At 36.2% G+C, this 144,179-nt stretch overlaps 1 protein-coding gene across 2 annotated transcripts; it reads left to right on the forward strand.

The window, feature by feature from the left end:
- The first annotated feature begins 41,164 nt into the window (after positions 1–41,164).
- Positions 41,165–96,664, forward strand: creb3l1 (cAMP responsive element binding protein 3-like 1). 2 transcript variants are annotated; one of them, XM_056461867.1, is made up of 12 exons: positions 41,165–41,550; positions 65,994–66,198; positions 71,356–71,531; positions 76,811–76,895; positions 79,339–79,538; positions 79,659–79,808; positions 82,145–82,203; positions 82,740–82,808; positions 88,008–88,107; positions 90,453–90,603; positions 94,171–94,417; positions 96,413–96,664. In XM_056461867.1, exons 1-12 carry the CDS (start codon positions 41,449–41,451, stop codon positions 96,447–96,449), a joined length of 1,581 nt encoding a protein of 526 aa, XP_056317842.1. In that variant the 5' UTR covers positions 41,165–41,448; the 3' UTR covers positions 96,450–96,664. The 2 variants fall into 2 exon arrangements, with proteins under 2 accessions (XP_056317842.1, XP_056317843.1); XM_056461868.1 differs by lacking the exon at positions 96,413–96,664 and having other exon boundaries at positions 94,171–94,421.
- Positions 96,665–144,179: the final 47,515 nt, after the last annotated feature.

Consider the following 144,179-nt stretch of genomic DNA (forward strand, 5'->3'; position numbering starts at 1 on the left):
GAAACCGAAAGAGCATTTTTAATGCTCTACCGACAACACCTTACTTCCACCTTACTCCTTACTTACTTCCACCTTATCACTCCATATTTTCCATTTCTGTGTGTTTAGTTCATGCATTTCTTAATATTGTTTTTATTAGTGCTTGTTTGTGCATTACTAATTGTTGGTGCATGTTTGCTTACTACAGCAATTCAGGCACTAGACTAAAATCTCTAAAACCTTATACTTTTTTGCATGTATTCCTCATTAAAGGGTAAATCTACTCATTTCTTGGCTGTATTTCTTCCACTCAAACAAATTGAATCTTTCCAGTCCCTTTGATTTCTGAATAAAATTACCATAATAAGAGCAGCAAGACTTTCCTGATGACTTGGACAGCGCTTTAGGCATCCCTCAGGAAAATGCAGTGAGACTTCTTCGGCAAGGCCAGGGATTTCTCTTTGGGACTCATTTCTGACTCATTTTTACAGGGGCGACACACTGAATCATGTCAGCGTGTGGTGCTAACATGCATCAGGGATTACGTCATAGATAATGTGCAAAGTTGTATTTGCATGTGTGTTATTGTATTGGGTTTAACAGACACATATTGTGACTGATGTTTAACCGGCTATCCTGGGAGTAATCATAAACACCCCCACACACATGACACTGTTGCATGTAGCCCTGAAAAAATGAGGGAAAGTCTGAATCATGATATTGCATATAGTCAGGTACATCTGAGTTTGTGTGTGTGTAGGAGAGCCGATAGCTTTATTACTAGTCATCTCTCCATCTGTTCCTGAATGTTGCCCAGACTCGTGCTGAGTTCATCTACATTTGTTTGCGGCACATTGATGGAGAAACCAGATCAGACAAGACCAGACTTCAAATAAAACTCTCCAGACCCCACATACCATAGGAGTTTATTCGTCATAATAGATTCAAGTTCGAGTATTTCCTGACAGCACTTATGCAGTATTACAGATGTTATCAAACACGAAATGGGAGGCTAATTAGCATCGTTAACTGTGGTCCGATTGGTGTGCAAGCAAAAAAGGAATAAAAGCTGAATGAATTGGAAAACAGCTTTGATTAAAAGTCAAAACGCTTTCAAGGTTGAGAGTAGTGTCTCTTGTATACTTCATGTATTTGAATGAAAAGTTGTGTAATGGTATGTTGGCTCTAAATCAATGGCAACAAATTGATTTATCTCGAGGAACTCTTTCAAAACACTTGTAATTATTATAATCATATCAATTATAATCAGTGTGTTTCAGTTAATGATGTATGTGTGTTTACAAAGGCCATATATCTGCTTTTTCATGCAAATGATTGGTGATTTGTTATTATGAAAACTTGTTTCCGCCTGCGAAAATATACTGTAGTCTTTTTTTCTGGCAACTAATTTACACCTCACACTTTCAACTTTTCTTTGTGTTTATATCTTGCAATGGAAAGTTTTTTTCCAAACAATTTGGAATTAGGGGCAACGCAGTGGCACAGTGCTGTCACCTTACAGCAAGAAGGTCGCTGGTTCAAGGCTCGGCTGGGTCGGTTGGTGTTTCTGTGTGGAGTTTGCATGTTCTCCCTGCATTCGCGTGGGTTTCCTCCGGGTGCTCAGGTTTCCCCCACGGTCCAAAGACATGTGGTACAGGTGAATTGGGTAGGCTAAATTGTCTGTAGTTTATGACTGTGAGTGAGTGTGTATGGTTGTTTCCCAGAGATGGGTTGCAGCGGGAAGGGCATCCGCTTCGTAAAACATGTGCTGATAAGTTGGTGGTTCATTCCGCTGTGGCGACCCCGGATTAATAAAGGGACTAAGCCGAAAAGAAAATAAATGAATGAATGAATTTAGAATTATTGTAATTATAACAGTATTTAATTACACTTTAAAAAGTAATAAAATAAATTCATTGCCTTTAAAGCGATTAGTTCACTTAATTTAAAAAAAGTGAGGAAATACATTGCTTTTAAAGTGATTAGTTGATTTTACTTAAAGGTGCTGAACGTAAGTCTTTGACTCTCATTCATTCATTCATTTTCTTTTCGGCTTAGCCCCTTTATTAATCTGGGGTTGCCACAGCAGAATGAACCGCCAACTCATCCAGCATTTGTTTTATGCAGCAGATGCCCTTCCAGCTGCAACCCATCACTGGGAAACACATACACACTTATTCACACAAACACATACACTACGGACAATTTAGCCGACCCAATTCACCTGTAGCACATGTCTTTGGACTGTGGGGGAAACCGGAGCACCCGGAGGAAACCCACGCAAACGCAGGGAGAACATGCAAACTCCACACAGAAACGCCAACTGACCCAGCTGAGGCTCGAACCAGCGACCTTCTTGCTCTGAGGCGACAGCACTACCTACTGCACCACTGCGTTGCACCTTTTTGACTCTCCTAAAGCATAAAAATACCAATATGTGTTTGCAGATATTTAAGAAACATACTAAATGTACTGTACGAGTCTACGCTGAGGCCAGCTTCCAGCCTCCTCCACTGAGACTGCAGCTCTGCACAAGACGTTTGGCCAGCGGAGAAATTAAAATGGTCGTGCCCAACTGAGCCTGGTTTCTCTCAAGGTTTTTTTTCTTCACTTCCGCCTTTAGTGAAGTTTTTTTTTCCCTCTCCGCTGTCGCCACTGGCTTGCATGGTTCAGGATCTGTAGAGCTGCGCATCGTTGGATTTGCTCTTCAGTATTTGGACTCTCAGTAGTGATTATTAAACCACACTGAACTGAGCTAAACTGAACTGAACTTAAACACTACAAACTGAACTACACTGTTCCTATTTACTGTGACCTTTTATGTAAAGCTGCTTTGACACAATCTACATTTTATAAGCGCTATACAAATAAAGCTGAATTGAATTGAATTGAATTAAATGGACATTCTTGTTTATCTGAAAAACAATGCTGTCAGATATTCTGCTTTGAAAATGTGCATTATGTGCTGGAACCTCTGTCTTTGTTTTGGTTTTTTTAACCCACCCAATGCCACTTTAGCCAATTGCATTTCAGCATACTGGGTTGCCTTGTTGTAAAACAGAGTATTTGATTCATTCAGTCATGAAGGCTCTCATATGTGTCCGCGACCAAAAATGTGATCTCCGGTGGAGAGTAACAGACTCCAAAATGGGGGATTAAGAGTTCCACATGAGGTTATTAATTAGCAAATAATCTAAATATTACGAACGTTACATTGAGCAGGTTATTGTAACCCCATGTCCTAATAACAAGTTACGTGTCAAAATTTGCAGTGATTTGGCTTCTTGCACCAGACGAAACACAACAGAAATGTAAATATAGCCATTCAGAAGCACAGAATAACTTTACTGCACTGTGCTCCAGCAAAATTGTAAGGATTACAATCTAATTAATACATATTATACCTTATTAACATTATTAGATGTACATGCTGATCTGATATTTGTTGAGTCACAGTTCTGCTGCTGCTTTCAGTAGTATGGCAATAAATGTCATGTAAAATGGCATTAAAACTCACATTGTTAGCATTTAACACTGATTGCGCACATGAGGTGTATCTGAGGTGATCATTGTCAGTTTTCTGTTGTTCAGCTGCATAAAATAGAAGCAGTTTCTAAAATATAAATTCCACATGTTGGTTAGGACAAAAACTCCTTTTAATATGGAAAATATTTCTTCTATTGTGTGCCGTTGCTTTCAGTCAGAAAACAGTTTAAATCAGCCTTTAGGCTCGATAGTCAGGCATGCTCCTGTTGGTGTCAAACTTACGTACTGCACCTTTAAAAAATAAAGTAAACCCATTGCATTTAATGCGATTAGTTAACTTTACTTCAAAAAGTAGGTAAATTCATCACTTTTAAAGTGATTAGTTGACTTTACCTAAGAAAGTGAGTAAACCACTTGCCTTAAATTATTAAGTAGATGAACAATGTTCAGAAATATTACATTTAAGTTAAATCAACTTAACAGTTGCAAGTTACAATTGGTGTATTCACTTTTTAAGTAAAGTAACGAAGTATCGCTTTTTACAGTAGCATGTTTCAGGTCATCTGTGAGTGTGCAAGTTTTCAAAGACCCTGTATCTATTTTTTTATATATATTAACCATTACTTATTATGGCAGGCCCGTAGCGGGGATTCGGGTGGTTCGAAAGACCCACCCCTCACTTACACAGGTCCAGAGTCTGTTATCCCATCATAACTTGTGAAAATAACTCATCGAAGGAAGCTTTAGGACAAAGAAGAATCTGACGTTAGTGAAGTCATCTTTCACTACTGACCTACTGTACTGTTTTAAGTGAGAAAACATTCAGTAACTTTTATTCTAAATCCTCGACTTCATTCTTGCAAGAATAAATGACCAATAAAAAGGCAGAAGCACCAAAAGTAAATTTTGAAATAGATAAAAATAAATTTTTATACTAAATATTGCTGTTATCCATGCATTTTCAAATGTACTTTTTTTTTTTTTTTTTTTTTTTTTTTTTGATTGTATATTTTTTATTTGTTTTTCAAAAGTTAACAATACAGAACATCAAAACTAAACAACAAACAAACTACAGTAAAACACACATAGTGTATAAAATAAATAGATAAGTAAATAAAAAAAATATAATAAAATAATAATAATAATAAATAAATAAAAAAAAAAATTATAAAAAAATAAAATAAAAAGGGAGGAGATACAGTATAAACCAGTGGAAAAAACTATTTTGTCAAATCAAATCATGTGGTACTGTTTTAATATAATTCAAAAATGGACTCCAAATCTTTTTAAATAATTCACCCTTTCCTCTCAAAGAGTATGTGATCTTCTCTAATGGTATACAGTTGCAGACTTCTGAGATCCACAGTCCAATCGGTACATCACTGTCTGTTTTCCATTTCAAAGCAATGCATTTTTTAGCTATTGTCAGCAACATTTCAGTAAGTTTAATAGCATAATTATGCTGGAGATTAGAATTTGTATAATTGCCCAATAAACATATCTCTGGATCCATTGGAAAATCAATTCCATGAATCTGTGATATGATATTGCACACTTGTACCCACAACACTTTCACTTTAGGGCACAGCCATGTAGAATGCAAAAATGTACCTTCTTCTATACCACATCTGAAGCAGAGGGGAGAAATACTGTTTTTAAATTTGTGTAATCTGGATGGAGTATAATAAAGCTGGTGTAAGAAATTAAACTGGATTAGTCTAAATCTGGAGTTCAAAGTTGAGGTAGCCCCATCTCTACATAGCTGACTCCACAGGTCATTTTCTAGTGTTATTCCCAAATCCTGTTCCCATCTAGTTTTGGACTTATCAGAGTCAGTCAAAGAATGTCTTAGGATCAAAGCATCATATGTTCTTGAAATTGTTTTATGTAACGGTTTATCAGAGAAAACAAGTTCCTCCATAGTAGTTAAATTGGGTATCTTTGGATAATTTTTTAATTTGACCCTTAAACAATCCCTCAGTTGCAAATAACTAAAAAATTCTTTATTGCTCATGTTATATTTATTTTTTAATTGTTCAAATGACATTAAAACACCATCATCAAAACAATGCTCTAAATGAGTAATTCCCTTATCTGCCCAAATTTTAAAATTTTTGTTTTTATAGCACATTGAAAGCAACCTGTTCCCCCATAAAGGTGTTTTGGGAGAGAGAGACGTGTCTTGTCCCAACATCAACTGAAGTTTGTACCAGGTCTGAACTGAATGGATAATCATAGGATTATTGGTTCTAGTTTTTATCAATTTTTCATCCCATGTATATAGTATATTAGTGGGACAGTCCTCTTTCATCTCAAATGTCTCCATAATAAGCCATGCCGGGTAAGGGGTTTCTGCGAACATCTGTGCCAGAAACCTGGATTGGGCTGCCCAATAATACATCTTAAAATTGGGGAGTCTCAGTCCCCCTTTGCTGTAGTCTAAAGCCAGTTTGTCAAGGCCAACCCTTGGGGTTTTTCGATGCCAAATAAATGATCTTATTAATGCGTTAAGAGAAGTGAAGAAGGACTTAGGTATTGATATTGGAAGAGAATGAAATACATATAAGAATTTGGGCAAAACATTCATTTTAACTGCATTAATTCTACCAAATAATGTGAGTGGTAAATCCATCCAATTTGTTAAGTCTCTGCCAGTTTTTTCTAAAAGAGTAGCCAAATTAAATTTGTAGAGATTTTTTAGGTTGCCATCTACATGTATACCTAAGTATTTAATGCCAGCAGGTGAACATTTAAAAGAAAATGTATTTAGTGAAGTATAATCAAAACCTGATAATGGCAAAATTTCACTTTTATCGATGTTAACTTTATATCCAGAAAAAGTACTATATGACTGTAACAGATTCTGTAAATTAGATAGAGAGTCTACAGGGTCAGTAAGAAACAAAAGAATGTCATCGGCAAACAGAGATATTTTTTGTATTTCAGGGCCAGTTTTAAAGCCTTTTATGTTAGGATTACATCTAATAGCCTCAGCTAGAGGTTCGATCGCGAGGGCAAAGAGAGCTGGGCTGATGGGGCAACCTTGTCTACATCCTCTATATAAAGGTATCGAAGAAGAAATAATTCCATTTGTAATAATTTTAGCTTTAGGGGATTTATAAAGTGATTGAATTAGCTCTATGTATACAGTTCCAAATCCAAATTTTTTTAGTACTTCAAATAAGTATGACCACTCAACTCGGTCGAAAGCCTTTTCAGCATCGAGAGAAACGGCTATCCCTGGTATATGTTTTTCTTTAGCAGTGTGAATAATGTTAAAAAATCTCCTCAGATTATTTGCACCTAATCTCCCAATTACAAAGCCGGTTTGATCTGGATTAATCAATTGAGGAAGTCGAGTTTCTAATCTTTTAGCAACCATTTTAGTGACTAATTTATAATCTACATTGAGGAGTGAAATTGGCCTGTAGGAGGCACAGTTCTTTGGATCCTTACCTTTTTTGAGTATTACTGAAATTGTAGCATTTGAAAAAGAATCTGGGAAACTTTTTTCCATCCTAGCCTGATCAAGAACATCCATTAAATATGGCACAAGCAAATCTTGAAACTCTTTATAGAATTCTGATGGAAAACCATCTTCACCTGGTGATTTATTATTAGACAACAGATTAATAGCTTCAATCAGTTCAGAAGTAGAAAAAGGTTGATCCAGACTAGATCTGTCTTCCTCTGAGAGATATGGTAGATGGACTGAGGAGAGGAAAGCTTCCATTTCTGACTGATCTATACATGATTGAGAGGTATATAATTCTGTGTAATATTGCTTAAATACATCATTAATTTCTACCGGGTTGTATGTTTCCTTGTTACCAGTACTAATAACATTTATTGTTCGTTTCTGTTCCTCTCGTTTTAATTGCCAGGCCAAGACTTTCTGAGCTTTCTCACCGAGTTCGTAATAACGTTGATTAGAGTAAATAATAGCTTTCTCTGCTTGGTAGGTGTTCAATTTATTGTATTCAATCTTTTTGTTTAGTAATTCTTTATAAATATCCTTTGTTTGCGATTTGTGGTACAATTTTTCAAGTGCTAGGATTTCAACTTCTAAAGTACTTAATTTAGAATTTTTTCTTTTTAACAGCCCCTTAGTATAGGAAATTATTTGACCTCTAAGATAAGCTTTTAGAGTGTCCCATAATATAAAACTATTGGAACATGAGGGTTTATTTGTTGAAGTAAAAATATCAATTTGTTCCCTTATAAATTTATGAAATTCAGGTTGTTTAAGAAGAGTAGGGTTTAGTCTCCACCTGTAATTTCCTTTTATTTTCTCTGGAATGGAAAGTGACATTACAAGGGGAGAATGATCACTCAGTAATCGAGGTAGATATTCAACATCTAGCACCCTGTATAGAAGTTGAGAGGGCAACAAGAGATAATCTATACGAGTGTGTGTATTATGGGGATGCGAATAAAAAGAATAATCTCTTTCTTGTGGGTGTTCTTTCCTCCATACATCCACTAAATTCAAATCTTTCATAAATGTATTAGTAGATTTAGCTGCTTTAGAGAGGGGCACTGGTTTAGTTGAGGATCTATCTAGTATATTGTCTAGAACAAAGTTAAAATCTCCACCTACCAGAAGTGTGCCTGATGATTGAGCAATTTGGAGAAAAATATTTTGCATAAACAAGTGGTCATCAATATTTGGAGCATAAATATTCAACATCGTCCACTGTTCAGAATACATATGTCCCTGTATCATTACATATCTTCCTGAGGGGTCAAGGATTGACTTTGTAACCGTAAATGGTATATTCTTATTTATTAATATAGCAGTCCCTCTTGATTTAGAATTAAATGATGATGCAAATACCTGGCCTACCCATTCCCTTTTTAATTTCTTATGCTCAGTCTCTGTCAAATGCGTTTCCTGCAAAAAAACTATCTCTGCCCCCAACTTCTTAAGATATGTATAAACTCTTTTCCTTTTAACTGGACTATGTAGACCCTTCACATTAAATGTAATTAATTTCAATGGTTTTAACATCTGTATTCAATAAAAAAACATTTTAAAACCATATTGAACTCCATCCAAATTGAGCCAGACTCTCCACAGATTTGAAATGTTGAAGTACCTCCAAAAGAAAAGTGAGAAAAAAATAAAGAGAAAAAAAAAAAAGGAAAAAGAAAAAAAATGCAAGTATAAAACCTTAACATAGCTACTGAACCAAAACTTTACAGCAGCCAAGAGAAAAAACTGTTGAGAAACGATTAGCACGTACTTCACTGTACTTTCCTAAACCAAAATTAAATCCCAACCACGAGCTCACCTTGAACATAAAAAAGCACTGATATGAGCAAAAGTCACTGGTAAAGAATAGTGTCCAAAAGTATTGTCCCGAACATTTTGTGTTGTTGGTCAATGAGAGGGTCAATGCCACTTTTAGTCTATTGTCATGTAAAATCCTGGTACCCTCAAAAAAAAAAAAAAAAAAACACAATAAGTCCGTCAGAGCCATTGCAACATCGCATTCGTCCGCCGGAGGATAACAAATACACTGCGAACGTTACTCACTTAAGTTCCGACAAGTACTTTGATGCTTCGTCCGGTGTATTACAGAACCATGTCCCGCCATCATCCGTTTGAATCCGTATACGAGCAGGGTACACAAGGTGACATTTAACATTCTTCCCCTTTAATGCCTTGAGGCCTGGAATCATTTCTCTTCTACGGCTCATCACCTCTGAGGAAAAGTCCGGATAGAATCCGATTCTCTTTCCTTCGATTAGAATTGGAGCTTTGTCCCTGGCAGTGCGTAGGATGCTTTCACGGTCCTGAAATCTCAAAAATCGAATGAGGAATGGTCGTGGGGGTTTTCCCGGAATTCTTGCCGCCGGGACTCTGTGAGCGCGCTCAATGACAAGCGAAGTGCCTACATTTTCAAGTCCCAAAACATTCGGGAGCCAAGTGTTAAAGAATTCAATCGTGTCCCGTCCTTCTGCTTCCTCCCTCAGTCCCACCAAGCGGATATTATTACGTCTGTTGTAGTTTTCCATATATTCTAACTTATTTTTCAAAGCCTCGTTGTCTTTTCTGAGAAGACTGAGGGATCGCTCATTTCCCGCGACTGTGTCTTCCACATCGCTAATTCTTTGCTCAGCTGCAGAGACCCGGCCCTGCATAGAAGACACTGACGCCGTAATGGCATCGAGTGAGCCCTGGATGGAGTTTCTAAGCTCTGACATTTGAGATATCAGCTCCTGCTTAACAGTTCCGATGATTTCACGAAACTCCTTTACTGCAGCGGCGAGTACAACCGCTGAACTTTCCACCTCAGGGACGTTAGCTTCGGCCCCGTGTGGGGACTTTCTCTCAGTAGTTTCGGCAGTCCCGCGCTCATCTTTCTTAGGCTTTAGTCGACGCTCCATCCTTCCACGTTGTTAATCAATGTCAGGTAACAACTTTCCAGTATTTGGACAGAGTTTCAGTGCTTATTTAAAGTAATATTAAACGATTTCTCGGGAGCTCGTTTGGTTATATCCGCTTACCTCAGACGCATCACGTGACTCCCTCAAATGTACTTTTTTAGAAGAGAGGCTAGAAAAATCAGGAAGCCTTACATTATTATTATTATCATGTATAATTTTTTTATTATTCAAGTGGCCAAATTCTGACTGAGGAAAGTTGAATGTGCTGGCCAGTTTGTTATTTGCTTTATAAATGACAATAGACTACTAACCTTAATTGGCAGTTTTTAATTAAAAGCTTTTACAGATTCAGAAATAAATAGTGCTTAAAGTGTCACTGAAACGCAGAAGCTATCTAAACTATAAATACTTAACTTTGTAGTTAAAAAGAAAATGAGGCAAATAACTGTAAAAATGTCCACTTTTTGAGAAAAAGAACTGCCCCTTTCATCAGACTGCCTAAGGGCCTGTATGGGAGATGTTTTTTGCTGTAGGATTAAAAAAATAATAATAATAACCTAAATTTATCTCACTATTCTGACAATTTTTTTTTTCAATTGCAAGTTACTATCGTGCAAATCTGAGAAACATGTCAGGAAAATTAATAAAAACTAGAAGCTCACAAGGCTTGATTCAATGTGACTTTACAAGAATTCAAGTTTCAACTTTAATACAAGCTCACGATTGCAAGACAAAACTTTTTTTTTCTTACAATTCCGAATTCACATCTCTCAGTTTTCAGTGAGAAGCCATTATTGTGAGATAAAAAGTCACAGTTACCTTTTTCATTTTCTTATCCTTTTGGCAGAATCATGCATACTCTTTGTTATTCTGAATTACTGAGGGATTTTGCCCTGACGTTTTTAGAAGAAATGAAATTAAGTTCAATTTGGTCCTATTGCACTGTACTGTAGCTACCAGTAACACTAGACAGAAATTTAATTTAAGTTACCAGAATCCAGACACCACTCTCCTCACGCTGAGAAATGAAGGGAAAAAACCTATCACGGAACTAAAAGAGGACTGGAACACAATGCCTTGATTAAAAAGGGTGCCTTGCTTTATTATTTCAAGGATTATTCTCATGCTTTGGTGGACAGTGTGGTTCGTGAATCACTTAGGAAAATGACAGAGTTGAGAGTGAAGTGGACTGTTTATGGGTCAGTGTGAAGTGCAGCTTCAGTGGGGGTTTCAGTCTCTTCATGGCATCTTCCTGCATGCAAACCAGCCCCCAGTTTCTGCTATTATCCCCCTTCTCTCTCTCTCTCACTCACACACATACCACCACATCAGAAGCGTGTGGCTGTATGCATCGTTCTCCACCCTCAGAGGAGTGTATGGACTGTGGGAGCAGAGAGTAGACACACCCTTCTCTCTTTCTTGCAGACAGGCAGACACACTGACCCCATGGATTGATATAAATATCCCTCTTATTGCTGCCTGCTTCTGGGGTTGCTGCCTAAAGCGTCCCATTTTGGCTTCTGACCGAAATAACCAGTAAACCTCAGAGAATAAAAGACACAGAGAGGGAGCGAGACAAGCAGAGGGTTTGTAAGGTGTACTTCTGACACAATGAAGCATTTGGACAGGAGAGGGAATTCACTTCAGCTAAGAGCGTGCACACACGCACACGCACGCACACACACACACAAGACTAAAGTGAAGACACTTTTTTTTCTCAGTTTTGACTCAGTTTTCCTTGTGTTAGTCTTCACAGGGTCACCACATGTAGAGCATACTATTTTTTGAGTATATCAATGTCAGGTATTTTTAATGTATCTTTAATGTCAGGGCCATACCCACAATTGAAAGCAATTAGAAAGGGTCAGATATTCCTCCTGCACTGTAAAAATATATCTGTAAACTAACAGTTTTCTGTATTTTGGGATTTTTGTTTAAAAAATTTCCCCATTTATTTATGATGCAATATTTTAAAAATAATTTTAAATTGCATTATGCGACCTTGATGTTTCTTCTAACAACTTTTAACCTTGAAAAGTTAAAAAAGTGTTTTTTTATTAACATATTTAATAGTTTAAAGTGATATATTGTCTGAGTTGGTGTTGTATATTACAGTACAAAACCTTGAATTAAACTGTCAGCAGATTTTCTGTTATTTTTCAGACTTTTTCTCTCTATGTTATTATTTTTACATAATATTATTCTAAACTACAGAAATGTCAAAAAAAGTATACATATTATTCATTTGTATTTACAATTTTTAAAAATTTATATAAATATTTAAAGGAGACCTATTATGCCATTTTTTACAAGATGTAAAAAAAGTCTGTGATGTCCCTACAGTTTGTATGTGAAGTTTCAGCTCAAAATATCCTATAATGTTTTATAACTCTTTGAAACTGCCCCTTTTAGGCTTTGATACTTGTGGCATTTTGGTGACTGTCACTTTAAATTTAAATGAGATTGTTCTCCCAGCCCTCTTTTCAACAGAGGGAGGAGCTACAAATACCCATGTGTCAGCATAGTGGCAGGTTTAAAAATAAGACTAACGTCCTATACTAATGAGGGTGTGATCCTCAGTAATGGGTGGGGTTTCCCCCTCTGATGACACCTACAAAGTGTGATTATAAAAAAATCTGATTATTTATTATGCCTTTTTAAATCTGGGAAATTTGAGCTGTTATGACATTGTAGCTGTTTTTGGTGCCTGTGCCTTTAATGCAAATGAGCTGGTTCTCCCCGCCCACTGTTCCCACGTGCGTATCAGAGCCACAGTTATCTCTCAGTATTTCTCTGATGCATGTTGCCTTCTTGTAGATAAACAGCACAGTGACAGACAAGAATGAATCAGATCTCCCTTACTACAGTAAAAAAAAAATTCCTAACTATCATTTGATATGTTTGTTGTGGAGTTAATTAAAGCCTTTCTGCAACGATGAGTTTCACACAATGTCATTAGCTTTAGTCACATTCAGCTTTTTCATTGTTTTTGCACAGCAAATGTGACAGGATACACGTTAATATAAACTGCTGTATGGACATCCATTATGTTAATGTACAAAATAAACCTGATTTAAGTCCACCAATCGAAAATGAAGCATCTTCTTATATAATTGTTCTGACACTATGCGTCTGTGGTGATGAATTATGTAGCGATTTTACTGACTTTTAAAATATTTTTTTACTCATTCTTGGGGTGCAGATAAACAGAGAGCTGAACAAATCTTTTAATCCCAGTTGCTTTACGCACGTCCTGTCTTGTTGTTATGTTGACATGTTAATACGCGTCTGTCAATCCATTCGGTGGGCCTCAAAATGGGAGGGATTTGGATCCTTTTTTAACATCAGGAAATGTAAAAAAAGATGTATTGTCTTTATAACCTTTATTGTCTTTATATCACTCCATATGAGTGTGGACACACTATACCTACACACAGTTCTGTCCAAACAGTTTCATCATAGGTGACCTTAAAGTTTAAATATAAAAAAACTGTTATATTGAAGTCATTTAATATATTTTGCCATAGTTGTTGCCTGAAAATCTTTTACCATATAAATAAGGGCAAATGGAACATACCTGGAGTGTTTTTAACGTATTATATTTCAGTCCCCGCGGTCTGTAAAATGAGTCACCCCTGTCTCTTTGGTTCAGGTTGATGAAGTCCCACTCCATTGACAAAGTCAGATTAGAATATTCCGTGTTGTTTATGTGAGAATCATTCAGATCTCAGCTACTGTGTGTGTGTTTATCAAACTGCACAGGCGTCATAGGAAAATGTCAGGATCACACACATCCACACACTCATGAAAAGGTCACTCCCTCACAGCGCATTCGGTGACCTCTGAGTCTGATCTGCCTCTGTCCTGCTGATGATTACATTTACATCATCAAACCAACACACTCGCACAACCAAGGCAACTAAACACAGAACACTGTAATTAAACTCAGCAGACAAACATTGTGCAGTGATATATGTACCAAACACACAAAACCATACCGTTAACCATAAATCAACATCTACTGCACTTGTAAAAATATATGTGGTGATAGTTCAGCAAACATGCATAACCTCATGAAATCAAAACTTTGGATTTCATGTTAAAGGATTAGTTCAACCAAAACCCCTGAGACCTTCGTTCATCTTCTGAACACCTCTGAAATTAAGTTATTTTAATCTGAGAGCTCTGTCTTCTTCAAATCACAGCGACCGTCATAAGAAGTTCCAGAAAAGGAATCAAAAACATTGTCGAATCATTCAGTGACTTCAGTAGTTCAACATATGATTCTCCAAGAGCACTTTTGTGTAGCAAAAAAAGTCAGGCCAGGGTGCGCATTTACTATGAACAATAGACTGATTTCACGCAGCTGCCATTTTAAAAGCAAAATTGAGGCTGCGGTGAGAAGAAACCCAGAAGTATCACCTAGAGTCACACAGGAAACCTGTGTACCTGACTCTATATCTTATCAGTGAGGAGAAAGTGACATAAATTTATCATTTTCCCACCTTCCGAGTGACTCGAAAGTCCGTTCTGTATGGATAGTGAAAATGAAAAGGGATATCAGACCTCATTTTCAGCTAAGTTAAGGGAAATGGCACTAGTTAGCGAACATTTTCTTTCCCAAACACACGTTTTAGATGGCATTTATCAAACTCAAGTTAATGAACTGATTCTTTCACTACTGTATATTAGAGTTGACTCTTATTACTCTTAAAGAGATTGTGATTTGGTTTGATGCCTAATATGCTTTTAGTTGTTTAAATTATCCTGCTGATCCTATACTTCCAGGTTTCTTCCCACCCCAGCCTTTCGTTTTTTTAAAATGGCAGCCGAGTGAAATAAGCATATACAAAGTCATGACATACAAAGTCAATGCAAACATGTTTAATATATGGCAAATTTCCACTGTATGGATTTGCTTAAGGTGAAAAACATCCCTCAAGTAAACTAGAATGAGCTACGACGTGTTCCACGTTTGGTGTGAATGTGAACCCATAGAGTCAGCAGCATGTACCCAGTAAACACACACCCTACCCTGATTTGGAATACAAAGTAATTTTTCAAGTTTTTTGGCAAACAAAAGCTTCATATGATCAGTGTTGTCAATTTTGAATGTAATTGTGCGGGTAAAAAATGGCATTGGCAGGTTGACAAAATTTAGGCGGTTTTGAATCGTAAATTTTCTAAGCAACTTATTTAACAAAACATAACCGTGTGCTCCTTCTCCATTCAGTTAGTAGTGACCAGTGCATAGCACAAACCGCATGGGCCCACCTGCTAGAGGGGGTGAAAGAAGGATGTATCAAAATCTGACTCCCCGGACAAATCTGACTCTCCTTAGCGTGCACGCACATCTCACAGTGGCTGCAGTTAAACTGACAGGGGTTAATCATGACACTTTTACCGATAATTTTTTCCGCAATCGACAGCAAGAACAAACACAGAAGCATTGTCTGATAGACAAGCAGCACCCAGTCATGTTCAAAAGATTTTAAAACACCAAATGGGATAAATTTATACCCCATTTCGAAAGTAAAACATTAAATACAGTGTTTCTCAACCACGTTCCTGAAGGACCACCAGCTATACACATTTTCTATGTCTCCTTAACCAAACACACCGGATTCAGATCATCAGCTCATTAGCACAGACTAAAAAACCTGGAATGGGTGTGTCAGACAAAGGAGACATCCAAAACACGCAGGTGGTCCAGCAGGAATGTGGTTGAGAAACACTGCTCTAATAGGTAGTCTACACAACAAGTGTAGTGTGTGGGTGAGAGGAGGGCAGTGTTTCGATGTGATCCGGTTATGTTGCGGTTCTGTGACTGCTGGTGTTGGTTTCTGGATGGTTAAAAATTATGACAGTTAAAGTAACTAGGTTAATTTCGATTTAAATAAATTTAAATAAAATAAAATATGAATCTAATATCTCGGGCGTTTATTTGTGCGTTTGGGCGTGTTTTGGACAGCTTTTTGGGCTAAAAAAAGTTGGCTATATCTGGCAACACTATATATGATTACAGTTGAACCACTGAAGTCACGTGGAATGTTTTGACATTATTATTATTATTTTTTTTCTGAAGATTTAAACATCTCTGAAACATTGCTGTATATGGAGGATCAGAGAGCTCCTGGATTTCATCTAAAATATCTTCATTTGTGTTCAGAAGATAAACAAAGTTCTCTGGGGATCAGAACGACACGAGGGTGAGTAGTTAATAACATTTGATTTTAGGGTGAATTAAATCCATAAGGAATTTTACCTTACCTCTCCATACACAAACACATATGCACATAAAATTGTAGGCATTGTTCAGTGCATGTGATGTTTCTTCACTTGTCTGTGACTTCTGTTGCTCTTCCTCTGGCTGTCTCACTGCAGCTGTGGGTGAATCAGAGTCGATAAGTGTTCCCACACACAACCACAGTAGGCGGTAAACAGCTCAGTGTTACTCTAATACACACTAAATATGGCTACACTAATTCTACTGCCCTTAATTTAGTACTTACATTTACCTCAATACACAATTAACACAGTAATGCAACCCATATGCAATAGGAATTAATTAAATATGGTAATATGTTTAATGGTAATATCTGTAATCACATACAAAATCAGTATCATGTCTTAGATTTGATCTGTGTCTTATAACTGCTGGAGTGGGAACACAAAGTAATACAAAGGAGATACAGCCATATTAAACTAAGATGATAACTGATAATCTCAAAGTGCAAGCTAAGGGCTAAATATACAAAGGAACTAAACAAGAAACAGGTGATAATTATAAGTAGCCATGGAAACAATCAAGGACAGAACAAATAGTTCACTTGAAGGAGCGCTGGAAGCGATGCCATGTTGTTTGTTCTTTGTTTGTTGATAAAAAAAAATAAATAAATAGAAATGCTGACCGCATGGTTTTGATTGCTTTGTGTCATTCACATTTTTTACCTGCACAAGTATTTCTCACCAGATTTTCCCTCAGAATACAAGAGTTGCTGCTACATTAAAGGGCACCAATTTTACCTCTTTTACAAGATGTAAGATAAGCCTTTGCTCAAAATACCCATCAGATTATTTATTATGGCCTCCAGAATCTGCCCATTTTGGTGTTGCAATACATTGTAGCTGTTTTTGTAGCCTGTGGCTTCAAATGCTAATGAGCTGCTTCTTCCACCTGCCAGTCCCCTGTGCATGTCTGCTTCTCATCATTCGTTATGTCAGATAAACAGCAGTCAGTGATTGAAATAAAACTCATTAGTCAAAAATACCAAATAAGTTTATTTTATGTATTTGTGGTGGAGTTTCTTCAAGCCTTTCTACAACAATGAGTCTCACGCAAATGCTTTTTGCAGTACACAGACACACACACATATTAGCGTTTATTGACACCATGTGGCTGTGGTGATTATATGAATATAAGAATTAGATAGCAATTTTACTGTTTTTAATACAAACATTCTGTTTTAAAAATGTTTTAAAACATATAAAATCACAGAGAATTGTAACAGATATTTTCATCCCAGTTTATTTCCAAAAAAATGTTTTGGGACATGTGTATACATGTTATTATAGAAGCATGGCACCTGTCAATCAATCAGTGGGCGGGGAAACTGCACTCTTACATCACGTTGTGGTGGGCCTCAAAACCCAGGAAATTTAAAAAAGAGACTTGTTGGGTTTCTATCACTCCCATATGACAGTGGACACACTATACCGACACACAGTTCTGTCCAAACGGCTTACAAAAGTTGATTTTCATCATAGGTGCCCTTTAAGGTTTTTGAAAATATTTTTCTTCAATTTATACACTCAGAGAAAGAAGAAATGAAGCGTTTAGACAAGTACTGAGACAAGTAATGTCTATTAGTAACAAAACTTTTTTTGATTCCTGTCACATATATAAACCTTAAATTCACAATTAAACAATTTATTATCTATAGGATTCTGCTGTGGATGCAATCTTATGGTCAGGCGCAGGATTTTCAACGTTGAAGCCTGTTTGCAGTTTTGGGCCTCCCGAACCACAATTGTAATGTAAATTAACAACCAAATGCATTGGAAGCTTTTCATTTCTTGCTGAAAACATTGCTGTGTAAAAGTCCTCTAACTACAATTGAACAGAATGTCAAAATAAGAGCAGAGGACATACAGTTAAAGTCTGAATTATTAGCCCCCCCTGTATATCCCCCCCCCCCCCCAACTTCTGTTTAAAGGAGAGAGGATTTTTTCAACACATTTCTAAACATAATAGTTTTAATAACTCATTTCTAATAACGGATTTATTTTATCTTTGCCATGATGACAGTAAAAATTATTTGACTAATTATTTTCAAGATAGTATTCAGCTTTAAGTGCCATTTAAAGACTTAAGCTAATTAGGTGACCTGGACAAGTTAGGGTAATAAGGCAAATCATTGTATAACGATTATTTGTTCTGTAGATTATCAAAAAACTATTGCTTAAGTAATATAATATATAATAATATAAATTAATTAAAAAAAAGAAAAAAAGAAATTACTGTTTTTATTTCATCTGAAACAAACCAAATAGTCTTTCTACAGAAGAACAAAATATTATTGGAAATACTGTGAAGGATTCCTTGCTCTGTAAACATCATTTGGGAAATATTTGAAAAAAGGAAAAATAAATTCACAGAAGGGCTAATCATTTTGACTTCAATTGTAACTGTAATAAGACTGCAAAACAAACCTTTCAAACCCAGATAGCTCTTTGCTAGGCGAAGAGGACACAGCAAATGTTTACTGTCAAGATATTTTATGCATAAAGGTTTCGATTTATAAAGTTGCACTGTGAAAAAGAGAGATGTCAGCAGGATATTACTGAATCGGGAGGCAAACAGAAGAGAGAGAAGTAAATGATGTTAGCAGATTTCCATGGCATCTCTGTATGACTGTGATTATGTGCAAATATCTCCAGGCTCCTGACAGAAATCGCAGGTCACTGTGCATTACCCAGTGGGAATACATGTTTAAATGCGCTGAAATTAAACCGAGTCTAGGTCGTGGCTTAATGTTGTTTAAACGCTGCAATATTCTGAGTATCTGGCTTAGGGCATGTACAAAGCTGTCATTTCCATTACTCTTTTTCTCTCTCTGTATTTTTCTTTACAACCTCATTTTCTCACTCATCTTGTCAGAACACCCCTGCGTGTATACAAATACACAAATGTCCATCCCTTTATGAAACTACATTTGTTGCTATTTCATATTGTTCTTTGTTATAATCTTATTCATCTTGTCTGAAACAAGAACCTTCCAGTACAATGTTTTTTACCCCCAAAAAATCCTCCCTGGTGATGACTAACACACTGACTCACTGTTGTGCACACATTGCAAGCCGACTAAAAGATGCATAAATCAGAGGCAGCAGAACATACGAGCATGTTCTTTCCCTTCACAGATTGACAGTCTATTTTTAAACCAGTGATGGCCATGTTTAGCTTTGCCTTTTGAAGATAACAGTATATAGTTGATAACAATAATTTGTTGTGGTCAAATGATCTAGTACAGTGCAAAAATGTTTATCAGTCAGAAAAAACATCCTTTAAACCAAATACTGAAATGCATTAAAAGGAATGTGGGTGAAAGCACAAGCCTGTTCAATATATTTTACACAAATAAACTATAAAGCATTCACAGATAATTTATTAGGATTTTTAAGTAATTTTAGCTCATTTTATTAAACTATTTCTCTTAAGTGTAGGGCACCTGCTTATTCTCACTACTATAATACAGTCATTTTACATGTATATACAGCACCGTTCGTACCACTGGGGTTTATTTGATTATTATTATTATTTTTTGCATTTTACAGTAATTGAAAGATACAAAGACATTACATTGTAAAATGCTAAATGTCATTTATTATATCATATCAGCTGCTATCAACCCAGGCTCATTCTGAGTATGTACCCCTATACATTTCTAGAGAGAGCAAAATACGTCCCAGGAGCTACGTTTTTTTTTTTGCAGTTTTTGTTTTCATGAATCCACCAGAGGCCCCTGTGTATGCTTTTTCAGACCTCCAATTTCTTTCTTAAGTGCCATTCGCACCTGCTGTTCTCACCTAAACCCACCAGAGGCCGCTGTTGACTGACTGATTTACTGACTGATCAACCGACCAATTCCCCCACCCTCCTCCGTCCCTAAACTAATAGTGTTTTAAAAGGCACTAATTGACCTGCCCACCCCATTCCTTAAACCTTGAACCCGGTCATCACGGTTAACTCTGCTCTACCGGACAAACCGGTAACAGCAGGAAAGCCGTCCATATGGAGGTAAGCGGTCAGCTGGTAAGCAAGAAAAGGAACGGCATCATACCACCCTGTATCGTTCGTTTTAAAGATGAAATGCAGCCACACTGAGCTCTGGCTACATAATTCGTGATCCTCAAAAATGTATATAGGGCTACATTTTCACAATGAGCCTATGTATTGGCTGCTATTTTACCATTCACATGGCTTTTTAGAAGTCAATGCAGATTTTGTGTTCAAAAAACAACAGGGGCGGTCCTAATGTTTTTGTTGAAATCACATTAACAAAATTTAATAGATCATAATTTATTTCAAATTTTTGTATGTATGTATGTATGTTGTTTATAAATATAACACAATTTAACACTTACTCAAAACACATGCCTATATTAATTGCAAATCCAAGGAGTTGTTATTAATAAAGGAAGAGCATGTTCAGGTCATCCAATCAGCTCAAGAAGACAGTTCTCAGCATCCTCCTCCACCCCATTGCCTCATTATTTTGGCTAATGCATATCCAAGTGCAAGGGGGAATGCTCTGGATTCAGTCCAAATTCCAAGCTCAGAGCTCTTCTTTTGCAGCACTCCAAATACACATATATCCCCATCCAAACTGAATATATTTAAGTACAAACTCAATGAATGTTTACATGAATTATTTTTCTGTGTGGTATGAGAAGGAGAATGGAATGTTCTAAAATAAAATCACTGTGAATCATTGCTTTTAATGGGATGTTGTAGGACCTATAGACATGTGCATCCTTTTTTTAATTCATGTGCCTATATTTACAGTTGAAGTCAGAATTATTAGCCCCCTATTGATTTTTTTCTTCTTTTTTGTTAAAATATTTCCCAAATGATGTTTAACAGAGCAAGGAAATTTTCACAGTATGTCTGATAATATGTTTTCTTCTGGAGAAAGTCTTATTTGTGTTATTTAGGCTAGAATAAAAGCAGTTTTTAATTTTGTAAAACCCATTTTAAGATCAAAATTAGCCCCTTTAAGCTATTTTTTTTCGATAGTCTACAGAATAAACCATCGTTACACAATAACTTGCCTAATTACCCTAACCTGCCTAGTTAACCTTATTAACCTAGTTCAGCCTTTAAATGTCGCTTTAAGCTGTATAGAAGTGTCCTGAAAAATATCTAGTCAAATATTATTTACTGTCATCATGGCAAAGATGAAATAAATCAGGTATTAGAAATGAGTTATTAAAACTATTATGTTTAGAAGTGTGTTAAAAATCCTCTCTCCGTTAAATAGAAATAAGGCGAAAAATTAACAGGGGGGCTAATAATTCAGTAACATATTAGTAGTTTGAAAGAATATTTTGTAGAAGAAATTATATATATATATATATATATATATATATATATATATATATATATATATATATATATATATATATATATATATATATATATATATATATATATATATATGTGTATATATATATATATATATCATAAACTATATTAATTAAAATAACATAAAATAACATAAACAGTGATACAAATTCACGGCCATTTTATACTATTAAGACCAACCCAGACAATATATTGCATCAAATAAAACATTTCTAAAAAAATTTATTTGTTTTAATTTTCAAATGTTTTCGAAGCACAGATCAAGGTCTCATAATGCTATTCAAAATGATAAATGAACAGGAAACTCCCGTTAATCACAATTTTCTGGCAACCCTTAAAAGCATACTATTGATTATCAGAGTCATTAAATGAATGTTATACAGTGTTATAATAACATGAAGGTAAGGCAGCTATGATTACTCTTTACACAGTTTATTTACTTTTCTACTGAGCATTTGTAGATCTTTTGTGAGTCTAGATACTCTCATTCAAACCTTTAACACATTATTTTTCTTGTTCCCTGTCCTGCTCTCTCCCATTTTTCTTCTCATTTCATGCTTGAATGTTCATTCATCAGCCCTGCTCCAGCTGTTGTCATAGTACCGCTGGCTCTTCTTACCGTGGACCGCTTTGTAAACTACGCAAGTACGCTAGCGACTTGCAGCTACGGTCACGACATCGTGAGTCAGGTACGGTCAGTGTGTCACCTGCCTCCAGACGTCATGGAAACACTGATGATGATCGCTGCTGTGTGCGTGAAGCTCATGTTTGACATGAACAAAATATTTTCTTCTCCCTCCTGATGTCTTTGTGAGTGTTTGCTCCTGTTGGCTGCACTGCCGTTTCTCTGACCGTTTCTCAGTACTGAACAGATCCCGAGTTCTTCAATGCGAGTGTGGTTGTCATGGATACAGTATCTAGACAGACTGTCATGGATTTTAAACAGTGCTCAGGATCACAGAGCAGCACCTCAGAGGAAGATCGGACCAGCGCAGCTATTAACAGCACACCTGTTAGGTCTCATTAACTTTCACTGAGCCCTGTGTAATGCAATGCTGCTTTTGCCGAAATCCTAGCCTCCACTCAAAGATTTCCACTTAATCAAAGACAGAAAATGTACAACAGAACATTATGTTCACTCTAAAAACTGCTGGATTAAAAACAAATCAGTTGGCAATTAGCATAGCTGGGTAGATTTTAGACAGAATATGCAGCAATCAAGCTGAAATCCACACATATTTTGAGTCAGACACAGCTGATTGAATTAAATATTTGACCCAATGCACTGCATTGCTTTATTTACTAGAGCTATAATTTAATGATGACCATAAACAGAACTCTAGGAGCACCTTCTTGCACTTTGGATGTCTCAATGGTGTACACCATGCACTGTACAGTCAGGTCTGGCTCAATAAAACTCTTCAATTACACCTCGATCTAGGATGTACAATGATGCTACCCAAAATCTATACTTTGGTTCAAGGCCCTCCCAGTCCACCAGGTACTGGACCTCTGCATCTCATGTCCAGAAACATAATTTGTCATGAGACTGCGAGCAGGCCCCGGGAAAAACTGATGACAATGAATGAAGGAATGATTCGATTTGATGGTGTTTATTGTGGTGGAGCATTAGGACCAGCATCCAGGAGAAAATGCTGGATAAATATAGACAAATCCAGAAGTTGGTTTCGTTTTTAAAATGAAATTTAGTAACACTCTAGTTTAAGTACCAATTCTATTAAGTACCAATTCTGTACCACACTGTTAACTACTGATTTAGTTCCTGCTTATTTTTAAGATGTTGGGTGTTTTATAGTATTTGTAAAGTATGATCATATTCTACACCCATAATCCTACCCAATACCTAAACTTTTGTTGCTTGTTCAAAGAACTTATTTAAAATGACTTGAAATAACACAATGTTTTGGGGGGACAACTTAATTGTTTTAAATTCAATACCAACTTGTAAAAAATTGTTACGTTTTCTTAATGTATTTGTGTTAGGACAACATTAAGGTATTCTGTGGAACCTTAATAATCATAAATAAAAAGCAAATTAGTACTTTATTGAGCTACAAGTCTTAGCTAATGGTTGGTTCATAGTAATAGTAATAATATTGTAAAAACCCAACTGTTGGATTTGTCCATATTTTTCCCAACTTTGGGTTAAAACGAACCAGCATTGTGAGTGTTTTTCAGAGTGTATGAAAATAAACCAAAAGTAGGAATGTAAAAAATATACACAGAATTTTTTGAGGCAACAGTACTTTAAAGATATATAGTTCATTTAAAATCTTACTTAAAAGTTAAATAAGTCTGGCTGTGTCACCTGGAGTTTCACTTGTAGCCAAAAGATGCCATGGTTGATGCCATAACCTGTATGTAAATAAAAATCTATAAAAGGTAAATAGTAAAAAAAAAAGAAAAATGTGTAAGAACTCAACTAAAATGTTAGCATTCAGAGGTCAAAATCAACATCCACACTCAAAATAGCTTTTGTTTTGCTGCTTGTTCTTTGACTTATTTAAAATTAGTTTAACACTTCTTCAGGGTTTTTTGGGACTTAATTGTTTTAACTCATTTATATAGGTAGCTTGAAGAAGCAGCAAAAAAAAAATTATATATAATTTGAGTGTGGATCTTGAGCACTAAATGCTGACATTTTAGCTGTCGAGTTCATACACATTTCTCTTTTTTTTTAGGGGTTTTTACCTTTAATGGATTGGACAGTAGAGTATTTACAGGAAAGCGTGGGGAGCAGAGAGAGGTAGGATCGGCATAGAACCTCGAGGCGGGACTTGAACTCGGGTCGCCGTGAGCACCGAAGTGCATGTGTCAACACACTACCACAGCGCCATTGACACCGACTCATTTTTTTATTTAATTTAATTACCTCAACTTATTAGTTTTTACAAATTTAAGTGAATTGACAATCAAACTATTAGGTTGTCCAAACAAATCTCGAGAACTATCTTGTTTCAGCTCATTTTAAATAAGTGGTTAAATCTAATAACAAAAGTCATATTTTGAGTGTACAGCAGTGTCTTGAGAACATATTTTTACGTAAAAGCTTTATTAAATTTAAATTAATAACAATAATTAATAACATCTTTTTAAAACTCTAGATAAAAGGTGTTCCCATAATGTACGAGATTACATGCTCCCTATGTGTAACCCACAGCTGGGTTGTTCTGTTGAGGAATAACGCAACAAAGCAACAAAACAAACTCAACATAGCATTATTTCAGTGAGATACAAGAACATCAGCGCACAAAACGATGTTGTGGTTTCCTAAATAGAAATTTTGATTAAATGCACTTTTACCCTCATTGGATTTCATCTGAAAGCTTGTGAAATATTTGCAGATTGTTTTGATGGAAGCCACACCTGCCCTGTCTGTGTTGTAGGACATTTCTCTTTTTCTCTCTTGATGACCCGCTCACACCCGGCTCACTGAAATATTGAACTACATCGATGGCAATCGGCCCTGCTTGTTTCAGCAAGAAAGGCTGGGTTTCACTGCCCTGCTTTGTCAAAGGGCCCAGAGCTGTGATAGGCAGTACAGAAGGATTGTTCTCGGAGGCTGCTCGCTGATTGTGTGTCCTGACCTTCCTGTCTTCAGTATCCAGGCTCTGTTATCTGGTTTCAGTGGGTATACGGAAACTCCTTCACCTGTGGCTATGATGTTACCTCACATACAGTACAGAATAGAGAGACTGAAAGAAGATTTTACTCAGTGTTTATCTGAACATGTGACACTGGGCCATTCAGATTGCATAAGTGTTTTTTTTTGAATGTGCAAAAGATTTGCGCTTCTGTTTCTCAAGGAGCGGACTTGAAAGTTACTGTAAAATTGTAATGATGGCAAGATGGAAGCTGGGTTTAAAGTAATGTGCACTAGTTTATTAAAAACCTTGTGGCAGGTCTTACTATAGGAGAGATGTTGGAGGAGCAGCAATCAGGCAGCAGTTGCAGATGAACCTTCTAGAAGTTAGCAAAGGCAATGAATCTCTAGTTTATTCACCGTAGTAGATGTGTGACATCAATGTGTGACAGCACAAACTTTACAGTCATCTATCTCTACTTCTTGGTTTCTGATATAGTGTAAATGCAGAAGGAGTTTTAATTTTCAGTAACCTCAACACAATCTCACGGCAATTCGTAACTTTTTGATTTAGTGGCTAATTCGTACGAATTCATACAATCTAATTCTTACAATTTAGTACGATTTGCTCATCCCCCAATGACGGTTGGGTTTAGGGGTGGGGTTAGGTGCCATGCCTCCTTTTTAAAATCGTACAATTTCGTACGACTGAACTCGTACGAATTCATATGAATTAGCCATTAAACTAACCAAACGTAAAATACTTACGTTTTCTTGTGAGATCAATCTGGTAACCTAGGTCATGCGCTTCTAGTGAACTGTATGATGTTACAAAATTTGCACATTTAAGGTCTGCTTTTTTTAATATCAATGATCTTCACTGCCTAATAGATATACAGTACGATATATAAAGTGGGTCTCAGGATGTACAAGAAGCACTGAATTAAATTTCATTCTTTTGTGCCATGTCTTTAAAATATGAACATTAATTTTACCCCAGTGTTTTCAATGGCATTTCTGCACTAGCCTGCTGATCCCGATGGCTCATTTTAAGCTTGAAAAACTAAATTAATACTAAAGTCTATTTAACTGATTATATCTTAATTAATTACAACACTGATGCTGTAAAAGAAAATAGAAAAAAAGTCACATTAACCGTTCAACAGAAGTTTATTGGTATGGGAAGAAACACTTTTTTACATGGCTGATGTGTTCCTCCACTATATTGGAGTAAATCACAATATTGCCAATGTAAGGGATGACATACTGGTTCGGGATGTTTCTGAAGATCTTATTGATGAAGAACTGGAAGACAACAGAAACATTGATTAGTCCATTTGGCATCACCTGGTACTCATAATACCCTATAGCGGTGAGAAATGCGGTCTTCCATTCATCACCTTCCTGAATTTTGATAAGATTGTTGACCATGGGTCACCACTCGATGTCCTGGAGGAGTTCCAATCCCTAGTTTTAATACCAATCAAACACACCTGAAACAAGATAATCACGATCCTAACACGCAGTGGTGTAAAGAGTACTGAAAAATCATACTTAAGTAAAAGTACCATTACTTATAAATGCAGTGCAAGTAGAGTAAAAGTATCTGTTGTAAATATTACTTAAAGTATGAGTAAAAAGTAGACCTTTCAGAAGTACTCAAGAATAGTAGTGAGTATTACACTGTAAAAAGCTGATGCATTTACACGTAATTTGTGGATGTGTGTAAACGTAACATTCTGTAGTGCATTAAGTTATTGCCCAGCAGGCACACAACATCATATGACGTTAACATTAGGTGAGATTTAGGTTGTGATGTCAGGTGACCAAAATTCAATATCTAGCCAGTGTCTAAGGATTTAGGTTGTATTAGATATTGACCAAAATCCAACATCGAGCCAACATCTTAAACCAAAGCCATATTGACATTTAAACATCAGGTATGGAAACCAAAATCCAAAGTCTGATCAACGTCATAGTGGTAACGTCCACACAACGTCTAGCTGTAACTTAATTAGAGGTTGATATTCGGTTGATTTTAGGTTGAAGGTTGGACATTGACGTCGGCCTGACGTTGGGTTCTGATGTCAACCCAATCTTCATTTACAAACAAAATGCAACATCCCCACGACATTTGGGTACAATATCAATCTGACATCTGACGTCAATGTTGACATCTTGTGCCTGCTGGGTGTTTAAGCCCATTTCGGTCATCATACAGTTAACATCCGTCATCTTCTCATCAGTGACATGCATCTAAACAGTTTCTGGGTCAATGCGTGTAAAGATTTTGGACATCTTCTTGGACACTTTTTACTCTTCCAAACAGTTTGCTGCATTTATAATGCGCACATGTCTTGAGGTAGTTCATTATGATGCGATTTACCTTCTATGTGTGATTTGATTGCACAGGAATCACAAGACTACTCAGCTAATCACCATAGACAGGAAAAAAAAGTAGTCACTGCAGATTGAAAGAAAGCACTAAAAATGTACTCAAGGAAAAGTAAAAGTACACATTTTTAAAATTACTTAGTAAATTACAATTTCTGAGGAAAACTACTCAATTACAGTCATTTGAGTATTTGTAATTTATTACTTTACACCACTGCTAATACGTATACTTGAATAACCTGGTATATATCTGGGCTTCTTTGAGTTGTTCAAGAGCTGCTGGAACTAGAAAAGGATATCTGAATTTCAGAGTCTTGCTGTGTAAATCTCTGTAATCAATGCATGGTCTTAGACCTCCATCCCTTTTTTCCAACAAAGAAGTATCCATCAGTGGCAGGTGACTTGGAAGGTCGAATGAACATGGAGTTCAGTGCCTCTTCAATGTGTTCCTGCATGACATGACAGAGGATGTACTTTACTCTTGTGGGTTGTGGCATTGGGAAGGAGATCAATAGCAGGGTGCCAGGATCAATAGGGAGGTAAATGGGTGGTTTTGATCTTGATGAATGTTGCTGGATAATCTTGGTAGCATATGAAAGTCCAATGAACTGATTGCAAAAGTTTCAGTAAAATTGTCCGTAGTGTATGTGTGTGAATGAGTGTGTATGGGTGTTTCCCAGTACTGGGTTGCGGCTGGAAGGGCATCAGCTTTGTAAAACATATGCTGGAATAGTTGGTGGTTCATTCCACTGTGGTGATCCCTAATAAATAGTTAATGAATTAATAAATTTACCTGCCTCACATTACTGTTTTGTCTGAAATCAGTTTTGAAGATGAGCTTCTTGTGCTGTGCTTATAATATGTGTGTTATATGAGAATCATCCTGAAAAACGAAAAAAAAAGAAGCTCTGAAAAACCTCTTCGGGATCCCGTGGGATTCGCTGCTCACCTGACAGGTAATTATTCTGTGTTCATCTACATATCTGAGTGGTTGTACAGTGTTCAGGGTGACACAGGTGCAAAGAGTGCTGGCCGTTACCCATAACATACACACACACACACACACACACATACGCACACACACAGACAGAGACGCAGAGAGTAATGCTATAATCAGATCCCACTCAAAGTGTACACTGTAGTCTGTAATTATGGAGCAAAGGCTCAACGGTGCTTTTTGAAAAGGGGATGATCATCTCTGCTTCATTCTCTGTGGTGCGCGTTGCAGTGTCACCGCGTGCCCTCAGGATAGCATGTGTGTGAGCGTAAATGGCTGTGCGTGATTAGTGAAGAATATGAAGATGGTAGGGAAGAGAGTTTAATGAATGAATAAGATGAAGCTGTGGGAACAGAGAGCAGAGATGTCATATGCCGACGCCACTGTCAGCTGTAGTGCACTCTCTCAACCCCTTTCATCAGCGCATCCCCTCACAGACTTGCAAACAGCGCACAGCCATAACCTTACACCTTGGCTACTTTAGCATTAGCAGAGCAGTGAGGATATTAGTCACTCATCTAATTTGTTAATTAGGTGACGGAAATATCTGATTGGACTAGGGATTGGCTGATCTTCTCTATTATCTGTCTGTGAACATTCACCTGTGTCTCCCAGAAGTGCTCCATACATTGTGAACACTTCAAAGGTGTAATTCACCCAGAAATGAAGATTTGCTGTTAATTTACTCCTCCTCATGCAATCTAAGATGCAGTGACTATTTTTCTCCTTCAGTAGAACATTTTAGCCACACTGTAAAAGTCTTTGGTAACATTTATGGTTACAAAAAGGGCAGATGAGGTTGCCAGAATTGTACAGTTAAAATACAGTAGTAACTGTAAAAGAACATATAATAACTACTGTATTTCATTAAATGATTGTGTTACAGTGAAAGTCAAGCAGTCAGTCAAGTTTATATTATTTTGTAAATTGGTTTCCACTTTGTGAAGTGCAGTTATAAAGTAATTTTGAGAAGATCACGTGCTTATTGTTGTTCTCAGCTGTTCCCACATCAGATCATGATTGATTCTCCAATTAAATGATTCCTAACTCACTATAAATAACCAGAGTTTTCTTACCTCAATGTCTTCGTCTGGAGGAACCCCCCCTACCCACCCTACTCACTCTCTGTTCTAGATGGGCGACACGGCGGCCCAGTGATTAGCACTGTTGCCTCACAGTAAGAATGTCTCTAAAGTCCCTACTAAAGCAGAAGACATTTCTGTGTGGAGTTTAGCTTGTTCTCCTCATGCTCACGTGGGTTTTCCCCAGGTTCTCCTATTTCCTCCCAAAGTACAGGAACAGGCAACATAAGTAAATTAAACACACAAAATTGAGACCATAGCCAAGCTCTTAGCGAGAACACCTCTCCTCAGTTATCCATATCCGTCATTTAGCTAGAAATAAGCCGGGGAGAGTTCATTGAGATCTACCTGAGCTCAAACTCCCCTCTCAACCTGCAAACCAGAGGGAGCCCAGGGCTCGAGGATCTCATAAGCTCATGGCTCTCTCCTGGGACAGCATGCCAAACAAACTTTATAATCAATCATCAGCTACGTGTGAACTCTTGAAAATAAAAATATATTAAACAAACTTGATTAATGAAACCATTTTGCAGAAAACGGCATGTCAAAGTGCCTTTAAGGGTTAGGGTTAGTCATTTCACTCAGCGTCCATCTTTGAAACGCCTCTCAGGTAGTATGCTCAGGCATTCTGTCTAAATGGGGAAACATCAAATTCTTCAAAACTGTTTGCCAAGCTAACGATTACATTACATATTTGGAATCACCAATAAAACGAAACAACAACTTTAGTTTCTAGACGTCTAAATCAATCAAAATTGGCAATTTTTGGGGTTGCCCAAGCGAATGCACATGCGCACTTCAAAGAAAACAGATTACGACACCAACCTCATTTATGGCCGTTCTACACTTGATCATCCTCCTAATAATGCCTCGTCCGATCGCGCTGCTCTTAAGAAGTACTTCACAACGTGGTCTTGATGGTAAATCTCCTGCAGAAATGACAGCGACTCTTTGTTTACAAGTTTGTGGGCGTTTGAGTAGTTGCTGTCATGTCACGTGCGTTTAACAGGACGTGTTTGCATTAGTTTCATACAGATTACAAAACCAAAAACCTTCTGTTTTCAAGTGCACGTGGTTCATTTAAAAGCACTGATTTAAAGCTTTATTTGGATACATTTCTTATGTTTGTGAACAAGTATTCACTGAGATTCCAGTGCATTTGTTGACCACCAAACTGTCGTAAAGACACATGTCTGGTCCGAGCTTTTCTCTGGAGAAACGTCAGTCTATAGCGATCGCTGATTGGCTCCTGTTCTAGTAGGCGGGGCTTCATTCGCCATATTGACCATTACACTTTTCCCCATTCAAAACTAAACAAGTGACATGTCTTGTATATTCTATAGTCTTTGGTTTTACTGTAGTTTTTAGAGCTAGGCCACCGCCATCTTGGAATATCGGTGTGTCTGACGTCACAGGGTTGGTTCTGTTTTCTCAGCTAATACAATGAAAGTAATGGACTGAACGCAGACACTGGACAGCCTAATTTAACCCAATGCATGAAGTTGTGGATGTGCATGAGAGCTGGTGCAAATACAAGCATCAAAGTTGTGTCTAATATATAAAAAAAATATTTAAACTATAGGTTAATTTTTTAAAATCTAGATTAATCCCACTGTAATCTTGGAATTAATTTAGATTAATCTAGATTAAAATGACTCATTTGAATTCTGTCGAAGGCATTCAGAATATGTGTGTAATAATCGCTAAAAGTAAGTCTTTGAGAACGGGTTTCTCAAGCAACATGGCGCATTAGACCAGGGGCTCATCTCCGGTTTCCAAAATGCATATCAAACTGCTTGAGAAACTGATCTACTATGATAATTGGTTATGAAATTAATTATGTTCTATAAGATGTACTTGTGTTTACTAACTGTTTATTCAGTTAAACATGAATTTTTAACTGAAGGCCTACATAAGCTCCAAACAGCGATTTTTAATCACCTTAATCCGACTAAAGTCATAACTGAACTAAACAGAAATGGCATTTAGACGTGGAGTATGCATATATTAGTGGCATTATTGAGGTAAACACCGCGATCAAACTATTACCATCATGTAGGACTTTTTGCCATATTTTCCAACAAGATCCACACACAGTAAAGTACCACAAGCACACGCACACACACACACACACACACACATAGCGAAATGCGAAAATTTTCTTCTTTACATTTGGCGAACGTTATTAAATTCCATAACACTCTCACCAGTCCTTACTCCTTATTTGCGTCAAATACTCCAGTTTGTCACGGGGGCATGAATGCCGAACTGCAGTTAAAGTCACCCAAAATTACAGGAAACTCTTACATGAAAGCACTTCATGTAAACACCTTAATTAGGTGTTTAATAAATAGACCTTTGGTCCGCTCTCTCACGCTGCTCCAGCACTGCCTGACAAGGGAATTTACATTCAGTCTAATGCAGCGATTAAAGCACATGACTTCACGTGTAACTAAGTCACATCTTTGTGGATTATGTCAAGACATGTTCTCTTTTCAAGTCAATCAACTTGATGTATGAAGGACGTAAAAAACTGCCCTGTGAAAAACCGCGCCGATCTTAGTTTGGTTTGTACACGAAAAGAAGTGAGCAGCTGTAGTAGTGAAAAGTGAAAGTACCTGTCCCCGTTACATCGGACATTGTTGCAGTAGGTGATTGTCTTCAGAAACATTTTTTGTTGTGCTGGTTGAAAATCTCTTCACATTCCAATAGTAATGATTAAAGTTAATAATCTAAATGTTTTCATATTTTTATATTCTGGGTAAGGCATAAGACTAAAAAATTATCATATAATTAAAATTTGTTTATCCACCATTTACACACAAAGAGAGCGTGAGAGCGGTAAAAACACATGCAGTACTCATAATTTTTAAAATCCTGAATGAATATTGGAGTTACTTTTGCATGCTGGAGGAAGGTATCTTTTAGATAGGTAATGTTATGTTTTAAAACTATTTTAGTAACGCAACGGTTTTGTAGATTTTGTTGTGTTACGAATGGGTTACATCAAAGATTATAGAATACACAAGACATGTCACTCATATCTTTTTGAATGGGGAAAAGTGTAATGGTCAATATGATGATTAAAGCTCCGCCTACTAGTACAGGAGCCAATCATTGATCACTATATGGCAAATAAAGCCATATAGTGCCAATCATCGATCCCTGTAGATTGACGATACACCTGGGGAGGGGCTCGGATCAGATGTGAGTTTTTGCAGATTTTGTGTAATTTGGATGTTTAGAAATTAAACTAAAGACACAGTTGTTATTTAGATTTATTGGTGATTCCTAATATGAAATTCAATGATAAGCTTGGCAAGCAGTGTTGGAGAGTTCGATGTTTCCCCAATTCAGACAATGGCCGAGCAGACTGCCCGAGGGGCATTTCAAAGATGGCAGAGTGAAATGACTTCCCTTAAAGGGACTTTGGATATATGCACGGAAGTGTTGTTCAGCCACTGAAATATTCCAGCGAAAGACTGATGTGACATTTTTCAGATTCATAAGGTACAGCATCCAAAATGTAGTTTAACAACAAAACATTAGTAAATAGCGCTATTCCACCTAGCCTGCTTTACTCAGGTGAAGTTGGGTTTTTATTCACATTGGGTCATTTTTGAATAATGACCCGTGACGTGTCCCTATATTGTTCACCATGTTTCTTTGAATATTCGGTCTGAAATAAAATGCTAGCATGGCTTAGTAATAAATGTAATTCCTGCACGCCAGCCAACCAAGCATACAGTTGTAAGCAAAGCAAGTGAGAGAGTGAGAACAGCGATCCTTGCATGCATGAAATATTGCACATTATGACAAGTTTTGCTTGCTATACAACTGAAAACATGCTAGATATAAAACAGTTTTTAATTCGGAATTGTAGTATTAGAAAGTACTATAAAGTTTTCTAACTGGTGAATGACATGATCTAGTGGGTTGTCTACTGTCATCTTTAATATGTGCGTTCTTGATTTCAGGAGGCGTGGCTTTGGACGGCAGGGGAGGGACTGTCTTTTAAAGATATTATGCTACACGGTTAGCATTTTAGCAGATCACCTACTGCACCTTCAATTCACCAACATCTACACATTGTATTGGTTACACAGACAAAAACACAACCATAAGCACGTGAGGATGAGAAAGTCACTTGAAGAATAACTCTGTTCATCACAAACACTTATCCACAAGCAGAGAAACATACTAATATATAGAAGTACTAAACTACTAAACACCGTCATACTAAAGTAATGCAATAAACACTGTTTATCAGAATTGGATGCAGCATCTCTAATGTAGGGGCACCAAAGTGGCGCAGTGGGTAGCACAATCGCCTCACATCGCCTCGCATTTCTTTTCTTTTTTTTTTTTTTTGCCTTGCATTTCTGTGTGGAGTTTGCATGTTCTCCCTGTGTTTGCGTGGGTTTCCTCTTGGTGCTCCAGTTTCCCCCACAGTCCAAAGACATGCAGTATAGGTGAAGTAAATAAGCTAAATTGGCCGTTGTGTATGTGAGTGTGAATGCAAGAGCGTATGGGTGTTTCCCAGTATTGGGTTGCGGCTGGAAGGGCATCTGCTGCGTAAAACATGTGCTGGATAAGTTGGTGGTTCATTCTGCTGTGGAAACCCCTGATTAATAAAGGGACTAAGCTGAAAAGAAAATGAATGAATGGATCTCTAATGTACATCACAGGTGAGGAAAAAAATTCAATGTAAGCAAAAAGTATAAAAAAAAGTCTTGCAGGGAATTCTGGGAAAGTTAATTTTATGGTTATTTACCCTATATATTAAGAAAACCTAATGTTAACCAGGTTACAGGTTTTTACTGGAGTATTTTTACAGTTTTTCATCATTCATATCACATAATTTGATTCACAGTGTACAATTGTGGTCCTTAATAATAAAATGTGAGTAAATGGCTACCAACACTTGTAGAGTCAAACCAACTATAGTCAAAACAAAATGAATACTGTATCATATATTAATAGTATTGGTCTGTGCAAGAAACAAAGATTATTTAGAACATTATTAATTTTATTGCACATTCTCTGCAAACAGGCCTGAGTGCAATCATGACAGTTTGGAGCTCAAGCGCCCTGTAGTATAATGCCTACATGCCTTATCTCCATAAAGGTCATACATTGACCTTTATGTTCGTAAAACCTCAATGTGTCATCGGGAGCCACAGGTATTAATTTTATTTTGCCTGTGTGTCTGTTTTTTCTCAAAGTTGCAGCCTTTGACTTGCACTTTATGAATCACCAAATCACAAAAATAGTTAACTACACTTAAGTGTAATTACGTGACATTACACATCTTGGATAGCCTGTGGGTTAGTAAATTAGCACAAATGTTTCATTATAGCTAAAAATGTACAGTAAAACCTGTATTGCAAACCAATCTGTTTCTTTTTGTGTTACATTACGAGAGAAGTAATGTTTGTCTAAAGCATGTATTCCTTCATGAGAAGTGAAAATGATTTTTCATCTGCTTTCCAGCTCTGATTTTGCCTTCCTCATTCTTTTTTCTGTCCAGGGTATCTGCAGGGTCTTAAAAAGTCTTAAAATGTCTTAAATCTCATAAGCAAATTTTTAGGCCTTAAAAAGTCTTAAATCTACAGAAATATTATGATGTAGGTCTTAAATGTTAATTTTCCTTTTCTCATGTATAGCTACCTAATCTGGCCATTAACCCCCATACAGTCACCAACAATCCATCTCAATAAAACTTTTAACTTTTTATTTACAAATACCATTTGATAACAAATTCTGACCTGACCTATTTTTTTGTTATTAAATTATTAGTATTGTATTATTAAATGTATTATATTATAAGCATTTTTTTATTTGGCGAAAGAAAATCTTTTCCAATAGAGATATAAAAAAGTCCTTAGCATTTAGCCCTGTATAAAGTCTAAAATGTCATTCTTAATGGTCTTTAAAATGTCTTAAAAAGTCTTAAATTGAACTTGGTGGGACCTGCAGAACCCCTGTCTATCATTCACAGGTATTTCCTGCTCAATTATTATAACATTAACGCTTTCCATTAACGTAAACTCAAAGATTTTTATCCAGTTTCTTAAATTTTGAAAAACCAATTTTGAGTTTTTCGTTTTAATGACAACCAATGGACAAAAGGTCAATGAGGTGCCTGTTAAAGGGTTAAACCCTTAGCAGATTAAAGCATGAAAGAGAATCCATTGAACTGTCGCGAAGGGTGAAGTATGTAAATTTGTGGGTAAACAGAATGTCAGAAGTAATGACTTTTCAAACAGGTTTCTCAAACACCCTGCCTACTTGCTATTGGTTAACCAAACATGTTTTTACCCAACCCCATACCATTAGTGACGTATAGATCTTTTTTGTTTTCATTGCATGAACATTTTTCTGCAAACCTTGCTTTGTGTTCTAGAGAAGAAGAATGTTGTGATCAGTTAAGTAAATAATGTTCAATCCCTGAGACAAGACAAAGTATTTTAAGTTCGAAAATGTACACTTGAACATCAAGTGAAACTATTAGAGCTGTGCAGCAGACATGCTCATCAGGTTTTGTCAGATAAATGTGCTCAATCTGTCTGCATCTTTTGCTTTTGGTCTGCACTTGCTTTCATTTTCCTCACATTTTTAATCACAGTTTTTCTGGTCATGGAATGTGGAAATACTATAATACGAGGACTGTCGGTGTCGCTGAGCACCTGGCACATTCATTTCATTCATTTTTCTTCAGCTTAGTCACTTATTTATCAGGGGCTGGCACAGTGGAATGAACCGCCAACTATTCCAGCATATGTTTTAAGCAGCGGGTACCCTTCCGGCCACAACCCACTACTGGGAAACACCCATACATTTTCACATTTAGACACACAGTCATACACTATGGCCAATTTTGTTTACCCAATTCACCTATAGCGCATGTGTTTGGACTGTGGGGAAAACAGAGTACCCCGAACTGAACAGATTCAGTAACACTCTTAAGTTAAACACAAAAAGGAAATTGACCATTGTCATCAAAGATAACCAAATTTAACCCAAAGGGTAAATTTCTGCTCTGATATTGTCAAAGTATCTTTTTTTGTGGTTTCTCTTGAACTGTAATCTGAGCTGGTTTGTTTGACTCTTTTCAGATAGATGTAGTACATTTAATAGTGCGGTATTCAACGAATATCACAGCATGACTAAAAAAAAGCTGCTGATGGGAGAGGCGTGTGTTGGGATGAAGATGGGGGGTTGGAATTTGCAGACCATGTGGAGACACAGGCCAGTAAATAAAGTGAAACCTCATGGTTGCTTTGCTTTATGGTGTTTTTCCAGCATGTCACCTTCCACATACTGTTTATGGGATGTATGTGTGTTTGTGTGTGTGTGTGTGTGTTTATTGCTCAGGGGGAGGACGGAAGCTTCACATGACCATAAAAACCATACGGACAGAGAGCTGACCAGGTGTGAGGGTTACCACGACAACTACAAAGAGAGAGAGAGAGAGAGAGAGAGAGAGCGATCTCTCCAGTGTTTACAGGCTGTTTGACGTCAGAGCGTTTCTTAATCTGTGGAAATATGGAGGATGCAGTTGGGCTCAAAATATCAGCCCTTCACTCACATGCACGTTTTAGAGGACTGTCCCATTTCAACTGTGCGGTGGGCTATTGGTGAGTGATCAACTGTGTAAATCACTACACAAATTCAATTTCTAATTGTCAACAGCATTAATGTGTGTTTACAATCAGTCAAGAGATAAATCAGGATGCTGACTGCCAGCACTTTAAGAGTCAAGAAACCCCCCCACATATTTGAAAAATCTGACATTGCAATATTTTGTTTTGCCGCAACATATATTGTGATATGAATATAGTTTCACAAGACTGGGATGATCAAGTCTTTTCTATGCAGTGCATCTGCATAAAATATAATAAATTACAAGGAAAATAAATAAGTAAACAGTGTTTTGTGGTTTTCTGGGAAGTCTAACAGTATTCAAGTACAGAAATTGTACAATCAAATGTAAAGTAACATGGTCATCATTGTATTAATAATTAAAAAATATAATACTTCATTCCGTTTTGGCGACCCCAGATTAATAAAGGGACTAAGCCAAAAAGAAAACGAATGAATGAATGAAAAATGTTTAATAATATCTTTATTTTTTAATCTCTAAAAAGTAAACTAATCCTGCAGTGACTACTACAGATACACACATTGAAATATCAATGCTCAAACTTCAGCCCTAATACAGACAAAACAAAATGGCTGCGTGTGGCTCCCAGTGATATGGCAAATTCAAGCTCTATAACAATAACAATATATATTTCGATATAAGTTGTTAATGCTTCCAGATTTAAAACAGTACCCCAACAATGACTGAAGCATTAAAAATTGGAGGGTCCATTAAAAGGCTTAACATATTTTTGGCCGCTAATTTTTTCCAGGTTATCTCTAATGTCAACACACTTTTAGATTCTCATTGTTTCACATTTCTGCTGTGTGATTGGCTCTTAGATCAGAATAGATAAAATAGTCCAGAGCTTATCAATGTTATTGACACATTTTATCACTATTTGATATAATATGGTTTATCTGTCCAGCCCTACTCCCAACAATACATTCATCTCACATTCAGCAAAACCATCAGTATGTGCAAGAAACAACATTGTTTACAACATTATTACTTATAATCCATGGGTTCAGGCAGACAGGTGAGTCTGATTATTTTGATTATTATTATTACTGGTTCTTTTTTGGACAGTTTGTTTAAATGAATGGCTCAGACAAATGATTCACCACTTTATTTACACAATCATGCAATTATAAAGTATACACAATTATAGTAATAAAGCACCCTTGAATGATAAGAAAGAGGATGTTTTAGCTGTCTAAAGCACAAAAAGTAGGATTAATTAATTCATCATTAATTTTCCTTCGGCTTAGTCCCTTTATTCATAAGGGTCGCTTCAGCGGATTGAACCACCAACTTATCCAGTACATGTTTTACACAGTGGATACCCTTCCAGCTGTAACCCAGTACTGGGAGACACCCATACACACTTATTCACACACATACACTACGGACAATTTAGTTTATCCAATTCACCTATAGTGCATGTCTTTGGACTGTGGGGGAAACCGGAGCACCCGGAAGAAACCCACGTGAACACAGGGAGAACATGCAAACTCCACACAGAAACGCCAACTGACCCAGCTGAGACTTGAACCAGCAACATTTTTGCTGTGAGGCGACAGTGCTAACCACTGAACCACCCTGTCACCCTAGAAATTATTAACTCACCTATTTATTATAGTGTAATTAACCCTAAAAGCTTATATAGTAGCAACTCATCAGTTTTTGGATATGAGAACGAACTGTTTTGTCAGTTCTGTCAGTGCAGTGTTTGAGTATTGAAGCACTGAATGAGCTGACAAAAACTGACATCACTGGATCATAAACACCAGAAAAACCAGAGTGTCTGTCTGGCACCAACAAGTGGGGTTGAATTTGGAAACTTGTATGTCTGTATTGGCTTGAGCAGTGAACTTTATAAAATAGAGGCTGGTTTGGTAAACAGGTGTATTCAGTTCAATAACTGATTCATTTGCAAACTGCACATTCACTTTCCTGAGGGGTATTGAATTATATTCATTTCTTCATTTTCCTTTGGCTTAGCCAAATTATTTATAAGGGGTCACAACAGTGGAATGAACCACCAATTTATCTAGATTACGTTTTATCACAGTGGATGCCCTTCCAGCCACAACTGGGAAACACCTGGACTCTTACATTCACACACTGTGGGATAAACATGAGCACCTGGAGAAAACCCACGCGAATGCAAGGAGAACATGCAAACTCCACAAAGAAAATCCAACTGGTCCAGCCGGGGCTCGAACTAGCGACCTTTTTGCTGTGAGGCGACAGTGCTAACCACTGAGCCACCGTGCCGCCTCGCATTGAATTACATGTTTGTTATTAACAATGTTTCTTGCACAGTCCGGTCATGCTGCTTTATAAGTCCTCAGTTTTTCATCAGAAGTCACATATTAATGTTGTTATACCTGTACATGTTTTTCTTTTGACTATCAGAGTGCGTGTAACTGTTGATCAGCATTTTATGAACTACCAAAGATCATGATTGGAGCATAAACATTTCTTGGTAACATTGTATTTTGGTGGTCCATTTGAGTATTAGTAGACTGTCTGCTTAATATCTGTTGATTCTGCTCCTTCAACAGACATTTAACTGACTATAAGAATCTTTGCAAGTACATGTCAACTTACACTAACATTAACCCTAACCCCAACCCTAACCCCAACCTAACAGTCTACTTATAATCTAATGAGAATTAGTTGCAATTCAACCTAAATTTAACAAATTTAATAAAGTGTGACCTATTTTTTTAATGTTCTACTGAGGGAAAAGATTTGTTTTGTTCAGCCCTTATACAGTAAAAATGACACAGCTGAGCTATGGGAAACCAGTAAACTAGAGACCTGATGAAAACCCCGTCACTGTTGTAACCTTGCACTGACCATACACTCAATGAGGTCCGCAACTATAAAAAAACCAAGCACAATTAACTTATAACAAGTAATTGATATCTCCACATTCACTTGTTTGAAATACAACTGAACTCTGATTGGAGTTACATAACACAAAATAATTTTGCGATCATGTAATGTGTATAAGGCTGGATATGGCTTGAAAAATGACACCTTTCGCAGCTAATAGAAATTCCATTATTACAGAGCAGGTTTCTATAAAACTAGGGCACCTGGAAAGAAAGAGAAAAAGCAGGAAAGAAAGCTGTAACAGGACCTGAGGTAAAGCTACTGCTGAGAACTCTGCCAATGAGGAAATAGTTTCCAGAATTAGGTTTAATTCTTATAAATGTTTGTGTGAACCCAGAACACTTGATCTATAACTCATCACTTGAATTGACTCTTAGCACTCCACAGACGAAAGCAAATGATCTGAATTAGAAGAGTCAAACGTGTGCAGTAATTCATTGGATTCAATATGTAATCAGACACTCATATATATAATCTTCATCTTCCACTTATGTGTGTGTGCCTTTTTTCCCTAGTGAATTGATGTATTGTGTTACATAACTGGGAAGTTATCTAATCAGACTGATATTTGTCATTCAAAAAGATCAAAATGGGTTGTGTGAGGAATTAAGGCTTTCACTTTTTAATCAATTACTGGTCTATATAGGTCTATTAAATGCTGTAATTGCTCGAATGACATAAACAACACAAGAGAGTTAGATAACCAGATGTCTATTTACCAGTAAGAAGCCTAAAAGTTTGAATGCCATTGCCTTTCCACCATGGATTCACTATGAGATTCACCACCAAGGATTTTAAGGTATTTTGTTGTCATGAAATCTGTTTTCTTTATTAGTGTAATTCGGTTTTGTGTAATGGATAGCCAAGGTTGTGCACTGTCATAGATTCAGTCCTTCATGTGCGTCAATGCCTCGGAAACTAATGCGCTGTCTCTTTAAAACCAAGTGAAAGGTGGGTGTCACCGATGGGCGCAAAGAGTGAGAGTAGGGCGGGGACAGTATTGAATATGTATCAGTAGTTACCCCTTGGAGACTCAACACAGATGAATGATACAGATTTGGAAGAAACACGCACGGCCACTTCGCTTTAATCACGTCCAATTTATCCGACACTTCCAGAGAAGTGCAAATGGGCAGACAATAGACGCTCAGTGGATGAAGGCGACCTGACAGTGCAGACGAGCGCAAGTCGCTTAAAGAAAGCCACACACATTAACTTACTGCTTCCGATTTTAAAATTGGATTTCAATAATTCTGCAACTTATCTCACTTTGAGATATTGTTGTTTTTGCAAGCATTTTTATCCACAGCCGATATGGACACCATATTGGACAACTTCGCTTCGGACAAACTTTTTCCCAATTCCAACCTGTTGGATCTCGAGGATCTGAATGAGAGCGATTTCTTATCCAATGTGGTATGTCAAACCTCCGCATCTTCCGTCTATACTATACCCTTCAGCAGAGAAGAGAATATATTGCAGACAATGTGCAGAATATGTTTTCAAGGGATATCTTTATTATTGTAATATTTTTCTGTTACCATATTTCGATTTGCATGAAAAATCAGGAGAGATATTTAATATTGATTTGTCAGCATGCTTATGCTTTTATTCTCATTACAACATGTATGTATGTATATATGTATGTATATGTATGTATGTATCTATGTATGTATGTATGTATGTATGTATATATATATATATATATATATATATATATATATATATATATATATATATATATATATATGTATGTGCACACACACACACACACACACACACACACACACACACACACACACACACACACATATATATATATATATATATATATATATATATATATATATATATATATATATATATATATATATAATATACATAGGCTACGTACATAGACATTACTATACATTAAGTTTGTTCTGTTCTGTGTTTATTTATCACACGCCAAAGATGTTGTGGTGCAAATTAAATATAAACAAGGGTATGAGTTCTCAAGCTGTGAAGTTTGCCCAGCTGCACACAGATAGGGACAATTTCCAACCTCAGCCGGACCTTTGGGTAGCGGGGGGAGATCTTCGCCAATGTGTTATTTATTTAAACCACGCCCATTACTGTGTAACTAAACCACACGTTTAAAGTAAACCACGCCCACTGATAGCTTCATCCTGTTTCTCGTGTCCGGCCACTGCGGGTGAACAAAGATGCTGATTATTATAATTCAGTTCTATACAGTTGTTAGACTCAGTGGGACCTTTGCTCTGTCTTAATTGCACTTAGCAGTATATTTACTCAACCTTAGGTGTAAAGAAAGTTTGGAGACAATTAATTAATTTAAATTCATTTAATTTTAAAAAAGGTCTATTGAGTTTGTTATGTTGAACAGTATACTCAAATCACAATGCCAATAAAACAACAAGTCTATTACATTATTTTATTATGAGATACAAGGAGTAGGCTAACATTGTGTGAATAAACTACACAACAAAACTGTCATGTTTACCTCCTCAGAATCTGTCATCTGTAGTAATCATACACCCAAAAATGCATGTCATTTCAAACCGCTTTCTTCATGAAACACTAAAGGAGTGTATGATGAAAAATTCCCAGTCACAAGTTTTAAAATAGACCTGTTGAACTAGAATGAGGACTGAGGCTAAGATTTCTAATCAATATATATAATTTCTGCCACGAATCCACTATATTCCAAGTATCCTAAAGCCAAACCTAATCAATCAACTCATGACCAGTCTCGAGTGACCACCAGTGCATTATTTCAAGTGTTTTCCATGGAAGAAAAACAGACATACATGTTTGGAGCAATGACAGTGGGCAAATAAAGACTATATTTTCATTTTTTGCATAAGCTATTACTTTAATTAGGTCAGTAGGAGTGGAGTGTTTTGGTTGTTAATGCATTTCATTTGAAGCTAGTGTTCCATGTGCACATGATCCATTAGGAGCCCAGGACACTTCTGCAGTTTCCACAGTGATTCACACACTCCTATGGCTAATGTTTCTTACTTACACACGTTTTTTAATCCCTGTCCAGAGAGACACAGAGCGATGTAAAGAGACATCACAGATGTCACTATTTTGAGGCTCAGATGAGATGGAAAGGTTTTGACCTTTATTTTAAAAGGGAAGCTGCAGCATGGTCCTGCCATCTCATGGGTCTGGACAAATAAGATGTGCATCTAGTTTCTTATGAGCTCCTGAGCTTATATGTTTTTATTGATTAAGTTATTTTTACAATACAAAGTGGCTAGGGTACAGTAAACGAGAGACTATATTATGTGTAATATCTCCTTATTGTAGAAGCAACCCACAGACTGCAGCATCCTGTGGGTTGACATGCTATAATTCATCTAAATCTATTTGGTCTTTTTTGCCTCATCATGTTGTTTCAAACCAAAAGGACTTACTTCCTTCTGTGAAAAACAAAAGATGATATTTCATGATAAATGATTATAGCATATTTAGTTCAACACCTTAGGGTGAACATACTTAAACTGAAAGTGCCTGAATGATAGAATTCATCATTGTATTCATTTTTTTCCACAATGATATATGTTATATATACATTTTGTGACTTTTTTATTTATTTATAAGTCACTTTAATTAATTAATTAAATATATAAAAATATTTAATTTATTTGATTATTCGAAATATATCAAATTTATTTAAATTCATGTATATTTAATTCATTAATATCTTTGGAGAAAATGCTGAATTGACCATTGTTTATTTGAAGAAATAATTGAAAATGAAGATTATTTCAGCGTAGATTCAGTATTTATTTTAGTAGTTATTTTAGTATATACCCAGCAGGCACACAACATCATAAAACGTTAATACTAGGTTAGATTTAGATCATGACGTCAGGTGACCAACATTCAATGTCTAGCGAGTGTCTAAGGGCAACGTTATTTTGATGTCCAATAATGACGTCAAATTACGTTAACATTTGGTTGATTTTAGGTTGTGTTGGAAAGTAACCAAAATCCAACGTCTGATAGATGTCATAGTGGTAACGTCCACACAACGTCAAGATGTAACATGATTAGACATTGATATTTGGTTGATTTTAGGTTGGACGTTGGATATTATCCTCGGCCTGACTTTGGGTTCTGACGTCAACCCGATTTTCATTTCCAAGCAAAATCCAACATCACCACGACGTTGGGGTACATTTGGGGTACAACATCAAGTTGACATCATGTCCACGTCCTGTGCCTGCAGGGATATATTCAATATATTGATTATGAAACTAAATGCTTCTACTTTTAGAAATGCTTTTATCACATCACAAGACCTTTTAAATTAACTTTTGAAGGCAAATGATGATTAAACGTAGGTGAAAAACCTAAAAATAAATAACTATACAAAAGAGCACTTAAAATATGCACCTATTTAAAATCTTAGAAATGTTGTACAACTACCAAAATATATAGAGCGGAAGCAAGATTGATATAAAACAAGTTAATTTATAATGAAATCTCTAATGGAAACCTGTCGTGTTTTGTAAACTGTATTCACATATGAGTTTTTTTTATAAAGGTTTTGTCTGTCTGTTTTTTTTTCTTCCTGCTGGTCTGTTGGTTGTTGAGGGTTTTTAACGGGTAGCATTCGATCCAGATGTCCCTCATTGAGTACCAGCTGTGCTCCAGTTTGCTGTGTAAGGACCTGACTGAGGGGAGAGAGTGATGATGGAGAAAGGAGAGAGAGGCTTGTGAGTGAAGGAGGCTCATTCACAGCTCCCGATAGCTGTCTGTGTGTGTGTGTATGAGCGTATGCATGCCACTGTGCTCCTGTGTGGGTGTGTGAATGGACGTCTGTGAAAGACCACTCCAGACCCTCCATGGTCCCCCACTTTTCTCTTTAGCGTGTGTGTGTGTGTATGTGTGTGTGTTTGTATGTGTGTGAGAGAGACACTGGCCCTTGAAGGCTCAGTGAATGACTGCCTTGTGCCCTCAGAGAGGAAGCCGCTCTCTGAGCTCCTGGGTTACACACACACTGGTTTCTGACTCCTGTGTGTTTTTGTTCATTCATTCTGGCAATATATTTATAAATGTTAGTGGTTCGATCCAGGACTGTTGAGTTCAGATATAGATTGTATGAATTTGTATGTTTGTAGAGAAACAAATATCCCCAGTATAAGGATAGTAAAACCAGAAGTCACATATACAGTGGAGATCAGACATGATGGAAGACAATTTAATCAAACTAGGCAAATCTGATTGACTTTCTTTCTAACACTGCAGTGGATAAAGTCTGAAGCTTTCAAACTTCAAAAACACTCATGCGCTATATGACAAGACATTTTGGTCATGATTCATTCGTGATAATTGTCCCCTGCAGTTACAGTTCTTTCAGACAAATTATAGAAACTGGATGAAACGAATAATTGAAAAGATCTGACTCAAAAGAGCAATTTATTCTGACATTGCTGCATCTCTTGTGAATGCACCAATAAAATGCATATGTCAAGATTTACAGAAAAGCTATTCCACACACTATATTTTATACTATATATCAGTCCACCATTTGTAGTGAGCCACTTTTAGGATATTGGTTTTGCCTATTTTTGGAAGCTTTAAAGGGATAATTTACTGACTCTTCACATGTTTTACACATATTTGAGATTCTTTCCCCTGATGAACAGAAAAGAAGACATTAAGGGGCACCTATTTTACCCCTTTTTCAAGATTTAAGATAATTCTTTTGTGTCTTCAGAATTCAGAAATCAGATTATTTATTATACCTTTCAGAATATTAGAATTTTCTGCTCTGAACACAATGTAGCTGTTTTTGTTGCCTGTGCCTTTAATGCTAGTTCTCCCTGCCCACCGTTCACATGTGCCTGTCAGAGTGTGCCTCAATCTCCGCCTCGGCTGCGTCAGATAAACAGCACAGTGACAGACATGAAGGAAGCAGATCTCACGTAACATTTGTGTGAAATGATAAAGAACTTTCCCAGTGATTATTTGATGTGGAGTTAATTTAAGCCTTTTGATGAGTCACACACAATGTTGTTACAAAGTTCACGCACATACACAGACACACACACACAGTGTGCGAGCTTAACTTTGCACTGTTTTTAGCAAATGTGACAAGACACAAGTTATATCCTCTGCTCTATGGATAACTGTTATATTAATGTATAAAATAAACCTGATTTAACATCCACAGACCAGGATTGAAGAGTCTTTTTTTATAATTGTACTGACGTGCGGCTGTGGTGATAAAGTAAAGATGGTAAAATCGCTGTAATTCATTACGAACATGAGCTGTTTTAAAAATGTTTTAAACTTGTAGAACTCATTCTTGATCACATTTGATGATGATTGATGATCACAGAGAGCTGAACAGATCTTTTAATCCCAGTTGCTTCATGTCCTGTCTTGTTGATATGATTATCTTACTTATCTGATATGATTATTACTACAGAGACATGTTAATATGCGGCAGTCAGTCAATTCGATGGGCAGGAAAACCACATTCCTACATCACGTTACAGTGGGCTCAAAATGGGAGGGATTTGGATCCTATTTTAATGTCAGGAAATTAAAAAAAAGAGACGTTTTGTCTTTATATCACCCCAGTATGACTGTGGACACACTATACCTACACACAGTTCTATCCATAACAGCTTAAAAAAGATGATTTTCATCATAGTTGCCCTTTTAAAAAACTGGAATCTGGTAGCCATCGATTTCCATGGTGTAATGGCATAGTTCACCCACAACTGAAAATTTTGTCATCATTTCCTAACCTTTCACTTTTTCCAAACCTGATTTGAACTGGAATCCTGTAACCATTGACTTAGTATTTGTTTTTCCTAATATAGATGTCAGTTGTTGCAGGTTTTCTGTTTTTTCATATTATCTTCTTTTGGTGTTCAACAGAGTAAAGAAAGTCAAACCGGTATTAAACCACTTGAGGGAGAGTAAATAGTGAGTTAATTTTCATTTTTGGGTGATCTATTTCTTAATTTTTCTTTTGTATTCCATAGTATAAATGGCCACATCAATTTGGAAGGACACAAAATATTATAGAGGAAAATTAAGACAGATTTGTAGTATATATTCTCTATTAAGCATGTTAAAAAATGAAAAGGTAAAACTGCAAATAAATTTGGGGGTCTTATGTGAATAGAGAATGCTCATTCATTTTCTTTCAGCTTAGTCCCATCAGTGGTCTCCACAGCGGAATGTACCACCAACATATCCAGCATATGTTTTACACAGCGGATGCCCTTCCAGCTGCAACCCAGTACTGGGAAACATCCATACACTTTCATTCACACACAAACACTACGGACAATTTAGTTTATTCAATTCACCTGTACCACATGTCTTTGGACTGTGGGGGAAACCAGAGCACCAGGAGGAAACCCACGCAAACATGGAGAGAACATGTAAACTCCACACAGAAACGCCAACTGATTCAGCTAGAACTCGAACTAGTGACCTTCTTTCTGTGAGGCAATAGCGCTAACCACTGAGCCAACATGTCGCCAATAGAGAGTGTTATTAACTCATAATAATAATTTGACAAAAACAACAATGATAGTAATGCAGTAAAAGTGCGCACGTGCAAATCTACCATTTTAAATCATGACTTAAGCTGTAATTGCACGGCTTGTGCTGAAGGATGGAAATCAGCATGTCTCATTCTACTGTTTGTTAAAGCTAAGATCACACAGAGGATCTGTGAACTACAACAGCACAGAGAAAACCCCAGGCTTTAATTATTTAAATGACTTTATATGATATATCTCTTGTGTTTCTGCAGAGCATCCTTTATGCAGAGGGAGCTGCTGTTTGTCAATCTGCCTCACTCTGATTTTATACAGTTTTGTTTTATACTTCCCATATTTGTAAACTGAGAATGGCTTTTATTATAGATAGAATGATTCACCGTGTTAATCTTATAAACAGAATGCTCCGATCTGTCTCCGTCACACTAATAAAACGAAGACATTTATTAATATGGAAGTAAACGCAAGACTGCTTGTTATATGAAGCCGCTTTATCTCCGCTCAACCCAAAATCAATCTGCGATAGGATACAGATCTCTCAATAGAGAAATACAAACTCAAGTAAGTTAATCTCTCTCATTTTTAAGAGACCGGTTAGTGTTGCGTTATCAGTGACACAGAGGATGTCATTCCACTGAAATATCATCAGCAACTGTATGTAGAAAAATTCAAAGAGGAAATATACTTGATGATGCTACTATGTCATTTAACCAATTTTTCCTGCTCATTCACATCGTACACAGAAGGGGGAAACAACAGAAACCTGAATAGCGTGCTGATGCTTTCCCTTTTTATTTTCAGTTTTTGAAGTCAAGAAGATGAGTCAGATTGAAAACCTTTCTTTAGAAGCATGTAGCATGTCTAAACGCTCCAGAAGAAGTCTAGAAGTGATATCTACAGGTTTGACAGGTCCCGCCTGTCCTAAAAGTTGTTTCTGATTCTTCATCTCTGAGCCTGAAGGGTTAGGCAGCATGGACACTCCAGCAAGCATATTGTGTGTGTTTAAAAGACGTCCAAACTTAGATGTCTTGGCAAACCCAGCAAGCATATTTTGTTTTTAAAAGATGTCTAATAGATGTCTAATAGATGTCTAAACATAGTCATCTTGGCTAAAACAAAGCTAAATTCGAGCTGTCAGTGAAAATCTAATAGACGCCAAAACATAGATCAAAATTGACTAGTGATCAAATAGATTAGACAAATTTTGTGTTTAATAGATGTCTAATAGACATCGAAATGTAGACAGCTGGGCTAAAACAAGGCTAAACTTGGGCTGTCAGTAAAAATCTTATAGACATCTAAGAATAACCCAAAACTAGACTAGTCGTCAAATAGACAGATTAGACAGACTTTATATGTGTAGTCTTTCATTTGTGTGTATTTGATGACTAGTCTAGTTTTGGTCTATTGTTAGACGTCTATTAGATTTTCACTGACAGCCCTAATTTAGTCTTGATTTATTTATTTATCTTGTCTATTAGACATCTTTTAAAAACAAAAAATGCTTGCTGGGTTTGCTTGTGTAGTCATTTATTCTTGTCTATTTGATGACTAGTTACTTTTTGTATTGTTTTAGTCAAGATGTCTATGTTTGGACATCTATTAGACGTCTTTTTATCACAAAATTGCTTGGTGGGATCATACAGTATGTAATGTTTGAAGCTAAAACATAATGTTTTGATTGCTTTTCATTGAAGACAGCGAGCTCTAATTGACATCTGAAACTAGCTGTGTTGTTTTTTACTGTGACGTGACTGAAATAGTGAATTATGGTCTTTTATTAGTGGTGATTGACAATTCTCATGTGTCTGGGGGTGAAGGATGAGGATTTGGATTAGGGGGAGGTGAGGAGCATCTGGAGGGGAGGAGTGGAGCAAAGGCAACACATTTCTCCAGAGTTTTCTCTCAGATGCTTCTGATGGAACCTGTCCATGTAAAAAAAAGATAGAGCGAGAAGGGAAGTAAAAAGGGAGGTTGCATAATGTTGAGAATGACTGGGCCAACGTTAAAGATAGTAGTGATACAGCTCTAACTGTCACTCTCGTCATAACTCTCAACATCTGCGAGCTGCAATTAAGAGGTCTTTAAAGAGAGAGGGAATTATGGCAGACTATGGGTGTGATACAGAAACAAGAGGCCACAGAAGTTGAACTCTATGATCTTGGAGTTTAATTCCTCAGTGCAGCCACATGATTTAACCCACAAATAAAAAACTGACACTTTTAACCAGCTAGCTCATTCTTACCCATCAGCATATCTGAATTCACTCACATATTCTGTGTTTTCACACATTCCTTATCTGCAGGAGAATCTATTTGGTGTTCACTCCCATCTGTTTTGTTGTTTTGTGATTATAGAGCATTGTGTTACTCAGAAAGGTCAAGTATGGCTCCTGCGTTCATACCTTTTGGCTTTGGTTTTAAATCTGCTCATGATGGACACAAATAGATAGAATAGTGTTCTTTGAGGCATGTTCTTACGTGAGCATATGTACACACACACACACACGTCATGCACAAAATAACTAAATCAGCAGTTAGAGTGTTCAGGTATAAGGGTGTGTTGTCTTCGGTCCTGTCAAACCAGATCTTTTCATTTTTTTTCAAATTGCTAAATGCTTAGAATAGTTTTGGCGCATTTGCAAAATACGTTAATCAATTGTTCACGGATAATAGTGGGCGATGACTGACGATTTTCACCCTGGTGCCTGCCCCGATATTGCAAAACACACATTTAAAAAAAATGTTAGATCATAATAAAAACAATTTTAATTTGTGCTGCAATTAATTATTTTAGCATGGTGATGTTTTCTGTCATTTCACAGATTTATAATTTTTTTTTAAATGCACTGTTGTTCAGTATTGGAATATAAAGTTGAAATGTTAATAAGGTAAAAGCTCTGATCCTTTGTATTGGATAGTTTAAAAATGTATTAACAGTAGGAAAGTGCAGTAGTTTACTTTGTAGTAGTTTCACTTATATTTGGTGTGGTTTGCTTTCACACTGGCCTTTTGCACAAGTGCCAAAAGTCAGCCAGTTATAGAACAGAAGTTGGACCATTCATCATATTTCTTGTCCTTCATCCAATCGCTAAATTATCTGTAGACATTTTTATATGTGATCTCCAACAGTTTTGATATAAATGCATCTGCCTAAATGTCAGCGTGTCTCTTCTGAGCTCCAGGTCGAAGCGTGACTCATTTTCAAATGGCTAGCAAATGTATTGAACACCAGACTTTTCCATAAGGCAACAAACTATGGGATCCTGAGAAGTCAAAAGGCAAATGTGTCAGATTGAGGTCGGCTCATATTCACAACTGTACCAGAGTTTGTTTGGAAGCGGACTGAGACCAATTCTTTAGTTAGGTCTCTGTTTGTGTGCTTGGTGCACACTAGAGTGTGATTCACTGTATTCTCATCTGCAAAAAAGATCAGGATCAAAGGAGAATATCAACTTAAGTTTGATTCAGTCAAACCAAACAAGACAGGTGTGAAAACACACTATGAGCACAAATTGCTGAACTTTTGCACCTTTCATAAATCATTCTCCGGTAGTTATTTATATGACTGTAATGTACATACAGTATGATACATTTCTTTTTCTGTTGCATTTTAAAAAATATTCACCTACAGATGACAACATTGTCAAAATGATCTTTGTTTACACTGCAAAAACAGACAATGTTGTATTACACACATCGCATCAGTAACTGACATTGAGTACGTTCACATGGACACCCATAATCAGATTTTAATTTGATTAAGATAATACTCTGATTAAGAGTCCACCATGTAAACAAATTTTTTGATTAATTTAATCCGATTAAGGTCATAATTGAAACAGCAATCGGATTCAGACATGTGGAGTATGCCGATTTTAGTCGCATTGTTGAAGTGCAATACAGACTTGTAAACACCTTAATCAAAATATTACCGTTGTGTAGGATTTTCACCGCATTTTGTTACAGAATAGTCTATACACATACGGCAGTTTGACACTATTCTCTGCACCTACTGAGCCAGTAAAGGACTGCAGACACCTGCATCGCGAAATGCAGAGTTTTTTTTCCCATAGAGCGGAATTTGTTTGTCCCAGGGGCATGCATGAAATGTTCCTGAATGAAAGTAAAAGTGCCAAACTGCAGTTATTGTCCAAAAATTTAAATAAAACTACATGAAATTACATTAAACTCCAGAGGAAATGTGGATAGCTTGGTGACGCAGTGACGTTAATTGAATTATGTGCTACTGTATAACATGTAAAATGGGATCATGAAAGGAACATTCAAATAGCAACTCATGTAAACACCTAAATCCTATTATTGTCTTATTTAGATTAAGGCAAATAAAAATATTTAAATTTGAATAAAATTCTGCGCCTGCACACATACTGTCCTGTTATCTGCGGTTGTTTGAGTTGTCAAGTGCTTGCACATACTGTTGGATTCAATATGAAATATGCATGCGCCTTTTATCGTAGTCACATTTTTTGCAGTATACACGTTGACAACAGCATTTTCAAAAACTGGCACTTTTTTCAAAAGTTATCATTTTAACAGTTATCATTTTTTTAAAATTCTATATTTGTTTATTATTTATTAACATTTCAATATATAACAATGCTATAACACTGCCTAGACATATTTTAGCGCTTAGCTCTTAATATGACTGTGTGCTTGTGGTTGGAATGCAGTCAGTTATCATTTTAAGATTTGTCAGTTTAAAATGATTCACATGCTGAACTACTTTGAAGCGGTAAAATACCCCAGATGAATTATCCGTCATTCCTGTCCTCAGCTGATGTTTTAGCAGCAAGTCTCTGACATGCCAGAACTCCTCCTGCTCTCCAGGCGCTTTCTCTGTCTTGCTTATGTGTGCGTCTCCTGAGGACAGAGCTGTGGATGTTTTAGAAGTGTACTAGATTTAACCTCCATCAAGAGTCCTGTGTTTCAGGTCAGTTATAGAATCAACTCCAAACTGGCATCATGATGGGAAGAATGTATCTAGTACACTTTGTTTCTTGCTTTTCTCTCATAGGAAAATGACCAGCATTGGTAGGAAAGAAGTCAGGTTAATGTCTGATTTATATCTACACATTGGTCAAATCTTATCAGTGTTAGTGCAACTCAGATGTTGGCCTGAAACACTGCCAAAAGCTTGATCAAACGGGAAAGTCTGAGCTGGAACGCATTACATTGTACAGAGCCTTTGGGTTAAGATGGTCAAGAGTTTCCAGAATTTTTTAACCGGTACCTACACTCTTCGGTTATGTCCTGTGTGTTTTGACTTCAATCCTTTGCTTAAAAGCATATATAACTTGTTCTTCACATGTGAAAAGCCATTCAGAGGACTGTGGAGATGTGTGTGTGTGCCCCCTGTTAACCACGTCTTACCCCTCAGGCTCTGAATAAATATGTCAGGTGGGTGTGAGTGTTTGCAGGAACATGTCGTCAGCTTTTCTTGCGGTCCCTAAATGCACCATTGTCTTCTCAGGCTCCCTTTCTAGAGAGCTTCAAAGGCACCTCTGATTATATTAATTGTATAATGACTTTTAATTCCAGGCATGGTTTTATAACAGAGATGCTAACGAGATTTAACGTATTTTATTATAACGTCAATGGATAAGGTATTTAATTCCTATTATGACTATAAGGAAGCACAATTCTGTCTTAGAGCCCAAAAATTTGCATTGTGATTCGCTCTTCCTCATTGTGAGACTGAATTTCACAACTGTTTCTCATAATTACAAACCCGCTGATGGTTTCTAGTAGTATAGTTTCATAATGGGATTATTATTGTGACTTAATATTTCAATATGAGATTGTCTCTTAAATTTTTTGTAGTTTTGTTGTTATATAACCCAAAATGTACTTTATTATTTGTGATTGTAACTTTATATATCACTTGATCTTGAATATATCACTTGATCTGAATTGTAGACATGAATTTATAACTCAACTGTAATTTTCCTTCTCTGTTTTTCCTGCAATTGCACAAGGTAGTTCATACACTGAAAATAATTATTCAAAGATGATTCCTTGGATTTACAAATTTTGTAAAAGTGGTTGCAAACAATTTATTTGTGTTGAATTTAAACTAACAAATTAAGTTGAAGATTATTAAATTTAATTTGTTTGTTTAAATTCAACACAAATAAATTGTTTGCAATTGTTTTTTTTCAGTGTATTTGTGAATTGTTTCACAATATCTTCATATCGGTCGCCTCATATCGGTCGGGTTCAAGTCCCGGCTGGGTCAGTTGGCATTTCTGTGTGGAGTTTGCAAGTTCTCCCCGTGTTTGCATGGGTTTCCTCAGGATGCTCCGTTTTCCTCCACAGTCCAAAGACATGTGCTATAAGTGAATTGAACAGAACTGAATTGTCTGTAGTGTTTGTGAATGAGAGTGTATGGGTGTTTCCCAATACTGGGTTGTGGCTGGAAGGGCATTCGCTACGTAAAACATATGCTGGAATAGTTTGCAGTTCATTTTACTGTCTGAAATGTCATTCGACCTCTGAAATATAGACCCAAGGGGGTTGCACACCAGATGCTCCGACCGGTGACGTGCCATGCCGTGCAGCGCCATGCATTTTAGAATTCTAAACATAGGTTTCTATCAGGATACGCCCCCTGGCACCGCAAGTCGGCGGCTTTCGGTGCCCAGCTACAACTTAGGACACTGTTCATATTTCTGCCAGACCACAAAGCGCCATTTGAATAGTTCCATTTAAAACTTAACATGTGAATGTATGCGTCTGATGTGCAATATTTCAACTGCCGTGAGCACGCCGTGTTGTGGTGCCGAGCGGCACAGGCGCGCTTAACCCGAAGGAAAATGAATGAATGTCTTCATATTTAATACCTTCATATCCCATATTATTTGACAAATTTGACTATTTCTTATGATGCTACTTGGGATGTCCAGATCTGATCTTGTTATCAGAAATCGGGCCTGATCACAAGGTTTCAGACTTAATTGGAATCGGACGTTATCTCCCGATCAGGACTCGTTATTTTTTAACACATCAATAGTTATGAGGTGGCACAGAGTTAGATTTCTTTCTTGGCACACAGAAACAGCAACATGTGTGGCATGACATCACTTTATTACAGAGACGCTATCGATTAAATGCCAACAAAGTAGAACACTGAATCAGCTTATAGCAGAAAGCACGAGTATGTCTGTGGTCTGGAGGTATTGTAAAGCTGATAACAACAACATTGCCATAGCAAACTGTGAGATATGGAAACTTGGGATTGGCTGGTATTTTAAGTTGAGCTGCTATTTGTTTTTATATTAGATTTTTTACAAATATTTCCAAGTCCAAAAGTGAAGAATTGATGTTATTTATTGCTTCATTGTTCAAGCTACCTCACAGAAGTGCTCTGTTTCTTAACAGAGTTGTTGAATGTTAAAATAAGGTGAATAAAATAATAAAATAAGGAACATCCCGGATCTGTTTCTTCAATTTTTTTTATTTTTTATGCATTATAGAAGTATCGGATCGGTTTTCGGTATCGGTAGATACTTAAAATCAAATGACTTGGACCTGATCGGGACATCCCTAGATGCTACTTCATTTACTTATGTGGTCTTGGCAGTTATCATAATATATTAAAAGAGCAGATATTCTGAAAGAACCAAAGCCTCTGGTTTTCCTCAAGGACAGACTAGACTAACGCAGCACTTTGGACTGTATACAGGATATTCTTCTGCCCAGGGCTGTGTTGCCACAGGCTGTTTGGAAAGAGCCAATTTAGACTGGCAAAATTACAGAGTACAGAGAGTACTGTGAGGGGGGAGGGGGAAATCACATCTGGAGACCCCCTCCCAAACTGCAACAGTAGCAGAAAATAGAGGCTGGTTATGGGGAATCCTTGCAGCTCAGGATTTCCCTTCACTTTTGTATCCCTGTTCGCTCTCCAACCGTCGTTCTCTGAAAGCTACCGTTGGCCTCGCTGTCTTTCAGTTTCTTTTTTGCTTAGTCCCGAAAATCCAGTTGATGTTTGTCGTTCTGCCACCCACGGCTTCACCTCCAGTAGAGCTGGTCTGGTTTGTGGCCCTCAGTGGCTCCCGTCTGGAGGTGGAGCTGAAGCCCGGCTGCCTCCTGTGGTCGTGCTTCTCTTGCTCTGCGGCTGACAGAGAAACGTAAGAAAAATCTGGAGCTGGAATTAAGAAACCAGAGAAAAGCGAGAGGGGGAAGGGACTTAAGAGTTGTATTTGGAAAAGTCAGAAAGGGAGGAAGAAGAAAGAGAGAGAATGACAAAGAAAGAAAGCAAAGGAGAGAGAGGGGGGACAAAGGGAGCAGGAGGAGAGCAGGGACATGAATAAAACCTCCAACACTTCATCTCCTGACTTACCTTATCAGCACTACAGTAAAAAGAGTAGTATACACAAGGACAGCCTTTTTTTAAAATTAGATTTATTGTAGTTTTTTTGTTTTGGTGAGGAACCCGTGTGACCTGATCTTCAGGGAGGGGGGTCAGACGCTGGTGTCTGTGTCTGGTGGCAAGCTTACAAAAGTCAAAGACTGCAGCTGTGAACTTGACGCCATGCCTGTAATCTAAATCAGCCCTCACCTGTGAACACCTGCGGAGGTCTGGATCCCTCGCTCGCCTTCACCTGCAAACACTGAGCCCACCATCCCCCCCAGCCCCCGTGCGTCTGGCTCATCACGCATGCTGAGCGGATCATAATGAGCGTTAGTTCTTGACTATTCACCCTGACCCATCTCTGATATCTCACAGCTGCCAGCTGGAATCCAAATATGAGAATATGAACTGGCTTTAAAGTACAGATGTAGCGACAGTATGGCTGTAATAATGGATCTCAACCTCACATTCACACAGATCAGATTCAGTGCAGAGGAGTTAGAATAGTTTATGCACGCCTTTTGAAAGAAAGCTTTTAATGTTTATTTACATTATCTAGACATTGCTATTTTATTTTTGCAGTTGTGGATTTATATTTAAATATTATATACACTACCGGTATATAGTAATTTCAACTTGTTTTGAGGGTAGGGGTATGAAAAATATTTATTTAAATCCATCTGTAAAATTACTTTGTTTTATGTGTAAAAGTTTAATAAAAAATTGATAAATATTTATTACAATTTTAAATAACTTCTTTCTTATTGTATGTAGTTTGAAATGAAATTATTACTTCAGTCATTATTGCTTTTATTAATATTAATAATAATAATAATAATAATAATAATAATAATAATAATAATAATAATAATAATAATAATAATAATAATAATAATAATTAATATTAGAGTAATTTCTGAAGGATCATGTGACTTTGAAGACTGGAGTAATGATGCTGAAAATGATTTTGAACAGGTATTTTATAGCGTAATAACATTTCACAATTGGACAATTTGATTAAATAAATGCAGCCTTGGTGAGCAGGAGAAGCTTATTTTAAAACATTTAAAAATCCTACTGATGCTTTGGAGAGGTTGAGATAAATTAGTAATGATAAATTGGAAATATTTGATAAAACACGGGGACAGATATTAGCTATCCCCTATCAGTATTAGCACATAGTAATTTAAGATTGAGTGTAATTGATATGCACTATTCATAATCTATAATGTTTTTAATAATGTGCCTAAACTATTATTTGACAACAAACCTATAGTCAGGATGATGCATTTTTTGTTAATATAAGAACAATATTTTTTTATAATTACTTTTGTTTATGCATTACCTGACCAGCTAAATTTTATTTTGCTTTTATGTGTATTTGTATCTCTGTGTTCTGTTGTTCGGTTGTTCTGTCAAAGGTTAGGGTTTTTATGTATTGTATTTTAAATGTATTATTATTGTATTGTACTTTTTTTTCTTTCTCTTTCTTCTATACTTTGTTGTAGTTTTGTTGTAGTTTTATAAAATGCAAAAGGCACATAAATAAACGTTTAAAAATAAATAAATAATTACTTCATATAATAAAAACAAATATATGGATTATTCAAATTTACTTTGTCCGATCCTTATAACTAGATGTAATTAGTAATTTCTTGAAAAATATATATGTTTAAATCAGAAAATTAATATGCTAGATTGCCAACATAAAAAAAAAAACATACTGACCCCAAACTTTTGACCGGTAGTGTACATTTTTTTTATTGTAAACTTGTGACTGTGTATTTTTCATAACATGCCACACAAATATTTTAATATATTCCTTTCACAAGCATTTTAATTTTTCCTACACAGATCTATTAGCCATGGTAAGAAATGCCAGGTTAATCATAATAACTTTAATTTAAATTTAATCTGAAGTTAAAAATAACTTTAACTTTAAAAAGTTAATCCTTTTAACCTAATTGTTTTAAGTTAAACAAGCTGTTTAATGTGATTTAATAATTGTGATATTGTTTTATAGAATCTGTTTAATGTCATTTAATTAAAACAATTTTAAAGGTCGGGCACTCCAGTTTCCTCCCACAAACATGTCTAAAAACATGTGACATAAGTGAATTGTGATAACAGTCACAAGCATTTAACTCATACATACTGAATCGGTTCTTTTTAGAACCACCATATTAATCAAAGTATAGGTAAAAAAACGACCTGGGGGGCTCTCGAGAAATACCTGATCTCTTATCCCTCCTAATGCTCATTGACCAGGCGAGAACATTGGGCTCATCTCCATCTCATCTCCAAGCATCTTCAAGGGTTCTCTCCCGGGACAGCATGCCAAACCTGCTATTATAGCCAAGCATTATCTAAGTGTGAACTCTTGAAAGTAATTTAAAGAATGACTGTTAATATAATGATTAAATAATGGTTTACACACACAGCATTGTTGTTTTACAAAAAGATCAAACATAATCTTGTTGCAGTAACACATTTGATTTTGGTTTTATTGTAAAAAAAAGGAAAGAAAACATGTTAAATGAAAATCTGAAATATTTTATGGCATACTTTTATAAAATAAAGATGATTTAGTACTCGATAGTGTTTTATTTTGATTATGTTTTCAAATAAATTGGTCTTACACTTCATATTTTCAGATTTTTCATAGTATTTGAATTAATTTCGGTACTTTTACCATAAACCAACATATTAACCTCTACCAAATAGTTGATATTATTGAAATTATGGGATTAAAAAAATGCATTGAGTGTGTTAACTAGAGACATTATGAGTTAGGAATGCAATACAAAAATGTTTTTTTGTTAGTTAGGCAGTTAAAGGGTTAATGCAACTTTTTACAGTGTAATGGTGATTTTTTTGCAACAGAATATGACCTTTATGAATGGATTTAAAGTCCAATTGTGAAACAGCATGAATGTGAAAATGCATCTTAACCTTACATTCACACATGAATGTCCTTCATATTTAGGTCAAAATGCCAGATTAAGTGCAGATGACTTAGAATAGTTCATGCATGCCTTCTGAAGAGAAAGCTGTAAATATTTAGATGTGTAAATAAATAAAGCTGATCAGACCAGGCTGTGGCTGAAGCCGATATTCATGCTTCACTTGAGGGAACCGTATTTCTAATTGCATCACACGTTGACTAGTATAAACACTGAACATCTGCAAAGCCCATCTTGAGTTTAAGAACGTCTCCCCTTCTCTCTATATATATATTGCTACTAGTAGAATGAACCTCCTCATTGTGACTCATTGTTCTCAGAAATAACTCATGTGCTCAGCGAGAGGCAAATATTCCCAAACATTGTGGGTTTGGCCATATTCCCAATTCCACTGCTGCTGAATGATTTTTATTGGAGTGTTTATTTTTCCAAAGACTAATGCGCTATTTTCATGTGCGCGCCGAGCTGCTCCGTGCGCACCCTGCACTCCAGCTCCAAAATGACAAGCTCTCCCCCTCTGCTCATTTGCATACCGAGCTCTGATTGGCTGGAGTGCAGCTGGAGGTCTGGGATAAGGGAATGGAATGCGATGAGTCGAGCAGGCGTGCAGTTTACCAGCCCGCTTAGACCCGGACATGACCCAAACCTTACTTCAAGAAAATGGATCAGATGGAAAAATAGGGCATTGCTCAGCCTGCGCACACATGCTTTGCGCTCCTGCAGCTGTGGTCCCTTTTCCAGCTTGATAGTAAAAGCAGAAATATTTGAAATGACAGTATTTGCTAAAGCGGTGACTGACCAGGGGTATGAATAATTTCAGGCTTGACTGTATATATGGATCAGTGATATATGGATCAATGGCAAGATGCCCCTTTTGGTGTCTACATCAACACAAACAGCATATTTAATTAAAGAAAAATGTCTGGCTTAATGTTTTAAAATAACGGTGATGAAAATTTTTAAATATGGTTAAATACATGTTCCATTGTCATTCAGCATGACACATATATTTTAAATATAATTTTAGGGAGACACTTTGATCCTTTTAATATTCCATCAAATCATTCCATTATAATTACACTAAATGACATTTTTGTGGGTGTCTTCAATAGATAACGGTTAAAAGGTACGACACGAGAAATAAAATTACACACATATACATTTATATTATACACACACAAGGGAATATGATGTATTTATTATTGTATGAACTTATCATTTAATTTGATATACAAGCTCAAGGAAAATAATAGAATAGGTCGATTTTTAGGTCGATTTATTCACTTACTTTCCCTACTCGCACTGTTAAGGCTGATTTATACTTCTGTGTCGAATGCACAGGTATGGTCCGGTGCAGCCTTCGCGCAGTTGCATACCTGTGCACCTCGCATAAAATGTAGTTACACGTCGCAACTATGCGTAGCGCAGTCTTGATTGATTGGTCAATTTGATAGTGGTGACGAGCGTGGATGGCGCAGATTAATTTCAGCTGTTCAATGTTGATGTTCAATGAATAATCATAGATATTAGATAGTGTGTGTTTCCTTCAGTTATTTTAAAATCAAGTAATGCACCCTTCATTCAGAAATCTCTCACTGGTAATTTGTGAACATATTTACTGTACAAAACTTGTCAGTGAACTATGAGGGCAGAAAAATCAAATAATTAAATAAAATAATCGTTCATTTATTGTAATCGAGAACATTTTTTTCAATTAATCGAGTAGAAATAACTGTAGATGATAAACAGTTGTGTAAAATAAGGGATGAAGGGAGGGGGGGTGTGGGGGGTGTTGGGGTGAATAAACAGTTCTATGGTAGACTAGGGGATATATACAAGATGTACTATGTAAATTTAAGATGATAAATAAAGAGCAATGCAAAGTAGGGGGTGAGAGAGGGGTAGAAGGGTGAGGTGGAGTAAACAATTTAGGGGTAGAACAAGAGACATACACTACCAGTCAAAAGTTTGGGGTTTGTATGACTTTTAAATGTTTTAAAATAAGCTTATCTTGGCACGGCATCCTTCAGAAATTACTCTATTATTATTATTATTATTATTATTATTATTATTATTATTATTATTATTATTATTATTATTATTATTAATATTATTATTATTATTATTATTATTATTATTGGTAATGACAATAAAAACAACAATGACTGGAGTAATTAGTTTGAAATTACATACAATAATAAAGAAATAAATATTTAATATATAAATATCTACCAATTTTACAATTTCTTTACATTTAATGAATGCCACCTTGATGAACAGAATAATTGTCTTTAAAAAAACAAGAAAAAAGTGTACTGTATACAATATGTAAATATGTAAGTGTAAGATGATAAATAGTACTGCAAAAACTGTTCTGAGGCTAAACGAGAGATATATACAAGATGTATATAATTAGATGTGTCTTGCATAAAGTCCAGTCCATGTGTGTGCATATATGGAGTCAGTGTGTGTGTGAGTAGAGGATAGTAATGGCTTTTGGGAAAAAGCTGTTCTTGAGTCTGGTTGTCCTCGTTCTGATGCACCTGTAAAATAGGAAGAAATATTGGTATGCACTTCTTGATCAATATCAGATCCACTGATGCTTCTTAAATAGCAACATGACAACTGCTCTGAATTGGAATATTAAATTTATCTTTTTATCATTTAAAAAATGTTTTTAGGCCTGTTTAATTAGACCTCAGTCAGTACATTTTAATGTGAAAGAACAAAATTTTAATATAATCTTTGTATATTTTATTTAGCTTAAGCAGTCATCTCTATAAGAGTAAGATATGATTTGTTTTCATTTCATCTAAAATCTGACCCTGATGACAGAGACACATTCTTTCAGTTTTTCCAAGCTCTCCTGGAATCCTTCCTCTGAAGAGCCTTCCAGATGTGGAATTTCAGGACTCTTGCATCAGCACCCCAGCATTGCATCATTACCACTGGGCCAACCCAATACCAGACAGACACCAGAAACTCTGAACTGACACTTGCCATAACAGGAAAGAGCTGATAAAGACGATTAGAGAAGCATTGACTGTCTCCCTTGATACACACAGGAACACACAAAAGACTTCCGTCTTCCACCAAAAGCATTTAGTGTTAGGCTAGTGGATTTCTTGATGAAATCATTAAGAAGTTATACTAAGCAAATTAAAACAAATGCAGAGCCTGCATGCATGTGGAATAGTGCATTCAGTGCGCAAACATATCTGCCCCACACATCCAGAACAGCAGCAACATTTATCGAACATCAAAGTTTTAGGGTGGAACTGTTTATACTGTCACGCTCAGCCGTGGTCATTAGTTTGACAGTGACGGCAGGAGAGCTGCGTCATTTCTAGAACTCTGTCATCTGGGTGTTCCCAGGATGTCATTCATCAAACAATACAGAGAACTGACATTGCAGGGTTTGTTTCCTGCTCATCCACCTATGAATCCTTATGGCGAACAAGTTTTACTGGATTACCTGTTAAACTGTCCCAAAAGTACATTTTCAGAGAAGCATTTTGGTTTAGAAAAAAACTTACATTATTTTCTTAAATGAATATTTATCTTAGCAACTTTTTTACTATAAGGACTGCTGCTGCTTGATTTATCATTAAAAGCTTGAGACCTTAATCAACTCCTGATTTTCTGCATTTGAGTATGATCATATTGTTATTGTTTATTCAAGAGAGAACGTTTGGTTAAACTTAGAAACAAAAGTTCCCCTTTGGCCTTAAAAATGTGAATAAGCTCACAGTAGTCATAACAATTGATGATTTTTAATGTTAATTAAAAAAAAAAACATAAGCTTGACCCTAAAATCTAAAACTTATTATGACAACTGATGTTAATTAGTAAAAAAAGGTTCAGATAACTTAACTGAAAATTTTTACAGTGTATAAAAAAGCTCCAAAAACATTTAAAATTGAGGTTTTAGGGCTGAGTCGGCCATTGGGCTTTCTTGGTCAGCGTCAGTCTGGCTTGTTGGTATGGTGTGTTCTCCACATCGCCTCTCATTCGGTTAACGCCGTTAGTAGTGAACTGACATAGCAAGTAAACAATTCAAGTCAAAAAGGAACACAATACGTGTGAATGATATGGATTAAATTATCAGACATTTGCAGAAACGAATCCCTCAGTGGTAAGAGACAATTACTGTGCTAATGATACTATACGCTGCTTTTTTATGCTTTGCATGTGTGTGTCGGAAGTTCTGCTTTCCTGTTCTGAATGAGATAACGGATACTGCCCCCTGTGGTACGGAAAAGACACATCCACCTACATGGTTTCAGAACGCAAGTTCTTGAATCAGTTGGCTGCTGTCCGTTTGGTGTGTTCACGCTCAACTTTTTGGTGCAGACAGAACCAGACTTGAGCCAATATGAGTGTTAGTTGTTTGGCATCAGCTTGGTGTATACCAGCCCTCACAAACATTCAGATTATCACATAAAAACCAATACAGTATCTATGATAGTGCTCAAGCAAAATTACTTTTTGAAAGTAACTTAATACTGATTCATCTAATAGTGAATCAAATTAAGCCTTTAGGAAGGAGTCACTAAATCGTGCACTGAAAAGACTCATTTAAAAGTATAGATTCATCCTGTAATGAAGGAAGTCTTTATGAGTGAGTCGTTGAACCTTTTCTATTGACGAGTCTCCATTGGTGTTACAAGTTCTTCAAAGGACTGTCAATCGTACTGAAGAATCTTTATTTTGAAGAGTCCAATACTCCCTTTCCTCCATAATATAAGTTGAGATATAATTATTTTGGAGCCTCTGTTTGGTAGACTAGGGACAGCAAGAGCAAACATTCACAACAGCACAGTTTTCCCAGTAGTCCCGTCTTCTCAGAAGTATTGCGGTGGGTTGCAGTTTATGTGGGAACTCACACAGGTGGAGGGAGTGTGGATGTGTTCACGTGTGCGTATGTGTGACAGTATGTGTATAGTGGCTGGTTTATATGTTCATTGCTCTACAGGTGTGTCTTTCACACACCTGTCCCCATTCACCAGGATGTAAACAAGATCAGGTCCTCTCACACCTCTGTCACACCCTTTCTCAGCAAACACACATGCGGAGATGCGAAGCATGTTTAAATGAGTGCACGAGTGAGTTCAGTATGTGACGACATGCTTTAAATAGAAGAATGTATGTCTATTTTCTGATCCACCTTTTAGACAAGCACACACCTAGGGCTAAAAGACCGAAGATTTCAGTGTGTTGCTGAATTTTAAAAATATAATTAATAATCATTGTAAAAAAGATGTAAGATTATCATCTCAAGAAATTATTTGAGTTGATCTTTGCTTATAATAACATGAGCAGGGAGGGGGATGAATTAACAAAGGATTATTTGTTCTCGCATTACTTGGTAGTATATTCAATACTTCTCAAATGTTTGGGATTGGGAAGATTTTGAAAGAAGTCCATTAAGATGAATATGCCCCATATAACAATTTGATGTATATTAAAATTACATATGTGACATACAAAATATTAAACAACAGTTCTGTCTGGTTCTTGAATCTGATTGGCTGATAGCCGTGAGATATTTTGCCATTAACATCATACAAAGGCCTCTTCACCCTTCACCTCTGGGTATTACTCCGCCCACATATAGCCAGCAACAAGCAGAGACGCTACAGTTTGACAAATATTACTGTTGTTAGACAACAAAATGTACTTTTGAGGCTTTTTTAGTCGAGAATATAGTTGTTTAGATTGCAACTATGCAGTTTATTTGTAAGAATAGTGCCTATTTTAAAATATTTACAATTTCTGAGAGAGCTCATCGGCGGCAAAAGACGGTTGGCGTTGTTCATCCACAAGATGGCGCCAGGACCGCATAATAAGCCCTTGCTTAGTGTGTTTTCTTGAGCGCGAATAAGAAGGTGAAAAACCGAAGGTGGACCGGATAGATCAATAAGACGCTGCGAATAAGAAGCTGGATTCAGCCTCGTCCCTTCTTATTGCAAACACAACAGCAGTCTGGTAGTGAGTGCTCTGTTTTTTTCGAGGTTAATTATTGTGATATTGTAATGGTCGCTTAATATTTAATATGCATTGTGTATAAATGTCCCCTTTAAGAGGACTATTTCTGTGGTTGTTTTACCTTTTAGATGTAAGCACATGTATGGGAGCTCAGTTCAGTTCTGGCGAGTTCTGAGAAGTGTGTGATGGTCGCTCTACCGCTGTATCATTCTTTTATTTTAAAAATGTTCCATTTTATTTTGCAATGGATGTTTGAGTGTCTTTCTTTTCCTTTTGCCTACTCATTGTCATTGACTGGCATGTATGTAGTCGACAGCACTTGGGAGAAACGCATAAAGGCCAATATGAAGAGCAAAATAGTTCCTGTCTCATTTTTTTATTCCTTAAAGTCTTTGGGTAAACTCTGGGACACCTGGCACCTGTCAAAATACAGACGGCAACAGAGAAATACTGTAGACTGTAGGGAGATATCTCTGTAGACGGATGGCATTTCATGTCCCGTTCAGCCATATAATCTTAAAATGTGAGCAAAATCAGCTGTTTTGTCATCACTTTAAGAGGGTCACACACCACCACAAGCACAGCTTCACATTATGCTATAGAGAATCATTCAAATACTAGCTCTAAAGTGGTGTTGGTGAATTAGTAACGGCTTCTGCTGTTCTGACGTCAGATGCAGATGTGAATGAGTGGCGGAAGAAAGTAGTTCCTAATACAAAAGGGTTTTAGACTCTCCGTGTTTGATTTTCTTTTTTATATTCAATATTGTGCCGTCAAACTGTTGTATAAACGCAATCTCACACTCGTAGCAGTGCGATATAGCTGTATATCAGCACTGCTGGGGCGCAAAGGCTAATTTTGGACCAACTGAATAAAGCAATCAAAACTATTAATATTAACACATATCATTCTAAAAATGTATCCGTTCGCTACCATACCATAACTAATTCATTTCCAAAACATAAAAAAGGTCTTTGTGGTCTCTCTCCAGCACTTCTCAGAGCAGATGGAGGACTTCTCCAATGACCTTTTCAGCAGTTTTTTCGATGATCATCTGTTGGCGGAGAGGAACCCATTGCTGGATATGGATCTGGACCCTCCAACCCCTGACATCCAGGCAGAACACAGTTACTCTCTCAGCGAGGACTCTGCACCACAGTCCCCCTCCATGCCCATCAAATCAGATGATGATGCAGGTTAGTGACCAACATACTCTATTTATGCTTCTACTTTCCTGTCATACATCCACACAAGCACACACACACACACACACACACACACACACACACACACACACACACACACACACACACACACACACACACACACACACACACACACACACACACTCTCTCTAAAAAATCCTTGTTAGATTATCAGTGGAAGCTTATAAAAGCCTAGTTCAGACAGTTCAAAGGATCATCAGTCAGCAGCTTTGTTTTCTCTTTTTCTCCTCTGTCTCTTTCTTTTCTTTGCATCTCTCCTCCTTATCTCCCGAAGCACCCGTGCAGCACAGGGTTCCTTGATGAAGCTCAAGCCAAGAGCTCAGTCTTCCATTGGAAGCTGGGAATTCCAGGAAGACAGCCAACACTCACACTCGCTCGCTCTTTCTGTCAGTTCATCCGTCTGTCTCTCTCTTTCTCACACACGCCACGATCAGGCCAGGGAACTGTAGACATCTATAAAATAAAAAAAGAGATCTGGTTTCCAGCTTGGAATGGAGAATTTGGTGGGGGTGGCCCAAAGAGTTGCATCATCCTGAACTTGGGGTGACTATGCGAGGAAAGTGTGTGCGCAGACTGCGGCTTCTTTCCAGTCAGGCTTTAAATCAACAAATCCTTAAAGAAGCGTGGAGGTACTGCAGGATTTCTTGATCCGTTTTATCCAGACTGTACTGCTCTCAACATCCAAACCGAAGGTCTTTCTGGATCCATTTATGCTGTTCTTTCATTCCCATTGCCTTCTAGCTCAAAGAACTGACTTTCTGTCATAGATATTTGCAAATGTGTAGCAGCATGTGTGCTATTGGGGTACAACCCAAAGACACATATCAGCAGAGTGTGATAAGGTTGAAAAAAAAAAAAGAAAAAAATAAGGTTGTCATATTAAGCTTTGATAAAAAAAACAACAACAACAACTTAAAACTGTTCTGACGGCATCTGCTTGACTGGCACGTATGTTCCTAAACATAATTCACCTCCTCCTGAAGTGACTTGCGATCCGTCTTCACTGTTTGCAATGCATTAAAACTTTGATTTCCAGGTGCAGCCGTGCTTAATTCTCAAAATGTATAGTTTGTCTAAAACAGAGATGCCCAAACTAGGGCCCGTGGGCCAAAGTTGGCCCGTGTTAACCTTTGATTTGGCCCACCATCCAGAGTGGACTGAGAAGAGACTAATGGGAGGGTGAGGTGAATGCCTTTAACTGTGATTGTCATTTCTAATATAACACAGCTTTTTTATGTTTTATTGCTGAGCTACAAAAAAAGCAAACTAAAATTAAATGTTTCAAACAAATGTTGTAAATTAAACAGATTTTCAAAAATACTGTAAATACTGTCAATCTATGGAAAGAGAACAATGCCGAAAACATCAGCGAGATATCAAATCAAGGCAAAAGCAGGTGCAGCTTGACTTGCGTATTCAGCATTGAACTATTATTAAAACAACTGCATTACTTAATATAAAGCAATGATTTATAGTTATTTTAAACTATTAATAATTGCCCATGACAACTTTAATGTAATAAAGTTTGGTATATTTTCCTTTGGCCCTCAGCCCTCAATCAAGCTTTTTGGCCCTTCATAAGAAAATATTTGGGCACCCCTGGTCTAAAGTGGTATATACAAACTATGTAGTATGGGATACATACTTGTATGGGATACAAACTATGACCAGGGATACAATCAGCCAGTGCAGTCATCCCTCAATAGTAAAAAGCCACATTTTGTGTCTACCGGTGGAGAGCATGAGACTGATCCTTGTAAGATCCCAGTGACAGACGAGTCCTCGCATTGATCCTGAAGGGACAGCCTGTAAACCAGCTGGTGACCTCTCCCACCTGCAACTTCTTTACGATGGACGTCCAGCGTTCTCCAACCTCCGTCGCCTAGACTGCAGCTCTGCACAAGACGTTTGGCCATAGAAGAAATGGCTGTGCCCAACTGAGCCTGGTTTCTCTCGAGGTTTTTTAATTCTTCACTTTCGCCAATTGGTGAATTTTTTTCCTCGCCGCTGTCTTGCATGGTTCGGAGCTGCACATCGATGGATTTGCTTTTCAGTGTTTGAACTCTCAGCAGTGAAAATTAAACCACTCTGAACTGAACTAATCTGAACTTCAACTCTGAAAACTGGACTGACAATGTTTCAATTTACTCTGCTTTTTACTTTTACAGGAGTTTTACTGACATTTTCCTGCACATTAATTCTGACCAAATGAAATGCAGTTTAGGAAACATCTGGCCAATAAGTGATGTGGATTTTGTCACATGACTGCATTTTGGTTCATTTAAACTGGTTCCGACCAAAGCAATCAGTGTGCTGTGAAAAGTATCATTGAAAATTCATCATTTGTTGCCCTTGGTCTGGACCAAATGAACTGAACCATAGATATGAAAGCACCCTAACTTTGCCAGCTCTTTTTGTTGTTGTTTTATTCAATAGTAATATCCAGATGTTTATGAGGAGTTATTGATGTCAGTCTGCATATGTAAGGGACATTGCATTGCTCTGCTCATCTTTGGTAGCTCTTTTGATCGAGTAAAACATTGCCATATTTAGCTGAGCTGGAAGCGATTACAGAACATGGAAGTTTGTTGCACATGATTCTCATAAATTTTTTATTGAAGAAATTTAGACTGTTTAAATAATGTGTTATTCATTTCATCTAATCAAAGAGTGATGGCAAGGACAGTTGTTGTGCTGACAATAGATACTCTTGCCTCCTTTCATAAATTCAGATAAGTTGTAGAACTAACTGTGTGATATGCCATTGATAGAAATATGTGAAATTACGACACAGTATTTTCCTATTTAAAAGAAGAATCTGTGATGCATGTTATAAATGTTGAAGGTGGGAAATACAGTACATCTCTTTGAGAAGCAGAAGAAGAAGATATGAAAGAGCAAAGGCAGGTAAAACTCACCACCATCCCTGACAAGTCACACCCTATGTATTTGTACCTTAGAGTAGTTACAGTCTATTAACTAATACATGTGTGTATTTTGAGGTAAATGTGTACAAAGATGTCCCTCTAATGCTACTGTAGCAGTAGCTTTTGTACACCTATAGCAACAATTTTTGCTCATTGAGTGTGGAGGGATTTTAGGTGACCACAGTGAGTTCAGGTGTTTCAGTAGTGTGTGACCCATAAACCTACCCCTAAAGACCATGAGCAACTTTAGGGGGCACTTAAAGTAAGCACTGACTGGTTCACTACTTCGTCTCCTGTTGCTCTGCAGTAACTTTAAACCTGCTAATGAGCATCGCTCTTCCGTCTCCACCGGCCTGGAGTCGCCCCATTATGATACCTGCTGTCCTGGGAGAGATCAAAGCCTTACAGTCCCCTTATGGGCAGCAGCTTCTGTAGAATATAAGGTGGGACTCTAGAGATTTGCATGTAAATTTAGCCTTTGTACATGTAATTAAATACACTATCAACAGCTTAAAGCCAAACTTTTGATAAATGGGGGATACGTATGTACAGTTCTAATTGAATTTAATCAGAATCTGTAGTCTGTTTATGCCTGACACAATATTCCTTACTTTACTTCTATCTTTTAGAACAAGTGCACATTTCCTTAGCCAATTAAAGTCCATTTACTCTGATCTGTTAGTCTGACTTTGAGTGGTTTGATTTTAGTCAGATTAAAGAGATTACATGGCATTCAAAAGATGAATAACCTTTAAAGTGCATGCTTACCAGAAGTGAAGGATAACATCATTGCCATTGGCTTTAGTTTTTGGATCCAAACATTTAAATTGGTTTTTGATGTTGGTCCCCATATGGTGTACTTTTTCTAAATTTAGATCCTAGATTAGGGGTCTGAACTAGTTCCTAGAGGGCCACTGTCCTGCATAGTTTAGCTCTAACCCTCATTAGTTAATGCAGCTAATCGAGGTCTTCATGACTCACTGAAGAAGCCAGGCTAATATGTTGGAGCTAAACTTTCCAAGATGTTGGCCAGAAGCAGTGATTGAGACCCCTGTCATAGTTCAACTAGACTGTCCAGAAAAAGTTTCCTAGTTAAAATGCTTCTCCACTGTGCAAAGTTTTGCAATTTATGCTGGTCTACTGGTCTTTCCAGGTTGCTTTTCTAATAGTTAGTGCTATTTTGTTGCTTAGGTAAATGTGCCTTTTCAGCAGGGATGTCCATACACCTTTGTTTTAATGCATGTAGAGAGCATGTAGGTGTGAGTAAGAGATTCATCATAGTTCCACTGAGTTGAATCCTCTGATGTATAAGGAAGTCTGTTCTAATCAAGTTTGAAAAAGCTGTAAAGGAGACTAATCCCTTATTTACAATAGAGAAGAGTGTTTGTAAGAGTTTGTTTGCTTTGGTGCACCCTGGTGAAGGACAGACTCTTCTGGTCTAATCTGCTGTTCTGAACTGATGGTTTGGGCTCTTTTACAGAGGTTCCCCACAGACACCGAGCTCTAAAGTATAAAATCCAGCGCTCTCCACTGAACAGTAGAACTCCTAAAGAGCTTTGCACTCCTGTTGTAATCAGACTCCTGCTGATGTCCTTCCCTAACAGAGGGCTAACATGAAAAACCTGCCATCCATCTTTTACAAGGCCGCATAATGTTTTATCGATCCTGCCGTGGAGTCTGCACACAAATTCTACCGAGGGCGATGTGATAACGAGGGCTCCCACTTTATGCAGTCCTTTCCTCTGCTTTGAAGCGTCCAGACATGTCGAGCTGTTCTCAAGCCACCCTAATCACTCACCTGCCCTCCTCCCACCCCACAGGCTTTTGTGTTAACAGTATAAAGAGAGCCTGCTTTGCTTTAACCTTCCGGTCATTAACTGAGTCTGTCCCCCTCACCTGCATCATAACAGCCTCCGTATGAAACCCCTCTCCATGAGGCATGGAGTGCGAAAGTCATCACTTTTCTGATAATATCATTCATTGTGCTATTATGGTTATAATCTTGTGCCTTTGGCCCTGTTTACACCTGGTATTAGGATCCTTTTTTAATCTATATGATCACAAGTGTTCATAGCTAGCCTTTAGTCACCCCATATGTCATTTCCAAAATAAAGCATTTAAATCAGTTCACCAAACATAAAATAAAACAAAAAAAAGTAACAAACATCAGTATTTTTCATTATTTTACTTCTCTCCTCAGATTCAGAAGCAATGTGGTCATTTAGTCAGGATCTCACAGCCATTCTAGTGAAGCAGGAGCCCAGCCTGATGTCAGAGAACTGCCCTGAAACAGCGCCCCCTCTGGCCAACAGCAGCACCTGCTCACCACCTCTCACTCTCGCTCCTCCGCCACAGAGGAATCACAGTGGAGAAAAGGTAAGAGAAGCTTCCCTTGGCTATCACTTTTACACTTCATCTAAAAGGCTGCAAAGTTGGTTGTATGTTGTGTCTGTGTTAATGCCTTTCATTTAATTTGAATAGAGGGACGTCAAGCGTCAATGAACTAAGCAGTGGGTTCATTGCTTTATGCAAATACTAGTGTAGACACTAGCCAATCATGTTTGTGCAACATTAGAGAATAGCCAAAGACTATAGAATATACAAGACATGTCACTTGTATAGTTTTGAATGGGGAAAAGTGTAACGGTCAATATGGCAAATGAAGACCCGTCTACTAGTACAGGAGACAATCATTGATCGATATAGACTGATGTTTCTCTGGGGGAGAAGCTTGGACCAGACGTGTGCTTTTACGACAGTTTAATGGTCAATAAACGCACTGGAATCTCAGTGAATACTTGCTTCACAGACATAAGAAATGTATCCGAATAAAGCTTGAAATCTGTGCTTTTAATTGAATCAATTCAGTTCAATTCACCTTTATTTGTATAGCGCTTATACAATGTAGATTGTGTCAAAGCAGCTTCACATAAAAGGTCACAGTAAATAGGAACAGTGTAGTTCAGTTTGTAGTGTTTAAGTTCAGTTCAGTTGAGCTCAGTTCAGTGTGGTTTAATAATCACTACTGAGAGTCCAAATACTGAGGAGCAAATCCAACGATGCGCAGCTCTACAGATCCCGAACCATGCAAGCCAGTGGCGACAGCGGAGAGGGAAAAAAAACTTCACTAATTGGCGAAAGTGAAGAAAAAAAACCTTTAGAGAAACCAGGCTCAGTTGGGCACGACCATTTTAATTTTTCCGCTGACCAAACGTCTCGTGCAGAGCTGCAGTCTCAGTGGCGGAGGCTGGAAGCTGGCCTCAGCGAAGACTCGTCTGTCTTTGGAGCGTCACAGGAATCAGTCTCATGTTCTCCACTCCTCCATGACCACCACAGTAGCTGCTCAGGATACGGCCTGGTCCAGGATATGGAAACCTTGGGATCATCTCGTCGTTGGTCTTGGATCGAATCAGTGACTATGCATAGTCTGAGGGCCTCGGGAAGAGTATCCCCAGGTGGAAATGGAGAATAAAGAAAATAATTAGCGTAGCTGCTGCTCATAGTGTATATAAACAAGATGCAGAACCTGTGTGGAAGCCCGCTAAGTGGTGCACTGAGTGTATGCTTTACTAAACAGATAGGTCTTTAATCTAGTTTTGAATTGGGAGAGTGTGTCTGAGCCTCGGACGTTATCAGGAAGGCTATTCCAGAGTTTAGGAGCTATAAATGAGAAGGCTCGACCTCCTTTACTCGACTTTGCTATTCTAGGTACTACCAGAAACCCTACGTTTTGAGATCTTAAAGAGCGAGTTGGATTGTAGCGAGACAGAAGATTGGTTAGTGCACTTGAAAACAGAGGGTTTTTGGTTTTGTAATCTGTATGAAAAGAATGCGAGGTACAGTCCGTCAGTCCGTTTGGGTTACAGTCCGTGTAACCCAAAGTTTTTGTGTTTGAGTCTTGGTACAGAAAGGGATTGAAGGTGGTGTGTTTGAATACACTGCACTTGCTTCCATCCCAATACCACAACTGAAGTGAGTCTCTTGAGTAAGGCGTAAAAAACCCACAACTTCTCCCCTGGGGTAATTTATATAAATTCAAAACACAAAGCACAAATTCCTAATATAGGATGAACCCCATATTGGTCACATGTTGCAACTTTCACTTTCATAATAAGATCAATGATACCTTTGAGTGGGAATTGTCAGAGTTAACTGTATATCAGCTGATGATGGTGAACCTTGCACACACTGCACACCAGAGGGACCATTGTGTTAGTATGACAATGAAAACCACACACACACACACACACACAAATGCATCATGTGCTCATTTACTCAGCTGGCAGCTTACTCTACTTCTCTGCCCAGTGAACATGTTCGCAGTATGAGTGCGTGTGTGAGGACTTGAACTTACTGAGGCATGGGAATCAGCTCCAGCAGCATCAGTGTTGAGTTGAGAGTAGATTAATTCTTTGAGGCTGCTGAGGCCATACAGATCTGGCAGTAAACTCTCTACCAGAGCCATGGAACTGCTCTCTTCTCTGTGACTTGACACTAACTCAGGCCAGACTTTCCTCCAGCTCCCATAAACTCTGCCCTCTGTCAGGAGCTGGACTGCATTGACTGTGTGCTGTATGAAGATACCAGTCAACAAAACAAGCAAACAGTATTTGCTGGAAAGAAATGCGGTCAAGAATACCTAGGCTGTATTAAATCATATTCGGGATGGATGGGCTTTCGTAAGCACATGTCCTTTATTTAAGAAGGGCAGCAAGAAACGCACATGGCGTAAAGCTGTTCTGACGTCTCACCAGGTTCTGCTAGACTGTCAGTGCAGCTGTACTGGAGAGCCTCCTCGTGCAGACTGTGTGCCACAGGAAGAGCGGCTCTTGCCAGATAAACACAAACCATATAAAACATGGCATTAAGAAACTGCACACCATAATAACTATAATTCATGATCTGCATATATTACATAATCCTAAGGCAGTGCACTGGAACCTTTCTGGGGCCACCGTGGAATGCTGAAGTGGTCCAAAGTCTTAGTCCAACTAAAACAGATTATGACCCGATTTGGCTGTAGTTTAATTTTAATGAAGCTTGACTTGAAGGGGAGGAATGTACAATTTTATTAGCTATTTCAAAAATGTTTGCATAGACAGTTTGTGTCTGTGTTCGTATTTAGTTATCTGTGTATTATTTTAAATAAGGCTGATAGACTTCCTGTGTAGTGATTCTTTCTGGAAGTTATATTCTTAAGCCAGTAGGTGGCGACAAGTGACTAAGTGACTGCATACTACTGTCATTGTCATGTGACTGACAAGATCAGTTGTGCACTTCACTGCTATTCAAAACTTCTCTCCTGTGGCCTTATAAGATAGTAAAATGTTCATAATTTTCACACCTCAGAGATTTGTGTAAGCCATAGGTCATCCCGGATAATTTTAATCTATACTGTATTAATGTCAGCTATTATCACACCCACAGAAATGGTTACATTAGATTGGTGTGTTACTCCAGTCTGTGTGTTGGTGAAGGTCAGCATAATATGGTTATGAATTATTAACTATTTCATCAACAATTTTTCCCCATTGCATTATCCTTCACTTACTATTTAGCATAGAAGTAGGCATACTGTAGCTAGATACAGGGACTACGACTCATATCGTTGACTAAACAAAATTCCAATAACTTTTCGAACTTAAGGGGTGCAGTTTCCAAGCATTAAGACATTAATTCTAGATTAGATTTAGGTCATGACGTCGGGTGACCAAAATTCAATGTCTAACCAGCGTCTAAGGACAACGCTATTTTAACGTTTAATGACAACATCAAGTGACATTGATATTTAGTTGATTTACGTTGTGCTGGAATGTGACCAAAACGCAACATCTTAAACTAACGTCATATTGACGTCAAATACTATCATTTATTCGTCAAGTATGGCAACCAAAATCCATTGTCTAATAGACGTCATAGTAGTAATGTCAAAACAATGTTAAGCTGTAACATCATTAGATGTTGATATTTGGTTGATTTTAGGTTTGATGTCGGCCTGTCGTTGGGTTCTGATGTCAACCCGATTTTCATTTCCAAACAAAATACCACGTCCCCATGACCTAGGGGTACAACATCAATCTGACTTCATGTTGACATCCTGTGCCTGCTGGTTTGACTCTAAAGCAAAAAATACCATAATGTGTTTGCAGATATTTAAGAAACATGCCAAGTGGACATACTTGTTTACCTGAAAAACGATGTGAAGTCAGTTAAAGTATTATCCTTGAAAATGTGTTTTCTGCATGGGAATGTCTGTCTTTGTTTTGGTCAGCGTAACTCCACCCACTGCTATTTTACTCAATTATATTTTGGCACCCCAAGTTGTCCTGGCAGAAAACAGCATATTTAATTTTAGTCATGAAGGCAGCCTCAATATTTGTGGGCATGGGTGAACATGCGACCTCTTGAGGACTGTAGCAACATCTGAAATGAGACGCAGATTTAGAGTTAAAAAAATCAGGGTGGTTTTTAATTTGCAAATGCAAATATTACAAACATAAACATCTGAGCAGCTTACAGTGTCATCAGTATTGTCAGCCATGCTTGCTTCTTTTGATGTAGTCATTCTGGCAACTTGCATTTGCATCAAGTCATCGTCACAACTCTGCAATATTTTGAATTTGAACTGCAAAATCTAGATCAACCACTAGGTGTCAATGCTACATACGGCACGTTTTAACAAGGAGTTTTCATTGAACCACTTTATTTGGCTTGGGTTATTCATAATACGCTTGAACATTTTTTATTTGGCTAAGCTGAAATAGATACTATAAGTAACTGATTATGTTACATTTAAACTATAAATTTCCTAACAACAGCTTATTTATTAAACTGTTGTAGCAACCTCACACTCGCAGTTACAGTGTTGTCTGCTTATTAATAGCATATCAAAAGCACTCGTGATTCTGTTCAGTTTCTGAATACACTTAAGGATACTTAATAAAGAAGAAACCCCAGATAAGATTGTAAAGTGTCGTGACTTAAAGCATTGCAGGTTTTTGAAAACTCTGACAATTTATAAACTAGGTCTGATGCATTTTACAGCACAGTATGTGTAGTCTTTTTTACCAGCTTGAGTTGGTGGGGAACACCGTCCACTGGCCCAGAAAATATTGAGCGGGTGGTGTGAAGTGAAGGGTACAGCAGCTCCTCTGATCTGAGGCTCATGTCACCTCTCTTTGTGCTTGATGGTTGGTCGCTGGCCAGACTGTGTGTGGTTAGCAGGCGCGTTGCCTTTGCTCTGTCAGTATAAACAGTTTGAGTCCGCCTTCAGCTGTGTTTACTGTCTCAGACATCCAGCATGGAGCACATTTAGTCCAGTAACCTAACAGTTCAGAACCATCAAATATCTTCAACTACTACTACAGACCGCTTTAGTCTGATATCATCAAAGGCTGTTAGACAAAGTCGAATGGTGTCTCTGTACCATGTTTAGTATTGCTGTAGAGTGCATTGAGGAAACACAGGCCGTATGTTTCCCTCTATAAACATCTGTTTTGTGATTTGATGTTGTAATCAATGAGAATTTCATTTGACTTCCCCACTGTGATGTTTTTTTTAATACAGGTTGTTTAATGATTTATTTAGAAGAGAGACATCTAGAATTAAATTAAAATTTTATGTTGATGTTAATGATTGTTTCACTTTTCTGTTAGGGCTCCAAAGGCCTGAGCTCAAACTCTGTTCCTGCAATCAAAGCTGAGCCCCGCGAGGTGAACCAGTTCCTCAACGTGCCCTCAGGTGGGTGTAGACATAATCTTTAGTCTTGCTTTTTAGGTCTTTATGATGAAGCTGTTTGATTAAACTGTGCCTGGCACTGGACAGAGACACTAAGCAATCAAGTGCACTTTACAATGTGGCTGTCCTCCATATAAAAGAATAAAAGCATGCACAGTAGCCCTCAGCTTTGCAAACACTTAGTTGCTACACATGGTCAGTGAGGGTTTTTCACTCTGGCTTAATGTTGGCATCGAAGCAAATTAGCTGTCTTTTATGCCGTTCCCTCGCTCTAAGGTCATTTCAGGGTTATAAATACTCTAATGGTGTGTTCCTTTTCCAGAGGAAATGAGGCTTAGTGTGAGTGTTTCTTTATTTAACTTTTGCATGTGTTCAACAATCTCTCAGATCTCAACTTTAGCCTTTTCTGTATGGTCCATTGATGAAAACAGGATCAGATGTAAGCTTTGAGCTTTGAGCATTGTAGCTTATATGACATACAGTGAAATGCTTTATTATTTTGGTAAAAGTGTTTATTTTATTTTAATTTATATGTGAGTGTGGATTTTGAACATATTAAATGTGTTTTTGTTTTTTAAAAATGTTTTTTAAATTCTTTTCCCTTCAACATTAAATCAAAAATATAACAACAGTAATATTGTGAATTATGTTCAATTATGTACAATTAAATTTATTTATTTTTTAAATAAAAATGTTATTTAGGCGATTCATTACGCTGTGGCGCCCCCTGAAAAATGAAGGGACTAAGCTGAAGGAAAATGAAGGAATAAATGAATGAATGAATTCATCTGACATGCAATCAGCATTATTACCTTTGTCATCAGTGTCATATGACTTTGTCATATCGCCACAGCGGAATGAACCACCAACTTATCCAGCATTTGTTTTAGACAGCGAATGGCCTTCCAGCTGCAACCCATCACTGGGAAACATCCATACACACTCATTCACACACATACACTACGGACAACTTAGCTTACCCAATTCACCTACTGTATACCGCATGTCTTTGGATTCTGGGGGAAACCGGAGCACCCGGAGAAAACCCACGTGAACACAAGGAGAACATGCAAACTGCACACAGAAATTCCAACTGACCCAGCCGACGTTTTGAGGCGATTGTGCTACCCACTGCATCACTGTGGCACCCCAAATTAAATTGTTTTTAAATGAAAATTTTATTTAGGTTCATTCCACTGTGGTGACCCTTGATGAATAAAGGAACTAATCTGAAGGAAAATGAATGAATGAATGTTATTTATTCATCTGACGTGCAATCAGTGTCACATGATGCTTCAGAAAAAATATTGTAACGCACATTTGTTCCACCAAAAAAAAATTCCTTTTTATTATTATTGTTTTTTATTATGTTTGTGGAAACTCTGATACATTTTTAATGCCATTCTGATTAATAGAATGTTCAAAAATAGCATACATTGTATATAAATAAGTTTTGCTGACCCTAAACTTGGTTGCAGATAATGCAAATAATGTGCTGATTATGACATTAAGCAGAACACTGCACTGGTATTGAATCATAAATGTCTGATGTTGTTGGTTATAGAATTTTTTTTTAACAAATCTGAGCTGATACTACTTAAATTGCATGTTCAAATGTAACCCTGCTATACCGCTCTACTACTAAGAACTCAAAAGCTCAAAGTTAACTGTCAGTTTCTCCAGTGTGATTGCTCCTGGAGTGTACTGTACATCATTTAGTATGAAAAATCTGCTAATGGCAAGCAACCTGTAACACCTGCAGGTGTTGTGTGTGCTGTCTGTCTGTCACTGCAGCATTCTTTCATCCTGCTCATCCAGAAACAACAGCTTTATAGCAGTGCTGTGTGTATGCTGGGACACCGCCAGACCAAACACACAGCGAGTCCAACGCTCACCACATTTAAAAGCATGCATGTGCTGTGTGCGAAATGACCAAAAACTACCCAGTAGATTAGGCTTTATTGGCTTTTCCTGGTGACAGGTGAATGGACTGAGTTTCAGTTTTACACTTCAGCCTTGAAAGGTTCATTACTCATTTTTACTTTGACTATTTTGTTTGAGTTTGCCATTGTATGTGTACGCATATAAAATTGAACTGCATTATTTAAAGGGGTGGTTCACCCAAAAATTTTTATTCTGTTTTCATTTATTCACCCTTGACTGACCAAATCAGAGTTTTTATCGTTTCCTTGAACAGAAAGATATTTTGAAAAATGTTCGAAATCTGTAACCATTGACTGCCATAGTAATTTAATATCTTCTGTGGAAGTAAATGGTTACAGGTTTCCAACATTTTTCAAAATATCTTCTTTTTTGTTTACTGATTTGAAACATGTCAAAAGTGAGTAAATGATGATGGAATTTTCATTTTTAGGTGAACTATCTCTTTAAGATGCTCAGGTTTTGTACTTTCAGCTGTATTAAGATTATCTGTGTGTCCCAACAGAAGAGCATCTGCGGTTGCCGCCAACTCCTCCCAGCAGCCATGGCAGCGACAGCGATGGATCCCAGAGCCCACATTCACTGCCACCTTTAAGCCCTGGCCACCTGCAGAGCCCACATTCACTGCCACCCTCCAGCCCTGCCCGGCTACAGGCTCGGACCTCCACTGCCATCTCCTCATCCCCTCTCCTCACCGCCCCACACGTGAGTGCTAATCAAAGCAGCACATAATACACCACACTATAAACACATATAAACCTAATGGAAATTTGCATACAGTTACGTCTCAAGCACTTCTATTTAAAGTCTTGTATTGAAATGCAGAAGCTGCAGGGAACATCAGGCCCTTTGATGCTGACAGAGGAAGAAAAGAGGACTTTGATCGCTGAGGGATATCCTGTCCCTAACAAACTACCGCTCACCAAAACCGAAGAGAAAGCACTTAAACGGGTGCGCAGGAAAATCAAAAATAAGGTATTGATAATGATTATGTACTATTAATGTTGAAACAATTTGATTATTAAAACAGTTGTCTTATATCAGTTTTGCGCATATACAGCTGAAGTCAGAATTATTAGCCCCCCTGTTTATTTTTTCCCCCAATTTTTGTTTAACGGATAGAAGATTTTTTTTCAACATATTTCTAAACATAATAGTTTTAATAATTCATTTCTAATAACTGGTTTATTTGATCTTTGCCATGATGACAGTAAATAATGTTTGACTAGATATTTTTTAAGACACTTCTATACAGCTTAAAGTGACATTTAAAGGCTTAACTAGGTTAATTAGGTTAACTAGGCAGGTTAGGGTAATTAGGCAAGTTATAGTATAACGATGGTTTGTTGTAGACTATCGAAAATATAGCATAAAGGGGCTAATAATTTTGACCTGAAAATATATTTTGAAAAATTTAAAACTGCCTTTATTATAGCCTGAATAAAACAAATAAGACTTTCTCCAGAAGAAAAAATATTATCCGACATACTGTGAAAATTTCCTCTATATGTAAATAATTTATGGATCAAAGACAAAATGCTACATTTGATGTTAATAGGAAATTATATTTGGTTCTTATATACATAGAGCTGTATATAAAAGTATTGAACACATGAAAAAAGGAAGGATTAAACAGGAATGGAAAGCCCAGACAGCAGATGAAATCTCTCAGTAGTTAGTAGGTAGTCTGTTGAAGTGTGAAACTCTCACCTGAGGAATGCATGGCACTCAATTCTCCATACAAGAGTGATCTTGCAGCTGCCATTACTGAAATAACATTTTAAGCAAAATATTCAATTAATTTCAGTAGTTCAGTATTTTCTGCTTTTGCCATTCCATGTTTTTACACACAACACATTCATTCATTCGTTCGTTTTCTTTTCGGCTTAGTACCATTATTAATCTGGGGTCGCTACAGTGGAATGAATCGCCAAATTATCCAGCTTTTGTTTTACGCAGTGGATGCCCTTCCAGCCCCAACCCATCACTGGGAAACATCCATACACACACACACACACTTTTAGCGTACCCATTTCACCAGTACCACGTCTTTGGACTTGTGGTAGAAACCGGAGCACCCGGAGGAAACCCACGTGAACACGGGGAGAACATACAAACTCCACACAGAAACGGCAACTGACCCAGCCGAGGCTCGAACCAGTGACCTTCTTGCTGTGAGGCGAACGTGCTACCCACTGCGCCACCGCGTTGCCCACATAACACATTTTAATGATTTTTAAATTTTTAATTTAGCATTATTTGTATGTTTGGATGTTTTTAACATTTTTTTTAACTAAAATCTGGGTCAATTTCATGTGAACAGCTCCTTTAGAATATAAACAGTTTTCAGCATAAATGAGTACACCCCTCACAGATCTCTCTTGTAAATCAATTTTTTCTGAAATAATTTTCTGAAACTTGAAATAATCTAACAAAAAAAACTTAAGATCAATCAAAACATTAGTACACCCAAATTAGCACGTTAGAAAAATAATACAGTGCTCAGCATATATGAGTAAACCTCTCACAAATCTCTCATTTAAATTCATATTTTTAATAGGAAGCTATACAATATTATATTAGTCCATATACATTAGGTCAGCACTGAAGCCAAATCTGGAGCTAATCTAACAAAATAACTTACAATAATGGTCCAAAAACTAGTACACCCAAATATGTTATAGAAAAATATTAAAGAACATTTGCAAAAATCAATAGAAAAAAAATAAAAATAGATAATTTAGTTGAAATTTTGTAGGTTGTAATTTTTTTTGCAATATTTTACATGAATTTAAACGTATTATCTTTCCATTTCTAAAGCTGTTCTGTGACTAAAATATTATTTGAATAAATATATCTGTTTAATAAATCTGTTTTGTTCAATATATTAACCATATTCACTGAGAAATGGAGTAAAATATTCATTTTCAAAATGGGCTGTACTCAATTATGCTGAGCACTGAAGATAATATATAGGAAAATATACAATTAAATAATAATAAACAGATTTTATTTACTCATTTGATTTTATCATCTTTCTATTCCTAAACATACAAGGTGACCATACTCTTATTTTGATTAATATAACTGTTTAATAAAACGGCTTTGTTTAAACTCTTCAAAATATATTGTCTACATTCACTGAGAAGTGCTTAAACATATATTTATTTTCAAAAGGGGTGCACTCATTTATGCTGAGCACTGTGTACCAAGTAAAATCACGAGCTGTTCAATACTTACTTTACCCACTGTATAAATATATGCATAATATATTTACGCTCATTATAATATTTCTTACATTCTTTTCTTAGATCTCTGCACAGGAAAGCCGCAGGAAGAAGAAGGAATATGTGGAGTGTTTGGAGAAGAAGTAATTCCACTCTATTATCTCTCTCTCTCTAAATGCTTTGTTCTCTACCTCTTCTCTCTCTCTCCTGCATTCTGACTGCTGTCCTTTTCTCCTCTGCTCTTATTTTCCTTTCCTCTCTTTTGCTTTGTTTATCCAACAGCATCCACTCTCTCTGTGCCTTCATCCTTCGTTCTCTTCGATGACCTCCTCTCCTTTAATCCTCTTGTCATTCTCACCCCAGCATACCCTCAAAATACGCTATATCCTTCTAGCTGTTTTATGGCTTTTATTGTGTGAATATGGCCAATGGCTACAGTCCATGCACTCATTGGTGTGTGTGTGTGTGTGTGTGTGTGTTTGCATGAGTCATTTTCCCTTTTGTGCTGCTGTTAGGCTCTCAGGGTTTGGATAATGTGCTGGAGAGACTGGACTCACACTGGACACACTCACACACTGGCTTTTCTTGCTTATATGTGGTCATACTTATGGAAACGTTTTTGTGAATGCCTCTCAATGTGACCGTGTGCAATAACACACTCTCTTTTTCTCCTCTTCAGAGTGGAGAACTACACTTCAGAGAACAATGAACTCTGGAAGAAAGTTGAGACTCTTGAAAATGCCAACAGGTGAGAAAGCATATGTGCGCTCATGTTTAATCACGGCGAATACTTTATAGCTGGATTTTAATACATTTAAGTGTAGCCGTATTTGCGGTAAGTGTGCGGGTCTTTGCAGTTAGCAGGTGTTGTTAAGTCGATCCAGATGGGTGCAGGTCTTAACCTCCCCTTCCGATCATATAGAGCAGCACCTTTTCATTCTCTCCTGGGTGGCCTGCTTAGAGTATTGGCGCTGTGGACTGGCTGCTGTCTGTTCCTACTGTTTAGAGAGACAGAAGAGAGGGCACCGTGGGGGATTGGGTGTTATCAAAGTCAGCACTTTTTTTGTGGATTAACTGTAAAAGCTTATTGGAGGCGAAAGCTCTTAAGGGGTTGTTCATTTAAAATGCAAAATGATTCATCCTCATGTCGCTCCAAATCTGGAGGATTTTTTTCTTCTATTAAACATAAAATTATGCTTAGTTGTGTTTCAGATTTTTTTTAACTGTAGATTTAAAAGTTTTTGGGTGTTTTCTGAGGCTTGCTGTCTTTCATATGTGGCCCTGGACCACAAAAGCAGTCTTAAGTTGCACAGGTATATGCAGTTGAAGTCAGAATTATTAGCTCCCTCAATTATTAGCCCCCTTGCTAATTTTTACCCTAATTTCTGTTTAACGGAGAGATTTCTTCAAAACATTTCTAATCATAATAGTTTTAATAACTCATTTCTAATAACTGATTTATTTTGTCTTTGCCATGATGACAGTAAATAATATTTGACTAGATTTTTAAGACACTTCTATACAGCTTAAAGTGACATTTAAAGGCTTAACTAGGTTAATTAGGTTAACTAGTCAGGATAGGGTAATTAGACAAGTTATTGTATAATGATGGTTTGTTCTGTAGACTATCGGAAAAAAATAGCTTAAAGGGGCTAATAATTTTGACCTTAAAATACTTTATAAAAAAAATAAAAACTGCTTTTATTCTAGCCAAAATAAAACAAATAAGACTTTCTCCAGAAGAAAAAATATTATCAGAGATACTGTGAAAATTTTGTTGCTCTGTTAAAAATTGTTTATATTTTTATATTTTTATATATGTATATATATACATTTTTTATAACTTTTATTTTTATTTAATTTATTTTTTATAATACAGAACAATAATTCTACATGAAAAAACATGGAGACATATATCATTACATACATACACATATCAATATGCACATAGATAATTACCTATATATACACACAAACTTGCACATATAAAAAAAGGAAAGAAAAAAAAGCCAAACGCATAAGATTGCTGTATCTTTTCCAATTACCGTTCACTTACATGGGGATGTCTTTATGTTCCCTATACATCAACCATTTTTCCCAACCCTTCCTGAAACTATGCATTTTCATCCTCAACATAAATGTCAGTTTTTCCATTACATGAATTTCTTCAATTATATCAAGCCACATTTTATGCTTCATCGTTAAGTCTTCAAGCCAGTTCCTTGTTATAGTTGGGGCCAGACAGAATCTGTGGACATTTTTTGCTATTTCTGCTGAGAATTTTGTAAAAACATCTGCAGATTTAAGCAGACTTATTTTGGGAGTATCGTAACTAAAAACGTAATATATTAAATAAAAATTACTTTTTACGTTTTATTTAATGTTTTCATTGCAAATCATCTAGATCCACTTATTTGGAAACAAGGCAAGTGTCTCATATAATATATCTACTAAAAGACAGAAAATATAATTTTACAGTCTGTATTGTAAATAAATCAAATGTACACTTTAATATTAGTCAATAATATTACTGAAATTCATTTAAAAAACTGAATAAATATAAATTTACACACATTTACTCACAACTAACTAAATAGACTTAATGATGGGCTAAAAATCTGTGGATTTCTGCGTCTGCAGATTCTGTGTGGGCCTAGTTATAGTCTTTTTGCATGCCACAAGAAGAATCTTACACAAATATTGGTCACCTCTTGGGACAGTGTCCTTAATATCTCCTATAAACAAGAAATAACATTCTGCACATCCTCCCAAATGCACAGGTATATTTTTAGCTATAGTCAAAAATAACTTGTATTGGTCAAAATGATACATTTTCCTTTCATGCCAAAAATTATTAGGATATTAAATAAAAATCATGTTCCATTAAGATATTTTGTAAATGTCCTGCTGTATATGAAATATAATATAAACGCTCAATTTTGGTTAGCAAAGTGCCTCATTAAGCACTTTATTTAGACAATTTTAAAGGTTAGTTTGTGTTTTTTTATCGTTTTGTGAACCCTCAGATTCCAATTTTTAAAATAGTTGTATCTCTGCCAAATGGTGCCCTGTCATAGCAAGGCAATGATAAGTTTTTATTCATCTTTCATGTTATGTCAAATTATGCTTATGACTGGTTTTGTGGTCCAGGGTCAAATTTAACAGCAGAATGAACCGCCAACCTATCCAGCATATGTTTTACACAGCAGATGCGCTTCCATTCGCAACCCAACACTGGGAAACACCCATACACTCTCACATTCACTACGGCCATTTTAGCTTATTCAATTCACCAATAGCGCATGTCTTTGGACTGTAGGGGAAACCAGCAACCTTCTTGCTATGAGGCGATCCTGATACCCACTGCGCCACCGTGACATGATTAACCAACTATAGCTTTAATGAAATTTATGTTTTAAAGTACATTTGTGTATGATGTATCAGAATGATCATACTATAACACCTTGTGCTATACTATAGTATTCTATCCAGTTTAAGGTTGTTGACTTATTATTTCACACACTTAATAATTTATTTTATTTTTTTATTGCCATTGATTGTTCCATAAAGAAGCTTTAATCTCGTTCCGCTCCACATACAATCCTTTAGATTATTCCAATTTTTTGCCACGCTTAGAAAATAGTGGCTCTTTAAAATGCCTACTTAATTTTTTTTGAAGCACCAAATATGGTATGTAGTATGTAAGTGTGTAGGCACAAGTAAGTGTGTAAGTGTTTTAGAAAACCCTTTTTATAGAGGATTGGCTCAGGCCCTTATTAACAACACACTTAAAGTAGCACGCAGCACGGTGCCTGCCTGCCCCTCATTACAGGATAAAGAGACTGTGTGTGTTGGCGCTCTGCCGATTCTTATTAGGATAGAGCCTTCTGACTTATCTGAGAGAATTCAAAGAGACAGCAGGGGGGAGTTTTTGTTTGTGTGTTGCTGGGTGGGTTGTATATTAATCTGAAGAAAACCACTGTTTATATGATCAAATTGAGATGATTATTGCTAGGTTAGTAGGGCGGACTGAGCCCCTCTTACCCCTGAAAACATACTGTTGTAGAGACAGACTTGTCTACAGTACTTATTATGAGTGTTTATGTATGTGTGTTTCTCTGAGAACTAATAGACAGGTTTGTTTTGGGGTGTTTTAGCCAAGTGGAAAAGCACTTAACTCCAGGGGTCCAGGGGGACTGTCTCTGGTATAAGTGCACTGTATGTAGTTTTTGATAGGAGAGTCTGCGATATGATGTAACAGTGAGTTAGTCTGTTTTTGTTGTTCTCTAAAATGTTGCAATGGCTCTCTCTGGTGGTGGAGGATGACTTTTATGTGTTGTTGAATCTTAGTTCCCCCACTAGAGGGAGCACAATGTCATTTTGTAGAATCAGGTATATTTCTTTAAAATGAGAAGTAAAAATAAAGGTGCCTCATTTTTAATGTTTGAGTAATTTATTCTGTTACTTTCTTTTTAAACCAACTACATAAACTTTAACTGGAAAATAGCAAAATTACTGACTCAAAATACCAAAATGTGACACATCTTCTGTATGTATATATGACATATATATATATATATATATATATATATATATATATATATATATATATATATATATATATATATATATATATATATATATATATATATATATATGACAGTAAATAATATTTGACTAGATATTTTTCAAGACACTTCTATACAGCTTAAATTGACATTTAAAGGCTTAACTAGGTTAATTAGGTTAACTAGGCAGGCAAGAAATTGCTTAAAGAGGCTTATAATTTTGACCTCAAAATGGATTGAAAAAAATTTTAAACTGTTTTTATTCTAGCCAAAAGAAAACAAATAAGACTTTCTCCAAAAGTAAAAACATTATCAGACATACGGTGAAAATTTCCTTGCTCTGTTAAACATAATTTGGGAAATATTTAAAAGAGAAAAAAAATTCAAAGGGGGCTAATAATTCTGACTTCAACTGTATATATATATATATATATATATATATATATATATATATATATATATATATATATATATATATATATATATATATATATATATATGTGTGTGTGTGTGTGTGTGTGTGTGTGTGTGTGTGTGTATACAGTGCTCAGTATAATTGAGCGCACCCCCTTTTAAAAATAAACATTTTTCTCCATTTCTCAGTGAATACAGGCCATTTATTTTGGTGCATTTAAACAGAACAGATTTATTAAACAGATATATTTATTAAAATAATATTTTAGTCACCAAATATATTTAGAAATTGAAAGATAATACAGTTAAAATCAAGCAAAATAATGACAACCTAACTAAATTTTTCCTTTTTTTTGCTTCTCTTGATTTTTCCTCTTTTTTTTAAATTTGTATTTAATATTTTTCTATTACTTATAAATTTGGGTATACTAGTTTTTGGACCGTTATCTAAGTTATATTTTTAGATAAGCTCCAGATTTGGCTTCAGTACTGACTAATCTAATGTATATGAACAAATATGAAACTGTATAGCTTCTTATTAAAAATATGAATTTAAAAGACTTGTGAGGGGTGTACTTATGTATGCTGAGCACGGTATATATTGAAATTTAGGACTGCACGATCTGGAGAAAAAATCTAATTGCGATTTGTCTGATTAAAAAGCAAAAGTAATTTTTACATTTAACATTTTATTGAATGTTCTCTTCTAATACATTCATTGAGGTCGAAGCATTTTTGCATCATGGTCTCTCTGTGCGAGAGACTGAAGAGGAGTTTAGTTTATGTAACACTTATAGTGAGTAAGAACAGTATTATCCTCACATGCTCTTGAAGCTTAAAAAATAAGATCCTGCTGTTACAAAACGGCTCAAAGCAGAACGCACATAGCCTGCAGACAAATATGCTGCCTACACCCTGATCTAAAGCCTTTACTAATCATTCTAATGTTTCTGTGTCATCCACAGGTCTCTACTCCAGCAGCTACAAAGGCTGCAGGCTCTAGTGAGCGGGAAAGTGCCTCGATCCTGCAAGATCGCCTCAACGCAGACCGGAACCTGCCTCATGGTAAATACACACTCACATATACTGCGCAGTACATACGCACATTTATTCCAAAACACTAGCATTTATTTTATATTTTCTTGCTTCTTTCCTTCTAACAAACTACTATCAAAGGGTTAGTTTACTATCAAATGAGAATTGTGTCAAAATTTAAAAGGCTTTTGTTCATTTTCAGAACATAAATGACGATAGTTTGAGTCCTATCTTGGAAATTACTGTCCCTCCCAATACTCAAATGCTTCAAACTATTAATAAAGAGATCAAAAAATAAATTGAGTGGTTTCAAGTGCTCTTTTGAGAGACATGTTTGCTTTATTAGATGAACAGATTGAATTTGATTAGCACTGATCAGCTAACAATGTTTGCGGTGTTCAGATATGATCATAATGTATTTTTTGTGGCTTGAGAACTGATGAGGTTTAATCCTTATGTTCAAGAACCAATAAATATGGAACAAAAATATGGAACAACCAAACAGATGGGCTGTAAATTTTATTTAAAAAATATCCAACTCCTAGGTTGGTCTATATCAGTTGGGGTTGGGACCACACAACACAACAATGAGGGTCGCCTGGTGATTTCTAAAAATCAAATAAGCATTATTAAACTAGTAGTACCATATTTTACTCATATCTTACAAAATAAATGTGTAAAAAAATCAACCTTTTGATTTTATAAAATTTTTTTTTTTGCCATTGGATTGTGACCCCTGGAGTGATTACGTTAGATTGACAGTTATAACATGGGTTGCAGCAGATATACATTTTTTAAGCACTATGATAAGCTTTCTGACACCTTTTCTGGCACTCACATATATATTATAAATTCATAGCAATTTATAATATGATAACACATTAAAAATAAATACAGATCACAACTGAATGTGGAGGATGATCTCCAAGTGGCGGTCTCTAAAATTAAACCAACAATGTACTTGTTGTGTTCCAAACATTGTGACCTTCCTTCTTATTAGTTCTTATGTTAAAATTAAACAAATTCATAATTTACTATTAAAAATATATGTATTTTTTGTGTGTTGTCAATATGCCTGTGTTTATATAGGCCTATTGTTATGTATGTTTAACATTAGTATATTTATAACCACCTCTGAGGATAGTGAGGGTTGTGAGTCCCTGATATTGTTATTTTGAGGGTCATGTGCTGAAAAGTTTGGGTACCCCGGGTCTGTTATAATCAAATAAGGGTTAAAAAAAAACAAAATTTTAAATGTATACACTGAAAAAATGATTCATTGGATTTACTACATTATTTAAAGTAAGTGATTGCAAACCAGTATTTATATGGGCTGAATTTAATCAAACAATTGAAATTTAATAATGTTCAAATTATTTTTTGTTTAAATTCAGCCCATATAAATAGTTTGCAAACACTTACCTTAAATAATAAATAACCACTTACCTTAAAAAATAAATCAAATTAATATTTTTTCAGTGTAGTTTTGTGTAGTTCTCATTATGTTAATCAATCAATGTTTATTTGCAAATAAAAGCCTAAATTAAATCTAGTTATGCTTGATTTGCATGGAATTTTTAATGATCTTTTTATTGACTATTTCAAGAGTTTTTAATGAATAGACTTTGAGTGGAGGAACAGAAATCTCTCAGATTTTATTAAAAAATCTTCAATTTGTTTTCCAATGATTTACCTTTGAAAAGTCTTCTAAATTCTTCTTGACTAAATGACAGAATTCTCACGTTTGTGCTGAACTAAGACTTTAATGAAACACCTTCTCTGTGTAGTATAGCCAGGGGCAGACTTGGGGGCCCTAATTTTTTTTCTCTGTAAATTATTATTATTATTGTAAAAAATATTTAAATAAAAATATATAAAAACTATATTACAGAACCTTTATCTTCTTAATGTAAAATTAAATGCAATGCATTCACAAAAAAAAACTATTTAACGTAAATTAGCCATTTTTGTGAATAGATTGTGATATAAATAAAAAAATTATAATTTAAACAAATTTAATTCACGACCAGTCAAACTAAATGAATTGAACAATTACTGTCTGTGATTCGGCAGCTGTTAGTTTTCACTGGGCAAAGTTATTTTATTTAAATAGACCCTACTACTTTTAACAGTTTTAGACAGATTTAACAATACACTATGTGAAAGAAAATTGATAAAAGAGCTATATGATTAATATAGACTTCTTGGCATTGGTCGGGGCCCCCTTATTTCCCCTATTTATAATAAGGGGGCCCTGAGTGGTTGCTTACCTCGCTTATTGGTTGAGTTTGCCCCTGAGTTTAGCTTTTATGCATGTAAAGGCAGGTGAGTGGGGCGGTGTGTTCACCGTGTGTGTGGTTCCTCCTCCTGGTCAGGTGGTGGCGCTGTGTTTTGTGTTGGTGCTGGGCTCGTTGGCCCCCTGCCTGCCCGAGCTCTCCCTCTACTCTTCCTCCTTATCCTCATCATCCTCACACACGGTGAAGTCCGCACCGCTGCCCTCAGGTGACCTCTACACCACCAGCCAGGGTACGTTTCACCCCAGCCCCTAATCTAACGGGTCGATTCAAATCATCACCTTCACTGTACACAATGCATGATTTGATCACATCCTCTCGGTTTGCACAACATCAACATTTACTTGTAGGTCATTCAGCATTCAGACACATTGAATTATCCAGTCAGATAATAACTGTGTGTCTTATTTCATCCCCCCCCCTCTTCCCTACCCATGAGACTGAAGATTGTGAGGCCGTCTTTTTTTTTATGAAGGTTATTACTGGAGCTCCTGGGCCGACAGTGCCCATTCTCACCCACAAATTACTGTCAGACATCCCAGAGAGTTTTAGATTGAAATCATTACTTCCCTTTGAGCAGATTTTACAATCCTCTTTCAACTTTATAACACACACCGAGCCGCATCTCGTTCGGCCCTATCAAAGCTGTGCTTGAAAGGGGCTTCAAATGCCTCATCCATTTTCACAAGGGCCCTACAGACTCGGCCCGTGCATGATGGCCACAGGGTTGCTGTAGTAACCGAAGATGCATGCTAGTACGCCTAAGAGAACAACGCACTTCAAATCTTGCTCTATCTTTCTCCCTTAAAGAGACAGTTCATCCAGAAATAAACATTTACTCACTTTCAATTCATGCCAAACATTCTGCTGAACACAGAAGAAGAATGGGTAACATTTCAGAATAGGCAATAGTTCTGTTAACTAGCTGTTTACTACCGGAATATTATTAAGATATTGGCTGTTTATTAGTGTTTATAAAGCACACATTCTGCATGATCTTATTCTACTGTACATCAATCCTACCCAGTACCTAAACCTAACTACTACCTTAATAACTATTAATAAGCAGTAAATTATGAATAAATGAATAAATACACCTTAAAATAAAGTGTGACCAAAGAATGTTGGTAACTGGTAGCCATATAATAACATATTAGGAAAAAAATGCTATGGAAGTCAATGGCCACTGGTTACCAATATATTTTCTTTTGTGTTCAGCAGAAGAATGGAACTCATAAAGGTTTATAAGGATGAGGAAATGATGACAGAAGCTGCATTTCAGTTCAGGGGCTTCATCCTTCATTTGTATTGGACTATTAAGTGATAGTCAAACTGATATTAAACTGATAGAAAACAAAGCAAGATCTACAAACTGGCTAAATATGTAAAACTAGTGCTAGGCAAAAATTTATTGATGTTTGTTTTGACATAATTTAAGTGTGTGTACAGCGTGTATTTATTATGTATATATAACTACACACATGCATGTATTTGAGAAAAAAATTATTTATATTTAGATGTAAAATATACAGTTGAAGTCAGAATTATAAGCCCCCCTTTGAATTTTTTTTTCTGTTTTAAATAATACCCAAATGATGTTTAACAGAGCAAGGAAATTTTCCCAGTATGTCTAATAATATGTTTTCTTCTGGAGAAAGTCTTATTTGGGTTTTATTTTCCGGCTAGAATAAAAGCAGTTGTTAATTTTTTGAAATCCATTTTAAGGTCAAAATTTTTAGCCCCTTTAAGCTATTTTTTTCGCTAGTCTACAGAACAAACCATCATTATACAATTACTTGCCTAATTACCCTAACCTGCCTTTAAATGTCACTTTAAGCTGTACAGAAGTGTCTTGAAAAGTATCTAGTCAAATATTATTTACTGTCATCATGGCAAAGATCAAATAAATCAGTTATTAGAAATGAGTTATTAAAACTATTATGTTTAGAAATGTGTTGAAAAAAATCTTCTCTCCTCTAAACAGAAATTGGGGAAAAAATAAACATGTGGGCTAATAATTCAGGGGGGCTATTCTGACTTCAATTGTATGTATGTGATAACAATTATATATAAATTTAAACATCTATGTGACAAGATTTGTATAGTTTTGTCTTTATGTATGTGTGTACATCACATACATACTAAATATATAAATTAATCACACACATATATTATGTCAAAACAAACTTCTAATTTTGAATGCGATTAATCACGATTAATCTTAGCCCAGCACTAGTAAAAGCAAAAAATATAAACTATAAATATTCATCACATTTTAAAGTGTTTATATTTTAATGTGCACCGTTAGACTTTTGAGTAAACAGAAATCCAATACTATAATTTAGTAGTGTATTGCAATTTATGTTTTTTTTTAATAATTATTTTTTCGGGGTTTTCACCTTTATTGGATAAGACAGTAGAGAGAATTGACAGAAAAGCATGGGGAGCAGGGAGAGGGGAAGGATCAGCATAGGACCATGAGGCGGGAATCAAACTCGGGTCGCCGTGAGCACCGGAGTGCACGTGTCGACGCACTAACCTCTACATCCCTGGCGTTGACCCAATTATGTTTTTAAATTACATTTTTGTCATCAATCCATTAGTTATCCTTCATAATCTGACAAATGAAGGCCTTGTTTTGATGGAGCCTTTGTAAAAAGATGACTTCATGATGCAATCAGCCTTAAACCCTTCAGACACGAATTATGTTCCAAGTTTCTAAAAAAAATGTGAAAGTTTTACAGTTCTTGAGGCTCTTACAACTGATAAGACCAAATAATAATAATAATACAAATTCATCACCCTTTAAGTATATATATATATATTGTCAATTTCAATAGACATCAGATCAGAACAGTTGTACTTCCCGAACATTATACCAACATAAAATGCAAAAAAACACATGATTGCTGGTATAATCTTGAACTTTATTTTCCAAATCACAAACATTAAGATTGTAACATTTTAACTTTAATTTTGAGGTTTTTGTTGTATAGATTGCACCTTGTTTATAACAAACTTTATCTTCATCTTCCTCATCACTCCACATAATGGCCACATCTGAGATATTTCCATCTGCTATACGCTCAAGAACTTGAAGATCTGTATATTCTGCATGTGAAATTGTTTCAGCATGGAGTTTGTACACCGATATAGTCTTTTTTTTATATAACAAAGTTCAATCAACATTACTGGAGATTTCATTTCAGAAACAGATCTTGAAGCCATTGTACATCCTGATGGACAGACATATTTGAAAAAGTCCTGATCTAAAGTTTGCAATGTTACAAAAGCTTTTATATTTTAATTAGTAAGTGCAATCTCTCTTTTTTATATAAATATATGAACTATTGGCAAACCTAATAGTAAATGTGAATAAAAACCATTGTGAATGTGGCTTACGGCTGTGTCTGCAGTAAAGTGATGCTATGCTGCTTTTCAGTGTAGTGGATTCCTTTCAAATTACAACATGCAGAGCATAACCGTCATTTGATTGTATGACATTCGTCAACTCTCATAGACTCTAGGCTTTAAATTAGATGAAATGCTCAGGAACCACAAAAACATGGGCTGACAAGGGATGTCCACTGTAATGGACACAGGGTGCGAAAAAAAAACATCCTTGTAAAAGACCTCTGACTTGAGATGCAGCTACAATTTTCATTTTTAAGTGAACTCTCTCTTTAAACACTCTCTTTGAGTTGATCTGATTCTCTTCAGCTATTATAAATCGAAGTAAATTATCTTGTAAATCATGTGAGATGTGAGTAACTGTGTGTGTGTGTTTGTGTGTGTTTAGTCCGCTCCCGCAGCCTGCTCTTCTATGACGAGGGCGTCCCAGTGGAGGACGGCCACAGGGGCCTGCTGAGTGTGGAGAGGACGGAGGGCGTGCCGCGGCATGTACAGGACCTGAAAGACAGCAGCCACAAGCAGGATCATTCGGCCCTTGTGAGCAGGTACTTGAGCGAGGCTCAGCCAGAGTCTGCAAGCTACAGCAACACATCTGCGGCCCCCCTCCGTCCCTCCGAACCACACTACCACTCGAGGTGAGACGCATATTGATGACGTTTTTAACTCTTTTTTTTGTATTTTTTATAAATGTTCATTATTATACACACTGTTCTATGGAATATCTGCATATATACTGCGGAGGGAGAAGCGCAGTGGCTCAGTGGTTAGCACTGTCGCCTCACATCAAGAAGGTTGCTGGTTCGAGTCCCGGCTGGGCTAGTTGTCATTTCTGTGTGATGTTTGCATGTTCTCCCTGTGTTAGCGTGGGTTTCCTCTGGGTGCTCCGGTTTCCCCCACAGTCCAAACACATGCGTTATAGGTGAATATAATAAACTAAATTGGCGTAGTGCATGTGTGTATGTGTGTGAATGCGAGAGTGTATGGGTTGCAACTGGAAGGGCATCTGCTATGTAAAACATATGCTGGATAATGTGGCCGTTCATTCCACTGTGGCGCGACCCCTGATTAATAAATGGACTAAGCTGAAGGAAAATGAATGAATGAATATCGTAGAGGTAACTGATAGTCGACATAAAACATTTTCTATTTCTAAATATATTCGAGAACGTTTTTATTCAGATCATATTATATTTTAGGGGAAATGTATTTTTTAAAAAAGGAATTTCAGAAGATTTATCACTGAATTTAAAATACAAATCTTGTTTGTTTTGTTAGTATTGCTGTCATTTTTATGTCTTTTTTTGTATAATGTTTGATTATCTGGAAACTGACAAACTTCAAATCTTTTGACAAACGTTTTCAGAATTCTGAGTTTTCTTAAAAGAATAGACTTTGAGTGCAGGAATAGGAACCTTTCAGATTTGATCAAGTATTAAGATGAAGTTGTGCTTCAGTTGTACTTAAAAACAAAAGAACCAAAGTTTTGAATTTGAGGGTGATTAGGTGGCATGATTTTGAGTAAATGACAGAATTTTAATTTAGTAACTGATAGAATATTGGTAACTGATACCATACATACCATACAGAATACAATTCTGCCGCTATAGATAAGCGTGTTGTTTTTATGACTGACAACTGATAAATGATTGATGTTATGCTGTTTTGTCTGCATAAAAAAAAATCTAATAAAAAAAAATGTTTTTCAATGTTATAATAAGGCATTTTCAATTTTATACTCTAGGATATGAAACTCGATTTTCATTTTCAGATTTGTTAAATATTAAATTAATCAATGTTGTTAAATTATTAGTTTTTTTTAAATATTACCTTTGAAGAGTGACTTTACTACTAAAGCTTGCTTACCTATTCTTGCTTTTTAAAATGTTTTAATTAATTAATAGTGACAGTAGGTAATTTTACAGTGTTAAGAATTTTTTTTTTAAAATAAATGTCTTGATTGAGCTTTCCATTCATCAAAGACTTTTAATCACAGATTCTACAATAATTTTAACATAGTTTTGATCATTATTAAGAGTCTGAAATATTTCTTGAGTAGCAAATCAGCTGCATAAAATAAACAATATCTGATTTTCTGTGTGACACTTAGGACTTGAGTAATAATTAATTAGATTTTAACATATTCAAATAAAATGAAACTAAAATTTATTCATTCATTTATTTTCCTTCAGTTTACTCCCTTTATTCATCAGGGGTCGCCACATCAGATTGAACCACCAACTTATCATATGTTTTACACAGCGGATGCCCTTCCAGCTGCAACCTAGTCCTGGGAAACACCCATACACACTCATTTACACACACACACACTACAGCAAATTTAGTTTATTCAATTTACCTATACCACATGTCTTTGGACTGTGGGAGAAACCGGAGCACCCAGAGGAAACCCACGCAAACCCGGGGAAAACTTGCAAACTCCACACAGAAATGCTCGAACCACTCGAAAAAACTCGAACCAGCCACCTTCTTGCTGTGAGGCTATAGTGCTAACCACTGAGCACTGTTTTTAAATATCTTACCAGGCTTAATCTTTTGAATGCTATCAGAACTGATTTAACTATACAACTAATTTGTCCCTATAACTAACTATTTGTCTTTTCCTCTGTCAGAAAGCAGGATCCTGATGGAGGAGCTGAATATTTCTAAGTCCTCTGGGTGTAGCAGCCCCATCACACAGGCCTCCACTGAAGCATGATGATCCTCGACCCGCACCGCTACCGTACAGATCCTGACCCGAACCAACAAGCCTCATGAGCACCTGCATTCAGCCCAAGAACTGACTGTGTCCATCCATACACTGAAACTCCCTTCGCCAGCCAGCACTGAGTTTGAGGACCACGAGAAGAAGAAGAAGAAAAAGAGAGGATATGGGCGTTTGATGATGCTGCTCTGCTTTAGATAGACTTGACCTGCAGCTCCAAAAATTCACTAAACGCTTCACTCACAGAGAGTGGGAGGAAAAGTTCACGAGTCTTTGTTTTGATTTTCCTAAAATGCCATGAGACTGTCCATTTACTTTACCAAATCCTTCTTTAAAAGACCCCAAAGAGCTTTTATTATTATTATTAATATGATTTTTTTTGTGTCTGAATGTTTTCCAGCAGGTGTAATCACAGGTGCCTGATGTACTTTGCAGCTTGGCAAAGCTTGCTTTGACAGGAGTTTCTTCCTCTGCCAATTTGGCTTGTTTTTTCTCCCCTAATAGGTTTAAGCTGGATTGCACTTGTTTTGCACTAGGAAAACTAATTGATTTAAAGTGCCTTTTTCACGTAGTCATATTTAAGATGCTCATAACCGCATATTTCCTTCTTAATCCTCAGCTTACCTTTATTGATGTGTTTTATTCGATTTTTGGTTTTCTACTTTTTAAAAAGGCAGAGGCTTTTGTACTGAATTAATAATTTTATCCATAATATATTCTAGTATTTGCAGCATCCAAAAAAAGAGCATATTTATTTTATGCACAAAAAAATATGAAAGTTATTGTGTGTTTTTTTAATAGAAAGATGATGTAAGGTTTACATGATCTTGTTGTCATAACTGTTAAACAGTTTGTTTTCTGTTATCTTTATTTCTGTGTACAGAAAGTTTTGTATATATAGAGAAAAATGAACAGGGGCGATCTAATCCTGTGTGTGTGTTTCACCATGTCCAGCAGAATTCTGCACATCCACATGAAAACGTTGGCTATAAGGAATACAATCTGAAAACACACAGCTGTTACCTTTAAGAAAAGCGATATTATTTAAAGCACGTTCTTCTGATAATAGGATTTTAATGACTGTCTAATGGAGTGAACTGTTTGACCACTGTAAAATTCATCATTAAATTCACGAAAGTTGATCGTGCAGTTTTGTAAAAAGTTTTCCAAAAGGAGACATATTTTTAATGTTAGATATCAGTGTTTAGAAACAATTTGTTAGCCGTAAACTCTTTTTGTTTTGTTGTTTCTTGGGTAAATCATTTTTTTCCATGACGTCCTCTCTTGCATCAGCCACAATATTATTTCCATTGTACAGATAACCACTGATAGACAACATTTTTTTTTTGTGCCTGATTAATTTATATTAATATAAATGGTCACTGTCGTTTTTTTCTAACTCACTCTGTGGTATTTGTGCCATAAACATGATAGATAACACCATATTTTTAGAGTGAAACTGAATTCAGTGTAGTTTCTCTAGCCTACCTTCATTTAATGACTGATTACAGCTTCTGTTACAGTCGTCTCAGCCATCAATTCGCTTCTCTAGTGTACAATGTTGAACTGGAAGTGTCGATCTGAATGTTTAAATGTAAACTTCATTGCACGTAACTGTTCATTCAAACATGGAGCTGAATCTAATGTCCAGATGACGACGGAGTTTATGCTTTAAATGTAATTGTTGCTGGTATTCCCCGTACCCCCTTTTTGTACATATTTCTGATGATAAAGGTTGGTTGTAAATATGGAGGACGTATTTTTATATTTCCAATGCCTTTTGGTAATCACTGCGCGGCTTGGGTTGATTTGTATCCGTGTATGGATCTGGCTCTGTATGTATCTATGCTCTGAACCGCTTGCCTTTCCTGTCTAATCTAAAGTAGAGTTAGAATGAAGCAAAATACAAAATTTGCAGATGCAACCTCGTGTCTCCTGTGTTTATTTGCTCGTTGTATTTATATATTATGACCACCAGGTGTCAGCACTTTGTCTCTTAGGCTACCTTATCCTATAATCTATGTGATCAAGCCAATCGTCAATGAAAAGAGTCTCGCAATTTGATAGATTTAAGTTTTAACATAGCTGCGTGTTTTAATCTTTAAAAAGTAGCCATTACCAAAATAGGGAGTTTCTTACATAGAAGCTGATAAGCTCTCAATTAAAAATCACTTTTTCTTTGTATTATTATTACAGACAAAATATCACATACACTGTAAAAAAGAATTTTGGAACTTTTACTTTTTTCACTTTATTTATTGTTTTTATTACTTTATTTTAAGGTTTTTATACAGTTGAAGTCAGACTTATTAGCCCCCCTTTGATTTATTTTCTTTTTAAAATATTTCCTTTTTTAAAATGATGCTTAACAGAGCAAGGAAATTTTCACAGTATGTCTGATAATATTTATTCTTCTGAAGAAAGTCTTATTTGTTTTATTTCGGCTAGAATAAAAGCTAATCAAATTTTTTAAAACCATTTTAAGGTCAAAATTATTAGCCCCTTTAAGCTATATTTTTTTCCGATAGTCTACAACAAACCATCGTTATACAATAACTTGCCTAATTACCCTAACCTGCCTAGTTAACCTAATTAACCTAGTTAAGCCTTTAAATGTCACTTTAAGCTGTATAGAAGTGTCTTGAAAAATATCTAGTCAAATATTATTTACTGTCATCATGGCAAAGATGAAATAAATCAGTTATTAGAAATGAGTTATTAAAACTATTATGTTTAGAAATGTGTTACAAATCTTCTCTCAGTTAAACAGAAATTGGGGGAAAAAATAATTCAAGGGGGCTAATAATTCTGACTTCAAATATATATAAATACACAGAGAGAGAGAGAGAGAGAGAGAGAGAGAGAGAGAGAGAGAGAGAGAGAGAGAGAGAGAGAGAGAGAGAGAGAGAGAGAGAGAGAGAGAGAACATAAACAAACATCAGCTCATACTGTAAAAAGAACAAACTAAAGGAAAACAAAAAGAAAAGAGACAAAAAACGCATCATAGTCACAAAACATCAAAACTAGAGACTAAAAACTTAGAGGGATCACTGGATTGCTCTTGAGATATAGATTTGTCAAATAAATAAGTAGCCAAACATTTTCTCTTCATCTGAATAACAGATATTATGTCAGAAATCCAGTTCTGGAATGAGGGGTGTAATGGTGATTTCCAATTGTTAAGCACTAGTCTTTTAGCCACAACCTTGCCTTGCGTTAAAGACTCTTCTATTGTTTGAGGGAGAGAAGATGTATTTTGTGAGAGACCAAAGATGGCAAGTTCAGCATCTGGTAGAAAAGTTCTGCTATAAGCCTTGGAGTACCAGTCAAATATGTTCAGAATCTATTCAGTAGAGACAGAGCCAAAAGGCGTGAGCAACCGCGTCCTCTGCTATCTTGCATTTATCGCACATTGATGAGACAGAAGGAAAGATTTTATGTAGCTTGGCTTTAGTGTAGTGGATCAGCGTTTCTCAACCACATTTCTGGAGGACCACCAGCTCTGCACATCATCCATGTATCCTTAACCAAACACACCTGATTCAGATCATCAGCTCATTAGCAGAGACTGAAAGACATGGGTGTGACCGACAAAGGAGACATCCAAAACGGGCAGTGGGTAGTGTTGGTGGTCCTCCAAAAAACGTGGTTAAGTTACACTGGTGTGGATGATGTATGACCTTGAATTGAATCAGTTGGTACACTTTAAATATCGTTGACATGGCAAGTGAGGTGAGTTGTCTTGAAAAACCACTTGTAGGTACTACACTCTTTACCTCTCCATATGCACCAGACACTTAAACACTCCATTACAACGACTTACCAATAATATATACTGTAAATAACAGTAAAAATGGCTAAACTAACTTAGGCTGGTCATGACATCTATGTATTGATAATGCTAGAAATGCTTTAAGATGTGGTTTGCTTTTGTACTGATCACACCACTAATAAACAGGAAAGAAGAGAAGAGTCATTTTATAATTGTTTACCATACAAGAGTACAAAGTTGTGTAAAAGACATATCAGTTAGTGGTTTTACACAAAAAATAAAAAAATTCATCTGCAACTTTGTGAAATATCCTCTTTATACAAGTAAAAAAAAGCCTGTATTTCAATTTGAGCGCTCTATTCACATTTTAGTGGACAACATTAACACAATTAAATTTGAAAAAAGATGCAGATACTCTGGCCCATCTATCTACAGTGTAAATATTTTTATATATATTTTATTTATATATATTTTTGAAGGCATTTCCAGCAGACTTGTTTTATGATGAGAGTTGACTGTGTGGATTCTATATTGGCTCCACTCGATGACCTCAGGCCTTATCCAGTAATCTATCCAGCTCTAGTGGCAGTCCTGGGTATATGTCATAATATATAATAACATTAACAAAACAGTGCAAAAACCTTAAGTCACTCATTTTGCTTGTGCAGTTAAATTGTGCTCCATCTTGACAATGAGATTTGATGGTTGTGTCTTTTCATCTTGCTCTTTTCATGTTTATATTCTTATAACATCAACCATTTTGTGCTGTTATGATACTTATTTTAAGATTCTGCTTTGGACCCACAGAGAAATAACACCCAGAGAGAGTGAGAGAATGGAGAGAGACAGAGGATAAAGAAAAAGAGAGAGGAAGAGAAAAATAACATGGGCTGTTTCCTGCCCACACAAATATCCATAGTTCCCCATACCAGTATGTGTGTTGTGTGTGTGCGTGTGTGTATGAATGCTTATATGCACCTGTTATTGATACTGTTTGTCTATTTTTATTTTATGAAAGCTGTGATAATTTTAAACCGAATGCTGCATAGAGTCTGACTTAGAAAAACAACAACAACAAAAAAACAGTGTGTGCTCAGAGAAATTCATGATTCAGTGCATGGTGTGCAGGGAGGACTATTTTAAAACCTGGAAAATATCAGCAACAGTCTGGTTTCAATATGAACTTTGAGTTGTTAATTGAGGAAACTGCAGGTGTAAACTCATTTTCAAGAAGGCAGCATTCGTGACTGTAACCCCACAGGCCTGCACTCACTGTGAGTATCGCTACATTACTGTATTTTTACTCAAACAGTAATTAATGAGGTTTATTCTCAAGGGGAAAGCTGGTACTTTGTGCGATGAGCTAAAGTTTAGAAGCTTTGTTTCGAAAGTGTTCATTAAATGAATAAATAATGTTCTCAATGTTCTCCCTGCAATGGCTTTCCAATTTCATTGCGAGAACACTAATAAATAATATTATTTACTCCATGTCACTGACTACAGATTTTGGAAGCGACGAAAAAACTGCTGAAGAGCAGGGACTGTCAGATTATCAGTTCTTCTGACACAGCTGGCAGCCAATGGAGTGAGACGAGAAGAGTAGAGATGTAACATTTACATACCGACAACTTTCAATGCATTCAAAACTCTAGAAGTCAATGTGATTTGACAGCTGATAATCACTTTTGACAAAGAAATATTGTACTAATAGCAAAAATACACTCATAATAATGGACATAAAGGCCTCATAAAGGATTGTGAAGACATTTCACTGGAACTTTTCACCAGAATATTTTTCCACTCCTTTACATAATGTTTAGTGTCAGTTGTCATTTATTTATTGTTTACAGTTGTCATTAAAGTACTTTTTTTATTGATGTAAAATTGTAGTAAAACTAACACTGCACATACAGCAGTTATTATCTGAATACATTAATAAATACTTTTGTAAAGAGTTGAAAAAAAATTCCAGTGAAAAGTTCCTGTGAAATGTCTTCACAATCCTTTATGATGCATTTATGTCTATTGTTATGAGATTATTTTGATAAAAAGAGTGCCATTTTCTCTGTTCAGATAATGAGGTTATAAGATTTCACAGTATCTGAAATACACAAATGAGTTACACAAGTGTGCCTCTTTGTTTAGGTATAAACAAATATGTTTATGAAGGCCAAAAGTTGCAAAAATGGACAGTATGCGATACAGTTACTGTATTAATAAGACTGTGTTAAGTGAAGCCTTGGTGTTAAGTGATACAGTGCTCAGTGCACTTTCATTTTGAAAGTGAATATTTTTATCCATTTCTCAGTGAATATAGGCAATGTATATTAGTGCATTTAAACAGAACAGATTTATTAAACAGATATATTTATTAAAATAATATTTTAGCCACCAAACATATTTAGAAATTAAAAGATAATACAATTAAATTCAAGCAAAATATTGCAAAATAAATATATTAATATATTAAATAAATAAATTACAACTTACAAAATTTCTACTAAATTTTTCGATTTATTTGCTTCCCTTGATTTTTCCTCTTTTTAAAATTTGTATTGAATGTTTTTCTATAACATACACATTTTTGGATCATTATTGTAAGTTATTTTGTTAGATAAGCTCCAGATTTGGCTTCAGTACTGACTAATCTAATGTATATGCATAAATATAATATTGTATAACTTAGTAATAATAATAATATTGTATAAAAGATAGATTTGTGAGGGGTGTACTTATATATGCTGAGCACTGTATACCTTTAATAATTTTGTGACTATTTATTCATGAAACTAAGTAATAAAAACAAAATATCTATGTTACTTACCCAGAAAAGGAGAGCCATCCTCAGCTAAAAAGATCTGGTTCAGCCCAATCTCATGAGGAAATGTAAGTATTTTATATATTGTCAGAAAAGTAGCCACCAAGTAAAATGAGCGAATGAAACAAAATAAATTAATATGAGTTAGCCACTAAATCAAAAGGTTGATTGTGTTGACATTGTGTTGGCTGGTCACATATGTTCTGTTAAACTTAAAAAAGTATGATTGGTAAGAAACAAGTTACATTTTGGAAGTTAATATGCATTTTAAGAACATCATCCATCATGAGAGAGTGTTTACAGTCTGTGTAGTTGATGGGTGAGCTCCAGACAACGGTGATGAAGTGCTTTGTCAGTAACAAATTTGAAAAACAAAAATGTAAAAAATATGTGACTCTGAACTGTTACAAGAACCTTTACAGAACCATCTTTTTCGAAGAGTCTACTGACTGGGGAAATTTTTTGTACTTTTATTTTTGAGTGGGTATGTGTGAATGTGAAATTTTGGTGACCAAATTTTGATACTGTTTCGGATGAATGTGATTTATTTCCACTCAAGTTGTTTATGCCATTGGTTGAATATTAGCTTCATTGTATTGCAGTCAGTGATCTGTGAAGGGTGCTGCACACTGGAATATACTTTATTACACAAAACTGCACTGTTCCACTCAGAAGGGTTCATTACCATGCCCTAATCCCTTCACAGGGCCCCTCTCAAGGGATTAGGGCATAGGATTTGAGCCCTTCTGGATTAAATGCAGTGTGTGACCACCTTCCTTGTGCAAAGCATCATAACCAAAGGTGTCCATCAGTTATCCTTCATAATATTTTTATTCTGAAGGACCCTTTGAAGTGGCCAGTTTTGAACACTTCAGTTTAGAACGACACTTCAATATGGCAGCCATGATTGTTTTCACTCTAAAGCACCCTTCGGAGGATGATATGTCTCATTTAGAACACACTGATGTTCAGTCACTTAATGAAGCAAATATATATCTAAGCAGCCAATCATATGGCAGCAGCAACTTTTTTTATTGTCATGAGACAATAAGCGGGGGTTGCTTGGTAATATCCAAAAGTCTCATATATATTATTGAACTATTAGAATGACCATATTTTATCCATAACCTACAGAAGATAAAATAGTATTTAATAGTAACATAAAAAAGCAACAACATGGAAATAAAAAGCCATCAACCTTTTAATTTTTATTTTCCCCATTAGACTGCAACCTCTGGGTTGTTTACATTATGATATGGACACAGCAATAGTGTTGGATGCAGCAGATTGATTTTAGGGCACAATATTAAACTTTGACACATTTACGCACTCATGTACATTAAAAAAGGCCACAACTGAACATGGATGATAATCTCCAAATCAAAATCTCCTAAACAAATTAAGGATGACTGTAAAGAAATGATATGGTTGTTAGACTGCTGCACATTTTTGTGTTCTCAACATGCTCCTACGGGTGTGTGTGCACATTGTGTGCAGTGTTTGTTTATAACCACCTTCCAAGATAGTGGGTGTCGTGAGTCACTGGAATTGTTATTTTGGGGGTTGCAGGCTAAAAAGTTTGGGAACCCCTGATGTAGAAGTCAATGTGATTTGAGGCAGAGGATCTGGAAAGAAGGTAATTTAAGTGACCTTGAATGTATCATCATTTTTTGTCTGTGGGCTGGTCTGAGTATTTCAAAAGTTGCTTATCTACCTGGATTTTCATGCACAGCCATTTATAAAAAGAGGGTGCAAATAAATTTCCAGAGAGAAGCATTTTTTTTTAATGAAAATGATTTGTTGATACGGAGAATGACCAAAACTGATAAAATGACACCTCAAATAATCTTAAGGTAGTTTCTTGAATTTGATGGCGAGTTCACAAAACTCAAATGACCTAAACAGTCAGTAGATCTGTCCAGTAGAGCACTTTAACTTGCTGTAGCTGATTGACATCATGCACATGCTGCTTGATGCTATGTGATTTTAGTCCATACGTGTGCTTTCAGCCTCATGTTAATTATTGTATATGCCTTGTACAAGAAAAGTGTACCTAATAACATGACCAGTGAGTGTAAATGCCAGTGTTCAAAAAAATTCTACTGAACTGAGTGTTAAATCACAAGACATTCACATGCACACATGCTATTCAAATAGAAACAATGCTCTATTTACAAAGGCACACTTCCTTCTTCCACACACAGACCCAAACCCTGTCTACAGGCCCTTTATTTGTTCTCCTATGGCATTTAATATTCAACATAATAAAATAATCTTGCAGTGTTCAATAAAATTTAAATGAATTTAAAAGTAAAACCATTCATTTGGAGTGCTGTGATTCTTGTGTACCAGTCTGAGCTGAGCCTGTTGTTGTTTAGGATTAGCGTATGGGAGAGAGAGTTCTTCCTCGTGATAGGTTGATTCTGCAGCTGTGGTTAGGATAGGCGGGGTTGGTGGGCAGGTGATTGGCTGATCCTGAATCAGTAGTGAAGGTGGGCGGGGCCTCGTGACACAGTCAGCTGTGTGTGTTCGAGGTGGTCTTCGTCTGCTCAACTGAAAAGCATATTCAACCGTAACTGAAGGTGATGATCAAATTATTAACAAACTACACCGAAAGATCTATCACGCCGCCATTTCACTCGTGCGACTTAAGGGCAACACGCATATCTTCTTAACTTTGGCGTGTCTCTCAGTTTAACAGTTCTAAAGTTAGTTTAATCAATGGCAGAGGCATCAGACGCCACCGTTGACGGTTCGCCCCGCGCTGCGCACAGCTCCGCGGACTCGCCGACTACCGTCCTGATTCCGCCTACCCTGGAGGACGTGGTGGAGGAAGAGGACGTGTTCCTCTCTGAAACCGGGCACAGCGGTGCAACTTCAACACCGCAGGATTGTCCGGGGAACGGGGTTGAGAGACTGGCGGAGGGGAGAGAAGGAGAAGTGCGTCCTGAAAACCAGGCGGAGAGCAGCGAGTTCCTGCACCTCACCATCCGGAAACAGGTGTCATACAGGTAAATCCCACTCACGGTAAACAACTAGAGCGCAGAACACGAGTATATAAAATTTTACACGAATTCAAACTCAAACCAACTATCACGTGGACGGGCCTTACTTTGTGCAGTGTGAATTATTGGTGATTGTTTTGGTAATTGTTCAGTTAACGTAAGGTGTTAGCTGCAACTTGTCATTTTCTGAGCAACCGTCTTGGTTGATTCTGATTGACAGTACAAGACGATCTGTATTTCTGTCTTCAGAAGAGCAAACGCAACATTCTTGTAAAAGACTGCCAAACTTGTAAAATACGTTTTTGTCTGTTTAATCATAACTCTAATGCTGTTATCTATCTATCTATCTATCTATCTATCTATCTATCTATCTATCTATCTATCTATCTATCTGTCTGTCTGTCTGTCTGTCTGTCTGTCTGTCTGTCTGTCTGTCTGTCTGTCTGTCTGTCTGTCTGTCTGTCTGTCTACATTGTGTAAAGATTGAGGTAAAGCTGGTTGTATATTCTCACATTCGTCCAGTGACAACTTGTGACATGCTCCCTATATTGTTTACCACTGTAAGTCACATGTAAGTATTACTTGAAAACAAGGTTAGCACTACTTTATTGAAATTATATTATTAAGGAGAAATTGAATGTGTGAATATAAAACCAACTTTACCATTTTGTATATACTGTATTATTAGTTTTGAGTTGATTTATTTGACTTTGTTTTATATATATACATATATATATATATATATATATATATATATATATATATATATATATATATATATATATATATATATATATACACACACACACACACGTGAGATCAGTATTGGCCGATTATCACATTTTATGACTCGATTGGTACTTGCTAATCGTCAGTCATTGTTCACGGGTTTACAAGCAGAGGAAGATCTATTTTAACTTCTTATGCATCAAATGAGCACTCCAAACTTTTTCTTCACTGAGACATGTTGAATTCTTCTTTCGTCATTTGCAATGTTTCCAAATTGCTTTGTTAGTTATTTTTCTTACCAAATTTTTTTGTTGTCTTATCTGTTATTTTCTGTAAAGCTGCTTCTTTCAATGATGTGTCCACAGTAAATAGTTATAAGAGATGTGTTGGAGGCATTATATACAACATCCTTAATTTATTCTCTTAGGAAAGGAGAGATCTCCACTTAAGTATCATACTTGGAGGGGAAATGTGCTGCATGCAATGTTAAAGCTATATAGAGCATAAAGCATCAGAATCGGTACTCGTTGTCAGCCAAATACCATGCATGACGGGGAATCAGTACTCTGTATCAGCTCCAAAAATCCTGACCAGAGCATTCCTAATATATACATATCTAAATAAATAAATAAATAAATAAATAAATAAAAGAGATCACTTCATATATATCATATATTCCTCGTTTGTGGAGACTGTTTTATGAGTAACATTTTCATTTGCATTTTATTTTATGACCTACTGATTATGTTTCCAAAACTTCAAATAATATTGTTTAGTGCATATTCTCTTTTACATGTAGAGAATAAATATGCATTTAAAATGTTATCTGATTTTGCAAACGAAGCACCAAAATTCTACACTGCATTTTGAATTTCTTTTCATTTGTGTGTATGCGCTGAGTGATTGTTCTGCTTTGTTTGGAGAGGTAATCTGGTTGTCTGTGAGAAACTGGTGACTAATTATAGTTCATTAGACTGAACAACATGGCTCTCCTGTCATCAGGGTCAGTTTGTTATGACTGTAAATTGAATTATTATGGTGTCAGATGCCAGAATCTCCTTGCACATTATCAGCGTCATCATCATTAGTGCAGCTATCATGGGCCTGATGGAGAGGCCTTATAATGCATCCTCTGTGACATCAGCCAGCAGTAAAATGACACACCTGACTATGTGTGCGATGGGTTTAGGACTAAATGGAAGACAATGCTTTGTTACTTTAAAAAGCATTTGCATGTGGTCTCAGTTTGTGATCCAGTAATGTGTGCATTGCTTTACTGGCTTATTTGTCATTTAGGGATAGGCCATTTCATTCTGGCCAATAAAAGCTTGTGTGTCTATATGTGATTTGTTCCTAGCTGACACTTTGCTCTCTTTTTGTTTGCTGTGTCATGTTCGTCAATAAAATTGTGTCGCATGGGCAGATTAATAGACTTGTTTTTCCTGTGAGTAGTAACTAAAAATATCAATTGTGTGTTACAGGAATAGAACTAACTTAATTTTGACAATTTTGTTTATTTTTAATCACATTTTTCAGTTGTAAGAAAGTTTTAAAAAATTGTCAATTTTGGTTGTGCAACTCACTTTAGTGTTGAATATTGGTTGCAAGAGCTACAGATAAGGTTTATGGCCTGTTACACACAGTTGCCCGATAAACTGTTTTTCCTTTCCTTTTCTAGGAGAAGGTGAAGCTGCCTGTTGTAATTGAAATTCTTGACCTTGGTCTGAAAAAGAGGAAATAAAGTTTAACATTATTTATAAAAGCTTCCTCATCCTCAGACTTGCTCTGGCACTGTAACTGAATCTTTTGGGAAATAATACAGTATTTGCTCTCCTCTCATGCTTTAATCTCACGTAAAACTAGCACCAGCTGTGCTGATTATGTAATAATGCTCAGGGTTTTTATACTACACAGTGTAAAGTGATGTGACTGTGTATGTTTTCGTGGGTCTGATGGTGGATGGTTTCTTCAGCTCTGAGTGTGTTATATAAGAGGATGAGGGCCACTGTGTGGATTCACAGGTGGTTTTGCATTGGAGAAAAAAGTTAACCACAGTCAGTGTGAGTCGTGCTCCGATATAGGGCCAAATGATATTATAAACACTTCAATTTATAAAATATAAATGATAAAAATTGTAAAATTTATTATTGGAATACATTTTACAAAAAAAATAAGAGAGAAATTACAATTTAAAAGTGTTACTGGACATTTCTTTGTGGAATTTTATTATCTAAATGTGCCACATTTGTTTTTCGCAATTTTTATACAAACTGTAAATTAATATTTTGTATGATTTCATTGTGATGAAAAAAAAAGGTCTGCACATAACTGGAAAAAAATATGTAGCATTGTTTTGTGAGAATTGTGACAAACAATTTTACAAATATTTTCCACATTTACAAATGCTATTTTTAATAGCGGTTTTTAAACTTTCATTCATTTTATAAGCTCCATCCCAAATGGCACACTGTACACTTTGCACTTACACACTTACACACTTAACAGCATAGTATGAATGCTGTGTCATCCCAAATGGAACACTAATGTTTTTTTTACTAAGCGGAAATTCAAACAATTTCCCATATGATGTTTGACGGTTGCTAAATTAGTGAAATAAGTGAACAAACTACCAAATAATACCTGCCACGATCGCAATATATATTATATACATCTATCATGGTTTCCATTAAATCCATTCTTCCATGGCCGGGCGCCATACCAAAATTCATCCCACCACAGCTACATTACAGCTTCTCATTCAAAACATTCAACTGTTTTTAATAGCGGGTTATAATCACACCAAAACATATTAAAAGGTAAGTGAATTATAACAGCGTGAACCTTTCTGTAATCCTAGTATTGCTGTGGGTTATTTGTTTAACCCTTTAAGGTGACATGCTGACTGACAGGTGCGTGATGCGTGAGGCCAGCAAACACGGCGTAGCTTTCAGTTAAGATGAACACAGTTTCCATAATTATGTTTTATTTATTGATAAAGGTCTATGGCTCTGCATAGAATGACTTTATCTTGCTGGAGTTTATAGCCGTTTCACTTTCTTCAGGATGCATTAATGCCGCTCTGTAGGTCTATTGGAGACATTCAGAAATATTCCTAGCAAATCTAATAAATGTTAGAGACATACTCGTTACATAAACGCACTAAATCGTACTTTAGCAGCATTTATTTGAGAGCGCACAAGAAAATCTGCGCTTGAGCAGCATGTATTTGAGGACGTGCAAGAAGTTTTATGCATGAACAGAGGAAATCGGCGCTTGAGCACAGAGATTCACATGCTCGTATTACATGAGTGCGATCTCGACTTGTAATACTGCGCTCACGATATTTGTCAATGAAATAACGCCACAGGTAGTTGGTAGATCTGTGTAAAAGCCCCAACAGAGTCTTCCGCCACAGCTGGAAAAAATCCTAGAGGAAACACTATATATATATATATATATATATATATATATATATATATATATATATATATATATATATATATATATATATATATATATATATATATATATATATATATATATATATATATATATATATATATATATATATATATATATATATATTAGTGGGCATAGATAATTATTTTTAATCTAGATTAATTACGAGATTAAAATGGCTTAAAATGGCTCATTTGATTTCTGCAGAAGGCATTCAGAATAAGTGTGCTACCCAAATTATAAGTCTTTGAGAACTGGTTTCTCTAGCCAGGTGGCGCTTTAGACCAGGGCTCATCCCCTGTTTCCAAAATGCATCACAAACTGGTTGAGAAACTGATCTACTATGATAATTGGTGATGAAAATAAATTATGTTCAATAAGATGTACTTGTGTTTACTAACAGTTTATTCAGTTAAACATTATTTTTTAACTGTAGACCTACATAAGCTCCAAACAGCGATATTTTTTATTTATTTATTTTTTAAAATTAATTTATTTTATTTATTTATTGTGTGGATCACCTTAATCCGACTAAAGTCATAACTGAACTAAACAGAAATGAAACACCGCGATCAAACTATTATCATCATTAAGGACTTTTTGCCATATTTTCCGACAAGGTCCACATACGCGGCTGTCAGTAAAGGAGCACACGCACACACACACACACACACACACACACACACACACACACACACACACACACACATATATCGCGAAATGCAGTCCTTCGCAAAATGCAGTCCTTACTCCATATTTGCTTCTAATAACCCAGTTTTTCACGGTAGCATGAATGAAATGTTCGTGAGTTTTTATAAATTGCTAAAATATTGCCATCCAGAGGCTGTTGTTTACATCATGGTTTTATATAAAAATCACTTTAATATGTAATATGACTAAAAAGGCGTCATAAATGAATATTTGCTTAAGTCAAATGACCCGCAAACAGCATTTCATGCCTGATGACTTCACAAGCGTATAGTCACATCGCAGGATCTGCAATGTCTAGTTGGTTTTATAGCTGATCAGGAGTCACAGTTAAAAAACATACATTATTTGTGGAGTCATTGCAAAGTTTAACTATAAAGTTACTAAAAAGTTAAAATCCTTAGACTCAAAAACAATATGAATCCCTGAAACCTTAGCAGATATTCTGAAATTTATTTTTTATTGTCATTCTTCTTGCTTGTCACTACTTTCACCATTAGTATTTATTTCCATTTATTTTTATTCTCTGAGGCACTAGGTTCACCTTTTGCGCCCAGTCTAGCCAGTAGCTATAGCAGCACCTACAGGGGAGGTGGGTATAAAGATAGTAAGGCTACATCTGATTGGTCAATTTTGGATAAACAACATATGCATGGAACACAAAAATGCGTATTGCACTTCACTGCAGTACAGATGTTGCATATATACTATTATTGCAATAACAATGTTTTTCAATTGTGCAGTCCTACCATCAAGCTATTATTTTGATGAATTGCTGGCAAATAAGTGGTGGTTCAAAGAAAGGCTTGTTTTCATTTACAGGCATGCAGCTCATGATGTTATGTGTGTAAATGATGTACTTCACTCTGAAATTCGTATTTATGTAATTAAATCACAGCCTACATGGTGCGATAATGACAATATCAATTTTATTTCATATACATTATGCAGCCATACTTTGATGGGTGAATGGCAGATGCTGATAGGTGCATAAACCTAAAAGATCTTTAGTAGCGCCAGTAGGACAAAAAACAGACATAGGTTGAGGATAACTGCATAGCTCAGAATGAGAGAAATCTCTGTAGCTGTCCACCTCAGTGTTGTTGTTGTGACCTCAGTAATGTGTTTGGGGCAGTTAGCCGTGGATCATCATCATTTTAGCTCTTATTAGAGTGGGAGTCAATTAACAGCTAAAAAAGTGTGAAATATGCGGACAGCAGCCTGTGGGAATAATGAACAAAAGGAAAACATTGCAATATTGAACCATGGATTCAACCTGTGTTTGTTGCTCTTACTTTGTTTGGATGTAAATGTGTACCAGGATATTACAGTAAATTGCAAGACTAAACCAGTTTATTCACATTAAATTAAACTGATTGTTTTCTGCAGTCACAAAATGGCTTTTTTTTCAGCTGTATGTACTGGTATTTGCATTAAAGAAAGCTTTAATTATGATTAGGGCTGTACTATATTATTGATTATACATAAATATGATTAATACTAAATATGTTATGTTATGTTTTTGAAATTATGGCTCAAATATAATCCCAACACATGAACTCAGCATTGCATATGCTGCGATGTGACTATTGCAGACGCTCACATTGCAATATCAATGCTGAAGCGATATATTGTCAGCCCTAATTATGATGGTATTTGCATTAATGACAGTCGTGAGGTATATAAAGCTGTATAGCAGGTTCTCACCTCTTTATTTATATTAATTACCTCTGAAATGAAAATGTGATTAAAGATCTATTTTATACCAATAAGAAAATTCTGTCATTTACTCACCCTCATCTCATGCCAAATTCATGAGGCTTTCATTAATATTAAAACACAAATAATACATTTTTTGAATCAAATGTGAGCAATATCTTTCCACCAGTTGAATGTCTGTTCACCTAAAACATTCATAAGGAGATAAATAACTTATAAATAAATAACACTTCAGTCAAAGGCTTCTGAAAAGACAGTTGCTTTATAAGATTAAAAGAATGATTTAATGAAGGCATTTATTCACAGCGAGCAATGTTTACAGCATTCAAATGTGGTCACAGAAGGTCAAGCATGCTTGCTTGATGTGCAAGAATCAGTGAGATTCATTCTTGCGTGTCATGGGGCTTGTTTCACGTCTGCAAGAACTGGTTTGTTTTTTGTTCTTGTGCATTAGCAGATATGGTGAGCTTCTGTTTAGGTTCCCTAATCGAAGACTAAATTGAATCTATTCATCATATAAAGCGGTGCCTCTTCAGAAGCTTGAGTCAAATTTATTGTTATGTGATTCTAGAAAAATGTGGGAAGTGACAGTTCTGACTAGTGCTGGATGACATGGCCTAAAATCAGCTTGAAATTGAAGTCATCTTGTGAAAAAGGTCAAATTTCGGTTTTAATGTAAAAGATTCGTTTTATTAATTTTTATTTTATTTTTAAACAAAATAGTTGAATATTTCATTGCCAAAAGTGGGGAAAGATGCAAGTTTTAACAAAATACCAGTGGACTAAATATTTCCCATTTTTTTTTTTATGATTGAACTCGGTAATTCCGGCAGTTTATTTTGCTATTGCGACCCTTTGGCAAATAAACTGAAAGAAAAGAAAGCGAGTGATGCTTGACATGGTATAGCTCAGTAAAAGAATAAAAATAACTATTTCTACTATAATCAATCAGGTTTCAGAACATTAATTACAGATTCTGCGTCTGCTCAAAGTTATTTGCTGAAGTGAAAATACAGATGATACCTGTGTGCAGGACCGCAGACCTTTGAATAGCAGTGTTCCCACCCAGTTAAACCAGTAACATAGTAGATTTACCTGACATATGAGAGACTCGCATTCTTTTTTTTTGTCAGTTTTACCCCTTGCATATGAAAATGCACTCACCAAAATGTAAAATGTGAGAACAGATGTGAAACTGAAAGTGCTCAGTTTGTCAGTAAAAGGTTTTTAAAGGGGAAGTATTAATCGGATTAAAAAACGAAATAACCAACATGGGGAAATTACATCGGTTATAGGTTATGAATTTGGGATTTGGTTCTTTTCGATTAATCCTCCAACTCTAGTTCAGACCAGAACAATTGTTAATACACTTTTTCTGCCAGGCTCTGTTTTTGTAGAGGGAAAACATTTTCAAGCTTTCTCCCACAATAATTTTTTATTACTTTGATGCAAATCAGAATTTTTTAGATCATGCAAGTCTCTCTCAGATTTGACCTCGATTGTGTTTTAAATTTTTCGACTTTACATTGTCAGAAACCAATATTTTGAAATAAAATACTGTTCTCTCTTTTTTATTCACTGTTGTTCCAGTGACTCAGAGGGTGAGATATGCCTTATCGTTTGTTTTTGTATTTTCACCACACTGTATGTGATTGCTGTGCAGCAACTGCTGATGCTATCCATTGCAAGTGCCAAAATGGGTGTTGCAAATCCATTCGTCCTTCTGTCAAAGTAGTGGGCTACATCCGAAATGGAATGGGCCATCAGTTTACTGTCAGGGATTGGTTGTTCTGGACAGCATCACTGATTGTAAAGGGTTCTATTTTTAAATTTTTTTGCATTGCTCAGCTGTATCTAGTGTAAAAATGTTATCTTGCTATTTGTGAATTTTACATTAATTTTTTTCTAATTTGGATTTGCGGGACACTCACTCTCTTTCACTGGCAGAACCATCAATTTGTCATTTATGTTTTTTTATGGGTCATTCTGTAGTACTGTATAAATTGTATTATGTAAAGTACAGTAGAGTAACTTCCACTAGGGACAGTGAGGACATGCCCCAGTGCCACCCATACTTTCAAAACCCCATTTGTGTGCCTTCAACCTTATGATTTTATATCCGTGTGCCACCATCACTGTGGATGGACAGAGAGAGTCTGCGTGTGTCAATATGTGCATCCGCGTTCAATAACTTTGTGTAAATGCTCTAAAAATAACTTGGTTAAAGTTCTGTTGAGTAGATATTGCAATTGAAACAACTGTTTCACACTGAAACAGCAAGCTTTAACATGCATGGATGGAAAAAAGATGTGAGTTGGCTGATTCTGTGTATTAGCTCTGGTCAGCATAATCATATTTTCTGTCAGACAGAATAAGTCTACACCTGTTGAGGTTCATCTAATGTTTAGGAATTTATGCTGCACAGATATTTTCATTCATATAATTTGCCTAAAAATGAATTTTGCAGATGTCTATTTGCAGATGATATTACAAAATAGTGATTCAACACACAATTCATAAAGTTTAATTTAACATATTAGTTTATTGCATATAGTAAATTGCTTTGTTCAGCCAATATGTTCTTATGCATAATAATAATAATAATAATAATAATAAGCAGGATCATTGCATATAGGGGTCTAAATAGTTGTCTTTTGCCTAATTATATTACACTATCCCTTAATACCCTCTCCCCTTTTTCATATTTTTCCAAAACTCCAAAGGAAGAACTAAACTACAATAAAAAGTATTGTTTAATTTAATTATACAGTTTAATTGTATCATAATACAGTCATAGTATGAGTATACCCTAATTAATACCTCTTTATAAACTGCCACAGAATACTAAAGAATTTCAGTGGATGTTCATGTATTAAGTGAAGCATCAAGGTTTACTCAATCAGCCCTAATATAATATAATACCCATGTCCATGGTCTCATTTGCATAATCATTTATTCATTCATTTTCTTTTTGGCTTAGTCCCTTTATTAATCTGAGATCGCCACAGCGTAATGAACCGCCAACTTCTCCAGCACATTTTTTTACACAGCGGATGCCCTTCCAGCTGCAACCCATCACTGGGAAACATCTATACACACTCATTCACATACACTATGGACGATTTAGCTTACCCAATTCACCTATACCACATGTTTTTGGACTTATGGGGGAAATCCACGCTACACGGGGAGAACATGCAAACTCCACACAGAAACGCCAACTGACCCACCCGAGGCTGGAACCAGCAACCTTCTTGCTGTGAGGCAAATGTGCTACCCACTGCGCCACCGTGCAGCCCTTTGTATAATCAATCTGCAGTAAATCGGGTGCTAAACCAACGCCGTTAGCACATGCAATGCAATGCAAATAAAAAAAACAACAACAATAAACAAAACCACAACAATCAATAAAATATCTTAGTGAATCTGACCTTTAATTTTTTCTGCCATAGTATTTATTTGGCATATTACATATAACATTTACAGAAAATATTACCAGTAGGCTACAGATGATTAAGTGCTTTGCTGGTGATTCAGCTTAATATAAAGCTCTTCTTAAAGCAATGTTTTGATATTTCACTGCCCTGTCTGACAGTTAGATAACACAGAGAAAACAGCAATTCTGTAGAAACTGCTGGCTTCTTCAAATTGCAATATCTGCTCTAACATATCTTTTAATAGATTATATTTATGGTGAAATATCTGCTTGAGCAGTCATCAGAGGCTCAGTTTCTGCCTCATGCCAGAATGTTTTCGAGGATCTTATATTTTTAAATTGTGTATTTTGGATAAATCATAAATTAGAAGATTTGGTTTTTAATCAGAAAATAACATTATATTTATTAATTATATTAATTCTGTCAGAATAGATCTTGTGTAAGGTCAGGTCTGGTCAGAGAGAGGAAGTTTTACAGTACGTGTTATCCGCTGTGTAGATTTACACGGATGACTAATCCAGTACTGGATTACCATCACAACAACACACATATAGACAAACACACACATACGGGGTGTTATATCACTACATCACTAATGATAGATCAGTAAATAAAAAGACGTTACTGTGAAATATGTGTTTGCTTCTTTCAAACACGGATGCATATGGGGAGACGTGGCATTTTCTGATGGTGTAAGCAAAACCGCACACATTAAATTACTAGTTCGGTTGTATTTTACAGTGAAGTTTGTCATATATATTTGGAATCTTTTTCTTTGTGTTATTTCTTTACAAAGGGATAAGTGAGGCTGCACGATTCTGGCTAAAATGAGAATCATGATTGTTATTGCTTATAATAAAGATCATGATTTTCTGACGATTCTGTAGATGTAAAATAAAGGTTAATATGAGTAGGCAGTTATTATTATTGTTATTTCTCAAACATATGGTAAAACAACAGTAATAATATTAGGCCTATGTGTAGGTCTACTGTTGGTTAAAATGCTAATTGGAACGGTGTCCTGCTTATTAATGCACAGTAAAGTGAAGCATCAGAATACAGCTATTCATTATTCTGAAGTTTAATCATTGTGTTTGAGACATATGCTTGCAATCTGTCATTGACAACATAATTAGACCATTTGTTTTTACTGGTAAAATCTGACGTTTGTCATTATCAGTTTTCCTCTTGCATTATATTTAACATTTTATAGGCTAGAGTAGTTATACTGACACTGTTAAACATTTATTCTCATGCACAACACTTTGTATATCAACATATCAAATGCTTGTCGTAATCATAACTCTAAAATGCGATATGGTCATTTATATGATGTGCACGCTTTTGGTTTCACTTTCACTGGGTACGCTCATCTTATGGCTGCCGTCACTTTGAGGAAAAAAAAAAACACATGCAAATCAGACTTCCCGTGCAGTTCTCAAACGATTGCTCTGTGCAACAAACTGAAGGTTATTCACAGCCTATGCAGTTTCGGTTCACAGATCATTGGCGGGTACGCACGCATTCTCTCAGTAGTAAACAAGCTCATGTGTTATTTGTGGCTGCAAATACATCATTAAACTCTTTCAACGCTATTTGGAGGTGTCCACGTTGCTGAGCAATGTATGTAAAACAATGTGAAGACTTGTGCAACATTCTTTATGCTTCACCTGAGCTTGAAAATATGATTGGCTGAATTGTAGAGATGCTGCATTAAGATTGTGTGGGGGGTCGTGGGGTGTGGGGGTATCCAATTTGAGCTGTGGATCTGTTAATATATTTGAACTCCTGTGACTAGACCGTATTCGACCTGCCGACTGGCTGTGATGTATTCCAGTGTTGTCCAAGCAGGTTCGTGCGCGCGAGATGAAAAAAATAGTAAATTTTTCATTATTTATTTGAATCAGAATAAAATCTATAATAAAAAACATTTCTATTCATAAATAAGTCATAACAAATGTATTATTTTTAATCTTTTCTCCACATTCCCTCCAAAATTTTTAGCGGTCAATGAGTTTCAAGTATTCATTCATTCAACCATGGTGAACGCACAGAGAATAAAGACTCTTGCTTTTGCACTCCTTTATTTCAGACACCACCACAAAAATCAAGCTGCCTTTCCACTACACACGACATTTGGACACGATTGTTGGAATACGCCCCCTTGTGGCAGTCTCACAGAAATTTGAGTTTTGTCCTGCACCATGGGAGAGAAGCTGATTCTCGCGTTGGAGTGCAAAAGCAAGTCTTTATTCTCTGTGCGTTCACCATGGTTGAATGAATACTAGAAACTCATAGACCTCAAAAAATTTGTATTATATAGAATGTGGAGACAGCATTTAAAAAAATAATGTTTGTTATTACTCATTTATGAATAGAAATTATTTTTTTAATACAGACTTTTTTCTGATTCAAAAAAATAACGAAAAATGTACCATTTCTCATCTCGCGCACACGAACCTGCTTGGACAACACATCAGGTCGGCCGGTCACATGCGGTCTCTAGTCGCAGGAGTTCAAATATTTTAACAGATCCGCAGCTCAAATCGGATCTAAATTTTTAGCATACTTGGATGATCGGAGCTCCACGGAGCTCCTGGACTACTCTCCATTAAAAATGAATGACTTCTGGTCCATCGCTTGTTGTTTGTCGTGTGCAGTGGAAAGGCGGCTTCAGCTTCCCATGGTGCACGACAAAACTGAATATTCTGTGCAATTGCAACAAGTGGCCGTATTCCGACAGTCATGTCCGAATGTCGTGTGCAGTGGAAAGGCGGCTTCAGACTCATTCCTTAATGCAATCAGCTCAAAATAAATATTTGTTTGCAATTCCTATATTTGCATCTGTTAATGTGTCATTGCATCAATTTTATGTATAATTGTGTAATGAAAAATGTAGAATACTGTAAGTATTGCTAAATTATTTTGTGTGTACTGTATTACACGGCCTCTTGTCATTGGATTGTTTTATGTTGTTATTTTTTTCATACTCTAACATTTGGTTAGTCTTCACATGTCAAACACTTAATATCAATTATTGTAGCAGTCTTTGGATCAGTGATGGAAACAAGGAATTAAAGGTAAAAACAAAAGAGCTGAAGGAAAGCTATTTTGACAGATCTTGGGAACATCATGCATTCAAAGTGTAATTGTTCTTGATTGTTTTGACATCTTGTTAATCAAAGCTCAGTGGCATGGACACAATACATTACGTCTGTCAGATGGCTCAGACCTTGTTTTGGAGATGTACACGGAAGCTGAGCAGATCTGTCTTTATACAGATGACACACCACCAGCTGGTCCTTTATGAAACCACACATGGCCCATTGAAGCAGCCTAATGACATTAAAACCACCAGACCTACATGAATTATGAATAATGGGCTTTGTAGTCTACCAGGGCTGATTAAGATGAAGGAGACGGTGATATGGTTCAGGAGGAGTCACTCTTGTCTCTATCAGATTTGTCTTTGATGAAGTAGGGGGTTGGGCTGCTGCTGGCCCTGCATGGACTCTGTTTGCTATGTAGTGCATTGATTTTTCCAAAGCGCTTGTCTGCTTTACCAAGGCTGCTGTCTGTATCAAGGGGTTTTGATTCCCAGTGTTACTCAGTACATAGTTTGATTATCAAAAATGAATTATGGCTATTCATACATCATATTCAATGTTAATTTTTTTCTTTGATTTTTGTGTGTTTGTTCAGTTCTCGAATGTAAATGCTAATTCTATAGCAGACATCACTCAAGCCCAATCAAGTTACATCATCTGCATTTTCATCCACTTAGAAAATGCTCTACTATAGATTAACCCTATGTGTTAGTGTGTCTGTATTCACAGTATTCTTAAAACGGTAGCTGAAATGTAACTGGAATCTGCTACTTGAGATGAGAAACTGAAATGCATGTGTGATTGGCCAGTTTAGTCTCATGGGGTCAAAGGAGAGAATTTGTGAATGAACACGACTGGTACCGTCGGTGACTTGAACAAGAGACTATACAGTGAGGGACATAAGTATTAAACACCATCACCATTTTTCTCAGAAAACATATTTCTAAAGGTGCTGTTGAATTGAAATTTTCATCAGATGTTGGTAACAACTAAAGACATTTACAAATTAAGTCATGTGAAATAAAATGAAATGACACTGGAAAAAAGGATTGAACGCATGAAAAAAGGAGATGTAGAAAGGCAGTGAAAGCCCAGACTGCAGCTGAAATCTCTCAGTAGTAAATTAATATTGGCTGCTTCAGCCCAACCTCTACATTAGCAGGAGGATGGAGATGAAACCAAAATGGATATTTCAGCAAGACAATGATCCAGAACAAAAACTCTAATGGTTTCAGAGAAAGAAAATTAATCTGTAGAATGTCCCAGCCTATCACCTGACTTGAATCCAATAGAAAATACAAAATAAAGATCAGATTTGATAGATGAGACCCAAAGAACCATTAGGTTTTTACATTCTGTTGAAGTCTGTGAAAAACTTTAAGCTTTTTTTTTCTTTAAGCTGCCATCACCAAAAAAAGCCTTTTATATAAACTATTACAGTGGATACATTTCTGTAGTTTAGTACATTCTGCTTGCGTTATTTCATTATCATTACACATAACATTTTTTTCAGATTTATTTTGTTTTATTGTATTTTTATTTTATTATATTTTTTTTACCAAAATATGGTTCAATCCCATGTCAAAAGGTTCTTTAGAATATTTCTTCTCAGAAAACATGACGTGTTGAATACTTATTTTCCCCACTGTATACGTATTGACTCTAGTACATCTAGATTGTTTATACTGTGAATATTCATACAGTTGTAAAAGTTTTGTTTTTAAGTTTACTTTTTAAACGGACACAAATGAAGTTTAAAGGAAATGTGGTATACAAGTATGCAATTTCTAAGTCAGAATATGGCTGGCCACACACTTGAAGATTTTGAGCATTTCTTTTCTTTACAGCCAGATTTGCACTCCTGCATGATCAGGGGGTATGACAATTGTTTGTTGCAACCAATTTATTACCTAAAAATATCCTTCATTTTGTGGTAGGGCTCGGCAATTTGGTGTACAATCAAAATCTCGATTTATTAAACATTTTAACTCGATTACGATTAATGAATGATTATTTTATTTATTTTTTGCCCTCATTGTTCACTGACAAGTTTTGTACAGTATATATGCTCACATATTACAAATGAGAGAATTCTGGATGAAGGGTGCGTTACTTGATTTTAAAAAATTGAAGGAAGCACACACTATTTAAGATTATTTATAGAACATCATTGTTAAACAACTGAAACATACACTGCCTGTAACAAACTTTTCTTATAAAAAAGTGAAAATAAATAACTTGCACTAATGGAAACAAAATAATTTTTTTTTATTAAAAGTAGAAAATAAGACGTTTCTCTTCTAAATACAATAACTCTTGTATATCCTGTAAATAATATATTAAACAGTGCATTTCTTGCATCTACAGAAAACAAATATTTTAATGTAAATAATAATTTAAATTTTATGGAAAATATGCTGTCTCAAGGCATCTCTGGCACAGCTTCCAATCATCGTGGCTGCAAAGTGGTTGCAGAAGTATAAATAAAGGCTTAACCGAGTGGGATCACGTGACTCCACACACAGTAGGGAAAGTAATTGAAAAAATTGACCTGGAAAAATTTGATCGATTATAGGTTCTGAATGTCTATTTCGAATACTTTTCGATTATTCGCCCAGGCCTACTTTGTGGTGTCATTGTTGTTATTTTTCTAATTCCAATTGCATCAGAGCCTCCCTGATCTCAACTTTTAATTGGACTGTCTCTAAAACTGTAGCTAATAATTAGTGTCAGCAGAATTCAACAACTGGTTGTTGTAAGCCTTTCTATAGGGATGCGCTGATCTATCAGCAAAAAAACTGGAACCAGATGATTTTTGTTCTAAACGTGACCAGCAAGCAGGTGGTTTTTATTTCAGTTCGACTGATATATGCTGGATTTGCACAGCTTTATGCTACAAAGTCTATACAAGAAATGTTAAAAGAGAAGCTGAAGGCAAAGAACAGATGCAGCCAGAGAGAGACATGCTGAATCCTGACAGGCAGCACAGACGATAACAGGAATCACCAAACACTCACAGACAAACGAGATATTTTCCCTTTTATTTAAAGAAACTTTAACCTTCAGTAAATGCATCTTACTTCTGTGTTTGGCCAGTTTTCATTACAGCTGATTTTTAGGCGATCACCTGGGGTTTATATTTCGAAGTCTAAAGCTTAAATAAATATCTAAATTTGATGTACATGCCATGGGCTTCCTTCAATATAATTGTGCATCTTTTAATGTCATATTATTTCTCTATATGATATATATATTATGTATATGATATATTTATGCTAAAATCTCACCGGCACACATACTGTTTGTGATGTGTGAAATATCGGATGAAAATCTATTGTTGTGTGGGGTTGTATCAAGGCATTTAGACGTGAAACATACTGCCATTAATGTTTAAATGCTATTTTTTTGTTGGATCATCACTGTATTATGCATATTAAATATGACCAGGGCAGCTGGAAACCAAGGAACCAAGGAAACACTGTTACTCCTGCTGTTGTACATGCGCCACCTACAGGAAGAGAATGAATTAGCATTTTTAACCAGCATGTCTACCTTTTTAGTTTTGTGCTAGAATATTTTTTGTAGCATCATTTCAAAAAGACAGATTGATTTTCTTTCTTATCTTCATTTTATATATATATGTACATAAATGTGTATATTTATTATTATAAATTATATTTATTATTTAATTATTATTATATTTATTATTTATAGTTCATATATCTTTATTTTATATATCACAAGTTATGGGGTTCTACACATTTTTTGACCTAATTTTGACTGGACAGAGTAGAGCATTGACAGGAAAGCACAGGGATCAGCAGAGGACCTCAAGCCAGCAATGGAACTCTGCTCACCGCAAGCACAATATGTGACCCTCTCTGTGAAACCCCGGCTAAAGTCACATAATCTAGTTCCGAGAAAAACATTGTCATAGTTTTGTAATCACAAAAATGACAAAAATATTCAATTTCTATTTATTGTAGTAAATAATAGATTAAATATCAAGGTTTTGTGATACAGTCCTATGTTTACACTTATAACATGATAAATACTGAAATTAACAATTGATCACATCTTATTTTCAGCCAAAAAATAAGGTTTGCTACCCAAGTTTGCTACCTAAACACTGATTTCAATTGTCTCTGGGTTTAATTTTGGTAGGCTACAAAATCTCCTCCCTGTTCTCATATAATTAATACATTCCTTTTCTACCATTAAAGACTGCAAACAGACTAATAAAATAATTTGATATCTCTCCACTATCGCTAACTTCAGGTCAGTTGCAGTAACGACAGGCGAGCTGCGACTTTACCCTTGTTCCAGATTCTGTTTGGATTTTTCTGCTTCAATGCCAACATTTCAATAACTGTTGATTTTGTTTTAAAGCTCAACATGTGTCAATGTTACCCAATTATTTAAAGGTCATTTTATGGCTGATTCACCACAATTTTTTTCAGTTAGGGAGGATACTGTTGCTATGCTTTGAAGAATTCTTATGTGAGCAGTTATGAAGCGCGAGGAACAGAAAACAGATTGTTTAACAGATAATGCAATATAAATCTCTGTGGAATTGGCCTAAATTATGACATAACATCTTATAGTGGATTATTTTTTGAAGGACGACGAGCAAGACTCATTCGTCGAATTTGAAGGAAAGTTTTTTGTGCTAAATATGTATTAACAATAGTCTGTATACAGCCAATTTAATGCTGTCACATGAAAAGTACTGTAGTAATTTATGACTTATATTTCATATATTTATCATCACATTTACATAGCTAAATGTAATAACTAAAAGGCATTGTACCTTGCCCAATAGTTAATGAATTGTTTTGTTGTGTGTTTTGGAACATCACATTATAAAAATTAGACCTGTTTCACAAAACATTAAGATTTTTTCCATAAATGTGTCATACAGTATATCACTGGAAATGGGATATTGGCTTTAATTTGGTATATGGCATGTAGGCAGGATAATTATGGTTCAGATGTGTAACAATTACAATTTAAATACACTTACATGTTATGATCCGGAGCAAGAAGAAACTGTTCCATATGAACTGTAAAAGTTACTAGCTATGTTTCCATCCAAAAATGCGAATTACACTGTAAAAAATACAGGGTTCCACACAATTCTTTCATGTTGTCCCAGCGCAAATTAAGTTAACGTAACACTTTTAAAAAATGTATGTGGATTGAACATTAAAAAATTAAGTTGTCCCAATGAAATCTCAAGAATTGTGTTTCAGCTTATTTTAAATAAGTAGTTTGAACGTGTAAAAAAAAATATTTTTTTAGTGTAGATTTATGCGCAAATCTGGATTATCGCATAAAAGATGTGCGAATAAAGCAGCGTTTCCTTCCAACGAGTCAAAGTGAACAAAATTGCCACTTCCTGATTATCTGATACCAAATATCAATAGTTAAAACGGAATTTGCTGCGATAGGAGAAGCTGCGTGAATCTTTTCATTTAATTGATGACTTGCGCCTCAGAGGGCAATCCTGACACGCAAGTGAATGCGCGGTGGCGTTTAAAAGCGTGCGACGCGGAGCACAGACGCTTTTAATTCTGGAGGTCATTAATAATATAATATCACTAATACTGAGATGGTTAAGGCGTTTTAGAATGACCAAAACAACATTTCAGAATTGATGTGCATCTTGGCGTTTCCATCAACCACATTTTATGGCCATATCCAAAATACACATAAAAATTGGTGGATGGAAAGTAGCTACTGACGAAGTCCCGGTCAAAGTCTGACAAAGTCCCATGCATAATAGTCTCTGCTGCTCCTTCCTTATTACAAATGGCTGGTGAAACACACATTGCAGCATAGGTTATTGCATCAAAAATCAGAAAAATTACAGGAATAAACACAGCACACGGTTGGCTATACTGTGGTGTTGTTGTGAAAATTAACTTTAAGAATCTCCATCTGTTAGTAATCGTCGTTTTCGTGTCATGATCAGTCCCGTGAGCCCCTACGATCCACTAGTGTCTAAAGGGAAAGGTGCATTCACATTTTTACCGGAACCGGCACTTCATATTTGGTGATGTACCGTATCGGCGTAGATGCGACGCTGAGTCAATAGTTTTAAACACGGTGCACTTTCAGATTTAAATCTCTGCTGGATGTTTTTATTCACTTGGTGCTGTGTTACACACTGCATGGAAGCTCGTTTTCAAAAAGCCATAATAGGGGCTCTTTAAAGATCAATAAAAGCTGTCGATATGTTTGTGATCTCGCATGTTTGTGATCTCGCATTTCAAATAATTGTAGTTTTTTTTTATTTATGAGTACTCTGTATGAAATCATACTAGACAGTTGAGGAGTGGCCACCTTATTAAGCTGCTGTGTGTACGTGACCTTTGAGACCACGGATCTCCAGCTAAAGATCTTCTCAGAACTTCATCCACTGAGGGGATTTTTGGTTTCCCAGAAACCAGAACACGTAAGATGGGGCTCATTAAAGCCAGATAATGACCTAGGTTTCTCTGTACTGCTGGCAGTAAGAGGATCAAAATGGGAAGAAAATCTGTTCTTCTGCAGAACAGGCCACTGCTTGCAGTAATGAGATACCTGAAAGGTCAGGTCATAAAGGGGAATGATGCAGTAATATAATGGTAGGCTGGAAAGGAAAGCCTATCGCTATAAAAGCAATATGGCTTTAGTTAGAGACAAGTGCATGTTTTGCTGTAGTGGAGTACAGAATTCTAATACTGTTTGACAGACTTCAGTTTAGGTGATGTTACTGTTTTGATCTCATAAATGCTTTGCCTTAGCACATCCTGTTTCTCTTCGTGATACTGAGTGTTCTTTTCCTTCACTGTGAATAAGACAGTGTCTACATCCGTGAACACTGCTATTACCGAGAATGAAATCTCGCTGCTTATCAATTGAAAGAGAAAATGCTGCTCCTTAAAGTGTGTTATTATACATCAAATAAAAGAATTCCTTTGAAAATGTAGCTGCAAACTTATTGTTTTAGCAATTTTGTTAAGCCGCTGAATACAACAGTGAACTTGAATAACAACTAATAAGATTAAATGCTAAGTGTCGGCTGATTAAGTGCAGCCACTTTAGACTGTAGCCAGACGTCTGCTGGCTTATGAAACCAGCCACAGTGTAGCTTAATATGGGCTCAGTATATCCAGGCCATATTGGAGTTTTTTTCTTTGTGTATGTGTCTATTTGTCTTTATTCTGTAAATGCCAAGTCTCATGTAGGGATGGAGCTTGTAACAGTAGCGATATTGTGAACATTTTTTTGTTGATGGTGTTAAATAAGATAAGATTAAAAATTGTGAATAGCTTGGTGATGTTAAAAGTTTGGCATATGAAGATGGAATACCAGTATCACAGATAGACAGTTGCTTAAGTGGTCACTGCTTGTTTCTAGATTATTTGTATCTAAACAGTGTAGATTTAGTATTAAACAAATTGTTGGTTTTAATAGCTATACAGCTGAATAGGTGCATTATTATAGCTTAATAATGAAATTTGATTATAAAATTGTCTAGTTTGCAAATTAAATTTTGGTTAATGTGTATGTTGATGAGCAGTTTAAATACATTTGATTAAATAATCCAAATTTGGTCATGGTTTTTGGGGGTTTTGGATGAATTAAAACTTGGAATTTTTGCCTTTCAAAGATTTTCCCTTTAAGTATCTTACAATGTCCATTTGTCTTTTGTACAGTGGTGGGTGATGCATGTGGATTCACATGTGTTAGCTTTTCTTTTGAGAAATAATCTGACTGTTTGTAGTTTGGAACAGATGGAAAATTGACAAGCCTGTGCTGCAGTGTTGTGGATGTTTTGCCCTCTAGGTTTCTACATAGGTCAAATGACTGAAAACATTAACTGTACAATTAACAGTACATTAGATTTTCAACATTTGCTTTCAATACATTCATCAAGCTGTTGTAAACTGTACATTCTAACATAGCCTAACATATTTTTTTCTCTTTTTTTTTAATATATATCCATTTGTGAGTAGTAGGGGTGGGCGGTACACCGGTGTCATAGTCATCACCGGTGTGACATTGCGCCATGACATGGATTTTCTAATACCGTCAATACTGTAATAAATCAATTATGCACCTTAAACGGCTGCATTTACATCAATAATAGCTAATTCTAGATAATAAGGCATTCAATTTTCTTCAAACGTTCAGTTGTGGTCTGAATACCTGTCCTCATACTACAGGGCTCGAAATTGCAACCATTTTGGTCGCATGAGCGCCCGAAATGTAATCTATGCGCCCTCATAATATATTTGGGAGCATTTGTGCGACTGAATATAATGGTTGTAGTGCGACCTGATTTGATTTTCTCTAAAAACTTGCTGAATTGCTCTACCCTGCTGCTCTATTGGTTCATATTAGCTGTCAATCACTCAACGCTTCCCGCTGTCAGATAACAGGGAGCTTTTGTTACTGCAGGAAATGCAAACGGCTGAAGAGTGAAAAGTGCACAGGTTTGCAAACCTCACCTAAAGTTATAATAATAATAATAGCGCAGATGACAGCGATCATAACATGAGGTAAATGTTGATCTGCCAGCTGAGATCAATCGAGTGTTTTCGGAGAAGGTGCCTGAATCTTGATGCGTTGCATTCACCGTGTGTTCAGCGCAAATGTCCGCTAAATATAAAGTCTAATACTGTACACATCATCGCCAAAGAAACTCGCCTTTACTAAGTTTACACTGAAACTACAGCTCCTAACAAAGAGCGGTATTGCGCCGGTTATCATCATGAGAATCCTGCTCTGTCTGCTTATAAATTGGTGCGGCTGACTTGCCTGCTTTATTCCACCAACACAGAGAAATGAAGATCAGCTCATAACGAGACTGAGCATTTACAATGACCCAAACCGAAGCTTTTAAAGAGTGATAGAAGTGAGACTTTCTTTTGTCTGTTCTTCCTTGAGATGTATTTTTTTTTGCTATTTAAAGTAATACCATGATATTATACCGTCACCGTTCAAAAGATGCAAAATACCGTGATATTAATTTTAGGTCATATCGCCCACCTCTAGTGAGTAGTCAGATTTAGGGCTGCACAATATATAGTTTCAGTTTTGATATCGCAATATGTTCATCTGAAATAGTCCCATTGCAAAGATATGCAATGTTGAGCTTAATTTGCAGTGGAATTTTTACATTTACATACACAAAACCATGAAGCATGCTCCGTTTATTTCACTTTCATATTTGCATTATTGCATATATCTATGCTTGTAGTTTGTTTATTGCATGTTATGCATGATACACTCTCCTACAGAATCATCCCAGCCAATCAAAATTAATACCTTCGGTAATGATCTTATTCTACATCCCTAATCCTACCCAATACCTAAGCTACCTTAATAACTATTAATAAGGAGCAAATTAGGAGTTTATTGAAGCAAAGTCAAAATGGTTTGCTAAGAGCGAGAACTGAACTGAAGTATAGCAAAGTATATTGCAATCTATATCGCAGAAAAACAAAATATTGCAATGTCAAATTTTTCCAATATCGTGCAGCCCTAGTCATTTTAAATAATTCGCCACAGGTCAACAGTTTTCATACTAAAATGGTCCCAACTCCTTTAATATTATAGAAAAATGCAAAAAAATAAAAACTGCTCAAAACAGACCATATGCCTAACCTGGTTCACTCTGAATACTATCATACATTTGTGCACACATAAAACAAACATAACAAATTTTACTTCAGTTTCTTCTTGTCAGTGTCACAGTGTGCGCATTCACGCTGATGACATACCTTGGACATGCCTGGTTTTGTTTCAAACAAGATGTATCATGTGGGCATCTAGAATATAGATCAGTGCACAGTGTTTCAGTCAATCTAGAGCGGGCGTGCCCAAACCTTTTTTTTGTATGAAGGACCAAAAACCAAATATCATTGAGAGCTGTGGGACAAAGGTAAATATACCAAATTATATTACGTTAAAGTTGCCATAGGTCATTTTCTAATATTTCAAAATAAACAGAAAACATCACTTTAAATCTTATTTTTTTTATTAATGATAACTTATTGCTATAAAAACATAAACAATCACATTTATAACACATATATTGGAGTTCAATGCTGAATAGACTAGTCAAGCAGGATCTGCCTTTGACTTGATTTGATCACCAAAGTCTCTGCATTGTGGGATGACAGCATGTACATTTAAACAAAATCTGATTCATTAACACAATTTGATTTGAAACATTTAATTTCAGTTAGATTTTAACAATAAACCAAACAAAGGGGTACATTCAATTTAAATTTAAATCTCAGATGGGATGATGGGCCAAATTAAAGGTTACCATGGGCCAACTTTGGTCTGTCCCTTAAAAACAGCAATAGACTGATCCAGGTTATTAGCTGGTCTAGCAAGTTGATTGGTCACAGCTGAATATTGAATCCCTGTATAGTAGGCAGCTTTTACGGATTGCCCAGAACATTAGTAGCTGTAGCTCTCATCCTCTGTCTGAGGAGTTAATCCTACTCCCTTCGGCTCGAAGGTTTCAGATGCTTTTTGGTAGGACAACACGTTACAGCAATATCCTTTTCCCATCATCTACTGTCTCTCTGAATAAATTGTAATATTTTATAAGGTACTTTTGTATGTGTATATGTGGGTATGTACAGTTGAAATTAGAATTATTAGCCCCTCTGAATTATTATTCCCCATGTTTATTTTTTCCCCCAATTTCTGTTTAACGGATAGAAGATTTTTTCAACACATTTCTAATCATAATAGTGTTAATAACTCATTTCTAATAACTGATTTATTTTATCTTTGCCATGATGACAGTAAATAATATTTGACTAGATATTTTTCAAGACACTTTTATACAGCTTAAAGTGACATTTAAAGGCTTAACTAGGTTAATTAGGTTAACTAGGCAGGTTAGGGTAATTAGGCAAGTTATTGTATAACGAAGGTTTTGTTCTGTAGACTATCAAAAAATATATAGCTTAAAAGGGCTAATAATTTTGACCTTAAAATGTTTTGTTTTTAATTATAAACTGCTTTTATTCTATCGGAAAGAAAACAAATAAGACTTTCTCCAGAAGAAAAAATATTATCAGACATGCTGTGAAAATTTCCTTGCTCTGTTAAACATCATTTGGGAAATATTTAAAAAGAACAAATAATTCAAATAGGGGCTAATAATTCTGACTTTAACTGTATATCAGTGATTTAATTGTTTGTACAGTATCTGATGCCAAACTTTGCTGCAAAAAGAATCTACCTACGGGTACCATTTAAGTCAACTCTCAACTAGTTTGAGCAGCATGGATCTAGAGGATGAGGGGGGTCTCAGACTCCATGTTAAATCCCTTTAACAACCAAGTTCATACAGCCTAATTAGTTTTTTTCATTGTGAGCCAAGGAAAGCCTGTATTCTGCTCTTCTAACTCTCATCTTTGTCAAGCACTTCTTATTCTTAGCTTTACTGAATCTGGCCACTGTAAGCATAGAGTGAGAGATGGGCAAAAATACTTTCTTCATGTGCATGCTGTCCCAAGGAACATTTTTTTTCTACAAAAAGAAGTGATTTAAATTTGAGGTCGTCATGACAGTGGTGTGGCGCTTGGGAGATTGAAAATGGGATTTTAATGAAAAAAAGAGAAATGAGATAAGAAACATGTTTTTTTAAATCCTAGCACAAAAGGGTCTCTATAGACATCAAGCTGATAACAATGTCTGATGGAAATGACTTCTTTTGTGACCCAGTAAGAAAACAAACAAGCCCAGTATTCCGCACGTAATCTCAGTGGAGATTATTTTAGCCATCAGATTAGTGATCATGGCACTCAGTGAGCATCTGATCGCCTCTGACAGTCATCTGTGTGGGTTTGTGGGTTGCTCCAGAGGATAATGCTGCAGCTATACTGACAGTGGGGAAGTGGGCGTTTGTTAATTGAGTCTCTCTCATTCTCTTTATTCCTCCCCCGTCTTTCTATCTGTCCTTCTTTCTCTGTCTAAGTCCCTGTCTGTCTTCATCTTTTTCAGCCTCCATCGATCTCTCATTATCGTCACTCTGTTTCTCTCAGAGGGGATCTCTGAGCAGACTAGCTGCAGGTACTTAATTTGTTTTCTGTTGATGAGATAAATCAGAACCGCAACTGAGAAAAGCATATGGTAATTCAATCTATGCTATTTTAGAGTTATACTTCTTTTTTCTTGGCGAAAAATCTTTTTTTTATATGGTAAGAAATACGCCAGGGTAGTCACAAGTCTACTGCGTTCCAGTCCCCTTAAAGAAAAAAAAAAACTCTCAGAACTCAACAGCATCATTCTGTTTAATAATTTTATACCGATATTTACCTTTTTTTTAAATTATTTTTTCGGGGTTTTCACCTTTAAATGTAGAGGACAGTAGAGATTATTGACAGGAAAGCATGGGGAGCAGAGAGAGGGCATGGATCGACATAGGACCGCGAGGCGGGAATCGAACTCGGGTGGCCGTGAGCACCGGAGTTCATGTGTCGACGCACTAACCACTACACCACTGGTGATATTAACAAATTTTGACAGTTAATGTGATTTACTTCATGATGTCAAAAGAATTCTTCTTTATGAAAGAAAGATTTGCAACAGTTACATCGCAGCATCTTTTGAGTCTAGATTATTATTGATCATTTTGCAAGTGTATTTTGAGGCCTGTGACTTTTAGAAGCCTTCAGGCCTAAGAAGTTGGATCGTTTTTAACTTTAATAACGGATAATATTATTGAATTGTTTTAACAATGAAGACTACACAGCATTAATTTATTACATTTGCATATTCAGTTAATGCATATCTGAATACAATCAGACTACTCTGAAAACAATAAAACACTGTTTAATTCATTTGTATCTTTATCTTTAGTGAATTTATTTACTTGTAAATTGTTTATTGCATTTTTTTTCAGATGCACTACCCTACAGCATCATTCCAAACAATCTAAAACTATTAATTCTTTCCAAATAGAGAGATTCAAGTCATCTGGTGAAATTGTATATACAGTATACACCCACTGGCCACTATATTAGGTACACCATACTAGTAATGGGTTGGACCCTCTTTTGCCTTCAGAACTGCCTTAATCCTTTGTGCCATAGACAACAAGGTACTGGAAATATTCCTCAGATATTTTGGTCCATGTTGACGTTGAGTCACGCAGTTGCTGCAGATTTGTTGGCTGCACATGCATGATGCGAATCTCCTGTTCATCCCAAATGTGCTCTATTGGATTGAGTTCTGGTGACTGTGGAGGCCATTTGAGTACAGTGAACTCATTGTCATGTTCAATAAAGCAGTCTGAGATGATTCGCGCTTTATGACTTGCTGTGTTATCCTGCTGGAAGTAGCCATCAGAAGATGGGTACACTGTGGTCATAAAGGGATGGACATGGTCCGCAACGGGCCCAAAGTGTGCCAAGAAAATATCCCCCACACCATGACACCACCACCACCAGCCTGAAATGTTAATACAAGGCAAGATGGATCCATGCTTTCATGTTGTTGATGCCAAATGCTGACCCTACCAGTCGATTGTCTGTAAACCCTAGAGATGGTTGTGCGTGAAAATCCCAGTAGATCAGCAGTTTCTGAAATACTCATACCAGCCCGTCTCGCACCAACAATCATGCCACATTCAGTCACTTAAATCAACTTTCTTCCCCATTCAGATGCTCTGTTTTAACTGCAGCAGATCGTTTAGACTACGTCTATATGCCTAAATGCATGGAGTTGCGGCCGTGTGATTGGCTGATTAGAAATTTGCGTTACCGAGCAGTTGGACAGGTGTACCTAATAAAGTGGTCGGTGAGTGTATATACCTCAGAATAAAAAAAAATTTGTTAGATTTTTATCCAATATCAATTTATTCTTTCCAGATCAGATGATCAAAGCTGATCAGATAATGCTAACAAAATGTATGATCATTCATTTATTTTTTGTTAAAATGTTGACTAATCGTCACTACTAAATGTATTCATAATTTGATCATTTGCTTTTTTTCTAACATCTGATGGTTATACTAAAACAAACACAACCTTGCAAACCCCTCTAAATCACACACAAAAATAATGTTAGCACTTTTTGTGCATAGATTGATTACAGTCATCAGAGTTTTACAAGCTTCATCCAGCCCCCACAAATGCATCATTGGGAACAATATAAAATAATCATCCTTTCATCTTTTACTCCTCAAATTTAAGGGTGCTGATTGGCTAAATTAGAAATCATATTTTGATTAAATCCTCAATCTGTAGTTGACTTAACTGCTGCAAAAGCCATCACTCCAGAACCTCTCTACAAAAAGGATGAAGCATATGTTTTACACAGATGATTTTCCATCATATCCATCATTTCCATCATATAATATATATATATATATATATATATATATATATATATATATATATATATATATATATATATATATAATTTTTTATTTATTTATTTATTTTTTAATTTTTACATTTATTTTATTTTTTATTATTTTTATTTCTGTACAGTTTTGTGTTATTTGTTGTGCAGGAAGGGGTGTGACCCAGCACCCTCTATTGGCCAACCTTCTCTGCCCATTATACAATTTTGTATGATTTCTGTCTGAACATGTTGATGTGTATGTTTTCTGTGTGTGAGTGGGTAAGCTAAAGGGTCCCAGCTGTAGTGAAGGGTGTGTGTAATGACTGCAGATTGGAGCATGTTTAAGAGTGAGTCAATGTGCCCTGCAGGTGCTGCTTTACCAGGAGCTCTCTCTGTCCTCCTACAGTCTGAACCATCACAAAAACACCTCCTTTCCTCTGCTTTGAGCAATGAAATGCCGCTTCCCTAAATTTTGACATTACATGAGCGAGATAGCGTGGATCACACCAAGCAGGTTCTGCTCCCATTTTTGTGGCTAAGCACTTAAATTAGAAGTGTGCAGTTTCGCGAGTCCTGTTCATTAGTGTGCTGATGCCGGTGTCTGTACAGTAAGTGCTCTTAAGGGATCGGGTAGATGCTCTTGAGAGAGAAAGCAGCAGTTCAGTGCTGTCAGAATACCTCATTTTAAAGCAATCCTACTGCATGGATGAAAGCGAGCTGGAACAAATGCGATCTCTCACACACACACACGCACACGCACACACACACACACACACACACACACAGAACTGTTACGGAAAGGACATCACTCAGTAACTGACACAAGAGAGACTGTGACTGAGTGTGAATTAATTATTCAAGCCTTTTCTGTACAACACAGATTACAAACACCGCTCTGTGTTTGTGTGTGGGGGTGAGAGAGAGATATTTGTGTAGATGTGAGCTGTGTGGATGACATGAGGCATGTGACCAACTCTGTATTGATGATAGCATTAACAATATTTGTCTTCTAAACTCTGCAGTCAAAAAAACATTATTTTTTGCTGATTGTTTAAACTACTTATTTAAAATGAGCTGAAACCACACAATTCCTGAGATTGTTTTTGGGGGGACAACTCAATTGTTTTATGTTTGATCCACAAAATTTGTTATGTTAACTTAATCTTAGATTTTAGATGGGATAACATGAATAAATTGTGTGGAACCCTGCATTTTTATATTACTGGATTGTAGGAACTCAGTAGGGCTGCACGTTATTTGAAAAAACGGGCTATGCAATTTGGCCTAAAATCAAAAACTTGATTAATTAAACATTTTAACTTGATTACGAATAATGAACAATTATTTTATTTGTTTGTTTTATTTTTTTGCCCTCATTGGTTACTGACAAGTTTTGTACAGTAAACATCCTCACATATTACAAGTGAGAGATTTCTAAATGAAGGGTACATTACTTGATTTTGAAATAATTGAAGAAAACACACTACTATGATTATTTATTGAACATCAACGTTGATCAACTGATATTAAAACACACATTGCCCAACAGTTACTTTTTCCTCATAAAATGGTTGGTATGCCATCTCAAGGCATTTCTGGGGCAGCTTCCAATCATCATCAATGTAGTGCAAAGTAAAGCTCAAGAATGGCTCATAGAATTGGTCAGATGTTCCTGCAAAGTTCAATTCAATTCACCATTATTTGTAAAGTGCTTTACAATGTTTGTGACAAAGCAGCTTCACATAAAAGATCATATTAAATTGAAATAGTGTTGTTCACTTTTCAAAGTTTATATTCAGTTCAGTTTAGCTCTGTTCAGTGTGGTTTAATAATCACCACTGATGTTTCAAACGCTGAAGAGCAAATCCATCGATGCGCAGCTCTACAGATCCCGAACCATGCAAGCTAGTGGCGACAGCGGAGAGGAAAAAACTTCACCAATTGGCGAAGGTGAAGAAAAAAACTGTTTTGGCCAAAGTGGCCGCAGAAGTATAAGTCAGCCTTAAAGACTTTACTTTTAGGCTGGTTTATACTTCTGCATTGAGTGATGCCTTGCACATAGCCATGCGTTTATACTTCTGCATGCTGTTTGTGCTGCTGGTTTTTATTTTACTCTGTATCCAGTTTCTTTGTAGTTGTTTGTATTTTCTGAATGCTACCTTAATGTACAAGCAGTTAATACTTGCTCCATCAATGGCAGGAACCGGTGTCGTGAAGTGTAGTTAAATTTTTTGGGAGGTACACATCAGCGTCAGCCACGGCGAGGGGTGAAGGCTGTGCCGGATAATACACGTGCGCTTGACATGATATTGCGATATAAATGCAATTTCAGCAGATGACTGGATTAGCTGGTAAAGAATTCATAATTTTAGATGGATAGGGATGATTCTGTAGGAGAGTGTTTCTGCATAAAATATCATTCAAAAAAATGACAAGCAAAGTTAAATACAACAGAAAACAGATGCAAATAAACAATGATTTATGATTTTCTAGCGAACAGCATTCAGAAGCAGAATTTTTAAAATCACCATATAATAATAATAATAGTAATAATAATCATAATCATAATAATCATAATAATAATAATAATAATAATAATAATAATAATAATAATAATAATAATAATAATAATCATAATAATCATAATAATAATAATAACACAAGCACTGTATTTTAATAATTATATAATGTACAATTCATCTTTAGCTACAAACAATTACTTTATTGTGTCCAAATGGCTAAATTTGCTTCAAATTCTTACATTCACAGAACACATGCAAATAATAAACTTTCACTCTTAAATTACTCCACTATGTTGTTAACTGAAATGTCTGGTCAGTTACATTCCGGACTCGCACATTGCGATATCGATGCTGTAACAAAATATTGTGCAGCCCTAAACCCAGCACAGCTCTTACAATTAAATCACACAGTTCTACGACAATGCTGCAAATAAGTTAATGAGAGCCAATTACAACCAGTTTTTACCAGTGACTGGAATAGTGACGCTATTAATAAATGGCCTTACTAACGGCGATACTTTTTTTTAGTAACGAGTAATGTATTAATTTACTGTTTCCCTCGTTACAACGCCATTACCGTTACTGACAATAAAATATGCACGTTACTATTATTGAGAACACTGAAGTGGTTTTCATGCGAGCGGCTTCTCAGCCAGCCATAAGACCTCTCTTTCTTTGGGGTGGGTTTGTGTGCGTGCGTGCGTGCATGTGTGTGTATTCAGGGCTGGGGCTGGACACATAACCAACCAACAATGATGATTGGTGTGTTTGTGAACGTGGTGTAACTAAGAATGTGATGATGAATGGATTAGACAGAGTACATTTTCATCGTTTTCATCAGAGTAGTGCGAGTGTTCACACACAAGTACACGCACAATCAATCGCACACACAAACGACCAGAAGTCAGAATGATGGCAAATCAAAGTTCAAAGGTAGCTTTTGCTAACTTGAAATAAAAGCACTACTTTTCCCTCGTTGAGGTGAAAGGCAAGAAAGTTTATGTATCGTGCAACTTATGCTAAGGAAAAAAAGAGTTCCTCTGCGTTGATGACAAGTAATTCTAATCTAATAAAGCGCCTCACATCGTTACATGCCACCACAAAATTAGTGGTTAAGAACGCAGGTGATAATATGAGTTTTGCTACCAAAGGAGGATGACTTATTACTCGGACAGAATTAAACAAAATAATATCTAATATCTATAAGTTCTAAACCATCTATTGTGTTTTATTGTGCAACTCTAGTAATGATAATATTTATAATGATATGTTGAATTTGATGGTTGTCTCTCACATTGTCCCTCAACAACATTAAAACGGTGTAGATTAGTGTACAATGTTCTATATTTATTTTATAATCATTTGACAAATTAGATTTTTTTTTTAAAGTTACGCATTAGTTATTTCCCTGGTAATTAGTTACTTTTATGATTATGTAACTCAGTTACTAACTTAGTTACTATTTGTGAGAAGTAACGATAACTAATTACTATTTTAAAGGAACATGCCCAACACTGGCTTTTTTACTGTTTCCTGTAGCTGATAAGCTGGTACTGAGTTTTTGCTAGTGCCAGCCATGGTAACTTTGGCCCTGATCTCTGTAAAAATTTGAGTTCACAGGCCGTCCTGGAACACAGTGTCCAAAACACTCCATTGTGAGAGATGCAGCAAACGCCGCCACATCACACTGCAGGTTTTCTGATATGCTGAAATATTTTTGACTGATTTGACTAGAGACTTCTAGAAGAGTGTTGTACTCTGGGCTCCGTGTGACACATTTTTATTGAAATCCATATAACCTGGCTTGCTCATAGTTGACTTCAACTTTTGACATTGAGAAGCAGAAACACCATTTATGCCAACTGAATGTATAAAGACTTTTTAAATATTTCTTCATCTAAATATTCAGGGTCTTTAAGATTAACAGGATTCTGCAATGTGGAAAATAGGAATCAAATTGTGGAAATGTGTGGTGGAACACAATTGACCTAGTTTTGAATCCACCTTTAGCGTAACCTGCTCTTCTTCCCCCTTATCATTACAGAAAATCATAGAGGCTTTTATTTTTCAATAAAAATGAATAAATTGTTTTAGCAGTGTATTTGTAGAAAGTATAGATAACGGGCTAAATGCACAGCTAGTGTTTTTCAGCCAATGATGAACTTCCAGTGAAAACTTTGTGACTATTTTCAATTTCATAAGGTTCTTTTTAAAGCATCAATGTTGTAATGTAATTACAATACGTTTAGTTAAACAGACTTAAGCATCCATTTGGTTGTTAAAGCGTAAAATAGACGCAAGACACCGTCATTAGCCATAGGCTAGCGCAGAAACTCCATTGAAAAAACTGGGGTAAAATTATTTTCCATATTTTAAAGACATGGTGCAGAAAAATATCATTTAATACAGTACTTCTTGTTTTGTCTGATACACACTTCATATCGTATCTCAGCCAGGCAGTGATGTTCGCTGTTTTTAAAAGAAATCTGATCTTAAATGCAGTGATTTTGTATGGGATGACAATTAACCAGAAGCCCTGGGGCTGGCTGGCTGAAATTAAAAGTCTGTGTGCATATACCCCGATTAGGTGAGAGGTAGGTGTAAAGAGGACTTTGTTGTCCCAATAAAATAGCACACATTTGACATATTCATATTTAAACTCAATATATATGATTTAACTACAAATATCTGGCATTCTTGTTTAGAGTATGAATACCATCTAATGTGTTACTACTGTAACTACGCAAAGTAGGGAAGCGCACTATTTATGCTTGTGCATTGGTCTTGCTGTCGTATAAAACCTTTTGTGCCACTTTTTGCAAAATTGTGTTCAATTATGGAAATTATATAAAGTATTGAAATATATTTTGCTTGTAAACTTACAAAATGGCGGCCCAGTGGGTAGCACTGTCAGTAGCAGTTGACATTTCTGTGTGGAGTTTGCATGTTCTTCCCGTGTTCGTGTGGGTTTCCTCCGGGTGCTCCGGTTTCCCCCACAGTCCAAAGACGTATAGGTGAATTGGGTAAGCTAAATTGGCCATAGTGTATGAGTGTGAATAAGTGTGTATACTGTAGGTGTTTCCCAGTGATGGGTTGCGGCCGGAAGGGCATCCGCTGTGTTAAACATATGCTGGATAAATTGGCGGTTCATTCCGCTGTGGCGACCCCTTATTAATAAAGGGACTAAGCCGAAAAGAAAATGAATGAATGAATGAATGAACTTACAAAATGAAAATAAAAGAGTGTCATGCATTCATGTGATTGTCACTTTTTTATTAAAAAATTTAATGAAATGTAGAACCACAGAATTCAGTAAAATTCATCAAATGGAAAACATTCAGAAAAAGTCCATTTTTTTAAATACCACATTTTTTGAGGCTGCAATTCTCAAGCATTGTACATTTAATGCACAGATAACAGCCAGTGCACAACCCTTTTCTTTCTGTGCAACTAAAAAGTAACAAGTTTGGAACACTGTTAACTGTTAACTGATAACTGTTCAAGTTTGGAACAGCAGGATTGACAGATGCTGAACCAAAAGGGAGCATCACTAAAGAGAGTACATTCTCCCTCTAGTGGAGACATTGTAGAACGCATTGTAATATGATTTTTACTGTTGCTTTCAGGTCACTGATCAGTACTAGATACAAAAAGAGTCTCCCGGCCTTTATTAAATTGTGGGATAGTGTGTTTGCATACGGTAGATGCTATACTTCAAATCCAGCCTGTACACAAACATTCATGTGATAATTATTTGTCAAAATGGACAAAAGGCCACAAGTAGAAAAAAGAAAGTGCAAATTGACTGCAGCATTTGTACATATCATATATTTAACAGATCTTTATCATAACATTGCATCTTTTTCCGCAAGTTTACGTGTGGTTAAAGTAAGAGGAGTGTGAAAAGGGAAGTACAGTAATAGACTTTCTCTTCATTTCTGTTGATTATAGCATAGCAGCTTGCATTCTTATGCACAGAAATCTAAAAGATCAAGATCATCTATTCTCTGTTAAACTGCAAGCCTTTGTGTTTGTGTATGTGTGCGTGTGTGTGGCTGTTCTTTACTAAAAATAGCTTCACACAGGACCCTGCCCGCAGTGAGAGCATGTTCCTGTGGACTGTAGCTCATATTCTATTTGAGGCCTTACCCGAACCAAGTGTTACCCCTGACCCATCTCTCTCTCTCTGCCACACACACACACACACACACACACACACACATAGACACACACAACACAAACACACACTCACATGAGGAAGTGTCACAACAGGAAGTAGGGGGTGTTGGGGAAGAAAGATTTAGCTGAGAGAGGCTCGAGCTGTGAGGGTCAGTTGCTGTCTACTTCAGCTGAGTGTGTGAGACTTAGCAGAGTCAATCTGGCAGGCCCGACAGAGAGAGAGACAAATGTGGGCTCACAGGAGGAAATGGGTCTTGCCCCCCACCCCTCCGCATCAACCGCACCACAGGTAAGACTGAACTTGCTCAACATGCTGCTTGTGTGTTCACGTGTTCATCTTTTGATGTGCTGCTGCTGGTGCCAGCTCTGATCTCCGATCAACATCATGAGAACATTCTGATGTGAAGGCTGTAAGGACTCTCTAGATTTCTAGAATATGCCTAAATCTGGACTGTCAGTGTGTCTTCAATACAACAGTTTGTGGATTTACCTAGTATTTCTTCAGATGGACTCTTTACGATCCCATGAAGCCAAAGGAGAAACAGTTAATGATGGAATGACAATGTGGTGGATGTAGTAATTGTGACTGTTACCCTTACACTGAAAACAAATATGATGGACTAATTTTAAGGTACGTGGTTGCAAGCAGTTTATATGGGCTGAATTTAAACCAACAGATTAAGTTGAACATTACTAAATTTAGACCCGAATTATGTTCCAAGTTTCTGAAAAATGTAAAAGTATGTTTTCACAGATCTTGAGGGTCTTATAATTGAGACCAAATAATAATAATAATACAAATTCAACACTCTTTAAGTATAAATATGTATTTTGTCAATTTCAATAGACATCAGATCAGAACAGTTGTACTTCCCGAACATTATACCAACATAAAATGCAAAAAAACACACAGGATTGCTGGTATAATCTTGAACTTTATTGTCCAATTCACAAACATTAAGATTGTAACATTTTAACTTGAATTTTGAGGTTTTTGTTGTATAGATCGACCTTGTTTATAACAAACTTTATCTTCATCTTCCTCATCACTCCACATAATGGCCACATCTAAGATATTTCCGTCTGCTATACGCTCAAGAACTTGAAGATCTGTATATTCTGCATGTGAAATAGTCTTTTATATTATAGTCTTTTTTTATATTACAAAGTTCAATCAGCATTACTGGAGATTTCATTTCAGAAACAGATCTTGAAGCCATTGTACATCCTGATGGACAGACATATTTGAAAAAGTCCTGATCTAAAGCTTGCAATGTTACAAAAGCTTTTATATTTTAATTAGTAAGTGCAATCTCTCTTTTTTACATAAAATTTTTAAATATTGGCAAACATATCAGTAAATGTGAATAAAAACATTGTGAATGTGGCTTACGGCTGTGTCTGGAGTGAAGTTATGCCATGCTGCTTTTGAGTGTAGTGGATTATTATTATTATTTTTTTTTTAATTACAACATGCAGAGCCTTACTGCTATTTGATTGGATGACAATCATCCACTCTCATGGACAGTAGGCTTCAGATGAAATGCTCAGGGACCACATAAACATGGGCTGACCTGTAATGTCTATTGTAATGGACACAGGGTCTGAAGGGGTTAATTTGTCTGTTTAAATTTAGCCAATATAAATTGTTTGTAAATAGAGCTGCACACTACATATCATTTCAGCATCGATATCGCAATGTGTGCATCGGCAATAGTCACATCGCAAAGATATGCAATGTTGAGTTGACTTTGCAGTATAATTTATCTTTTATCTTTACTTTGTTGCGTTTATCTATGCTTGTAGTTTGTTTATTGCATGTTACACATGATTCACTCCCCTACAAAATCATCCCAGTCAATCAAAATTAATACTTTCAGTAACACTTTAGGGACCAATTCTCAATATTAACTGGTCGCTTATTAACCTGCATGTTATTGAGATATTGACTGCTTATTAGGACTTATAAAGCACATGTTCTGTATGATCTTGTTCTACATCCCTAATCCTACCCAATACATAATCAACCTTAATATCTATCAATAAGGAGCAAACTAGGAGTTTATTGAAGCAAAAGTCTAAATGGTTTGCTAAGAGCGAAAACTGAACCTTTAAATAAAGTGTGACAGTTTTTTTCCAAGTAAAACAAAGTATATTGCAATATTTATTGCAGAAAAACTAAATATGGCAATGTCAAATTTTTTCATTATTGTGCAGCCCTATTTGCAACCACTTACCTTAAAAAATGTAGTAAATCCAATGAATCATTTGTTTTCAGTGCTCTTATATATTTTAGAAATGTAGCAGATAAGGATGTACTGCTAATACGGTTTCTGTGTACAGTATCTGCATCCACTTGCTGTTGTGTGACCGACTATCTTTACGAAATATAAGCTAGTTTAGTGACTTATTGCAGATTTGTTTGCAGAATGCAGCCATTATGTCAATTTAGGATTTTCATTTAATTTTACATGCATGCTTTTGTCCCAAACAAATGAATTGTTCCATTGACTTTACATTTTAGCAATCATGTATTCTTCAAGACCCCTGATTAGGCATGGGCAGGTTTGATAACCTTGGATAAAAATCAAGGTATAGTGATAACCGCTCTAAAATATGTTCTTTTAAAATGTCTGGATAAAATAACTTTTTCCCTCATTTAACAAAATAAATTTTGTTTTATGAAACATTTATAATATTTTGGAACAGTAAACATGTCAGGTTAAATAATTATACTTAATCATTGACTTCTGCTATCTTCATTAGTTTCAAAAATGCTATATATATATATACATATATATATATATATATATATATATATATATATATATATATATATATATATATATATATATATATATATATATTATATATATATATATATATATATATATATATATATATATATATATATAAACCTTACCTATACATTAGGAACAGTATAACAAAAAAATGAAAATCTTGGCTTTAAGACCGGTTATCGTCCTATGCCTAGCCCTGATCTTACCATTTCAATGTTATGCTGTGCTGCTAATAATGTGCATGTAAACATGAAGGCCGCTTTTGCTGCTCAGTCAGCCGATGTGCATTAACCGCCGTCCTTATGTGCGAGTAAACGCACTCTTTGTGTCTCGTATCCATTTATGGGCTGGTTGGCGTTTAGTTTCACTGGTTGGTTACTCTGTGTTCTTGAATGTTTTTTAGACCAGATGTAGATAACCACCAAACCGGCAAATGGAAACCATCTGTGACCACCAGCTCTTATCTCAGAATCTCCTCACACATAATGTGTCTTTGTGAGAGAGAAAAAGTGATGCGCAGTCACAAGAGATTTCTGTGTGTATATTAATAATACATTGTTCCACTTGTTGCATTTACTGTGGAAACGGAACGTCTGATGGTTGCTGTTGATTCCTACGTAATCTGTGCCTAATTTAGATGACACTAGATGACTCAAGGTAACCACAGTCACTTTCGTTGTTTGTAATTACTACAAAGGTATAACACACAGTCTGATGTTGTTAATTGTGTAAGTGTGAATACTTGGGTAAAAATATAAGCAATGTATTAGAAGCGTTGTAAGTGCAGAGGGAAAATACCCTCAGGTATGCAGTTGCTCAGTGTAACCACAAGGTGGCGATCCACTCTTAAGAGACATGCACAAAAATTTCCTTAGAAATTGTTTTAGATTTGATCCACTTGAATCTTGAATTAATATTCTTTACTTGAGCAGGTGCTGTAATTTAATGTGTGCTTATTTTTTGAGCTGTACATTTCTCACATTTTTGGTAGTGTGTTAGATCAGGCTGAATTCAGGTTACAGTGGATCCTACTTGTTACTCCTACACAGTTA

Source organism: Danio aesculapii, chromosome 7, assembly GCF_903798145.1.
Source record: "Danio aesculapii chromosome 7, fDanAes4.1, whole genome shotgun sequence".
NCBI classification, from domain to species: Eukaryota; Metazoa; Chordata; class Actinopteri; order Cypriniformes; family Danionidae; genus Danio; species Danio aesculapii.

Bases quoted from the DNA above. Each gene is read 5' to 3' on its own strand.
- creb3l1 (XM_056461867.1), top strand. From the start codon at position 41,449: ATGGACACCATATTGGACAACTTCGCTTCGGACAAACTTTTTCCCAAT. The intron at 79,809-82,144 runs GTATTGATAATG...TTCTTTTCTTAG, and splicing joins GCAGGAAAATCAAAAATAAG to ATCTCTGCACAGGAAAGCCG. The intron at 88,108-90,452 runs GTAAATACACAC...CCTCCTGGTCAG, and splicing joins AGACCGGAACCTGCCTCATG to GTGGTGGCGCTGTGTTTTGT.